Source organism: Schistocerca americana, chromosome 2 (genome assembly GCF_021461395.2).
Source record: "Schistocerca americana isolate TAMUIC-IGC-003095 chromosome 2, iqSchAmer2.1, whole genome shotgun sequence".
Classification (NCBI taxonomy): domain Eukaryota; kingdom Metazoa; phylum Arthropoda; class Insecta; order Orthoptera; family Acrididae; genus Schistocerca; species Schistocerca americana.
Genome location: NC_060120.1, coordinates 47,469,025 through 47,613,203, shown reverse-complemented (window position 1 = coordinate 47,613,203; position 144,179 = coordinate 47,469,025).

The following is a 144,179-nucleotide window of genomic DNA, read 5'->3' as shown; positions in this document are numbered from 1 at the left end:
GCGACACCCCCCCCCCCCTCCCCAAGGGTCGCAAGAATAACACGAAATATTTACTTCCGGAAGACTTGTCCGGCGTAGCGGTAATAAATTATACACGCTCACCTTCCTCGTGAATCAGTCTATATATTTGTGAGAGTCGTATCAAAATCCGTACAGCAATTACGAGATTAGTCTTCGTATACAGACAGGAAAACGCGGAGGGTCACTTTAAATTATATACTGGGTATCCCTCTTAAGAGTCATCAGGGTCATTTTCTCTGGTGTTTCGCCAGATATTTGCAGTTTTATTTTTGCAATAACTCGATAAAGCTGGTTCGAGCAAATACTGCTCATCCCATCTCTTATTCGTCGCCCAGTGTCAGAGAAAAGCTTCCGTTTGGTTCCTACAAACAAAAAATTAATATTTGGAAGATGGCATTTTTCTTGCCCGTTTCATAGAGCGAACCAAAATTATTGTAGTGCGATATTCGTTTTATCGACATGTATTACTATTATTTTGTATTATTATTAATATATATTGATTATGTATACCTGTGTGTTATGTATCATTATACATTAATTATGTGTTCTGTATTAACAGGGGCAGTAAACTGGGAAGAACAAATAGTACTCCAGCAACGAATCGCAGTCCGTCCTACCACTCGGTTTCTCCTATCTCCATGCAGCAGCGCTATTCAGCCGCTGCTGGAATACGACTTATTCTTCGCCTTTTACTTCCTCTATCAATACATATACCTAAACCTAAAGTCGCGCTAGACTAATTTGGGACCACTCTATCGAATGAGCACGTAAAATTGTACATGAGCAGGGAGAGGGAAGAGAATGGTAGCGTCCGGATTATGACGACGTCAGACAGGAGATAGAGCGGTCAGGACTTGTGAGTGGGCGTACAGAGCAGACGCTAAATGACAGATCAGAACGTTGTTCAAATTTGTATGAATTTCTAAGGGACCAAACTGCTGAGGTCATCTGTCCCTAGTCTTACACACTACTTAAACTAACTTATGCTAAGAACAAAACACACACCCGTGCCCGAAGGAGGACTCGAACCTCCAGCGGGAGGGCACACAACAGAAAAGTAAATCAAATAAAGAGGATGTACTACTGTGGACGGAATCGGAACGGACGACCTAGGGAGGAAGCTACCAAGTGTCGGCCAATCTAGGAGGACGAACAACTAAATTACTGGGGAATGGAATGGGAGGCGCTTCGTCTTAAGTTATGTTAGTGGCTGGTCATGGAACGCAGAGCCAGAGGCTCGGCTTCCAAAGAACGATGCCTTTTCTGCTCGACTTCCAGATCACAAGAGAGCGAAGTAACTGTCTTCTGCACTGCAGAATCCTCCAGGGTCCACACGCTTGGCCTGCATCCCATGCACGCTGCTGGGTAAAATCGATGATTTGAATTCGCTAGCACTTTCAGCAGAGGGCTCATGGCGTCTCTTGTCAACAGCTTCAATTGGACAGAACTGCCTCGGTTCTTATAGGCAGACAACTTGTGTCACGTCGACACGATCGAAGTTGCTGTGGGAGAAAACTTATATAGAATTGACTGGGCCTTTGAAATAATTTTTTTTATGTACCAAATCCGTAAATACTCCTTGACTGGCTGCCAGCCTGTACAAAATTTCGCTTTAAAAATAATTTTGTTTATAATGAGATACAAATGAATGCTTTCTTTTCACAGAGAGCATGGGATGACACACATGATGGGTAGTAGTTGTGTGGCTGGCTCTTTTAACACACTACAAAATCTACATTGCAGATATCTGGTGAAACACCAGATAACATACACCTCACGACTTTGATGAGAGACACTGTGTGTTTGTGCAGATTATACATATAGTATATATGTACATATTTATAGGTACTGGTTAAGCTTCACTGCTCTTTGGAGATGTGGTGGCTGTTTGCTGCTGGTCGTAACTGAAACTAGCGTCTTTGTAACCGATCAGCTTCTAGTTCTCATCATTTCAAAATCCCATTTGATTAAGGAAAAGATAATAGTACATACGCGTAATATACACTCATCACAAATCTTGTTGTTTTCTTCGTTGTCAGCAGTACGAAGTCTGGTTTCAGGCAGCTCTCCAAACAACAGAGTTGTATGCCCTAAGGGAAAATAATAGCTTTAGTCGTTCACAGTACGAGCACAGCAAGGCCATTTTGGCCAATGTCGCAACGTCAGACCAGTCAGTCAGTAAGAACATTGCCCCTCCACCTACTAGAACTAGTGAAAAATCTGATACTCAACTTCAGGAAACACACGTTTTCCTGGCCTCTCTACCGACAGAATATGCAGTAGTTGAGTATATGACACTCCCCAGGTATGTATTTTTCCATCCCTGCACTAATCGATTTCCTCCTTCCCCCACTCTCTGTCGCCTCCAGTACCTCTCTCCGTCCACCTCCTCCACCACCCACTCTCGGTCCATCTCCGCCTGCTCCTCTCCCTGTTTATCTCCTCCTCCCTTCTCTCTCTTTCTCTTCTTCTCCCCATCTCTGTCAATCTCCTCCAGTCGTTCTTTCTGTCCACTTCCTCCTCCACCCTCAACTCTCGGACCAGCTCTTCCTGCCCCTCTCTCTACTCATCTCCTCCTGTCCTTCTTCCAGTCCATCTACTTCTACCCCTTCTCTCTCTCCTTTTCCTTCACTTTCCTTTCTCTGTCCATTTGCTCCTCTCCTCTCTCTCTTTGTCCATAAACTCCTTTTGCTTTTTCTCTGTCCACTTCATATTTCCCCTCTATCTGTTCCCAAACTCCCCAACCCTCTCTTTGCCTATATCTTCCTCGCCGTATCCAAGCCCAACTCCTCCTCACCCCTCTCTCTGTCCATTTCTCCCTTCCCTTCTCTCTATCCACACTCCCCACTCCCCTTCACTCACCACGTTATCACGCTAACACCAAGAGGAGTTTGCTGGTTCTTACCACTATAGTATTTCTTTATAGATTGTACCTAATATGTGTATCACATTTGGCTGAATACTTTATAGCAGCTTAGTGTAAGCTTTTCACCCATGGATCTGCCAGCTTACACGTATGTGAATTATATTTCACACATATTTAACACGTTTCACACGTCACTTGCTATATATAATGTGTGTCTGTGTGTGTGTGTGTGTGTGTTTATTTATTTATTTATTTATTTCACCCATATCTCTAGTGGATTTCGCCTTACCATTTCATTTTCACGTAGTCCAATGTTTATGGCATCGTACCTCCTGAGTTAAATCCTGCACGCTAATATAATTTTACAGGTTCATCCAGTGGTACACGCGGCGACTGTCTCCGAAATGTATTGTGAATACAGTCAGTAGGAAAGACGTAATAGAACATCTCGTGTTGGGTGTTGCGGCAGTTTTTCAGGCATCTCAGAGTTTACGACAAGGTATCTACTGAACTATCTGTCGTCCAATGATGTATGTTTCTATGTACCTTCAGCGGCATATGTGAATACTGTATGAAAAATTTTTACGAATACAGTTGCTAGTAAAGGAGAAATAAATTAAGACTTTATACATGAGTACGCAGTTACTTGCGCATATTAGGAACTGACGTTGTGTCCCCTGAAGTATGTGTCGTACAGTGACATCGACTCTTTAAAAAAAAAAAATGTCACACGACGAAGAAATTACCCGAATGGGGTGAAAATCGATAGATGTCACGCTCTTGTACAGATAAAAAAAGATCACAAATTTGAGAAAGTGCTTCACTAACTCAGTAAGTCAATAACACGTTGGTCCACTTCTGGCCCTGATGCAAGCAGTTATTCGGCTTGGCATTGACTGATACAGTTGTTGGATATCCTCCTCAGGGACACTGTGTGAAATATTGACCAATTGACATGTTCGATGCTCAGAATCCAGAGCTCGCTGGAGGGCTCTGTCCATAATGCTCCAGACGTTCTCAGTTAGGGCAGGATCCGACGACCTTTCTCGGCATGAAGGGCAGAGAAACGGGACCTAGAATTTCTTTAAAGGAACCACTGTGCTCTAAGAGTGCTGCGGATGACAAACATAGGGGTCCTGGTACGAAAAGAAACGGCACTTTCGGTTGTCGGGCCCTGTGGTGGGCGACAGTCAAATTCGTACCCCATCGCTGTCTGGGGCATCTCCAGACACGTCTTCCGCCTATAATCTCATTGTGTCGACTAGAATTTTCTTCATTGATTAGTCCCGCTTCGAAATGAGGTCGGATAATCGACGAAGACATGTCTCGAGACGCCCCACACAGCGGTGGGTTACCAGCCTGACCGTAGCCAGCCATACGATTACTGGTTTCCATTCCATTCTGATAATTTCTTCGTAATGCTTCTTTTTTCATTTTGTCTTAGAGTGCATTTCTGCAGGCGCATTCAGCAGCAGGTTTTAATACTGTTTGCAAAAAGTTTTTCGAATAGATTTAGTAGCAACGAAGTAACAAATTCAAATATCTTGTATGATGCAGCAGTTTTTCGAGTATCTCCTGCACTATATTTCGTACGATGATATAATTTTTTTATTTCAAAAATGTCTGTCAAATTTGTCACGAATATAGTTAGTAGTAGAGGAGTAAAAGATTGAAATGTTATACTTCTTCCTTCCATCATTTTGTGGGGTCGCATGCGAGAAGAAGTTTCGTACAGGTTTCAAAGTATGTGTGAAGTTTGTTGGAGGTCTCTGAGTGCTCTCATTGTCATATAATGGATGACAATGGGTATTCGCTCGTCGTTAGCTACACTACATTTTCGTTGCACCACCACATCTATGACAGGTGGGCGGTCACAACCCCACATATCTGATTAGAAGCCGACCTCGGCGAAGATCAGTTTGGAATCCGCAGAAATGTTGGAACACGTGAGGCAATTCTGACCCTACGACTTATCTCAGAAAATAGATTAAGGAAAGGCAAACCTACATTTCTAGCATTTGTAGACTTAGAGAAAGCTTTTGACAATGTTGACTGCAATACTCTCTTTCAAATTCTGAAGGTGGCAGGGGTAAAATACAGGGAGCGAAAGGCTACTTACAATTTGTACAGAAACCAGATGGCAGTTATAAGAGTCGAGGGGCATGAAAGGGAAGCAGCGGTGGGGAAGGGAGTGAGACAGGATTGTAGCCGGTCCCCGATGTTATTCAATCTGTATATTGAGCAAGCAGTAAAGGAAACTAAAGAAAAATTCGGAGTGTGTATTAAAGTCCAGGGAGAAGAAATAAAAACTTTGAGGTTCGCCGATGACATTGTAATTCTGTCAGAGACAGCAAAGGACTTGGAAGAGCAGTTGAACGGAATGGACAGTGTCTTGAAAGGAGGATATAAGATGAACATCAACAAAAGCAAAACGAGGATAATGGAATGTAGGCTAATTAAGTCGGGTGATGCTGAAGGAATTAGATTAGGAAATGAGACGCTTAAAGTAGTAAAGGAGGTTTGCTATTTGGGAAGCAAAATAATTGATGATGGTCGAAGTAGAGAGGATATAAAAGGTAGACTGGCAATGGCAAGGAAAGCGTTTCTGAAGAAGAGAAATTTGTTAACATCGAGTATAAATTTAAGTGTCAGGAAGTCGTTTCTGAAAGTATTTGTATGGAGTGTAGCCATGTATGGAAGTGAAAGATGGACGATAAATAGTTTGGACAAGAAGAGAATAGAAGCTTTTGAAATGTGGTGCTACAGAAGAATGCGGAAGATTAGATGGGTAGATCACATAACTAATGATGAGGTACTGAATAGGATTGGGGAGAAGAGAAGTTTGTGGCACAACATGACTAGAAGAAGGGGTCGGTTGTAGGACATGTTCGGAGGCATCAAAGGATCACAAATTTAACATTGGAGGGCAGCGTGGAGGTTAAAAATCGTAGAGGCAGACCAAGAGATGAATAAACTAAGCAGATTCAGAAGGATGTAGGTGGCAGTAAGTACTGGGAGATGAAGAAGCTTGCACAGGATAGAGTAGCATGGAGAGCTGCATCAAAGCAGTCTCACTACTGAAGACAACAACAACAAGTAATATGCGTACCAAGTTTGGAGGAAGTCTCTGCAGTGGTTTAGGAGGACATAAGGAGCATGCACACACGTATATGTACATCAACTTTTAGAGTTGCGCACCTCAGTCGGTAAAAACGCAACCCTTGTAGGATCACTTTGTTTTCCGTCTGTTTGTCTGTCGGTCTAAAAAAATGGCTCTGAGCACTATGGGACTTAACATCTGAGGTCTTCAGTCCCCTAGAACTTAGAAGTACTCAAACCTAACTAACCTGAGGACATCACACACATCCATGCCCGAAGCAGGATTCGAACCTGCGACCATGGCGTTCGCACGGTTCCAGACTGTAGCGCCTAGAACCACTCGACCACACCGGCCGGTGTCTGTCGTTCTGTCCAACTGTTAAAACCCCTTTCTCTCAGGAACAGGATAGAGGTATCCAGCCAAAATTTAAGTCACATACTAATATTTACGGCCCCTTGGCGGTGAAAAAAGTTGAAGTTTCTACTTCAACGCAGTCAAGAGATGGGGCCATTGCTGTCACAGATTTGGATTCTCGCAAACTCACTCATCAGAACCTTCCAATTGACACCTTCCAGTTGACATAGAATCATGAAATTTCTATGAAGTAAGGTTTCACAGTACGAGTAAAGGAAAAAAAAATCAGAAAATTGTTAATTTGTAATCATATCACACACAAAAAATATTCCCAGGACTGGTATCTTGCCAGTATCAATGTCTGCAACAGGCAAAACTCGTCCAGATTCTCGAGTCCCGGGACCGGTTGAACCATCTGTTTTCTACGGAACCCTCAGAACTCGAACCTTGACGATTTTTAAAATATTTATATATGTATATTTCTCGTCACCCAACTCTGAACTTATTATTTTTCTTCAAACTTTAACGAATTGATCAAATGCTTTCAATACTTGATTGACCAGATATCTGCAAATGTACTTTTTACTGTAACGATTAAATAATTTTCCATTGCATGTTCTTCTTGGTGTATGTTTTTAATATACATTCCCTCTGGTTTCACACTACATTAGGAGTAACTGAAGTACCTGTGGCCTCGTGTGGCATCGCCACTCTACGTGAAGGAGTTGGCGAGCACCCGTTGTCGATATCTTGGGGAGCTGCTGATAGCAGGCTCCAAGTTGCCTGCCAAGTTGTGCCTATCCTGGCAGTTCCCTACGCTGAAGGTCTGGAATGTGCCTCCGACACAAGCGGACTGGAAACTTGGGAAAGAACTTAGATATTGATGGCCCTTCTGTTGCAGTGCTGGCGTGTTTGGCAGGCCAAGACAGTCTCTGAACTCAGAGCCTTTAGTCATCAGAGTTGCTCGAGTTGTGGCATTTCTGTTCCTGACACACACAGAGTTGTATAGCGAAGGAAACAAACTACTGCACGAGCCAATACAAAAATTTAAAAGAAAGGGAAGCCGCAAGGATACATCGTTGAACCATACACAGAGTATGAGTCACGTGGTGCGCAAAGCCCTGTTTATTTCATTAACGATTCTACATATCGAAAGGAGGTTTCTGCTAAATGATAATACGCAGAGAGGTGTTCGTAATTTTAGTATACGATCCATACGCTTGACTATTGTACTATGGAAGCCTGTAAAACCGTGTACGGTGCTTGGAAGTGCGAGAAATGGTGTATGGTCTGACTGTGAGTATATACAAATGAAGAGGCCAGAACAGAATATTTTACAAAATCCAGTCACTTTCTGATTTCATAATTTAGAAAAATATTCGAGACTATCTTGTGTTTATGGCGTGAGGGATTTCCCTTCAAAAGCGCGTAAATTTGCGTCACAAAAATTCAGATGTAAGTCATATTTAATTATGTTTCCATTATTCCCATGTGCTAAAAAAATGGCTCTGAGCACTATGCGACTTAACTTCTGAGGTCATCAGTCGCCTAGAACTTAGAACTAATTAAACCTAACTAACCTAAGAACATTACACACATCCATGCCCGAGGCAAGATTCGAACCTGCGACCGTAGCGGTCGCTCGATTCCAGACTGTAGCGCCTAGAACCGCATGGCCACTCCGGTCGGCCCTACCTATTCAACTTTGTAATATTGAATGACGTAGTTAAAGTTGAATAAATATGTTCTAAGAGCTATATGATTGGGTAATGGTGGAGATTGTAGCCAGATTTCAAAATTCGTGAACTTGTTAAACAAACTACGACGTCTGGTTAACATCGGTTGCTGTTTGCCGACATGTTTCGTGGTACTGCTCTGTTTGAAAGACTACAGTATAAGGACTTTTACATGGTCAACTTCTGATATGATTCCACTGTAATTTTATACATATGATTATGTGAAATGTGTTAAAACCAATGTCTACATGGCTCTTCAGGGTGATACGGCTGACGTGAATTACGATAGCTATATCGGTCCCGCTTCGACGCAAAAATAAAATTATAAATTAAAAATTTTAAAAAAAATTACATTTTTTGGTAGGAGTCTTAATAACCCAGGACGAAACCTAGATAACTCCCATATCCGAGTTTGACAGTTTTTATGCGCTTCTACCAGTGTTTTTCAGAATTCTTACTTCTATTCCCGTATATAGATAAATGATGGCACTTTGTCGGGATCGGAAATGTACTAGTACCTGGCCTCGACAATTTCTCAGCTTCGACAAAAATGACTCGTACTTTTCTTACCCAGAGCAGCAAATTGCATGGTCTGTTTCCAACAGGTACACGATGGCCCACAACTGAAGAACAGGAGAACACAGCAACTTTATCACATGGCAGTGTTCTTCAGGGGTTACTACAATCGTTCTGATGTGTAAAATTGAATATTTATGTTCCGTTTTCATCTGTTCAAACTAGTTTTCGTAGAGATTCATAAATAACAGAAATTTACTGCTGTAACGTAAAAATATAAAAACAATGATATGTAAAAAATGTACGGCAGTCACCCAATGTAATCGTATCCTTAATGACTCAGTAGCAGCGGCTGAAAACACTTCTCCGAAAATGACTCACAAGAATGTTCTTAATAGTGCAATATGTTATAAGTTAGGCCGACATAGATCAATAATTAATAAACTACCTCAGTTCTCAGGGTAGTTACGTAATCGTCGACAGTTAATTGTCCTTTCCTTCTTTACCAAATACCACAGATATTGAAACTTCCTGGCAGATTAAAACTGTGTGCCCGACCGAGACTCGAACTCGGGAGCTTTGCCTTTCGCGGGCAACTGCTCTACCAACTGAGCTACCGAAGCACGACTCACGCCCGGTATTCACAGCTTTACTTCTGCCAGTACCTCGTCTCCTACCTTCCAAACTTTACAGAAGCTCTCCTGCGAACCTGGAGAACTAGCTCTCCTGAAAGAAAGGATAGTGCGGAGACATGGCTTAGCCACAGCCTGGGGGATGTTTCCAGAATGAGATTTTCACTCTGCAGCGGAGTGTGCGCTGATATGAAACTTTCTGGCAGATTATAACCGAGACTCGAACTCGGGACCTTTGCCTTTCGCGGGCAAGTGCTCTACCAACTGAGCTACCGAAGCACGACTCATGCCCGGTACTCACAGCTTTACTTCTGCCAGTACCTCGTCTCCTACCTTCCAAACTTTACAGAAGCTCTCCTGCGAACTTGCAGAACTAGCACTCCTGAAAGAAAAAATCTCATTCTGGACCACAGATATTATTCCAGGTTCGTGAGAAGTCGTATGCTTATTGCACCAGAGAATGTTTCACAAGTCAGTTCGATGTAAACTACTACGTAACTTAATATCGTGGTTTCGTCTCGATTCCCCAATATAATATAACAAGAGTAGCATCTACAAATGAAATCCCATAATGGAACTGGAATCCTGTAACCAGACGTTTTCTGCTTGGGATGTTATCTCGTTATATAAAGAAAAGCTGTAAGTAAAAATTGTTAAATTATCATCAGCAGCCGCCGGGCTCGTAGGATCTGCAAGAAAGTTAATTATCCTAACCGACGGCACGTCTCGTACATGAGCTCAAAGAAAAATGTTAAAGATTTTCTAAGATAGCGCCTAACAATGAAAATTCTTTGTTAATTCCCATATCTACTTAGGACAATCCAGGTATCAGATTACAAATTGATTCACTGCATACACAAATTCTTTGGACAAAATAACCATTACGTTTTTCTGGTTTTAAGTACAACTTACATTATTAGCTGGTACAACGAGATGAGCTTTACACAAGAACGCCCTCTTAGGTCCGAATCCAAGCAGATAAGATAAGCGAATGACAAAGGAAAGATGGTTCATGCATAGAAGCGCAAGAGTCCATGGAATAACATGTCCATTGTAGTTCTATCTCTTCTTCATTGGCATAACTTGTCGGTTCTTTATAAAATTTATCGTAATATTTTGTTTAAATTTTTTGAACCCAAGATCACCCAGGAGAAACAGTACACTGCGAGGTACTGCATAGCTATGTTTTTTTCAATCTTGGGGGCGGTATCTGTCTGTGATCGAGTGTGGGTAGTAAATTGAATTTCCTGAGTGAAGGATTAGTAGCTATAATGTAGTTTTCGAAGGTTCGTTAAACGTGTGTCACGTGGTCACATGGGGACTGGGTGGTTATTGCATAGATATTATTGTGGTGTCACCGCCAGACACCACACTTGCTAGGTGGTAGCTTAAATCGGCCGCGGTCCATTTAGTACATGTCGGACCCGCGTGTCGCCACTGTGTAATCGCAGACCTAGCGCCACCACCAAGGCAGGTCTCGTGATACGAGAGAGCACTCGCCCCAGTTGTACGAGAACCTAGCTACCGACCAGATGTACGAAGCCTTTCTCTCTCATTAGCCGAGAGACAGTATAGCCATCAGCTAAGTTAATGGCTACGAACTAGCAAGGCGCCATTAGCCATACAGTGATTGTACTTAAAGTCACCTGTGTATCGTCAAGATCGATGTACCACCATGATTTAGTAAAGTTAAGTATTAAACCTGCTCCGTACTTTTCTTCCTAACATTAATTACGTATCCTGTTCCAGTACTTCACGCCCGTCTGCGTTAGTCTAGCTTGCCTTTTCAGCCATCTCAACTTCACGGTGTCGGCCCAGCTACCGACACAACAATTATTATATGCTGCATAATTAGTAGCTATAATGTAGTTTTCGAAGGTTCGTTATACGTGTGTCACGTGGTCACATGGGGACTGGGTGGTTATTGCATAGATATTATTATATGCTGCATAATTAGTAGCTATAATGTAGTTTTCGAAGGTTCGTTATACGTGTGTCACGTGGTCGCATGGGGACTGGGTGGTTATTGCATAGATATTATTATATGCTGCATAATTCTTGAACATATTATAACTTCGAATTTCATACATTTCCTTGAGACAGAAGAGCTACTGTCTACAAATCGGCTTCAATGTAGAAAAGCATCACTCGTTATACTGTGAACCACTGATGAAGGGTTAGAGACAAATTCCACATTATACACCTAGATTCCACGAAATTGTTGAAACAGTACCACACTGCAGACTGTTAGCAAAGGTCCGCGTGCGCGGAATCGACTCCCAAACGTGTGAGTGGCTCGAACACTTCTTGACATAAACCCAGTATGTTGTCGTGGATGACAAATGTCGATCAGAGAGGCGAGTGCCACGACTCACAGAAGTGCTATAGTTCCGCTCTTTATACATATTCTTTGAAACCAAAAAATTATCACCACTGCCCACCACGCCTGGACGAAATAGCGCCTGGTGACGTTGCGGGCACATGACGCGCAAAGAAAAGTATGTAAGCGGGGCAGACACGGCCGGGAGGTCGACCTAGCGAAGATATGTGATGCAGATGGGGAAATCCATTGGATTAAGCGTCACTGACAAAGGACAGTTTAATAGTACGTACAGCGTGTGAACGAGTATCTCGAAAACGGCGAAGCTGGTCGAATGTACACGTGCTACTGTCGGCTCTACGGAAATAGGTAGGACAGTGAAACTACATCTAGGTGCTAAATGGTCGGACGTCCGTGTCTCTTCACACAAAGTACGGTTCGGAGGCTTGTGTGCTCTATAAAGCAGGATAGATGCTGACGAACATGGAGTTCCACAGCAGATCAACCCTACTTGTACACTTGATGACACAGGACATCGTCAAACCTTAACTCACGCGGTGACTTTTCTGTAACGTATACTACGAGGTGAGGTCTCTGAGACTCCTATATTTAAACCATCAAGATTTAAGCTGTAAATAATCTTAAAATTTAATTGATGTTTTATAACATTTATGGTTACAACTATATAAGTATTGTTTAGATACTCCTTGTTGATTTTATTGCAGTAAATAAAACCAACAGTATTTTATTTTTGTGTCAAGCAAAAATCACTTACTTTTCTGAAGCTTTTTCAATAGTACACATAACTAACTGAATTTTACGTTCTGAGAAGTTATGGTATCTCTTTACAAAGCAAAGTTTCGCATAAAACCATTTTCCGGTGTTTAAACTTGCATATAAAAACTGAACCCGATAGCCAGCAAAAGAAAGGCTGCAAAATTAATATTCAGAACTGAGATCTATATCTTTCTTTACAACAACTGAATAACAACAATTATTTTGTTGGAGAAACAGAAAGGTTCTCATCACCATGTAACGCAGGAAATGCATATCCTCCTATTTCCATCTATTGTACTATAAAATTTTTCCTTATTTTGTTACTTGAAGATACGACATTCGGTGTCTTTATATATTGTAATTGTTTTACAATTTGTATATATTTATGCATTTCTGTCGATGTATAATTAGTTTCTTTTGTAAATATTATTTGTATTCTTACTCTGGGTCTTGCCTAGTGAAAACTATGCTGTCGACCAATTACATCGATAGGTCGTGTGGAGAACCATTGTTTACGATCTTGGGTAGTGTTAACTCTGCCGCGTGGAGCGCGGGCAGAGCAGATTCTGGCTGGAGAAGGGCGGTGGAGCAGGTGTGTTGCGTTACGCTCCCGCGAGTTGCCGCGCGTTTAGGGTTTGGCAGCATGTAATTGCGCTCGACTTGCTATGGTAGTTTCTGGCCCGGTGTCGCGGACGGGAAACATTAGTTGGCACACATCAAGAGCCCGTTTCACCTTGTGACCGTGTCGAGCAGAAGGCGCGCCAACATCCAGCTTCTGCAACAGCGACGGCCGACAATGAGTGACTGTCGCCACCTCCTCGATCGACGACTTCAAACCTTCAATCAACTAACAAGGAAGACTGAAAGCACGTAAAGTTTTAGAACTGTATGGCAGACCTCAACTGTTGAAACTGTTCCATTTGCATCACTACAGTACAGCAACTTAGCATTGCATCACCAAACAGGGTAGCTTCCTTTTCCGAAATGATCCCGGGTGTCGTTGATATCCAAACGCCAGCATTAAAGTAATATCATTCCATTTCACTGCTTTAATTTCAAAGTTCAGTTAAAGTATTCATAGCTGACTACAGTATTTAGATTACACAAGCACAAATAAAGATTGCGAGTTTTGTTACCATATTTTAGCTTATCAGTGACTGCAGCTCAGCTTGGCACGTATAAATTTTACTATTGTTAATTATTCAAAATCATTTAATTCAAGTTCAAAGTTAAATCTCTTATTTCTAAATTGCGTAGATTCAAGTAGCTTTTGAAATGATTGTTGAGGTAGCCCAAGACTAACCGTATTTTATTGAATTTCGTTGTGCTTCAGAAACAAAGTTTACTATTAATTTCAATCACTAAATTAACTTTCAATTTTCCGGTTTTATAAATTTTTTGCTAAATTAAGTCAGAGTGTAGAGAAATTTATTACTTCTCGCAAACATTCAGTTTTCGCACAACACGTGTCAACCTTCAGTTGCCACACTTTTAGTGCTAATTATATGTGCATTAACCTTTTTCAGTTATTATAGTAGTTGTCCATAGGACTGGCGACCGTAATTTCCCCAAATCTCAAATATCTAATTAACGCCAATTAATTGTTAATGTAACGACCGCACATTTACTTGCTTTATTAACTTTACTTTTTTTCAAAATTAATTTACACCAATTTCATTTGCATTTTTCCTTTCATTTAGATGTAACCCTTCCTCCCTGTTTGCCGACAGATTAACTTCGGTGACGATTGCTTATCCCAAATTTGCTATAGGTACACGCAGTTTAATTTTTCACAGTCATTAAGGTTGATAATAGAGGGAGAGGTTACAACCATTGTCCTGAAGCTCTTCCTCTGAAGGATCCTCTTGTTCGCTAGCTGAATTGCGATTAGTGGCTATTGAAAAATTGTTGTCTACTTCGTCTACTGTTTGTTCTATAACATTGACACCACTCTACACCCACTAACTAGAAATTTCATAGAATTTAGAGTGTGTAAATTGTCACATTCTTTCTAACACACTTTGTACTGAACTGACGAAAGCAGGTGCGTAGTTTACGACGCGCGGTATAGGAGACATCAAATTCAACAACAATCAAACAAGACGACAACGCAACTGATAATAAAAATTTGCAGGGTTGCTGATTAAATGAGGCTAGGTGCTATATAAGAACGTTCCGCCATATCTGACCTACGAGAGCGACTTGGAAAATTCTGGCGCAGTCTGCGAGACCACACCTCGTGAATTAAGGGTTAATTATGATTTCAGACGGGATGTGGCTATCGGGATTCGACTGTCGATAGTGTAAATGTGTCAGCCCTTCAGGTGAATCACATTCTTGCTGCATAAGGTCAATGGTCCTCTCCGCAAGCATCGAGGTGAACAGCGGCTCGAAACTGCAGCCCGCCACGGGCGCTGACTGTTGAGAACTGTATTGTGCTATGGGAAACATTGTCCTGCGCTTGCATAGGACCTGTGGCAGTAATCGAAGTCAGGCTGGTAGCAGCGAACGACTTGCATCCCCCCGTGTTTGATGTCTTCCACGGAGGCGATGTCGTCTTCTACTAATATAATAGCCGTTTCTCGGAGCCTGAGTGCTTTGAGAGGCATTGCAGTAAACACACGTCGATGTCTCGGCGACCAAATTCGGTTGATGTCACTCATAAGCAAAATCAGTGATGTTTTCCGTCCCAAAGGCGGACATACAAGATATTAAGAAGGTAGTCATAATGTCTTGGATCATCAGTATATGTGGAAATTTCACGACGTGCATTGAAACTCATTAAGTGCGTATATACATGCCAATATAAAATAGGTTTCCAGTACAGGAGGTCATGGCAATGGTTGAAATGAAGCACACGCATTGGAACTGCGTGTATTTATTGTGCACGATTACAAATTCAACAAAAATGAATCAGAATAAACTACCGTCCTTCAGAATAGTCTTCCAGTGCACCCACAGCGCGTTTCGAACGATAAGGAATGCCACTGACGTTGTTGTCAGTGAGAGCCACTAGTTACCAAAATGCAGTGAGAATATCGGCCCTGTTTACAAACCGCCGCCCACACAGTGGTCTCTTGAGCCGTATAATGAAATCGAAGTCGCGTAAACTGATGTCTGGTGGCTAGGGTGGCCGGGAGAGGATTTCACAGCCCCATCGCTGTATACAGTTATTGATGAAGCCTACAGTGTAGGCTGTACCGTTATCACAGAGCATGATACATTATACAATAGCGGCGAACTTTTTCTCCAAAGTGTACATTCCAGGTGGTACGGCAGAAAGTGGTGGTAGCATTGGGAATCGACAGTGTGGCCGTCCCTAATAGGGTGACAGTCCAGCATACCGGGACCGTCATATACCAGAATGAGCATGACCTTCTTAGGTGATGCCCTGGCACCAAAAGCCGCTCATAGTTCCCGGTCACAGTGAGCAGCATTTCAGCCCATTTTCACGTACGCTCGCTCTTCCAGTCCTCCTACATTGATCATGTAGCACGGCCAACCTCGGACTGAATGATTCAGGCACTGGTACCGAGGCATCCTCGCAAACAGTCTCAAACTTTCGGCTGATTTCGGTACTGTCTACCGCTGGCAGTGTATGTATTAACCACAATTACGGTGGTGCCACATGTACCCCCGATATACCATGACTTAAGGAATGACGCTCGTATACAGGGTATCCAAAAAAATTTGACGAATGCTTTGAGATGTGATAGCACTCATTGAAACACGAAATGTAATTGCAGCAAAAGTGGGTCCGGGAATGCACACTTTCTGAGGTACGTCCAATAAACATGGGACCAGAAAGGCGTACTTTCTGCTGTAAAAACGCGTTTAAAGGGGGTGTTCAACGGGGCTCCATTCATGACAATGCGCCCGTCTGCGCTCCAGCGAAAAGAATGGCTCTGAGCACTATGGGACTCAACTGCTGAGGTCATAAGTCCCCTAGAACTTGTTGTTGTTGTTGTTGTGGTCTTCAGTCCTGAGACTGGTTTGATGCAGCTCTCCATGCTACTCTATCCTGTGCAAGCTTTTTCATCTCCCAGTACCTACTGCAACCTACATCCTTCTGAATCTGCTTAGTGTATTCATCTCTTGGTCTCCCTCTACGATTTTTACCCTCCACGCTGCCCTCCAATACTAAATTGGTGATCCCTTGATGCCTCAGAACATGTCCTACCAACCGATCCCTTCTTCTGGTCAAGTTGTGCCACAAACTTCTCTTCTCCCCAATCCTATTCAATACTTCCTCATTAGTTATGTGATCTACCCATCTAATCTTCAGCATTCTTCTGTAGCACCACATTTCGAAAGCTTCTATTCTCTTCTTGTCCAAACTATTTATTGTCCATGTTTCACTTCCATACATGGCTACACTCCATACGAATACTTTCAGAAATGACTTCCTGACACTTAAATCAATACTGGATGTTAACAAATTTCTCTTCTTCAGAAACGCTTTCCTTGCCATTGCCAGCCTACATTTTATATCCTCTCTACTTCGACCATCATCAGTTATTTTGCTCCCCAAATAGCAAAACTCCTTTACTACTTTAAGTGCCTCATTTCCTAATCTAATTCCCTCAGCATCACCCGACTTAATTAGACTACATTCCATTATCCTTGTTTTGCTTTTGTTGATGTTCATCTTATATCCTCCTTTCAAGACACTGTCCATTCCATTCAACTGCTCTTCCAAGTCCTTTGCTGTCTCTGACAGAATTACAATGTCATCAGCGAACCTCAAAGTTTTTATTTCTTCTCCATGAATTTTAATACCTACTCCGAATTTTTCTTTTGTTTCCTTTACTGCTTGCTCAATATAGAGATTGAACAACATCGGGGAGAGGCTACAACCCTGCCTCACTCCCTTCCCAACCACTGCTTCCCTTTTATGTCCCTCGACTCTTATAACTGCCATCTGGTTTCTGTACAAATTGTAAATAACCTTTCGCTCCCTGTATTTTACCTCTGCCACCTTTAGAATTTGAAAGAGAGTATTCCAGTCAACATTGTCAAAAGCTTTCTCTAAGTCTACAAATGCTAGAAACGTAGGTTTGCCTTTCCTTAATCTTTCTTCTAAGATAAGTCGTAAGGTCAGTATTGTCTCACGTGTTCCAGTGTTTCTACGGAATCCAAACTGATCTTCCCCGAGGTTGGCTTCTACTAGTTTTTCCATTCGTCTGTAAAGAATTCGTGTTAGTATTTTGCAGCTATTGCTTATTAAAGTGATAATTCGGTAATTTTCACATCTGTCAACACCTGCTTTCTTTGGGATTGGAATTATTATATTCTTCTTGAAGTCTGAGGGTATTTCGCCTGTTTGATACATCTTGCTCACCAGATGGTAGAGTTTTGTCAGGACTGGCTCTCCCACGGCCGTCAGTAGTTCCAATGGAATATTGTCTACTCCAGGGGCCTTGTTTCGACTCAGGTCTTTCAGTGCTCTGTCAAACTCTTCACGCAGTATCTTATCTCCCATTTCATCTTCATCTACATCCTCTTCCATTTCCATAATATTGTCCTCAAGTACATCGCCCTTGTATAGACCCTCTATATACTCCTTCCACCTTTCTGCTTTCTCTTCTTTGCTTAGAACTGGGTTTGCATCTGAGCTCTTGATATTCATACAAGTCGTTCTCTTATCTCCAAAGGTCTCTTTAATTTCCCCAGAACTACTTAAACCTAACTAACCTAAGGACATCACACACATCCACGCCCGAAGCAGGATTCGAACCTGCGACCGTAGCGGTCACGCGGTTCCAGCGTAAAGAATGACGCACCCTTTGAAGTATACTCAGTTTTTGTTGTACCTGCAGGCAGGCACTGAAGACGCGATCTTTTAGTGCCCGCATATCGTTGATTGGAATGGCGTAGACCTATTACTTCAAAGGGTCCCCTTAAGGAAAAGTGTAGGGGATTAAGGTCTGGGGAACGAACAGGCCAAGGTGTGCGCCCCCCTCCCCTCTTTCAATCCAGCAGTTCTGTAATGTCTTGCGTCAGATGTTCGCGTTCGCGCACATTGTGACGAAGACGGAAGTGCGCTGGTGCGCCATCATTCAGGGACCACATTTGTATTGCTTGCTGCAGTGGCACAGCCTCTAATACCGGAGGCAATACGTTAATGACAAAGTCCAGGTAATGCTCCCCAGTTAACCTTTGTTATCTCCCTATTAATCTATCAACAAGTGCGCCTGCTCATAGGTACACAGACAATCGGTGTTGATGCCCTCCTACCTGAACTGCCTGGGATTTACATCTGCCCATACCTGCTGGTTATGGACATTTGCAACACTATATCTTGTGAACCCTGCCTTACCGGTAAATAACATTTTAGATGAGAATAGTGGATCTGCGGCACACTTCTGCAACATCCATTGACAGAACTGCCGTCTGCCATGATGATTCTTTGGCCTTAGGGCACTAACGCGCTGTAGATGATATGAGTACATCAATTTCTCTTGAAGTACTCCCAAGAAAGTAGTCAGACACGCCTTCTACTGCTGCTAATCGTCGCGCAGTTGTCCCCGGGGTTTCTTCCACTGCACGTAGCACACACTCCTTCATGTCATGCGTGCGGACCGTGCGTGGCCTTCCACTGTCAGTCTCTCCTGATGCAGTTTACCTGTGTCCCTCAGACACTGGAAAAGTCTGCCGAACAGCTTATCAGAGGACACTCTGCACTTTGGATATTTTTCAGCGCAGAGGGGACGGTCTTCCGGGCTACGTCCATCCGCGAAGCCATAGCAAAATATCATATCCGCCATTTCACTTGTCTAGTAGTAGGCTTCGATTGCTAACAAATGATCGAAGAGAGAAACTGTAAATGTACTACACCATTTGTACGTACAAACAGTGCAGTAACAGTAAACACGTTCGTAAATCCACGTTTGGAAGAAGATGAAACGCCATGTTAGGTTCCCAGAGTTGACAGTAAAGTGCAAAAATGCACGCAAATACGACATAAACTAATGTAGACTACAACACGAACCATATTACTGACTCCAGGCCAGCTAATATGAGACATTGTACTGTGAGTGAGACATCATAACCCCCTGCCGAAACATTTCACGGAGCGGCAGAGCAACGAGTATGCTAACATCCACAACCGAGCGAGATTTTCACTCTGCAGCGGAGTGTGCGCTGATATGAAACTTCCTGGCAGATTAAAACTGTGTGCCCGACCGAGACTGGAACTCGAGACCTTTGCCTTTCGCGGGCAAGTGCTCTAGTTTGGAAGGTAGGAGACGAGATACTGGCAGAAGTAAAGCTGTGAGTACCGGGCGTGAGTCGTGCATCGGTAGCTCAGATGGTAGAGCACTTGCCCGCGAAAGGCAAAGATCCAGAGTTCGAGTCTCGGTCGGGCACACAGGTTTAATCTGCCAGGAAGTTAGATAAACGGTGACTTAGGCAGAATTTCTGTCTGTTGCGGTGAATGGCATCTTGCTCTTGTAGGGTTCTGCCCACTCGTCTCGTCTAGGGTACATAAAGGATGCAGCGTTCTCAGAATGCTATACTGCTATTCTAGCAAATCACATTAATAGTTTTTAGTTCAATAAAGAAATAGACAGTACCTAACTTCGAATTTACAATGGTGTCGCAAGCGTTGGGCGACATGCAAAGAAGTAATGTTCTTCGTTATAGATAATGTCTATGTAAGCAACTGACTCGGATCACACGACACTGCTACCGTAGTGCTCTCATAGTCCTGTGCGAATATTGTCCTGCCGAGGCTGCCAGGAGCAGCGATTATATTCTCTTCGGCTAGAGGGCGCTGCAGTCGTGGTGCGGTCCCAGTCAGCGGACTATTGACTGACGTCGTCTCACCGCCTTCTTTGCTCTTGCGATCTTCGTCTTCGTGATGGCGGTTGTCGATACGCCGGAACAGCTCTAAATGTCGACAAATGTAAGTTAATTGAGATGAGTGTGAAAGGCAATCATGTGATTCTGTGTTAGTGGTCTACTGCTTCACAAAGTCACGTCTCGCAGTAACGTTGTAAGGCGTTGTGATATGGAAAGGGCAGGCCCCTGGCAGATCCTTTCTGTTTTCTCATCGCCATCATCTACTACGTCATTGTTGTGTTTGTTGCTGTTCTCCTGTGCGTCAAACAGCTGTGGTTTTAATTTTGTGATGGAATGGTACATGGTGTTACTGTCAGTGATTGTTACGTACTACGCCGTCCGTCGACACATTTATGTTCCAGTGTGTCGTTTTGTTTTGTGTGCGCTAATGTTTTACGGTTTTATATACATTTTACAGTCGTCACATTTTTGTCTTTTCTCTTCCATGATATTCCCTTTTTTATATCGATGTATGCCATATTGTCTCCTTTAGGTTATTTTAAATGTCCTCTACTGTATGAAGAGTTTGACAGAGCACTGAAAGACCTGAGTCGAAACAAGGCCCCCGTAGTAGACAAAATTCCATTAGGACTACTGACGGCCTTGGGAGAGCCAGTCCTGACAAACCTCTACCATTTGGTGAGCAAGATGTATCAAACAGGCGAAATACCCTCAGACTTCAAGAAGAATATAATAACTCCAATTCCAAAGAAAGCAGGTGTTGACAGATGTGAAAATTACCGAATTATCACTTCAATAAGCAATAGCTGCAAAGTACTAACACGAATTCTTTACAGACGAATGGAAAAACTGGTAGAAGTCAATCTCGGGGAAGATCAGTTTGGATTCCATAGAAATACTGGAACACGTGAGGCAATACTGACCTTACGACTTATCTTAGAAGAAAGATTAAGGAAAGGCAAACCTACGTTTCTAGCATTTGTAGACTTAGAGAAAGCTTTTGACAATGTTGACTGGAATACTGTCTTTCAAATTCTAAAGGTGGCAGGGGTAAAATACAGGGAGCGAAAGGCTGTTTACAATTTGTACAGAAACCAGATGGCAGTTATAAGAGTGGAGGGACATGAAAGGGAAGCAGTGGTTGGGAAGGGAGTAAGACAGGGTTGTAGCCTCTCCGAGATGTTATTCAATCTATATATCGAGCAAGCAGTAAAGGAAACAAAAGAAAAATTCGGAGTAGATATCAAAATCCATGGAGAAGAATAAAAACTTTGAGGTTCGCCGATGACATTCTAATTCTGTCAGAGACAGCAAAGGACTTGGAAGAGCAGTTGAATGGAGTGGACAGTGTCTTGAAAGGAGGATATAAGATGAACATCAACAAAAACAAAACGAGGATAATGGAATGTAGTCGGATTACGTCGGGTGATGCTGAGGGAATTAGATTAGCAAATGAGACACTTAAAGTAGTAAAGGTGTTTTGCTATTTGGGGAGGAAAATAACTGATGATGGTCGAAGTAGAGAAGATAGGAAATGTAGACTGGCAATGGCAAGGAAAGCGTTTCTGAAGAAGAGAAATTTGTTAACATCGAATATAGATTTAAGTGTTAGGAAGTCATTTCTGGAAGTATTTGTATGGAGTGTAGCCATGTATGGAAGTGAAACATGGACGATAAATAGTTTGGACAAGAAGAGAATAGAAGCTTTCGAAATGTGATGCTACAGAAGAATGCTGAAGATTAGATGGGTTGATGACATAACTAATGAGGAAGTTTGAATAGGATTGGGGAGAAGAGAAGTTTGTGGCACAACTTGACCAGAAGAAGGGATCGGTTGGTAGGACATGTTCTGAGGCATCAAGGGATCACCAATTTAGTACTGGAGGGCAGTGTGGATGGTAAAAATCGTAGAGGGAGACCAAGAGATGAATACAATAAGCAGATTCAGAAGGATGTAGGCTGCAGTAAGTACTGGGAGATGAAGAAGCTTGCACAGGATAGAGTAGCATCGAGACCTGCATCAAACCAGTCTCAGGACTGAAGACAACTACAACAACAACTGTATGACTAACGTCTTTCGGCTGAAGAGCAGCGCATATGTTGCTGCAAGCCCGCCGCAGATCAGTCATTGAAATAGAATAAAGGGAAAAAAAGGAAAGGGTACGTAACGTAAATGGTAGGGAAGGCGAATTGTCGACTTGGATTACTGGGAGAATTCTAGGAAGGTATAGCTCACCTGTAAAGGAGAATGCGTCTAGAACACTAGTGCGACCTATTCTTGAGTACTGCTCGACTATTTGGGATCCCCACTAGGTCGCTGTAAAGAAAGATAAAAGAGTACCTCAGACACGCTTCCTAAAATTAATTGTTAATCCCTGGAGGGAGGACGACGTCCTTTTCGCGAAGCACTTCTGAGAAAACGTAGAGTACTACATTTGCGGCTGACTTCAGAAGGAATACCTGAACCGGTCAAATTAGTATACAGTCCTAGTATAACCACCAACCAAGTAAGGCGCGCAATAAATCTGTAGATCGCCTCATATACTTACCGTACACACAGTAAAATAACTACACTGTAATATGATACAGTATAAAATAGTGAAATATTGTAAGAATAACCTTCTTTAATAACTGAAAGATTTAGGGATTGCACTGAATTAACACCGAAGATACATATTGCTTTTATTAAACTAGTACAGCCGTGAACAGTAACTTAAAATTCTAATGTGATGGTTGCGTACAAAATTTTACTTGTACTTGTGCCTCGTCAATTAGACGTTTACTTTTTTAATACACACTAAAAATGTATGTCAGAGGCTCGGAGCTCAAATGCCAGAATACGGACCCAAGGGTTGGCATTCGGTCCTATAGTCGTTGCACTTCTTTTTTATCTGGCAGCGATCTGTTACTGACGAAAATATCAAGCTACACTTTAATTGGGAGTCCACCTGTAACTCGTTGTTCTCCATCTATTTTTTATGATGAAGTTCTCTTCGGTTCTAATTGGTTGTCACATATTTGTGCAAATTATTACAAAGAATTTTCAGCTTCACAAGAATTCTTTCAATTCAAATGCCACCAACTCATACATGCAGTCAAAATGGTGTGTCATTAGGAAATGTTTTTTTAAAAAAAAACATACTTTTCCTGCCATTCGTTACTTTTCTAATTTTATTATATACTTCTCACTTGGTTGTATCTTCTTGGAGCACAGAACATATTCACAAGAAGAAAAACGAAATTTTGAGTCCGGAAGACAAGAAAATAGCTAACTATAATAAACATTGCAATACAAAGCGGCAAGGAAATCATTATCGAGTGGTGTTTCGATCAGGTAAACATTTCTAAACAGACTCTACATTTATAAGAGTGTGCAAGAGAGACAGCCAAGCATCTCTGGTTTACACCCACCTCCAGCTGTAACATTCGCGAATAGTGAGAGGAGAGAACTGCAGTAGTGAATATAACCACGAATACGTGTGATTTAGAATCATCGTCGTCTGACATTACTTGCGGCGCGTCTTTGTATCTTCTCCATGTGTTCTATTCGTTCCACCTGATAAAAAGTCCCACAATGGCCTGCTAAGTTCTGGAGTCGAAGAAACGAGGATTTTATGAAAACTGTGCATTCCATGCCGAAGGATGTATTCATTGTTATGGCTGCGTACTAGATGGATTTCTGGGGGATATTCATGAATAATGACATGGCACAGCTGAAACAGTAGCCGTCAGAAGTACCTTCACGGCCGGTCGCGGATTGTATTGGGCGAAAATTTCCGTTCATGCCTCTAGATAATTTGAAAGGGAATTGGTTCGTGTCTGGTGGGACATATTGGCGGCTGCACGCTTGGTGCAATGTTACCGCCAGGTAACTAACTCAGCGAACATGCAAAGGGGCTTACGGATCTCCGCGTGCCCGAGCGTTCGCATATTAGTGCGTTCCGCTGCTGATGGGGCAGCCGGCGGATTAAGCCGCGGCAGCAGCTGGTCATCCCGAGTTCCTGCTGGCGGTCCAGGCGAAAGCAATTCCAACGGCAGCTCTGCTCTTCATAAGCATCACACGTGCCGTGTATGTTGCAAAGAGACCAATTCAACACAATGTTATGACAGACTTTAGGTATTACCGTAATTTCAGATTTAACTACAAAATTAGGTCCAGCGCAGAGTCTGCCACGTCCTTCTCCCATGCCCCCCTCCCCCCTCCTACCCCCACCCTCAACGAACCAGCTACACACAGATATGGGTCGGTCAGTGTACGTCATACTTGTAGAAAAATATTTCGGTGAATGTATGTTGCTATGCACAACAAACTAAGAACAGTTTTTCCCCTGGCAGATTCTTCACCTAGTCTACAAAAAATGACTGCAGAACCTCAACATCTGGAAGTGTGGTTCTCCATTAGATGCATCATAGGACATAACAAAGACCTTATTTGAATGAACCGGAAATGCGGAAATGGGAGATACTGGGAAAAACTCTTCCCATCGTAGATTAAGAGCAACTGTGTAAAAAGCTGTCAACGATATTTAGTCCACACTGACAGGGTGTACAGTCCCATCACACATGAAAACTGAACTGTAAACCAAAGAGGTGCTAATGCCTCTAGGAGGAATTCTGTTCAGAACGAGGGCAAAAATTATCCAATATTGCCAGTATTTCTTCCTGTCTTATGCAGACCGGCACACACACACACACACACACACACACACACACACACACACACACACACAACTGACAATGTTGTGGAATTGGTTCACTATTTCTCTGATTTCCTTTAATGACATGAACCTGATAAATGACTCTCAATACAGGACTGCACCTTCACTCAAACAAATTAATTTCTATCAAAATTTGAAGATACACAACTATACGCTAACACCTCAAAAACAACAGGACGTTCGATGAGCATGGCATCATTGTAGGACTACCAAAGAACTGCGGACCAACCTCTCTACAGAAATTTACACCAATAATCGTAACTATCTTGCGAACCTAAAACACTTTATGACGACTGGGAATGTGCACTCATCCATTCGATGCACAAGGATGGACCCACGGCGAACGTGAACGACTAGAGAATAAACTCTCTGCAACAAGCCAACTATGTAATTCTCACAGCGCACTTACTCCAGAGAACACAAGGATATTGAGGACACAAAACAGGCGAATACCAGACAGGCTTTCTTTCCGATCTTTCATGCACAGAACCAAGCTTAAAAATGCAAACCCATTTAAATTACAAGGCCATCAGCAATGACCCAATCATTTGCATCTTCATAAAATTCAAGGACACGCACCATTCCTTGTCAACCATCTTAGAAGAAGAAGAATTACACACCCCAAAATACCATCACTGATGAAACAAACGCGGACTGGAATAACATCAAAAGCTAAATTCATTGTCGAATGCTCCTGTCATTTTTCAATCAAAACCGGAGTGGGCAAAGCCGATTGATTATCCCATTACTGTTCAACCTGGATCAAATGTCTATGAGCACTATGGGACACAACTTCTAAGGTCATCAGTTCCCTACAACTTAGAACTACTTCAACCTAACCAACCTAAGGACATCACACACATCCATGCCCGAGGCAGGAATCGAACTTGCGACCGCAGCGGTCGTGAGGCTCCAGACTGTAGCGCCTAGAGCCGCTCGGCCCCGCCAGCCGGCTAACTTGGTCCTGGACAAAGTAATGAGGGAATGGGAAAACGATCTGGAAATGTAAGGACACTAGTAACCAACACGACTTGGACGGTCCCGAGACAGCATAGATTTATCAACCCCAGCTTTTACCGACGAAGACGTCTTGGTCATCGTCTTACATAACGAAGTACCGACAACCAGGCACGTAAAAGAGAATAAAGAAATACGGCAATATGAACTGAGGGGCACTTTCATAGAACAAACTGATGCCTCGTACCTGTAGGAGTGGAGTTTGATAAGGCTCGTCTACCGAAGAAGAGAGTGCGCGGTAGGATACAGGACATACGCAGAAGGTGGGAAAAAATATGGAAACACCACAGACTCAAACATTAATACGTCCAACATAGTGCAGGAAACAGCTTCCAGTCTTTTCAACGTGGGAAAAGACTCTTTATGTTTACTTCTCAATCTAACCATAACATATCGTTTTCCTGCAAAATAATGGCAAGTTCAGGTAACGAAAGCTCGCCACGTTTCACTCTTGGGGTGCACATTCCACCAGAAGCTGTAGACAGTGAGCAACGAGACTTATCCGACAAAATTACTTTCTTCCATTGCTATATACTCCAGGTTTCAAAGCTTTGGCCCCACATTATTCTGTTATGTGCATTTGCATCACAGATGTGTGATTTTAGAATTCCAGCTTATCCTGCAATTCCCTGCTTATGGCATTTCCTCAGTGCTGTTTTGGTACTGACAGTGTTCGTGTGTGCGACATTATGTTCTGCAGTGACAGTTACAGACGTCGTCCTCTGACCTTTCGTCACGATTACTCAACGCACATTTTTGTTCGAGTTGTGATTTAGCCGGATGATGCATTTTCTTTTTCGCTGTATGTGGTGTAATTTTTCGATACATGAAACACCAAATCCTTCGGCTACGTTAGTTACTGAAGCACTCATAATTTTATGACTTTCGAATTCACTTATCTACGACACAATATACTGTTGCCACCACGACTGACATTTGCAACGTATTAAGGACATTCTATAGTTGCCATTCATGGTCGAATACGACGTGCAGGTTTGCCTAGCACAGGCATTTACTCCGATTAGCCAAAACATTATGACAGCCGACCTACTATAGATATATGCCCGTCCAGGCGATAGCAGCGTCACCTAGCGGGAAACGACTGTTACTGAGACATACGAACGCTGCATGTACTATGCAGCGAGTGGGCAGTCTTTTTGTAATGGTAAAGGCGCGTGATCTATCTGAGTTGCTCCGAGGGCAGAATGTGATGAGCCGGAGGCACGGCACGATCATTTCGGAAACTACACAGCTTGTCGGGTGTTTGAGGAGTGCCGTGGTATCCTCAACAAGTGGCGAAACCATGGTGAAACCACGTCCAGATATCGGGTTTGGCGGCCACCCCTCATTACAGATGTCGGACGTCGGAGGCTGGGCAGACTGGTAAAACAGGACAGGCTGCGAACTTCGGCGGAACTAACATGAGAGTTCAGTGCTGAGCAGAGTACAAGTCTGTCTGAACACAGTGCACCGAACGCTCTTAACCACTGGCCTCCGTAGCTGACGTACATGTGCACCACGATATCAGCAACTACGACTGAAATGGGCACGTGACCATCGGCACTGGACGTTGGCGCAGTGGCAAAGAGTTGCAAAGGTCTGATAAATCCCCATGCCTTTTTCACCATGCCGATGGGAAGGCGTAAATCTGTCGTCTTCCAGGGAAGCAGCTCCTTGACACCTGTATTGCGGGATGGGTACAAACTGGTGGCGGCTCCATTATGCTCTGGGGAACATTCACGTGGGCATCGATGGGTCCATCGGGGCCTGTACCAGGTACCATGACGGCCAAAAAGTATCGCGCGCTGGTTGCAGACCACGTACACCCCTTCATGCCGGTCATTTTTCCCCTACGGCTGGGGAATTTTTCGACAAGATACTGCACCACATCACAAGGTCAAGAGTGAGATGGGGTGGTTCGAGGAACACAGTAGCGGATTTCAATTGATATGCTGTTCGCCCAACTCGCCTGATCTGAACCCGATTCGATATATCTGGGATGTTATTGACGGTGGCGTCAGAGCTCATCGCCACCCTCCGCAGAATTTACGGGAAGTAGGTGACTCTTGTATGCAGATGTGGCTTCAGATACCTCCAGTGATCAACTAAGGCTTCATTGCTTCCATGCTACGACGCGTCGCCGCTGTTATCCGTGCTAAAGGTGTACACACCGGCTGTGTTCTGGCTGATCAGCATACATAACTCGCGGAGTTCTCATATTTAGTCCAACTCCTGCGTAATAAGAAGTGCATGTCTGTTCACAGTATGGTAAGGCACTACAACAGTTAACAAACCTTAAAGATGCTGTAGGCAACCAAACAGGAGTAATCCATACGAAAAGCGACTCTGAAACCTTAATGAAGGAAGGACTCAAAATCTAGAGAAGTAGTTATAATGGCACACTTGCATGCCGTGCGTGAGTTTCCTCGGAAACGCGAAATCTTAATTAAATAATTAATCTGTGACAAATAAATAAAGCCTATGGCACAGAACTGCAGCGCTGTGTCGCTGATAAAACAAAAACACAATTACGATACTCTTATGTTTCTTTAAGAAGGAGAGGTCTTGGACAAGTGGTGCGGGAAGCACGTATATTTCATTGACTGGCACACCGCCATATTTGATGTTATATAAGAACACTGCGAGTTGCAATCTTACTAGGCACTCGATTCTGTAAAGAATTTATATTTATGAAAGTAAGTAGAATTATTTAACTGTAGGCTTATTCGTTGAATATATCTGATTTAACTAACTGTGTAAACTTTTTATGTTAGTAGACAGTCACCTCTGTACGACGTATTGACATGGCTGGCAAATTATTCCAATATTGAGATTTAGATCTGAGTCCGCACCTACCGCAGCAGTCTTTGGAAACGATTTAAATACGAAGTCCGATTATTTGAGTCTTATTTCACGGTCAACTACGAATAACATTACATTTACGAAAAAGCCATTGTCAAGCGTCTGATACCGAATAATTAAACGTCCACGTTCCAGATAAGCAAATATTAATTACATCCAATCACTATAATACATAATATACAATAATTATTATTTTATTTTTTATTTATTTATTTTATATTGGCGACCGTGACAGGACGTTGTTCAATTTTGTCATTTGTTACATTGTTCTCTTTGTTTCATATGAAAAATCAACTTTCTGGACCTGGACTTGAATATATGAGAAATAACAAAAATCTGAAGATATATTTCAATTCTAAAATTTTGCGGGAAGACGCAATGAAGCTTCCAGCAAAATAAGGTAAGACGCAACATTTGTGCATTGGCAGGCTTGACCAGACGCATAATTCAGTGTATTAGCTTTTCAGTAGATTCTGTAGTATTTCTTTCGCGTGTAGCAGTTTCCAGTGATAAATTTCATTCTCAGTACTTTTCCTTAAACAATAACTTCTGCAACAATACCAATACACGAGTGTACAATATGGCCTACTTCTGTACGATACGTTGTAACATGGACAGCAGCCATTAACAATAATGCCATATTCAGTTTACATTTTTAAATTAACAAACAGCCATTGTTGCTACGAGCGATTCATGCTCAACTGCATTTTATTTGAAAACCAGTGTCAAACTTTAATTTCTTGAAGCATACCATACGTGTGGCATGGTCATAACTAGAAAACAATACGCAAAGATGGAACAGCAAAGACATACTATTCAGACGCAATCCGACTCGGACGAGAGACAATTGTTAGAAAATGACTTTACGACAGCAACCGGTAGTGACGATTCATCAAATATTGACGCAAGTGTTAACGGAAATTTTGACAATAGCCCGTCCACCACAAAAATTTCAAAGTCTCAGTCAGAGCCCATGTTAATACATGACGTCACGTCTAATGACGCGGCGGGGGCAGAGACCTTGCAAACAGTAAACATTGCCAACATGTTACAAATGCTAATGAAACAAAACGCTGAAAATATGGCAACCTTTAGGATGCAGAACGCGGAAAACATGGCAACCTTAAGGATGCAGAACGCGGAAAACATGGCAACCTTAAAGACACAAAATGAACAGTTAAAGACACAAAATGACGAAATTAAATCTGATCTCATAGCAATTAAGACAGGTAGTGACACTTTGTGTAAACGTGTGGAACTTATAGACGCCACACTGACCAAACAGATGACTGAACTCAGAACGAAATTTTCCAAGCTTAATACGATACAAGAAAAGACTACAAATGACGTAGCACTTTTACAGACACAATTAAAGAACCTTAATGTCACGTGTGAAGCTCTTACTGAACAAATTCAAACATATCCTTCAGTACACGACAACCTTGAAAAACGAATTACAGACGTGCAGAATAAATTTGACGATGTTGAACAACACCTGACTGACATCTTACAATCTGATGCCACAGCTCGTTTTCAAAATATTAATAAAGAATTTCATGATTGGGTAGGGAACAAAGACAAACATTTTGATAGATGCATACGTGAAACTTTACCAACAATTGTGCACGACTCCGTAGCGGAATACATCACTAATAACAAACAGCTGATTAGTGACGCAGTACAATCCGTCACTGCACCCATGAGACAATTCACCGATCAACCACAGTCTGAATGTAACGAAAATATCAGTCAAAATGTACAGTTCAGAAACCAATATACATTCGAGTATGACGCACACATACCGCACACGACAAACACACAAGAACAAAAGACACCACGACCACAACACATACCACGACGTGCAACCACAAACACAAGCTATTATCATGGTAAACCACAGCAACATTATCGTAATTACTCGCCAGCTGAACATTGCAGTAATTACAGTGGAACAAATCCATATTATAATGCAAAGGAAGAAGAAAGCTTAATAAAACACAGGCAATTTCAGGCTTTTATCCCAAAAAAACGAACCATTCATCCGGTGATTTTTCTTAAATCTTTTAGTAACGCATTTCCACGCACTTGGAGTGACCGGAAAAGATTTCATATATTGTCGGTTACATCCAAGGCGATGCAGCTGTCTGGGCATACAGTCAAGCTGACGTATGTACCACGTACAGTGAGTTTGAGCGTGCCTTTCTGAACACATTGTGGTCGTAATCCGTCCAGGAGCGACTCAGAAGACAAATTTTAGAACCTGAAACTTTTAAGAGTAAAAATGGTAACTTACGCAGATATTTTGAAAAACACTTGAACATGGGACATTTTTTGGACGAACCAGTCGCAACATGTGATATACTCCGTGCGTTGAAGGCCAAATTGCCTTTCAACATTAAAGAAAAACTCTTACATATTCCGGATGACCATCCAGATTATTTTTTAACAGCTTTAGATTCGGTTGACATGTTACTAGAAGACCAGCGCTTCGCGCGGCAAAACAGCAGCCACAATGTTTATACTAGTGGTATGCAAAACATGCAGGCTTGCTAGCTCAATTCTGGCGCGCCCACAGTTGGATACGCGGTACAGCAAAAACAGCAAACTCACATGCCGTCTCAAAACGGAAATCAAAATCAACACGCGTATTCCAATACAAACAACAGTTACAACAGTAATAACACTCCATGCGGCAATCCATACAAAGGGCACCGCGGTAATAACAACAACGGTAACAACGGATACAAATGTAACAACAAAAACACAAACAGAAATAGAAATAATAATAACTACGAGCCAAGACAGCATCAAGGCTGGACTCGTAGCGATCAATACTTTCATTCAAACACTGCTTTACCACAGCAGCCACCGGGACAAAATTGGAGCATACCTTACGACCGACAGGTAAGTTATAATGCGCAACAGCAACAACAACCGCAAAAGTTTGGAGATCACAACAGGCAATATCCGAATGTGAATATAATAGAAATGACACCTGATACACAACCTCAATCTGTGTCAGTACCTAATACAAATGCTAATCCAACAAACTAGAAACAGTCACTTCTATGCCCCGGGTCGTGGCTGAAGAATTCTTGGGGGGCGACTTCAATGTTAATCAGCTATTTGACACCACATTTGAACCACAAAATATTGATATGCCTAATAATTCTAAACAAAAACTACCTGTTTTATTTATAAGAAACAACCACAATGAGAATATATCAGATGAACTTTTGCAAGACAGTACACAATGTCGTTCAAACACAAATGAAATTGTTTCAGCATCTACTACTGGTGTAGTAGGTGGGATTCCAACTACTATTATCTTAGATACAGGTGCAGCTGTGAGCGTTTTGTCTTTTAATTTCTGTAGAAAGATGTGTGAATTGGAGCCTGTGCCTGAGTTTCCCGCTCAGAACTGTAAAATAACTACTGCTCTAGGTAATAAGTCATGTAGGGTTACGAAGCAAGTTTTTGTAAACATTAAAATAGGTAATGGAACCGTACAATGGCCATTCCTGGTTGTACAAAACCTTGTGACAAATTGCATATTAGGAATAGATATTATGAGCGAGAAGGACTGAATTATAGACTTCTCCAAAGGTAAATGTATTTTAAATGATAAAGGCAGTGTAATTATTGTTGATTTGGACAGGAGAACTCTAAAGCATGACAAACACTGTACAGGATACAAGGTTCAGTTAGTACTTGACAATGACATTCAAGACATGCAAACACACTCATGTGACACAGAGCTAATGGACTTCAAAACATTGCTTGATCATAAGATAAATGAAGCTACAGCTCTCAGTGTACATGAACGTATAAAACTACAGGAAGTGTTATCCAAATATTTACAAGTTTTTAACAAACGATTAGGTGTTATCAACACGTATGTGTACAAGATTGAAGTTAAGCCTCACAAGATCTTCTACCACAAGACATATAACGTACCGTTATCTCAACGACCTGCTGTGTGGCAAGAATTAAAACAAATGTTAGACTGGAAGGTCATTGAACCATCCACCTCACCTTACTGTAGTCCTCTACTTGTTGTCAAAACATCAAATGGTAGCATTAGGCTAGTGTTACACGCACGAGCAATTAATGAAATAATTTTACCGGTTCTCACAAAACCCGAAAATTTAGAAGAGCAATTACAGAAATTTCTAGATGCAAAATATTTTTCCACAATAGATCTCGCTAATTCATTTTGGCAAGTAGGTATCACTCCTGATTCTCGGAAATATACTGCATTTATGTTCGGGGGGCGAACCTATCAGTTTTGTGTTCTACCCTTCGGATTGAATGTCAGTTATGGGGTATTCATTACAGCCCTGGATACTGTGCTTGGCGATGATTTAGTTGAGACAGTCACACACTATGTAGATGATATACTGATAGCTACACAGTCTTGGAATGAACACGTTGACACACTTCAAAGAATTTTAGAAAAATTTTCACAAACTGGAGTCACAGCCAATCTTAGAAAATCAAAATTTGGTTGCAGTGAGATAAAATATTTAGGACATATCATTAATTCACAGGGCATACGTCCTGATCCCACTAAATTAGATGCTATCAGAAACTCTCCTAGCCCTCGAACTAAAAAGCAGTTAAAATCATTCCTTGGGCTATGTTCATTTTTCAGACGTTTTTTACCACAACCACTTTTGAACAGTAAACATCTGCTAAATCTACTCAGAAAGAATCAAGTTTGGATCTGGTCGGAACAGTGCCAGTATGACTTTAATACAATTAAACATACTTTAGTGAATGCAAACATATTGAGCCATCCAGATTTCAATTTAGATTTTTGTATGACTTGTGACGCTACACGTACTGGCTTGGGCTGTTGCTTATTTCAAGTTGTAAAGAATAAAGAAAAGGAACAGATAAGAATTATTGGGTTTGCAAGTCGTACTCTAACTGAATGTGAGCGTACATACTCCACTACTGAGTTAGAAACACTTTCCATCGTCTGGGCATTCAAGAAATTCAATTATTATTTATTTGGAAAACATACGGTAATTTACACCGATCACCAGGCCCTGACATTTTTGTTAACTTGTAAACTTGTACATCCTAGACTATCACGATGGGCAGTTACACTTCAGAACTACTCTTTTGAAATTAAGTACATAAAAGGTAAGGACAACACCATTGCCGACGCTTTGTCTAGACTTCCACAAGGTATGAATGAAACCAACAGTGACTTAGAAAATATAAATGACTACAGGATTCTCTTAATGCAGGACAAGCAGTATCACCAATATTATATTGATATGTGCAGAAACATGGCTAAATTACAAAAATCTGGTCCTCACTGGTATAAGATAATAACATTACTGGTAGAAAAACACAATCACCCTTTGACTAGGTATTACAAGTTACACAATGATGTGTTATTTTATCGCCGACATCCAAATGCTACTAACTGGTGTGTATGCATTCCCAAAGAGTCTGAACGTAATTTGATTTGGCACACACACTTAGTTTGGGGTCATTATGGGACGAAAAAGTGTTTGGCAAAGCTCAGCACATACTGTTATTTTAGCAATATGAGAAGAAAAATTTACAGGGAACTGAAAACATGTGTCATATGTCAAAAATCAAAACCTCAGAATTTATCCACAAAAACAGATTTACATTCTATTTTACCGAGTAAACCCCTGGAAATTCTGTGTACTGACATCAGTGGACCGCATCCAGCAAGCTCTGGAGGCGTCAAATATATCTTAGCTTTTTACGATATATTTTCTAAACATGTAAAACTTTATGCTTTAAAATCCGCCACTGCAAATGCTATAATACCAAGATTCTCAAGTGATTACCTGACGCAAGTGGGAAAACCTAAAGCAATTCTGTCAGATAATGCAGCATACTACTCTGGGTACAAATGGAGAAATTTCTTGAAGGACAATAACATTAAAAGTATATTTATTTCAAGGTTTAGTCCACAATGTAACGCGACTGAGAGACTTTTCCGAGAACTAAACCGATTCATGAGGACCTATATTTCATCAAAACATACTGATTGGGTGCACTACCTAAGTCTTTTCGAAGACGTACACAATAACTTAAATATTTACAATACAAATTACACACCTAACGAGATCATGTTCAATTGCAAACAGAATGATCAATGGATAGAACCTTTACCTAAGTTGTCAGACAAGGAAATCACACCTGAACAGAAAATAAAAGAAGTGTTGACTACACTGACACATCACGCGCAGATACGAAACAAACATCACATAAACTTAATAAAGAGAAAACAAAAATTCAAGGTAGGAATGCTTGTACTACTTCGTACTCATCATAAATCTGTAGCACTCAAACGACGCAATGCTAAGTGGCGTCTGCTATATGAAGGACCTTATATAATTGTTAACATACCGCATCCTGGTGCGTATCTGTTATAACATCCTAGAACTAACAAAATTATTGGGCTATACGCACACCGAGATCTTAGAGCATTTCATGCTAAATAATGTCAAAGTCATACCCATGAAAACATTGCTAAGCAACTCGCAAAACTCTGTTTGCTACAACGCAGATAATAAGTAGTATAGAAATTATCATTTCAGCGGTTCCAGTGCCGCAGTTGAAGACAGAAGAACTTTTCTTTCAATTGGTGCGAGGTCTGGAGAATGTGCTGGCCAGGGCAGCAGTCGAACATTTTCTGTATCCAGAAAGGCCCGAGCAGGACCTGCAACATGCGGTCGTGCATTATTCTGCTCAAATGTAGTGGTTTCACAGGGATCGAATGAAGGGTAGAGCTACGGGTCGTAACATCTGAAATGTAACGTCCACTGTTCAAAGTGCCGTCAATGCAAACAAGAGGTGAGCGAGACGTGTAACCAACGGCACCTCATACCATCACGCCGGGAGAAACTCCAGTATGGCGATGATGAATACACACTTCCAATGTGCGTTCACCGCCATGTCGCCAAACACGTATGCGACCATATGATGCTGTAAAGAGAACCTGGATTCATCCGAAAAAATGACATTTTGCCATTCGAGCACCCAGGGTCGTCGTCGAGTACACCATCGCAGGCGCTCCTGTCTGCAGCGTCAAGGTTAACCGCAGCCATGGTCTCCGAGCCGATAGTCCATGCTGCTGCAAACGTCGTCGAACTGTTCGTGCAGATGGTTGTTGTCTTGCAAACGTCCCCATCTGTTGACTCACGGATCGAGACGTGGCTGCACGATCCGTTACAGCCATGCGGATAAGATGAGTGTCATCTCGACTGCTAGTGATACGAGGCCTTTTGGGATCCAGCACGGCGTTCCGTATTACCCTCCGAAACCCACCGATTCCATATTCTGCTAACAGTCATTGGATCTTGACTAACGCGAGCAGCAATGTCGCGATACTATAAACCGCAATCGCGATAGGCTACAATCCGACCCTTATCAAAGTCGCAAACGAGATGGTACGCATTGCTCCTCCTTACACGAGGCGTCACAAACACGTTTCACCAGGCAACGCCGGTTAACTGCTGTTTGTGTATGAGAAATCGGTTGGAAACATTCCTCATGTCAGCACGTTGTAGGTGTCGCCACCGGCGCCAACCTTGTGTGAATACTCTGAAAAGCTAATGTTTGGGATATCACAGCATCTTCTTCCTGTCGGTTAAATTTCATGTGTGTAGCACGTCATCTTCGTGGTGTAGCAATTTTAATGGCCAGTAGTGTATCATTTTCGGTTATCTGATGGGTACCTAAATCGTTACAGAAATTTCATTGGACGGTTTGGAGAGGTTTTTCCAGAGGGAGAGGCTGCTCGGTACACCGTTGTCTGTGCTACCCTCGTTGCCGATTGGAAGGCAACTCTAGTAGGTAAGTGGTAGAAGGCAGAGTATCGGCTGGCTGTTGCCTTTGCCAGTCTGGTAATTGACTGGTAGGTAAATTTTCTTTGGTGACTGGAACGCAGTAACAAATCGGTAGTCTGCATCAAGAGGGTGAGGTTTCCCTGCAGCGAGGCGTTAAGGTCGCACAGTATTTCTTTCGTGGCCGCTGTTTATACTGTCAAACCAGGATCAAGTGGAGCTGCTGGCTGACGAACACACGCAGTCCGACACTCTGGAATCGCTGGCAGCCAGGCTGTAGGTAACTTGTAGCCATCCTCCCAGTTCATGTTGCCATTGCGTTTAATTATTTCAACAGCCTCTTTTATTTTCCATCACTGCATCCACATCTGCCCACAAGCACACGACGTTCTTGAAAACTGATTTCGACGGTCACATTCCTGGTGGTGTTTCACCGCAGCTGAACTGATTGGAATCCATGTTAAAGTTAGCTTCGTGCCACAAGCTCACAGCAGTGGAGAATTATCTGAAATGTGCTCGCAAAGTTTAGTTCTTCCAACTGAACACATGATGTCCCAAGTGACCACTGCTACGTCAGACATCCTCTTGTCACAGCCTGCGAGCCGGCCGGAGAGGCCGAGAGGTTCTAGGTGCTACAGTCTGGAACCACGCGACGGCTACGGCTGCAGGTTCGAATCCTGCCTCGAGCATGGATGTGTGTGATGTCATTAGGTTAGTTAGGTTTACGTAGTTCTAAATTCTAGGGGACTGATGAACTCAGAAGTTAAGTCCCATAGTGCTCAGAGCCATTTGAACCATTTGAACAGCCTGCGACTCGGAGATTACTTCGCCCGAGGTATAGTTGCCCATTTAACCTCCTGTCTGTACAAGAGGGTTTTTAAACCTTACAAGTGCCTCACTAAACGGGTTAACAAATTATTAGATATACTGTAATTGACCTTCCCTTGGGCTCTGAAATCCTTCATAAATTCAACGTCTACGATACTCAATTTGGCGGAGTGTCTACCCTGATTGTATCTGCCTCCCACCAAAGTGAAGGGCAATATTGATCGTTGCCCATCTCTATTTACCTTGGATAACATCAGGTGTCACCTGCTCCATGAGCGGGTCGTTAACTGATCAGAGATTCATTGACAGAATAAGCGACAATAAAGTCGCCAGCGTCGTCTCATGGGCCTCGGAGTAGCGGTGCTAAACCAAAGGATAGAGTTTTCCCACTTTGTCTGAGCTCGAGAATGGAATATTATTAGAGCAGACTTCAAATTACGTTTCACCTTCTTAGCGAAAGGAGGCTAAGGGTTAGATGGGATGGTCACTGTATGGGATCTACCGTTCTCAAAAATAAAAAATAAAAAAAAATAAAAGAAAGTCTCTTAAATACCCTAGAAACAAAAGCAATTGCATTGCCACTCACAAGAGACTTGGGTGGTCCAGACATGGAAAAGGTTTTACTAAGATGTCTAATCGTCAGCTATTATTCCTCCGCTAGGAATCATTCAAAAAAATTGCGAAAGTGCATCTATGACGATGAGTACATATTTATTTTTACCCTCCTGCGTATGAGGGAGCGGTCCTCCAAAATCAATAATCACCATGCCATAGGCCTCTCAGACCATGTGGAATGAAGGAAAATCCTTACAAGTGTTGGAATCTGGCTTGGCAAACTTTCAAGTTTCACACTGATTCACAAATTTCCTCACGCTTTTGTTCAAGGATAGTAAAATTAAATATTCCTCAATCTTGTGGATTCTCTTATTTGTTCCCATGTTCCCTCAAGCACAGAGTCATGAAAAGATTGGAGGACTGCTGACTATAACTCCCATGGATGCCAGGTATTCAGTCTGTTATCTCCACGAGTAAGATAAAAGAAGAAGCTCTTTTGCAGTTGGTGACCAGGTACTTCCTCCTCTGCGGCAAGTCCCTGTTTCAGCTCCTGATGTTTAGGATCTCGTTCCAGCCATTCAGTGAGATCTCCAAATAAGAAAGGGATTTCAGCTGAGTTAATAACGAGCATCAAAACCGATTCAGGTATTAGTGAACACAGGGTTGTCGTAGAGAGAGTAAATATTGTAATCCCCAAATCCTCGAAAAATAAGGGAAAAATATACCTGTTCCAAAAAGCAGCTAAAAATTCACTTGACGCCTTCCTGAGAGACAATCCCCACTAATTCCAAATTAATAATATACGTGAAATAGCATCGGCAGGAATTGAGAAATTTATACCAAATAAATTAACAAACGACGGAGCTGATCCTCCTTGGTACACAAAACGGGTTAGAACACTGTTGCAGAAACAACGAATAAACATGCCAAATTTAATCAGTCGCAAAATCCCCAAGTTTGCCGATCTTTTACAGAAGCTTGAAATTTAGGGCCGACGTCAATGCGAGATGCTTATAACAGCTTCCACAACGAAACTATTTCTCGAAACCTGGCAGAAAATCCAAAGAGATTCAGATCGCATGTGAAGTACGTTAGCAGCAAGAAACAATCCCTGCCTTCTCTGCGCGATAGCAATGGAGATACTATCGAAGATAGTGCTGCCAAAGCAAAGTTACTAAACACACCCTTCCGAAATGCCTTCACAAAAGAAGACGAAGTAAATATTCCAGAATGCGAATCGAGGTCAGCTGCCTACATGACTAACGTAGAAGTAAATATCCTCGGAGTAGTGAAGCAACTTAAATCACTTAATAAAAGCAAGTCTTCTGGGCCTGACTGTATACCAGTTACGTTCCTTTCGTAGTATGCTGATGCATTAACTCCGTACTGAACAATCATATACTACCGTTCGCTCGACGAAAGATCCGTACCCAATGACAGGAAAGTAGCACATGTCATACCAATATTCAAGAAAGGTAGTAGAAGTAATCCACTAAATTACAGACCCATATCGTAACGTCGATAAGCAGCAGGATTTTGGAACATATATTGTGTTCGAACATTATGAATTATCTCGAAGAAAACAGTCTATTGACACACAGACAACATGAATTTAGAAAACATCGTTCATGTGAAACACAACTAGCTCTTTATTCACATGAAGTGTTCACTGCTATTGAGAAGGGATTTCAGATCGATTCCGTATTTCTAGATTTCCGGAAGACTTTTCACACTGTACCACACAAGCGGCTCGTAGTGAAATAGCGTGCTCATGAAATATCGTCTCAGTCATGTGACCGGATTTGTGATTTCCTGTCAGAGAGGTCGCAGTTCGTAGTAGTTGACGGAAAGTCATCGAGTAAAACAGAAGTGATTTCTGGAGTTCCCCAAGATACTGTTATAGGCCCTTTTCTGTTCCTTATTTATATAAACGATTTGGGAGACAATCTGAGTAGCCGTCTTCGGTTGTTTGCAGATGACGCTGTCGTTTATCGACTAATAAAGTCATCAGAAGATCAAAATAAACCGCAAAACGATTTAGAAGAAATATCTGAATGGTGCGAAAAGTGGAAGTTCACCCTAAATAACGAAAAGTGTGAGGCCAACTACATGAGTACTAAAAGGAACTCGTTAAACTTCTAGAATACTGCTGCGCTGTGTGGAATAGATACGACTGACGGAGTAAATCGAAAACGTTCAAAGAAAGGCAGCACGTTTTGTATTATCACGAAATATGAGAGAGAGTGTCAGAGAAAATAGAGAATTTGGGCTGGATATCATTAACAGAAAGGCGTTTTTCGTTACGACGGAATCTTCTCACGAGATTCCCAACTTTCTCCTCCGAATGCGAAAATATTTTGTTGACACTGATCTACATAGGGAGGAACGATCACCACGATAAAATAAGGGAAATCAGAGCTCGTACGGAAAGGTACAGGTGTTTATTCTTTCCCCGCGCTGTACGAGATTGGAATAATAGAGAATTGTGAAGGTCACTTAAATGTGATTTGCAGAGTATCCATGTAGATGCAGATGTAGAATACCACGGATCACCAGGCCCAGGCCTCGGTGTCTTCAGAATTACCGGGATAGCCAACGTCCATTTCAAACGTGCGGCTTACAACTTCAGCCGCCGGATTATTGGATCCTCTTTCATGTTTGACGGAGAAAAGAAATTCTAAAATACTGACTACTCAACGGGCGATCCGATCTGTTTCACGCGATCAAGCAAGGACGCCCCTTAAAGTCTGATTATACATTTCAAGGGTAATCTCTCGATGTCCAAAATAGAACTTGATTCTTTTTTCTAGTGCAAAGAGAACCGCCAACACCTCCATCTCACAGACGGGGTCTTTAATCTCAGAAGGACACAAACACCTGTAGACATACGCGACAGGACGTATGTCGCCGTATTCTTCCTGCAGCAAACCCTCCTCGAGGCCCGAATTAGAGCCATCGTTCTCGACTATAAAATCGCAATCAAAATCCGAGATAGTCAGAACAGCGGCAATAAGTAACCATCGCAATATCAAGGTAGGGGTGGGGGTTTACTCTGTGACTATCTCTTGAAATGACTGTAATTTAGTCACCTTTTGCACATTTTACAATTCAAGAAAAGATATTTATTGTTTTTAATCAGTTTTTCTACCAGATTCCGGAAAAGCTTAAATTTTCTGGCAAAACATAACGACTAATTTAGGTATTAGTAGTTGAAGTCACTTTTACCATTGAAAGTCATATTAAATATCTCCTGATTCAGGTCCTTACTTACGCCTCAGTACTGCTTTAAAACGTATGTCGTGAGTGAAAGTCAACAACAACTAACGAAATTTTTCTTTAATTTAGTGGTCAAACTGCAGTTGGTAGTAGAAGTTACTGAAAGTATGTTGATAATGCTAAGAGTTTGCTAAACGATATTTTGACGTTCTAGACGCTACTTACATATCATGATTACTATTGTGAGCGACATGTGGGTGCTATTCTGTCATTCTGCTCAACGGATTAATCTGAGATGTACCCTTTACCCTGTGGCTCCTGCAAGGTGCAATTTCCTCCTCTACACTACTATAGAAGTCAGACAGACGCTCCTAACGTTCTAAAGAGAAATGCCTGAAAAACTTTCAGCAATAAATATCCTCTGGAGTCGTTCGCTGTAAGGAAATGACACAAAAATTCACAAAATTACTTACGTAACTAGTGGGACACTTGGGTACTGGAGTAGTGCTAGTTAGTGTAAGAAAAACATGAAACTAACGAAAATTATTATTTATTTTGCAAAAATTCTGAGAAATCACAATGACACTTTTAGTTATAAACTGAACACGTTATTTCCTGGTTCTTTTTGGAATGTGAAGTTACCTCTGAAGGATAGGATTCGCTAATTAAATTTCTATACAAGGTTTAAGATTGTTATTGACTTGACAGAATGGCTGAGAGCCGCGCCCACTCAACTTGAATAATTATCCATTAGAATGTTGCTAGGTACAGTTGAGGCTGTCGCGTGTGAAATGCAGTGAAGTGTACTGTTGTGGAGGAAACATGGGGCTCGCAAGAGCTGTAGCGCACAATACCGTAAGCTGCGATGACTGCTGTCTGCGCCGCTCACTGCTGACAAATAAGATAACTCTCGTTCAATCTGGATTGATCTTAGCCAATGAAACTCTCCCTATGCCTTGATGAAGTCAAGGACTCGATGCGCCCCTAGTCTAACTATTGGCGTGGTACACTGGTCAGATAACCAGTCCACTGCGATGCCACTCAAAAATTCGCTCGCAGGCGTTTTAACTATAACTCTGTCCATCACACCACACAATAAGTGTGGTGGCCAACACAGTGAACAAGGCTTAATCGCAAGGACTCAATATAGAGCTGCACTCCGATTCGCTGTCGACAGAGGTGCTCTCCCAGTGAAATACTGAGGAGAGACTTGTTCCTCGCTCTTTGAGTACACGTACAAGCGCGCATGCTCTCGTTACGTGTTCTCGCTCCAAGAGCGACAACGGAACGGCCCCTCTCCATGCCAGACATGAAGGGGTATATCTTCGGTCTCTTCCATTACTCCTTCAGCTCAAGGCATCAGAAATATCGTCTGCCAATCAGCAATGCTCTTCTAAAACGGGAGAATGACGTTTCGTTTAAGGCGACCAATCCGGAAATCTGTAGCATCGGCATTTGGCGTTTGCTGTCTCCCTGTGAAAATCTCTGAAACTGCGTGCTATATTTGTAAAGAATGCGTAGGTTGGGTGTTCTCACCCAATGTAGCGGAATTTGCATTTAAGCCGAACACTGGGTCGTTCCCCCTTTCACTCGGGCACACGCTGTCCGCTCCACGGGCGGCCGCCTCTGAAGGGACCGGCGTCCCGGCGTGTGGTGTTTGCCTCTCCCGAACTATAAGCTTTTGTGACCGTCATGTCTTGAATGTGTGTGTGTGTACGCCAGCCTCGCGTATTTCAACCATGGTGTGCACTTGCGATTTATTAGTTATTTGCATATCGTTTATGTGAATTCATACAACATTGACTTTATCTTATCGAGTTTGGGTGCGAATGAAGCGTCTTGTTGTGTGGAATACGATTGTGAGGGCGGAATATGTAAGCAATGAAGGTCAGGAGACCACGAAGTTTTACAATATAAAAGAATGTTATTAATACAAATCAACAATAGTTTACGAATCTTAAAACCTTTTTAGGGTGGTCATAAAGTACCCTGCAAACCCCGGTAATGCGCATCATGGAAAATTCTGTGGTATCGGTAGGATTAATGAATATTTCAGGACATCAGAACCTGCCTGGTGGCTTTCAATTGATTCAGACGCCTCCCCTTTCTTACATAACTGATTCTAAGGTGCTGCCAGCTGAACAAGTAGAGGCACGATGTTCTAAAAAAATTAATTAATTAATTAAAATAAAACCACCATCCCTACAAAACGGGCAATAATTTTCTTACACTCAAGCGGTAGAAATCTCTGGATGGCCTTAGTTCATTCCTGATCTATTATAACTGTATTAGCTGAAACTAAAATCCCTAGGAAGGAAATTGCCTCAGGGGCCACATTAAATTTAGGCAGCTTTACAGTGAGACTAACGCAACGCATGCAGACTAGTACTTGGCTCAGAATTCTCAGAAAACATACGACTGTATAAGTTATCATCATCCAGATAATTATAAGCAAATTTCAACTCGAAATATCTCAAAACACAATTCAAGAGCCTTGAAACTGCTTCCGCCCAGGTCGATAAACCAAAGGGAACCCGAGTCAGTTCATATTATTTCCAATCAGTGCAAAAGTCCTTAACATGCTTCCAACCCGGAGCCAAGGGAATCTAATGGTAAGCTCGGTTGAGATATAAAACGTTAATTCACCGTGCCCTGGCGAACCAAGTAAAGTATTTACAGCCCCGCCCTCCATCACGTGGACATTTAGAGCCACATTGGCCGTTCAAATTTGTTGCATATACTCCGCCCGCATCTCATTACGCCCCTGCACACGAAAGAAATGTTGGCTAATTAAGTCGTTCCTAACCCTAGTTGTCAGTCTCTCCTGTGCAATCCTTTCTCTTGATTCTCCTAATGTGCCACGATCATAATAAATGGCACCAACTATTCGTCTCAAACAACCACCGGGAATGGGATGTAACTTTTCAAATATTACTGGATGCTCTATCTTAAGTATATCGTCTTGGTTTTGGAAAGTGCCAGTAATTTTATTATTTTTTCAACCTTCACGACTGAGAGATTAGCAACACTTCAAAATATCGACAAAATTTGGTTGGGTAACGTAGTAAAATGGTGCTCTATACATTCACTAACGTTCCCTCTCATTACACAGTTACACTTATTGTTACCGCCAAATAAAATAGTGCTCCACTGTAACACGTTCAGCTTCATATGTAATTCCTTAACTTTATTCAGCAATTCGTTAATCGTGCCACCCTGTTCCTGGTTAGTATTACTTACCGTTATCCAGGCCTTGAAAACGGTTATACGAATGGCTAATTTGTATTGGTGCACGATTTACGTGCAAATGGGATGGATTATTACTACACTCGAAAAATTGAAAATTTTCAACTAAGTTCGAGAGAGAGGCAGCACAAACAGACAGAGCGGCTCTCACCTCACCAATATTGCCCGCAACGCCTCTAGCTGAAAAAGCAATGAGTTCATTTGACGCATTTCGGGAGATACCCATCATCAGATAGTCATGCTCATCTACGTATTCAGATGCATAAAGACTTGTTGTAAGTGATACGGCTGTTATGACAGCTGTAACAGTTACAATGTGTCTTTGTGCATCTGAATACCTAGGTATCATGACTATTTGACGATGGGTGTCCCCCAAAACGCGTGAAATAAAGTCACTGGTTTCTTTTAGTAGTGGCATGTCATTTAGCAACCAATTCAGCAGTTTTGCAGCACTCATATTAATTTTCAGTATGGTTGGTTTCTTCACGCGTGGTTTTAAGTCTCAATCACAACCCAAATTTTTTTGTCACAAATTATACTTACTCGAAATTGTTAATATGCCAAGCTAGTTCTCAAACAATGGCACTCTGATATCATTTAAATGATAATAAAGGAAGGTCCATGGGGAATGGAGTACAAGGCTTGCTCTCAAATAAACAACATTCATACAACAGAAACGAATTTTACTTAAAAGAAGCAGTGTTGCACGCAAATAACGAGTAACGGAAATTACCCAATGTCTTACTACACAATTATAAATAACTATAGGTGCCACATTAATTTCATCTTGCGGTGATCCGAGTATTGACAGGACTTGAACGTGGCAGCTATCAATACTGGACACTTTATTCTACAGGTACTGGCCAAATAGCGCAGTCATGGCATTTCTAAAACATATAAATAAGTAGGTTTAATAAACGCAATAAACAATTCAAAAATGCGGGCAGCTCCTCCAAGGTTTCCAAATTACACACTATAATGCCTGCAGGCAAAAGTGTATTTAAAATTATCTTTCAAGATATTAGTAAATAATTCAAACCCCATAAATAAGGACAAGAACAAGTTAGAACTTTTATCTGACAGCAACGGCTGTTAACTCTCGAGTAGTTGGCCAACACCAAGAAGCTCTTCCAAATTGGTACAAACGTAATACGGCTAGGTTGAGACTTGCAGTAGATAGTGCAGATAAGTGAAGACCAATTCAACAGAATTCAGCTGATACAGAGCGTCAACTAAGACGAGTTTCACGGAAACAGATTAAAAAACAATTTTCATACCAGACACACTCACTAAGCACGATCGGACCAGCTGCATCACACAAAACTGTTCTCCCATTAACCTCTTATACGACCTCATGAATGAACTATTTAAGTCCGCAAGCAACAACATTTAATTTCGATCTGCGATCACAAGACAAATTTACTAGCAGAAGGCATTTAAAATCGAACCATAAACAATCCACCCTTTTCAAGTCTGCTGGAATCAATAAGAAGCACCAAGTAGGATCCGACTGCAACTCAGTAGGAAACAAGGTCTGGCAAATAGCACTGACCTGATATAAGTTAGGCTTCTACGGACGGTGTCATTTTGAATAAAATGACTTTGGGGAAATGGGCTGCGTCATTGTAACTACTAAAACAACTAATCTGCCAACGCTTCGACCGAACTGCTGCGGACATCTTCAGGACTGTTCGCTGCTGTATTCTGGCGAATGTCTTCTTTTACAGGTATCATTTTCGGTTATATGATGGCTACCGGAGTCATATACCTGAGCTGAAATAGGACAATCTGAAGAGGTATTGCAGGGAGGGTGGCTGTAGGGTATTCCATTGCTTGTGTGTGGCTGGAAGGCCACTCCAGTAGGCGGTTGGTAGAAGGCAGCGTATCGGCTGGCTATTGTCTGTGCATGTCTGGAAAGTGGTTTGTACGCAATGTCTCGTTAGTGGCTGGAAGGCAATAGGAAATCAGCAGCCTGTATCAAGGGGGTAGAGTTTTCCTGCAGCGAGGCGTTTAGGCCGTACGGTAATTATCTCTCGTGCCCGCTGTTTACACTGGTAAACCAGGGTCAAGAGGTGCTGTTGACTGGCGAACACAAGCTGTCAGAAGGGCTGGAATCGCTGGAAACCAGGCCATGGGTAACTTGTAGCCATCCTCCCTGTTCATGTTGTCAGGCTGTTCAATTATTTGCCGGGCGAAGTGGCCGTGCGGTTAAAGGCGCTGCAGTCTGGAACCGCAAGACCGCTACGGTCGCAGGTTCGAATCCTGCCTCGGGCATGGATGTTTGTGATGTCCTTAGGTTAGTTAGGTTTAAGTAGTTCTAAGTTCTAGGGGACTAATGACCTCAGCAGTTGAGTCCCATAGTGCTCAGAGCCATTTGAACCATTTGTTCAGTTATTTCAATAGCCTCTCTTATTTTCCGCTGCGTCCATGGCCTCCGACAAGCACACGAGGTTCTTGAAAGTTCATATGATATCCTCCTCATTCCTCCTTGTGTTCTGCTACAGATGAAATGATTGGAATGCGTGTCAAAGTTACCTTCGTGGCACAGGCTCACAGTGCCAGGGAAATGCTACAGATGAAATGATTGGAATGCGTGTTAAAGTTACCTTCGTGGCACAGGCTCACAGTGCCAGGGAAAGTTACCTTCGTGGCACAGGCTCACAGTGCCAGGGAAAGTTACCTTCGTGGCACAGGCTCACAGTGCCAGGGAATGTTCTGAAATAGGCTCACCAGGTTTAGTTCCTTCAGTTGAACAGGGGCTGTCCAATGTGGCCACTGGGGCAGCTCTATTCAATATATTTATTCAGAACGCATTTCGATAACGGACCATCTTCACAGTGAAAAAATATCTACTGCGACAACTTCAAATGCCATACATGCTATTTAACCAGAAAAGTATATGCCATTTCTGACTTGAAAACATCAGGAAAGATAGTTAACGCCGTAATAACGGTTTAAACAAGGAGAAAACTTAAAAACGTTTAAGAGCAAGTAACAAGTTGTCACAATAGGTTTTTTTCCGCTGTGCAGATGACCGAAACAGGTTGTGAATAAATATATTGTAAGAGAACACTCTGTGTCATGCATTTCTCCAAGTACACTGGTGGCCAAAATTAAAGCAACCAACTGCTATTTCCCCGTCCTGTATCTAATTCACGATATAATCATACAAACTATCAACCAGATGTCCGTACGATGTTGTTCAGCACGGAAGATGGCATTACGGTCAACGGACAACCATGCCAACGATGCCTATGCAGCGACGTAGTGTTTGCCGGGTAGCCCAATGTCCTTCAGTCGCTATATACATAGTCACAGACGGTGCAACATGGCACAGGGAAGATACTTACCAGACTCTCTGCGGTGGAGGGCCAGAGAAAGAAAGGTAGCAGGACAGACGCAAAATGATGTAGACCGATGGCTTAGTGTGAATCGTTCTGTTGTTTCTCGGATGTGGCGACAGTGTAAACATACCGAAACTTTACCCTGAAGACCAGGGCAGAGCCGACCACGTGTTATTTCACAAGTGAGGACCGTTACTTGGCTGCACAGCAACTCACATGCGAGCTCTCAGCATCCACTGGACGTGTTGAACCGAGGCAAATGGTGGGCAGAAGGCTTCGGCAGAGTGGCCTTTATTGATGGAGACCTGCTGTATGTCTACCTCTGACACGTCTTCACAGAAGGGAACATCTAGACCGGAATCACCAACATGTCACCTGGACGGTCGAACAGAGGGCCAATCTTGTTTTCCCAGATGAGTCCCGATTAAGTCTGGAGAGTCTGTCCCGATGGATTCGCATCTGGAGGACACGTGGAACACGGTATCGGAGTCCAAACATTGTGGAAAGAGACCAATATCGAGGAGGATCTATAATGGCGTGGGCAGGGATTAAGTTTACCATTCGAACCCCAATTCAAGGAACTGTACGGGTGAATCAAGAGGGTGGGACCTCATTTGTTGTTGTTTCGAGGTGCTGTGGGCCCAGATTTCGTACTGATGGACGATAATGCTCGACCTCATAGAGCGCGAGTGGCTGATGTTTTCTTGAAACTTTACCATCACCTGTTTGTACGGGCTTGTGGCAAAGTAAACGCAACGTTGCAAAATCTCCGTTTTTTGCTTTAATTTTGGACACCAGCGTATATCGATGTTGTGGACAGCCACCTGTCAACAGCACCGATGTACCACAGTCTTACTTTGGTCACATCCCGCAATCCGGCGATTCCTCGGCCCATGTGTGGCTGCCCACTTCACGTCTTTCCTGCACGGTCCCGCAGACCTCGACGCCGACCTCTTGCCCTCGGCCACTGACAGCTCTGAAGGAGACCCCTCAGCTTGTCCACCCAGAGTGGAGACGGAGATGGAGTTGACAGCTGGAACCTCGCTCATGAACGCGAGACCAAGGCTCCACCTCATGAGCCCGGCACATCTGCAAAACACTCAAAACTTGACGCACACACGTTCTCTTGCAGCACGCGCAAAGCCGTTGCTTAGTAACAGTCAAAGAGTCTAACCACGCGCAAAATCGAAAGGTGCTGACACGTCTCCCTGATGTTACACTAAATACAAGAAAGATATAAAGGGAAGAAATCAGCTGAGACACACGCTACATATGAACCTAGTAAATTAACCTGCTGTCAGATATGAACAAACTCCATAGACTCGACGTTAATTTAATGAAATATTAGATTACAAATGGGAAGAGTAGGCCCAGACAACGTCGCTACATCCCACTTATGTCTTACCATCTATCTCTCGAACGGGGGCTGCAAATTTGAATGTCATTAATGTAAGGAATAATTTCATAATTGTTTTTTCAGCAATGCAAGCTTCGAATATATGTGATTCTTTAATTTTATTTTCACAGAAGCTGCTGATGAAATAGTTAGCGCTCTGACAGGAGCTAACAACAGAGAGGATAGATTTTTCTTTTTTTATGTAACATAAGATGTGACGTTAAAATACGCATTTTAGGATACATCATGAGCACACCACTCTTCCATCTTTTAGTTTGAACTAAAACTTAGGAATTATTGACTACGGATTTGATCGCACTTATGAATTTTGTTAGCGGATTTTACCAACTTCCACAATACCACTATTATTAAAGAAGTTCTCAAAGTCTTACTAATGTAATCACTGCCATTTATTAACACCAGAGACGTGGTCTTGTTTGCCTTCGTAACAACCACCTTACATTCTTTCAACCTTTGGTTCAAAAGTGGTTCAAATGGCTCTGAGCACTATGGGACTTAACTGCTGAGGTAATCAGTCCCCTAGAACTTAGAACTACTTAAACCCAAGTAACCTAACGACATCACACACATCCATACCCGAGGCAGGATTCGAACCTGCGACCGTAGCGGTCGCGCGGTTCCAGACTGTAGCGCCTAGAACCGTTCGGCCACTTCGGCCGGCCAACATTTTCGTTCAACTTAGTTTCAGTAGTGTGTATGCGCATCTATAGAATCGTCCTACTGACAAAGCATCAGAGGTAACAACTACAAGTTTAGACTTCTTCGACAATTTCAAAATTTCAGAGTTCCCTTTCACCTCTGCAATAACTTCTGTAGCCAAAGACGTTGTAATGAGGCTAAAATACTGAAGTAATGATCTTTCTCTAAGAATCTTATTTCACCATCTTATAGCGACAAACTAGAGAGGTTGACATTCTCAGATAGTTGTTGTTGAGTCAGGAGTCCATCAGATTGACGATGAATAAGTAACGGGATGTTGCAATCTTGTCGGGCTTAAAATATCACCTTCTAAGCAACATACTGATGAATAATCCACTGCACCTTTCTGTATAAAAAGGGGACAGATGATTAAGTAAGAACCACTTAATTTTGTTAGCAACCTCACTAGCGAAAGATTTGTTTTGTAACCCTTTGGTTCAAAAATGGCTCTGAGCACTATGGGACTTAACATCTGTGGTCATCAGTACCCTAGAACTTAGAACTACTTAAACCTAACTAACCTAAGGACATCACACACATCCATGCCCGAGGCAGGATTCGAACCTGCGACCGTAGCAGCCGCGCGGTTCCGGACTGCGCGCCTAGAACCGCTAGACCACCGCGGCCGGCCTGTAAGCCTTTCTCACCTTGCTTTATACCCATTATAACTGAATTTTTAGCATTTGTGGAATGAAAGAACACCATTTATTTAGAAATTTTGGAAGACCTAGAAATTTTGGTTCGTAGATGGAGCTTCCATGACCGATAACTTAATGAGCAGATCGGTGGAGCAAAAGACTGGTTTTTCCGTATTTTTGATAATTTCTTCATTTGCTATTCTAAGTAAAAGTTATGGCGCTCCTTGCAGCCATTTTTCATAACATCAAATGTTCGGTGTCGTTCGCCACAATATTGATTTATTTAATATACTGTAATTTTCACATACTTAATAGTTGCTGTCACATCTTGGACGACATTATTTCTTTGAGCTTTGTATTGTATCGTGTTGCATGTTAACCGGAGGCCTAGAAACGACGGAGAGGCTCCGCCCCCGCCGCAGCCACAGTGGTCCACAACCTCACATGACTACCGCAGTCCACTTCACTTCTCCGCCGCTCCACACCGAACAACTCTTTCAGGGTCATTGTGCGGTTCGGCCCCCGGTACCCCCCATTCCCCCCCCTCCTCCCCCCCCCCCCCCCCGGGAAAGTCTCACACCAGACGAGTGTAACCCCTATGTTTGCGTGGTAGAGTAATGTTGGTGTACACATAGATTGAGAACTTGTTTGCGCAGTAATCGCCGACATAGTGTCGCTGCGGCGGGATAAGGGGAACCAGCCCGCATTCACCGAGGCAGATGGAAAACTGCCTAAAAACAATCCAGAGACTGGTAGGGTCACCGGACATCGACGCAAGTCCGCCGGGCGGATTCGTGCCGGGGACCAGGCGCTCCTTCCCAATCCGGAAAGCCTTGCGTTAGACCGCACGGCTAAGCGGGCTGGCTCTTTGAGCTTTACTTTTGTCATTTGTTAGTTATTTTGATGTTCATCTGTTATTAACTCTCCTTATGACACTTGCGGCGCTGCCGCATTGCATTGTGATAGCTCAAGGTGCCCTCTGTCGACGATGGTGCGCGTTACTTTTCGCTCTGCCGCTGGTATATTTTGTTCATTTCTGTGCTAGTGAAAGGTTATTGCACCTGTTGTGCCATATGGATTTCTTGATGTAGAACACCTACACCTACCTCTTTGGCTTAAGTAACTGCATATGGTATGCGCATGTGTTACCTGTTTTGGCATCTTCGATTTTTATTAATTCTGTATGTTTTTGAACCTTTCTACTGCATATGCTTGCATTTGTGTTTTGTGAAGAATTTGTAATCCAGATTTTTAATTACTATCATGTCATTAGACGGCAACGGCCTTGCCGCAGTGGATATCCCGGTTCCCGTCAGATCACCGACGTTAAGCGCTGTCGGGCGTGGCTGGCAGTTGGACCATCCGGGCCGCCATGCGCTGTTGCCATTTTTCGGGGTTCACTCAGCGCCGTGATGCCAATTGAGGAGCTACTCGACCGAAGAGTAGCGGCTCCCGTCTAAGAAAACCATCATAGTGACCGGAATTGCGGTGTGCTGACAACACCCCCCTCCTATCTGCGTCCTCATCTCAAGATGACACGGCGGTCGGGAGGTCCCGGTGGGCCACTTGTGGCCTGAAGACGGAGTGCTTATGTCACTAGACGATAGGTCGGACGTTGTGAATAAGGAAATTTAAAAAAAATAAAAAACAGCTGCGACATTGTTTCAGCAACCAACCAACTTTTTGGAGTAACTTTTATTATATTTGTCATAATGGTTGTCTATCTCCACTAGGACTTACAGTTTTAAACATATTTTAACCAAGGTGACACGCGAAAAGTTTGCAAACAAAGCCCGAATGCCTCTGTTTCACGCCAGGCAAATCGCACGACATCCCCTGCACGGTTTTCCACGTCCCCCACGACACGCTCTATATACACTGAGGTGACAAAAAGTACTGGGATAGCGATATGCACATGTATAGATGGGTGTAGCATTCTGTGCACAATGTATAACAGGGTAGTTCACTGAGTGCACTCGGGTGATTAAAGTGAAAAATATTCCGAAGTGGTTTTCGCAGCATGACGGGAATCAATAGACTTAGAATGCGGAATGATAGTTGGAGCTAGAAGCATGGGACATTCCGTTTCAGAAATCTTTCGAAAATCCAATACTCCGAGACCTACTGTGTCAAGAGTGAGACCACAACACCAAATGTAAAGTATTGCCTCTTACCATGTACAAAGCAGTGGCCACAGCCTTCACTTAAAGACTGAAAGCAGCGGTGTCTGTGTACAGTTGTCAGTGCTTATAGACAAGCAGCATTGCATGAAATAACCGCAGAAATCAATGTGGGCTGTTGCGGCGGACGACGGACGCGTGTGTGTTTGTTAACAGCACGACATCGCCTGCAGCTCCTCTTCTGGGATCGTGCTCATATAGGCTGGATCCTAGACGACTGAAAAACGGTGGTCTGTTTGGAAGAGTCCCGATTTCAGTTGGAAAGAGCTGACTGTAGCATTCGATTGTGTCGGACGATCCCACGAAGCGATGCATCCAAGTTGTCTCAAGGCACTGTGCAAGATGGTAGCTGTTCCATAATGGTGTCAGTTGAGTTCACTTGGAATGGACTGGGTCCTCTGGCCCAACTGAATGATCATCGACTACAAAAAATTTTCAAATGTGTGTGAAATCTTATGGGACTTAGCTGCTGACGTCATCAGTCCCTAAGTTTACACACACACTCTCGCTCTCTATTCGTTTAGTCGGTTCCGACTCTTCGTGGCCCCATGAACCAAATCACGCCACTTTTTCCTGTCTTGCACTTTCTCCTGTAGACCTTCCAGGTTGGAACACATTGCTTCTGTGATGCCATCGATCCATCTCATCCTCTGACGTCCTCTTCTTCTAGTTCCTTCAATCTTCCCCAGCATTAATGTTTTTTCCAGCGAGGCATGCCTTCGCATTATGTGTCCAAAGTAGGTCAGCTTTTGTTTTAAGATTAGACCTTCCAGGGAGAAATCTGGTTTAATTTGCTACAATATTGATCTGTTGGTTCTCTTTGCAGTCCATGGAACTCTAAGAAGTTTCCTCTAACACCACAATTCGAAGGAGTCAATTCTTCGCCGTTCAGCCTTTCTAATGGTCCAGGTATCACATCCATACATCACAACTGGAAAGACGATAGCCCTCACAATACGGATCTCTGTTGCTAGTGTTATATCTCTGGACCTTATAACCTTGTCAAGCTTACACACTACTTAACCTAAATTATCCTAAGGGCAAACACACACACCCATGCCCGAGGGAGGACTCGATCCTCCGCCGGAACCAGCCGCACAGTCCATGACTGCAGAGCCCTAGACATCTCGGCTAATCGCGCCCGGCAGACACATCGACTACAAATGATTGTTCGACCACCTGGAGACCATTTTCAGTCATTCGTGTACTTCATGTTCCTAAACAACTATGGGTTTATTATGGATGATAATGCGCCACGTTACCCTGCTACCACTGTTCGCGATTATCAGAAGCTTGTTCTGGACGTTTCGAGAGAATGATTTGGCCACCCAGATCCCATCGAGGAAATGCATCACTAAGCTATCAGCCGTATAAATACACCATTATTCTTTTCCCGTTTTGGTTAAGTAATAGAGACCAAGAGACAATAAAGGTGTGTTTGTACATTTGACTGCTGAGATATGCATTTTTTCATTTATTTGGCAGCAGTAAATAAGTTCAAAATGGGACTTAACAGCTGCGGTCCTCAGTCCCCTAGAACTTAGAACTACTTCAACCTAACTAACCTAAGTACATCACACACATCCATGCCCAAGGCAGGATTCGAACCTGCGACAGTAGCGGTCGAGCGGTTCCATACTGATGCGCCTAGAACCGTTCGGTCACACCGGTCGGCAGTAAATACATTACCTTACAAAATTTCTTACCCTATGGAACATCTGTGGCACATAATCAAGAGGTCAGTTCCGGCAAAAAATCCTACACCTGCAAGACTTCCGCAATTGTGAACGGCTATAGTGGCAGTTCGGTTCAATATTTCAGTAGGACACTTCCAACGATGTGTTGAATCCATACCACGTCTAATTGCTGCACTACGTCTGCCAAAAGGAGCTCCGACACGAAATTAGGAGGCATCCCATGACTTTTCTCACCTCAGTGTACTCACCATACATCGATGTACTCACTCGATTGCTAATGCTGCCAACGGTCGTCTGTGATTGTTTGTACCACGTTGACGGCGAACGTAGGCGGTGTTCACGTAAATGTGACTGGATCACGTACAAATCAATTAGAGGCGTTCTTGAATGTGAATCTGTTTGCGACAAAAGTCGCTCATTATTTATAAGAATGAACATGAGATCCAGAGATCGATATAGGCCTACCAGCTGAACCAGATATGTAAGGAAAATAGTTTAAAAGTTCCTAGTAATAAACCGAAAATAATGGCATTCCGAATAAAATACGCAGTCAGATCAAAAGCTGTTTTACATAAATCAATTTTAGAACAAGTCTCTCGAAGCTATAACTAGACTGTGATACAAGTCTGATTCCGGTAGCCAAGATGAAATACATGAATTCCAAGCTATTTGTGGTTCCATTAGCAGAACGTTGGGGCATAAAGCAGAAAAACAGAACAACAAGAAATGCCATAATGCGATGTCCGGCCCTGTTATATTCTATGGAGATAAAAACTTATTTGCCTCAAAAAAGAAAGAAATATAAGTACAGAAAATTAAAACAGCAAAAATGAGGTTCCTAATGAGGACGAAGAGGTGCACAAGAAAAGACGTAGTTAGAAATGAAGATACTAGAACGGAATTAAATATTTTCAACTTGAATGACCCGGGGAAATTGGAGACAACACAATACCTCTTAAGCAATGCAGATCACAGAATTCCCGAGGAGATACTGAGCTACAAAGCGAAAGGCAAAACAGGTGTTGGAAGATGGAAAAGATGTGAATTTTGTTGTTTCTGAGTTCGGAAGGGGTAGTAATCTAATCACTGAGAGGAAGGTGATGATTATGTTAATATAAGATTATTCCTCACCTATTATTTATTCTGTATCGTTACGTGCCCTTAACACAAAATTTAATTACGGACGCGTCCAAGATACTGTTTACTCTTCGAGCGGCTGGCTGCTTAGAAGCCCCATTTAATGATTCATCGGTTTCATGGGAGTCAGAAATTCCTCCTTCTACGACTTGAGAGTACAACGAAGTAGTGAGCAGGCAGCACGGTATGGCCAGCTATAATATCTCTCTTCTGGTTCATTAAACATGCGAGATGCTCGTCTAGACAACAACGTGTGCGTCTTCTTCTAGTTCTCAGATTACAACTATATCTACATATACATTCATACTTCGCAATTCACCATACGGTGCGTGGCGGAGAATACCTCGTACCGCAACTAGCATCTTCTCTCCCTGTTCCACTCCCAAACAGAACGAGGGAAAAATGACTGCCTATATGCCTCTGTACGAGCCCTAATCTCTCTTATCGTATCTTTGTGGTCTTTCCGCGAAATATAAGTTGGCGGCAGTAAAACTGTACTGCAGTGAGCCTCAAATGCTGGTTCTCTAAATTTCCTCGGTAGCGATTCACGGAAAGAACACCTCCTTTCCTCCAGAGACTCCTACCCGAGTCCCTGAAGCATTTCCGTAACCCTCGCGTGATGATCAAACCTACCAGTAACAAACCTAGCAGCCCGCCTCTGAATTGCTTCTATCATCTCTCAATCCGACCTGACAGGGATCCCAAACGCTCGAGCAGTACTCAAGAATAGGTCGTATTAGTGTTTTGTAAGTGGTCTCCTTTACAGATGAACCACATCTTCCCAAAATTCTACCAATGATCCGAAGACGACTATCCACCTTCCCCACAGCTGACATTACATGCTTGTCTCACTTCATATCGCTCAGCAATGTTACGCCCAAATATTTAATCGACGTGACTGTGGCAAGCGCTACACTACTAATGGAATATTCAAACATTACGGGATTCTTTTTCCTATTCATCTGCATTAATTTACATTTATCTATATTTAGAGTTAGCTGCCATTCTTTACACCAATCATAAATCCTGTCCAAGTCATCTTGTATCCTCCTACAGTCACTCAAAAAAAATGGTTCAAATGGCTCTGAGCACTATGGGACTTAACATCTATGGTCATCAGTCCCCTAGAACTTAGAACTACTTAAACCTAACTAACCTAAGGACAGCACACAACACCCAGCCATCACGAGGCAGAGAAAATCCCTGACCCCGCCGGGAATCGAACCCGGGAACCCGGGCGTGGGAAGCGAGAACGCTACCGCACGACCACGAGATGCGGGCCTACAGTCACTCAACGACGACCCCAGTACACCACAGCATCATCAGCAAACAGCCGCACATTGCTATCCACCCTATCAAAAAGATCATTTATGTAGATAGAAACAACAGCGGACCTACCACACTACCCTGGGGCACTCCAGATGATACCTTCACCTCCGATGAACACTCACCATCGAGGACAACGTACTATGTTCTATTACTTAATAAGTCTTCGAGCCACTCACATGTTTGGGAACCAATCCCATACGCTCGTGCCTTAGGAGTCTGCAGTGGGGCACCGAGTCAAAGGCTTTCCGGAAGTCAAGGAATATGGCGTCCGCCTGATACCCTTCATCCATGGTTCGCAAGATATCATGTGAAAAAAGGGCGAGTTGCGTTTCGCAGGAGCGGTACTTTCTAAAGCCGTGCTGATGCATGGACAGCAACTTCTCTGTCTCAAGGAAATTCATTATATTCGAACTGAGACTATGTTCGAGAATCCCGCAACAAACCGATGTTAAAGATATTGGTCTGTAGTTTAGAGGATCCGTCCTTCTACCCTTCTTATATCCAGGCGTCACCTGCGCTTTTTTCCAGTCGCTCGGGACTTTAGGTTGGGCAAGAGATTCGCGACAAATGCAAGCTAACGTGGCGACGAACAGCAGCAGATGCGGTACGTGATGATTCAGGTAATTAGTCCTATCAATAGCGGCTCACAAGGGAGTCTGTGACTGTGAACGCCATACTGTTCGCCGTTTGACGTAATGAATTGCCTGTCCACGACATAGGCGGCGAGCTTCCAGCGGCATCCATCACTGTCCCTGCACTTCCGAAGCGCCGCCTACCGCAGGCGGAGTTGGTCGGGCAAGAATGCCAAACCTGCCCCCGAAGCTGACAGCGTTCTCTGTCAGGGCCCTTTCCACTCTGCAGTGAATAAATCTGGTCGGAAATGCGAAATGATTTTCTTCCGCTGACTCATAAAGTCGACATCGAGGAATTTGTCTCACGTTCTGGCCACTACCAAAATACGACGTAGTACTTAAGTAATCTATTAAAACATAGCTGCATGAAGTATGTAAATGAAGTGCTGCTTTAGTATTGTTTCACAAACAATTCTAAAAATTGCAAATCCGTAAATTATGTGAACCTTACTGATTTTTATTTGCAAGTGAGACAGCTAAAAACATCTTGCAAACCAGTAAGTTTCGTAAATGAAGGTTTTTCAGTTTTTTTGTCAAGATTGCTATGGCAAACAAACTGAGGAACATCTATTTCATTGTGTTTGCTAACTTGAGTATACAAAGAAATCTCAAGCGGAAAGGAAAACGAGAATCATTTATCCAACCATTTCACGGCAAGCAAACTATATTCTCATAGCAACTTTCTTGAAATGTACGTGCTTCTTCATCAGTTATGGATCTTAAAAGGGCAGGAAGTGTTCCATGATTTAAGTCATATACAGTCTGGAACCGCGCGACCACCTTCTGATTGACTCACCCTCCGTCCCCAGAAACTAACGGTATTTCCCTCGACACAGATTCTCCATAGACTTATGCACAAGCGTTTGAGAATATTCCCCTCAGTTTCTTTCTCTGCAGTAACAAATGGTTCAAATGGCTCTGAGCACTATGGGACTTAACATCTATGGTCATCAGTCCCCTAGAACTTAGAACTACTTAAACCTAACTAACCTAAGGACAGCACACAACACCCAGCCATCACGAGGCAGAGAAAATCCCTGACCCCGCCGGGAATCGAACCCGGGAACCCGGGCGTGGGAAGCGAGAACGCTGCCGCACGACCACGAGCTGCGGACGACGGGTGGCGTGTTACATACTTAAGGAAACATATGTAACCAAACATGTCTTGGTGCTACGACCACGAGATGCGGGCTCTGCAGTAACAAATTCATGGCCGGCAGTCCAGAACTACGCTGCTGCTACGGTCGCAGGTTCGAATCCTGCCTCGGGCATGGACGTGTGTGATGTCTTTAGGTTAGTTGGGTTTAACTAGTTGTAAGTTCTAGGGGACTGATGACCTCAGAAGTTAAGTCCCATAGTGCTCAGAGCCATTTGAACCATTTAAGTCATACGTTCAGCTCTGAGATGGTGTTTTTACAGAGTCTAAGTATCGTATCGTAGCCGTTTTTCAAATATGAATTACATTGTAAAATGTATCCCGTAAAAATGTAAAATAAAAGTATAGAGTGAAATTACGTGATTAATTATTCGGAAGGTGGGACGTATCACATTAACGGCGCAGGAGTATAATAATTACATGAAATTATAGATTCTTTGCATTAATGACAAAATTTGAATTCTTACTCTATCGAATAAAATTTCCATACCCGAAATTTCTTGTAAAGAGCGGAAAAGCTCGGTGACACAGGACAGTGAAAATATTAAATTTCAGGGTAATTAAAGATTTGCATGACAATAGGAAAGATATTCGGACTTCGTAAAAAGAAATTTAGACATCAGGCTTGACCTGTGAAAATGTAAATGTACATTCGACAGCGACCGATGGCACGCGGTTGTCACGTTATCAAACCGACCACTTCTAACGGCTGATTTGCTGGAAACATACAAACGGTCCGCAGTTAGTAGGACGGGTTCATAAAGATGAAAGAAACAAATACATTTCTAATTGTTAAGTATAGCACAGAAAATTAAACGCAGGACATCTTTCTCTGCACGCCCATTCGAGAGAACAAACAATGAGAAAAATACAAGAGCCAATGCAAGAATAAGGCGTACATTAGTTTTTTGAAAAACAGATGAGTCACGCATTTTACATGTATTTTAACCCATACGTAACTGATGTGCTCTCTGGACGATATTTAAGTTCTTTGTTTCAAATATCAGGTATTTAGTCTTTCGCCACTACTATTCAGTCTGTACATCGAAGAAGCAATGATGGAAATAAACGAAAGTTTCAGGAGAGGAATTAAAACACAAGGTGAAATAATATCATTGATACAATTTGCTGATGACATTCCTGAGTGAAAGTGAAGAAGAATTACATGATCTGCTGAATGGAATGAAACAGTCTAGTAAGTATACATACAATGAGTACTGACAATAAATAGAAGAAAGACAGAAGTCATGAGAACAGAGAGAAACTTAACATCAGGTTTGGTGGTCAAGAAGTAAATGATGTTATGGAACTGTACAACCTAGACAGCAAAATAACCAATGGCGGACGGAGCAAGAAGGGCATCAAAAGCAGACTTGCCAGTGGCCAAAAGGGCATTAACGGCCAAGAAAAGTCTTCTAGTATCAAAGATAGGCTTTAATTTGAGGAATAAAATTCTGAGAATTTACATTTGAAGCACAGAATTGTATGGTAGTGAAACATGCACTGAAGGAAAACCGGAACAGAACAGAACTGAAGCATTTGAGCTTGGTGCTACAGACGATTGTTGAAAACTAGGTGTGGTGATGAGGTAAGGAACGAGGTGATTCCGTGCAGAATCGGAAAGGAAAGGAATGTGTGGGAAACACTAGCAAGCAGAAGGGACAGGATAACGGGACATGTGTTAAGACATCAGGGAATGGCTTCCATGGTACTAGAGGGAGCTGTAGAGGGCTATAGTGTAGAGGAAGACAGAGATTCTAATACATCCAGCAAATAACTGAGGACGTAGTTTGCAAATGCTACTCTAAGATCAAGAGACTGGCATAGGAGAGGAATTCGTGCCGGGCCGCATCAAACCAGTTAAAAGACTGATGACAAAAAAATAAAAAAAACAGCATGTCCCATTTTTGCTCATAAGTGGATATATCTGTTACCTTTCTACTTCAGATTATAAAACTCTCTTCCATCACTGGATAAAAATTACTTTTGTTCCAACGCAGTCCGTGATTTAATGCAAGGAACTGCTTTATTGTGCCAACCCCTTTACCTCAGAGTAGTACGTGCACCCTACATCTGCGTCGTTATATGTTCTTAACATTCTATCTCTGTCTACCGCTACAGCTTTTACCCTCTACGGCTCCCTCTAATAGCATGGAAGCTATTTCCCGAGGTATTAACATACGTCCTGTCATCCTGCTCCTTCTTGTTGCGCCTGTCAGTTTGGCCGAGCGGTTCTAGGCGCTTCAGTCAGGAACCGCGCGACCACTACAGTCGCAGGTTCGAATCCTGCCTCGGGCATGGACGTGTGTGATGTCCTTAGGTTAGTTAGGTTCAAGTAGTTCTAAGTTCTAGAGGACGGATGACCTCAGATGTTGAGTCCCATAGTGCTCAGAGCCATTTTGAACCAACCTTCTTGTTGCCAGTGTTCTTCGTGTGTCCACCACTTCGCTTTTTCTGTGGAGAACCTCATCATTCCTCGGCGTACCAAACCAGCCATATTTCAACATCCCTCTACTGCGCTGCATCTGAAAAGCTTCGATTTTCTTCTTTAGCCGATTTCCCGCTGTCCATGCTACAGCATCGTACAATGACGTGCTCCAGACATACATTTTTAGAAATTTATTCCTCACATTAAGGCCTATGTTTGATACTAGCAGACCTACCTGACCTGAAATTTCCTGTTTCCCTTTGCTATACTGATCTTTGTGCCCTTACTTCGTATGTCCTGTGTTCTTCCGCTCCCAAGATGGAAGAATTCCTTAACTTTGTTTATTTCATGGTCAGTAACTTTGATTTTATGTTTACCGCTAATCTCATTTCTGCGACTCCTCATTACTTTCGTCCTTCTTCGGTTTGCCCTCAACACGTATTCTTTCCACGTTAGGATATTCGTGTTATTCTAAACGTCAAGTAGTACTTCTCTTTTACTGAGGACTGCAACGTCATATGTGAATCTTATCATTGATATCCTTTGACCGTGAATTTTAATTCCACTCTTGTAGCTTTCTTTTATTTCAGTGATTGAATCTGAGGACAATGGTTTTGCACATAAGCGGCGAAGATGCCACTAAGAAGCGGACCAGATTGGCCGCTGATAATTGTTCTACAGTTGTGTAGAGATTATTTCTGTTCATGTTGTTTTGTCTGTGTGTTCCCTTTTTTCTTTTCTTAGCTACAATCTGTTGAGTAATTTCTTATTGTCCCTCTTTTCCTGTTGCAGACGAGAGCATATCATCATCCTTGTTGAGCGACAGTGCGCTCGAGGATCTCGTGAAACAGCTTGACATTCCAGAGGATGGCGACTGGATATATCCTGATTCTTTTCTCTCCCTTCCTCCATCTCGATGTATGTTCTAACGCTATGCATCTCATTTCTGTCCGTTGTAGAGTTTTGCAGTGAGTTCGCGGCCATGGTGACGGAACTGGTTTCACAGCCGTCCTGTAAGTATTGAATGAACACTGCCGCAATCGCCCATAGTAATTAGCAACGACGATGATGTGCAGGAGATCCCTGTATTACAGGCAACACCTTTCTCCCCAGCGAGCTCATGGGGAATGACGCCAGTTGTTGAAGCGCCTGCGTGAGATGTAGTAGTTTATTCTACTGTAGTTCTCCTACAATAGCAATAATGTGGTACACACAACTGCATGCTTGCTTTACTCAAGTGATATGTTTCATGTTGTTTGTAGGTGCACTCGATGACGATGGCAAAGAATCCTGGGTGAACATTTTGACGCAGCCAATAAGGCCATTCTCCACCATTAAATCACGGAAGATGACGACGGTCACTAAGGAGTGAATACATGGGTAGCAGTTTTTTCTGTTCTTCTACTATGCAATACTAACACCCAACCCATTTTCGTGTGTGGATTAGTAACGTTATGTGTTCTGGCTTGTTTCTAGGTGCACTTGAATACATCACCTATGGGGTGTGTCGATCCACAAACAGTGCTGGGGGCATGGTGATGCTGATTAGGCCAGTATTGTTCCGAGGACTGATTCAGGCAAGCGGATTTTGAACTTGAGTAGAAACACTATAGACGTCTCCACATATCAGTTTATTTTTTAATTATACATGATACGTAACATATTCCCCCCTAATTCTGTGCGAGGTGATGTGGAGGAGGGAATGGGTGGCAGATCTGTGCCTGCAGTTATCTCATCCGACAGGATGCTCAACTTGCAGTATCCTGGCGCACTAACTGTGATGCTGATGTTTGGTTTTGGGGCGCTCAGCTGCACGGTCATCAGCTCCTGTACAAATTCCCAATCTTTACACTGTCCAAACTAGCTACTTTCACGAATGATGATGGAATGTTGAGGACAGCACAGATACCCAGCCCGTGGGCAGACAAAATCCCCAACCTGGCCGAGAATCGAGACTGGGACCCCGTGATCCAGAGGTAGCTACGCTAGCCACTAGACCACGAGCTATGATGATGACCTGCAGCTCGACCCATCACCAATGATGAAGTACCAACAGCCTGGTCTATCGACCATAATGATGTACCCACAGCCTGAGCCGCCACACATGATGATATACACACAGCCCAATATGCCATATGCGATTATATTCCCTCAGCTGGTGCATCATCAATGATGATGTACCTGCAGTCGGACATGCTAGGGCCCAATCTATGACGATGCCCTCACGACTAGATGTGTAGCATTCCAGTCCGCCATGTGTGACCATCTACTTGTAGCAGGACGTGTATCAACAATCCAGTGCATCATCAGCAATCATGTGCCTGCGACTGGATGTGCAACAGTAGCTTAATCCACTGTCTGCAGTGCAGCCCAGGCCGTTGACTCTCCAGCGTGGTCCATCACTGTCCCACAGTATCACAACTCTGGCCCATTTGCCATGGTCTGGGCCACTCTCTCTTCACAATGGCCCTTCTCGTGAACGTCACCATCACAAACATCGGAGATCACTGAGACACTGCGTTGTATTTAGCAGCAGCACTGCCTGCACTGTTACGGATCCCAAAGTAACTCCTGCGGTCACACTGGACTACTCAGTGACTGCTGGCGCATTCCCTTAATGCTTGACAAGCTGTTCTGAAAAAGGCATCTCCATAGATACTTCAAAGACCCACGATGTCTTGTAATTAAGTGCAAAGCAGCTCTGTACTATGAATAGCCACACGCACTGAAAGAGAGCAGTGTTGCTCGTTCTGAGCAGAAAAGCATCGTCCAGATCAGGGGGATAAATGGCGTAAATACATGGGCAAGTACGCAGCAGTTTGGTTCATAACATTTACCAAGCGCATCATACGGGACCATTTTTCAGAAATGCATGGAAGAAGGACCGGTAAGGCGATAGTCATGTAGTCCACCTCAGTACACACTCCCATGTTTTTTTCCACTTATTTGGGCTTCCAGTTTAAACACTCTTCCAGAAGAGGATGCTTTTAAAAGAGCATTAATTAATGCTCAGAATCATATGGATAATTATTGCTTTATATGGTCCATTCTGGCTAGCGACAGAAATTACGTTGTACATTAATATGATAGTAGAACATAGAAAACATGTGATGTCTATGGGTATTACAGTTTCCAAAGCATCTGATTCCCCATTAAACTCCCAGACCTACAAAAATTCGAGAGGCATCTACGTCTACGTCACACTCCACAAGCCACCTAATGCTGCGTGGCGGAGGGTACTTACTGTACTACTATCTGATCCCTCCAACCCTGTTCCACTCGTGAATAGTGCGTGGGTAGAGCGATTGTCGGTAAGCCTCTGTATTGGCTCTAATTTCTCGAATTTTCTCTTCGGGGTTAATAAGCGAGATGTATGTGAAGGTAAGTAATATCTTGTCTGAATCCTCCTGCAAAGTGCTGTCAAGAAATTTCTGTAGTAAATCTCCCCGTTATGCTAATTTTCGTAAGATTCCTCCGATGAATCTGATCCTGGTATCTCCTTTTCCCGCTAACTGTTTTATGTGATCATTCCACTTGCGGTCGCTCTGGATAGTTGTGCCTAGATATTTTAAGGCAGACGTTGTCTCCAGCTGTTTGTAATGAATAGTGTAGCTGTACAGTAGTGGATTTCTTTTCCTATGTATGCGCAATATGCTACATTTATTCAGGTCAACTGCCAGAACCTGCACCATTCATCAACTCTCTGCAGGTCGTTCTGCAAATTCTTACTATCTTCTGGCCTTGCTACTTTGGTATAGACAATTGCATCATCAGCGAATGGACTTAAAAAGCATCCGACGCTTTCTACTACATCATATATATATTGTAAACAGCAACGGTCCTATCACACCAAAGTGTGGTATCCGGATATTACCTTTTTATCTGTCGATTTTGTTCCGTTAAGAGTTCTGTCTGCAAGAAAGTCTTGAATCCAGTCGCAACTCTGCTCCGATACTCCGTAAGCTCGTACTTTGTTCATTAAACGGCAATGCAGGTCGTTGCCAAATGCCTTACTGGAATCAAGGAACAAAGCATCAAGCTGAGCACCATTGTCCAGTGCGCTGTGGATTTCTTGGAGGAACAGAGCGAGTTGAGTTTCGCGGGATCTCTGTTTGCGAAATCCATATTGATTTTTATAGAGGAGATGTTCATTTTTCGAAAATGTCATAATTCTTGAGCATAAAACATGTTCCATAATCCTACAACGGACTGACGTCAACGATATCGGTCTATAATTGTGTGGATCTGTCTTACGGCCTTTCTTATAAACGGGAATGACCTGCGCTTTTTTCCAATCGTTAGGAACCTTTCGTTGCTCAAGCGATCTACGATAAATTTCCGTTAGAAGGGAGCAAGCTCTTTCGCATAAACTTTATGGACTCTTGTAGGGGTCTTACCTGGTCTAGATGCCTTTCCACTATTAAGCGATTGTAGCTGCTTTTCAATTATGTGATCGGTCATCTCAGCATCTGCCATTTCGACGTTCACACGACGATTGAAAGGAAGGACGTTGATACGATCTTCCGCACTGAAACAACTTCAGAAGACCGTATTCAGTATTTCGCTTGTCAGCTAGTTTTTACTTCCCTTGAATTTGAGATGAAGTGCTCTTTGTCTACCTAGCGCTTTTCTAACATGGCTTTTAAACCATGGTGGATCTTACCCATCCTGTAAAACATTATTCGGAACATACTTGTCTAAGGCACATTGAACGATGCCTTTAAATCTTTTCTGTTTCTTCTCCACACCACCGTCCTCATCACTGAATATTTGATGCTGACTTCTGAGATATTCTGAAATTTGTATCCTGTCACTCTTGCTGAGCAAGTGTATCTTATTACCATTCTTTACATTCCTTGTAGGACTCGTCGTCATAGACACTTTACAGAGTTATTATCACTGGTACAGGCAGGCTCCTGAATGTTCAATTCATGTAAACACCCAGGAGACTGATAAGCCCGAAAGATGAAGATAATGAGCACAAAATGCAGAAGTCAAGTGTTCGGTAGATGGTCACTTCTACGTTTCCAAACCAGTTGGTCAGCGCTATTTTCGCAGGATGAGGAACAACACTGGGTGTGGATCAAAAGCATGTCCCATCAACTTTCACCGCAACTGCCAAAATCCGAACTGGCAAGGTATTCTCGCCGTAGATGCCTCAACTCGTTTACCAAGAGCAATAGTCTCAAAAGGAACACATTGTCTGCTCAAGCCAGAAACCGCTGTATGTTGAAATACTTACTGAGGATAAAGACTTCTAAGGTTTAAGAACCATCCTCCATCAGGAGCGGTATCCTTTCGTCGTTTACGCACACTTCAAATGCCTCGTGGCTCCTATGAAAGTATATCTTCTACCTCCCACACTAACGTCATGTACTATATGCGGCAGAATATCATGTGGTGTTTCGTATGACTCTAATCGTAAGAGATTCGTATCTTACGTCTGGGATAATCCTGAGAGACGTTTGCTTTTTGAGCTCGAAAAACTTCTACAGGAAATGTACGTAACCAAATCAGAGAAGAATGATAGTCTGTACAAACAGGCAGTTGACTGCCATAATTGTCATCTTCAACTTTTGTAGTCCTGTCTTCCTCAGTTGCGTGTAATATTACGGTATATTGATAATTTTTACTTATGGACCGTCTCACAGCAACTGAATAAAACACAATTTTAGTGCCATACGCGTTTCGCCTTTATTTTCTGCAAGGCATCATCAGTGGCAGGTGGCGTGGACAATTTCTTACCTATTACGCTCCTGTTGCATTTTTGGTGTTGTTCTTCTTCTTATGAACGCCAATTTGCGGTTTTTTCCACATTCCACAGCGCTATGCACTGAACGCTTGTTTTAATTTGAATTACTGCTTGTATTCTAACGTGAGACTAACGGGTGATTTTGCCACGGTGCAGCAAGGGCAATAAGCAGCGAATGATAAAGTAGGTGTGCAGACCATCTGATGATCTATGATACTTCCCTTCTTGGGTGGATGTAAACAACCTCTACCGGTATACCATGTCACAGAGTCCACCATTTGCAGGCTTCTGATTACTTCATGAGGAGAAAGTCATAAACGTGAAGGAGAAAATCGAAGATGCAACTTTTGTTGCTAGTGAGGTTGCTACCTGGAGGTAGAACAGGGTGAGCACAGCGTCATGCTGCTGAACCTGGAGCACGAAGTCCCATGAAATAGTTCCATGCAGAAGCTGTTCACAACGCTGAGAAACAAAAAAAATTATATTCTGCATTACAGAAAATTCGAAAACAATATCTAGGATTGGGGATGGACCTTGTTAGTATCACCTTCCTTCAAGAAGCGTTGCTGGTTGAAGGAATACACTGACGTTAACACGAAACAGAGAGCTCTCGAGGCGTGTTATTTTGAGAAAGATCTTTACAAGTTATTGAACAGAATAATCATGGAAAATATTAGAGAATACAGTCAAATTCAGTCTAGTTTACCGGTGGTATCGACGTTATGGAGCAAGAGATTGTATCGCCAGATCAAACTTCAAATGGATCGCTATCTTCAATGAAGTATTCGTCACAGTGTAGATTGCCAAAACTTCAGACAGACCATGAAGTGTGTCTACATCGGTATGACTGTTCTGGACTACGAACTCCGCATGTACTGCTTTCACTACGACTTTGCAAAGCCAGTTTTCTCCGACTCTAAGTTCACACAAACAGCCTGAGCTGCGATCCGTAAGAAATAATTAGGTACAATCCTGAAACAATCGGCAAGCCCTGATATTCAGCCGATAATCCTTTTGGAATATAACCTCGAAACAAGAATTTTATTGGCTTGATGAGAGACTAGACAGATGGGTACAGACTGTGAAGTTGGTAGGACACAGATCAAAGACGGACGCACATTGTATAGATGCAGGTGCCATCCAGAGATGTGCTAGGATTGTGCATCAGTCATGAGTCTTCTGACTGGTTTGATGCGCCCATTGACTAATTCTTCTCCTGCGCTAACCTCTTCCTTTCATTCTGAGTATCACTTGCTCCCTGCACCTTCAGTTATATGTTGGATGTATTCAGTTCACTATCTTCCCTTACTGTTTTCTCCGTTTACAGTTCCCTCTAGTACCTTAGAGGTCATTCTCCGATCTCGTAACACATGTGCCATCATCCTGTCCCTCCTTTTTGTCAGTGCTTTCCATATGTTCCTTCTTCATCAATTCAGTGGAGAATATGCTCATTCCTTAGCTTAGCAGTCCAACAATTATCAATAGTCTTCTGTAGCACGACATCTCAAAAGCTTTGATTCTTTTTCCTTCTTGCTTTCCCACTGCTCTTAAATCACTACTATACAATGATGTGCTCCATACTTAAGGTTTCGGAACTTTCTTCCTAACATTAAGACCTACGTTTGATACCTGTAGACTACTCTTGGCCAGTAATGCCCTCTTTGCGTGTGCTACCTGGAGGTAAAACAGGGTGAGCACAGCTTTGCTTCGTCCGTCATAGGTAATTTTACCTCCAAGACAGCTTTACTCCTTAACTTGCTCCACATCGTAATCATCCCTTTTGATGTTAAATTTCTTGAGAAGCTCATTTCTGCTACATCTCATTACTTTAGTTTTTTTCCTTTTTGCTCTCCATCCGTATTCCACACTTATTGCACTGTTCATCCCATGCAATAGGTCCTGTAATTCTTCGCCTTCACTGAGGATAACAATGTCATCAGCAAGTCTTATAATTGATATCCTTTCACCCAGAATGTTAATTCTAGTCTTGACCCTTTCTTTTACTTCTGCCTTTGCTTCTTCGATATATAGCCTGAATAATAGGGACGAAAGGCGGCCTCCCTTTAGGATACCAGTCTTCGTTCTTGGCCATCCGATCTTATATTTCATCTCTTGATTCTTATACATATTGCATATTACCCGTCTTTATCTCTAATTACTCCTACTCTTCTCAGAATTTCGAACAATAGATTGTCGAACTCTTTTTCTAGATCGATGACTGTCTTTTTTGATTTTTCTCCGTCCTTTCTTACATTATCAAGCACAATGTGAGAACTGGATCCCTGCTTCCTTTACTTTTCCTAAATCAAAACTGGTGGTCACCTAACAGTTTCTTAATATTATTTTCCTTTCTGCTGCATATTATTCTTGTCACGAGCTTGGATGCATGAACTGTCAAGATGACTGTGCGATAGTTTTAGCACTGATCGGCCCTTGCTTCGGAATTTTGTGGATGATATTTTTCCGAAAGTCTGATGCTTCGATGTCAGTCACACAGATTCGACAAACAAATTTCGTTTGGTTGACACTTGCCCTAACGATTTCAGAAATTCCAAAGCAATGTTAGCTATCGCTTCAGCCATATTTGACCTCAAGTCTTCCAGAGCTCTTTTAAATTATAACTCTAGTACTGGATAGCCTTTGTCATATCGACTCCATTTGCCCCTCCTGTCGCGTCGTCAGACAAGTCTTCACCTTCATACAGGCCCTCACTGTACATCTTCCACCTGTCCGCTCTCTCCTCTACGTTTAACACTGGAATTTACATTGCAGTCTTAATGTTGCCACCCTTACTTTTAATTCCACCGGAGGTTGTTTAGACTTATATATACACTGAGTCAGTCCTTTCGACTGTCATTTCTTTTTCGATTTCTTCACATCTTTCCTGCAGCCGTTTCGCTTTGGCTGCCCAGCATTTTCTATTTATTTCAGCTCGAAGTGGTTTATATTGTTGTATTTCTGTCGTTCCTTGAACATTTTCCTATTCTCTTCTTTCGTCGGTCGCCTGAAGTATTCCATCAGTTACTCAAGGTTTCTTCAGAGCTACTTTCCTTGTACCAATGTTTGTATTTCCCCGCCTTTTTTAGAGATGTCCACTCCTCTTCAACTGAACTGCCTAATCTGGGGTTGCTTATAGCATTATCCACGTCCTTGGCGAACTTCAAACGCATCTCATATTTCCTCATTTCTTCAGTATCCCTTCCAAATTTCCTGTGTTTATATGTAAGTAATTGATGTGTATTAGCGATTGTGTGCGGAACAGTTGAATGAACCACTTTTGATAGATTGTGTGTGTGTGTGTGTGTGTGTGTGTGTGTGTGTGTGTGAGTTTGAATGCCTCATTGCACAATATGTGTGCCTCTGATAAATATATATTGTGTGCCACGTACACAACTGCACATTACTTGTGCGTGAAAATATTGTATGTGCAACATACCAGTGAATGTGTGTGTGAGTGTGTGTGTGTGTGGTTTCTCGTTCATCTGATGCTGCTAGTCACGGATTCAGATGCATATACTGTAGTCGTATAACGAGGAAAAACGGAATGACCAGAAACGTAAATAATATATATATTTAAACGTATGTAAATACTCTGCATATTGTAAAAAATGAGAAAGTAATGACTATTTGGGAAGTATAAATGTAGGTTCTTCTCTTTTACTAGTTTCAATGCAAACAGTGTCTGTTTATATATTTATCTGGTAGTATGAGTTTTCAAGGAAAATGTGTATGTGAATGTATAAGCTATTTTCTAAATTACAAGAACTATAATTAATTGTAAAATAAAGTAGGAAAGAAATATTTTATCGGTAAGCTATAAATTAAAAACATATTATTGTTAATAAACAAAAAATTATTAGCAAAAGTAAAAAAATATGACTGTCAGTAAACCATACTTTTTTTATATCAGTGCTATACTTTACCAAAGATCTTCACCCAGTCATTAGAAAGCACAACAGACTATTGTCATTCAATTGAACTTTAGAGGGAGAAAATCATTGTTGATAATCTACAACTCACGCTGTTGTTTATGATAAACCTGAACCTCATCCCAGTAATGCCCAGACCACGAATTAAGAGGCCTAGACATTTGATGATAAGGGGTAGGAGGAAGAGCTCGATTCTTATTGGTTATTGTGTTTCCCACCATTTTAATGTGCTTCCATTGGTCCAGGGGTTTCCCACCACATTTACATTACGTTATCAGTACCGACTTACAGCATGACGTGAAATATAACTCGCACTGTTGTCTAGGGTGTGTGTGTATGTGTGTGTGTGGAGGGGGGGAAGGGGGGAAAGGGGGGGGGGGGTCCGTAGATGACCTTGAGCAGTTCAAGGAGTTCACCAGGGAGAAGGGAGTGGGTGGTGACCTTGATTACAAGTCGCCAAAACGTGCAACCTGACTCTGCATGTGATATCTGATACCCCCTAATCTTATCAGTTACCTTGAGAGAAGCTTGTTATCTCGCCTGATACCCACAGTGCTATCCTATTCACATGTACGAAGGTGCATTGACGTCGGACTATATCTTCTGAGTACTTCACTTTCATTTTCAGGCAGTGTACATTGCGGAAGTGGGAGCAAAGTTTGCATTAATTGTGCAGTGTGCAAATGATTCAGCGTGAATCATGGTATTGAAGGTTAAAAACCAAAACATTGTCTACATGAAGCGAATTTAGTAGCTTTGCAACAATCCGGAGACTTTCTGTTTCGTGGCTTGTTGCTAGATCATCAGGTGCAAATAAACATTAAAACACGTTGCACAACATGGCGAAGAATGTGGCAGATCCAAACTTAAAACCGTAATATCCGTGGGGCGGATAGTCAATGAATCCACACTACGGACATTAGGGTTAACTAAGAAGATTGGCTTTCTACAGTCCTCGCCATGTTGTGTTCCATGTTTTCATGTCTATACGCAACTGATGATGTGGCTGCAGGGCACGACACCGCCAGTGCCTCAGTAAAATTGGTTTCAGTACAGCTGTTTCTAGAGTTCTAGCTACAAAATGTACTACCACAGTTGCGGATGCTCAAACCACAGAGTCGTTTCTGTGACATTTATTTATTTTCTGGCCTCGCACTTTTCTTCCTTTAATATCGTAATCAAGAAATGAGTTTCGGTAGAGCATTCATCTCGTTGTTATATTTCTTTAATATTGTGCAGCATTTGATTCAGCTGTCGGCAGTACCCAGTTTCTAGGCTCTTCGTGTAGTAAATACTAGTCCTCCGCCTGGTCTAAGTGCATCGTGAACGGCTGTTACTCTTGATTGAAACCAGTGTATCCTACGGCACTGCAGTGAACTGCGTATTTTCTCTCTTTCTGTAAATTAATCATTCTAGTGAATTGTTTTCCTAGGCATATCAGAAGATATGGTAGTCAAAAGGCGCTTGAAACAATGTAGAGTGATACTTATTTCATAGCCCTTTTTTTTCAGGAACAGCTATTAGTTAGGGGAGACTGGTAACTACACACATCGAAAAAAGGTCTGCTTCACCCCGGTTCCCAGAGCTCGTGAAGATAGACGTTGACTGTTGATATTGTATTACAGACGCAGTCCCTTTGACTGTTCAGAGATGTCACTAAACCCGCCCAAAGACATAAGCAACCATGCATGAGCAGCGCCTTTTAGACGGAGGGGGTCCGACAGCCGATCAGTTCCAGTCATTCCAGCAGGAAGTGGGTTCACGTTTCGTGTTATCCGTAGTTCAACCATGCCTAAACGGTCAATACCGCGGTTTGATCGCGTCCGCATTGTTACTTTGTGTCAGGAAGGGCTTTCAACAAGGGAAGTGTCCAGGCGTCTAGGAGTGAACCGAGGCGATGTTGTTTGGGCATGGAGGAGATACAGAGAGACAGGAACTGTCGATGACATGCGTCGCTCTGGCCGCCCAAGGGCTACTACTGCAGTGGATGACCGCTACCTACGGATTATGGCTCGGAGGAAGCCTGACAGCAACGCCACCATGTTGCATAATGCTTTTCGTGCAGCTACATGACGTCATGTTACGACTCAAACTGTGCGCAGTAGGCAGGATTATGCGCAACTTCGCTCCCGACGTCCATGACGAGGTCCATCTTTGCAACCACGACACCGTGCAGCGCGGTACAGTCGGGCCCAACAACATGCCGAATGGACTGCTCAGGATTGGCATCAAGTTCTCTTCACCGATGAGTGTCGCGTATGCCTTCAAGCAGACAATCGTTGGAGACGTGTTTTGGGGGCAACCCGGTCAGTCTGAACGCCTTAGACGCACTGTCCAGCGAGTGCAGCAAGGTGCTTTGGGGTGGGCATTATGAGGGGCCGACGTACGCCGCTGGTGGTCATGGAAGGCGCTGTAGCGGCTGTACGATACGTGAATGCCATCCTCCGAGTGATAGTGCAACCATATCGGCAGCATATTATCGAGGCATTTGTCTTCATGGACGAAATCTCGCGTCCCCATCGTGCACATCTTGTGAATGACTTCCTTCACGATAACGACATCGCTCGACTGGCCAGCATGTTGTCCAGACATGAACCCTATCGGACATGCCTGGGATAGATTTAAAAGGGCCGTTTATGGACGACGTGACCCACCAACCACTCTGAGGGATCTACGCCGATTCGCCGTCGAGGAATGGAACAATCTGGACTAACAGTGACTTGACTAACTTGTGGATATTATGCCACGACGATTACAGGCAAGCTTCAATGCAAGAGGACGTGATACGGGGTATTAGAGATACCGGTGTGTACAGCAATCTGGACACCACCTCTGAAGGTCTCGCTGTGTGGTGGTACAACAAAAAATGGTTGAAATGGCTTTGAGCACTATGGGACTTAATTTATGAGGTCATCAGTCCCCTAGAACTTAGAACTACTTAAACCTAACTAGCCTAAGGACATCACACACATCCATGCTCGAGGCAGGATTCGAACCTGCACCGTAGCGGTCGCGTGGTTCCAGACTGTAGCGCCTAGAATCGCTCGGCCACTCTGGCCGGCCAGGTGGTGCAACAAGCAATGTGTGGCTTTCATGAGCAATAAAAAGGGCGGAAAGGGTGTTTATGTTTATGTCTATTCCAATTTTCTGTAGAGGTTCCGGAACTCTCGCAACCGTGGTGATGCAAAACTCTCTTGTTGTGTGTGTATTTTGGTGCTATTTTGTTGACAGTATGTAGCTCCTGGTTGCATAAGTCTAGTCTATACCTTTGGCTCTCGCTATAGGGGGAAAATAATATCAGTGGTCCTCTACATAATACCAACTGTCCTCACTACTCTCCCTTCTAATTCAATTATTTTTACCCTTAATTATGGCGGAGGTTCTCAACAACTACTGCAGATATAATTGAGTAGGCTTCCGCGACCAGTCAGTGAACATAAACGTTTTCTGGGTATGGTACCGCGTCATGTATAAAACTACGGCTGCTGGAGAAGAACAACGGCTGCAGCGGCCTTCTTCTGGGTCTACTGGTGCGCTCTAGCTGTGCAGTGTCCCTTAAATTTTTTTTGTTACTGTTCACTGCGCATGCCATTACGTCATAATTTTAAAAAGACAGTTCGTTTCATTGGTCACTTAAGGAAGAAGGAGAGGGAACTTTATTTTAATAGGTTATTGCGGGGTAGGGAGAGCTTAACCTATGTTGTCTATTGGCTCTCGTGTTATGTGCCGTGGTTGGTGGTCACCGTCGAACCGTCACCGCTTCCTGTTTACGAATGCTGGACGTCGACCATGTGGCGGCAGTTACTGGACGGTAGTGCTCACGCGTCGTGTTGACAATGCGGTCGGTTGGGCTCTGATTGCTGGCAACCAAGATGGGGCAAGCCTGGGTCCATCCTCTCTATTCATGTTCTTAGGGTGTTTAAGTATTTTGATGCGTCTCTGATTTTGCGTTTTGTCGTAACCGGCTACTTGGCCAACACAATGGCTTCGCTGAATGTCATTTCTTTTCCGCAATCTTGCTGATGTTCTGCCACTGCAGATTTGTTGTGTTGCCCAAGACGAATATAGCGCTCGTGTTCCCGAGTGCGCGTTGCTTTTGGCCTACCAGTTTCGCCGATGTATGCCTCTCCACATTCGCATTCTGCCTTATACACGCCTGCAGGGTATAATGTATCCACCTTGTCCTTAGTGGAGTCTAGCATGTCCTGGATCCTGCGACCACTATAGAAGACAGGCTGCACCACAACCCGGCGATGCCTATTCGATGGGTCCGAGCACTATGAGAGTTAACATCTGAGATCATCAGTCCCCTAGACTTAGAACTACTTAAACCTAACTTAACGTAAGGACATCACACACATCCATGCCCGAGGCAGAATTCGAACCTGCGACCGTAGCAGCTAAGTGGTTCCAGACTGAAGTGCCTAGAACCTCTCGGTCACAGTGGCCGGCATTGCCTATTCGATCAGTAACATTTTTTACATAGGGTAAGATTAACGTAAGGACATCACACACATCCATGCCCGAGGCAGGATTCGAACCTGCGACCGTAGCAGCTAAGTGGTTCCAGACTGAAGTGCCTAGAACCTCTCGGTCACAGTGGCCGGCATTGCCTATTCGATCAGTAACTTTTTTACAATGGGTAAGACTGCAGTTTGTCTATTTCTTGCCTATCTTGCTTACTTGTATTCGTCGACAAGGCTTTGTGGATCGACGTATTTCTGTAGCCATTGGCTAGAACCTTTGTGGGTAGCCTTTTAAACTCAGGTGTTCTGTTTTGAGCATCACTTAGGCACTGCGCACGGATTTCCAAATAACGGATGACCGAGTTCCTCTGCGCTGAGTGGTGGAAGGATTCAGTGCTTAGATACCTGTCTGTATGCCCATGCTTGTGATATAGTCTGTGCCCCATTGTGCCCTCCGTTGTGTTGTATACTTCGGCGTCTTGTGACGGTACAAACCCCATTACTAGATGAATATTTCTGGTATGGAAGGATTGCTTTGTGGAGAGCGAGCGCGCTACATGGTGCATGATTCGCGGAAGCGCGTGGCGCACCCGCGCGAGATTTGCGACGGTCGGTGGGACGTCTCCATCGCCACGTGGCCTGCAGCTTGGGGCATTGTTTGGTTTTTCGCGCATTACGCGAAAACTATGTAACTTACGGTGAAGAGCGATGTGGCAGTTGATTGTGGTCAGCAATATGCACCTTCTGAAAGATCAATCTTTATTTCAAGTCATGAGACGCAAAAGTTGTAGTAACCTGAAAATCGGTTAATATCACGAATACTGAAAGATTAACAAAAATAGTAAATAACAACTTTCAGGGATGAGGAAGCACTCATTAAAAACATTTCGTCATAGGGGATCGAATGCCATAGTCATATGTTAAGATTCATAAATGATGAAGCCCGTAAAGTGCAATAAACAAAGTTTGAGGGAAAATTGTTAATAAAATTCAATAGAAAATTCATGTCGTAAAGAACGGCACTATATAATATTTTGGGTGGCATCACATGCATTTTAAACTAGTTAAGTTATACTATACACTTAACTTGCAATAGTTTTCATTGTTTGCAAATTGTTATTAACATTTATCGCCAATAATTAATTAATTATTATAGATATGAAGACTTTGAGCGGCGCAATGTGTAGATCGCTATAGATTACGTCTAAAAACGGTGCTATATGCAATTCTGTGTTGAAACTTTACAGCACAGATGTCAACAAACAAATTTGCTCTAAGTGGCGAAATTTATCAAAAACTAAAACTTCATTTACGGGCGATAGAATAATCCTAGAAATTAATCTAACATAGTAAATAAGATGTACTTTTTAGCGCAGTTCCGATGGTGTACTTACTTCCGTCGAGGGGTGTATGTATCAAAATTTCAATCCTTAACTGGTGAGATTGATACTTGCATAACCAGGGGGTTGACGTCCGAGCCTATATAAGCGAGCGCCCATCTTGGCCAGGGGTCAGTCGTTGGTCAGTCGTTTTTGAGGGTGGGTGGCAAGCAAGCCCCACTTGAGGGTTGCCCATGTGGTCGTCTGAGAATTCCTTTTCTTGCCGATTTATTTCGAAAAACAGTATTGTTTAATAGTGCAAGTGTGCAAGCATATATTTGGTGAACTGGAAGTGCTACGATTTTTTATGTGAGTTCGATTTACGAGGTATACATCGTCGTAAGTGAACATTCGGCGAACTGTGATCTCGCGCCAAAACTGTTAGAACAAGGAGGACAGTGGGACTTGTGGTTCTGTTCGAATTATTTGAATAAATTTCGTTTATAGCAGCCTACATTACTGCTATTGGGAGCTCGGAGTCAAATTATTATTAAAGTAAAACTATAAACCGTATCGCCAGTGCTAATTTCATTGTGTGAAAGAAAAGGACAACGCCAATAAATAGTGATTGAACTGTGTCGTGAAAAACTGATTTTAGTATAGTAATCGCCTAACTCTTGTTCCCTAGCATAAACTGTACTTATGTCTGAGTGAATAATTAATTCAAAAACTATAACAAATGCGCGGTAGTGGAAGTGTACTGAAGCACCAAGTGTGGAAATCATCCCCTGAGACTTACGTGAGAGCCAAAATTTGCAGTAACATTTTTGACCAACATTTTTATATTCACATTTCGTGTGGAAACTCTGCCACTTCTTCCCCTTCTTCATTATTTTTCGGCCCCGTCGCAGTCAGGAAATGGAATTGCACCATTCTTCTCTACATCGAGCGTGAACTTTATATTCCCGTGCATGTTGTTAAAATATTCGTGAAACTTGTGGAGCTCCGTTTCACCATGAGGCCATATAGCAAACGTGTCGTCCACGTATCTGAACCATCAACGTGGGCGTAAAGGAGCTCAACCAAGGGCCGTTGCTTCAAAGGCTTGCATGAATATGTCGGCTGCCAGCGGAGATAGGGGAGACCCCATTGCTACGCCGTCTGTCTGCTCGTAGTATTTTACATGCCATTTGAAGTACGTTGAAGTCAGGCACAACTCAACCAGGTCGCATATGTCTGGCGGGACATGCTCCTGTAGGATGCAGATAGTTTCATCTACTGGCACGTCCGTAAATAGTGACTTCACGTCAAAGCTGACCGTGATGTCCGTAGATAAAATTCTTTCTCACTTTAGGAGTTCTATAAAGTGCGTCGAGTTCATCACATAAGAGTTCGTCTTGCCAACTAGACGTCTTAATTTGCAGGCTAGATACTTTGCCAAATTGTAAGTAGGTGAATTTATCCCATTCACTATTGGCCTTAAAGGATAACTTTCCTTACGTATCTTTGGAACACCGTAGAGCTGGCCGGAGTGGCCGTGCGGTTCTAGGCGCTACAGTCTGGAACCGCGAGAACGCTACGGTCTCAGGTTCGAATCCTGCCTCGGGCATGGATGTGTGCAATGTCCTTAGGTTAGTTAGGTTTAAGTAGTTTTAAGTTCTAGGAGACTGATGACCTCAGAAGTTGAGTCCCACATGCTCAGAGCCATTTGAACCATTTTGAGCCCACACCGTAGATTCCAGGAGAGACTGGTACTCTGGGAATAAGACTCTTGGCTGTGTCGCCGTCACTTCTCGAGTCCTTAACTGAGGCTTGCGTCTTTCGACTTATCTTCGCCGTAGAGTTCGGCCTTAGTCCTGCAACCTTGGCCGAAACGCTGTTTTTTCTCCAGCGGCAGTAGTTTTATACACAATGACGCGGTACCATACCCAGAAAACTTTTATGTCGAGTTTCTGCAAATTTACTCTGTGATGTTGTTCGTAAAGACTTGGAAATTCCTCTTGCAGTTCTACCGTCGGTTACCCCGTGCAGCGCGTGGTAACACGTAGCGCGACGTTCCTCCATAATGAGCGTGTAACAACCGAGCAGCTTTATGACCCCGCAATCGAGTCTGAAGACGCAGAATTCCTGTCTGCGTTCAGCACCGTTATGACGGAAGTTCTGCAGCGAAGTCGCGGCTGCATTCTAGATTCACGAATCCCTGCTTCTGCTCAGCATTTCGCAAACTGAGTTCCCAGAGTTCCGATTTAACTGCATTCTAACTAGATTTAACAGCATTCTTAGAAATCCAAGTGAAAATACTTCTCTCATTTCAAGCGAGATCGCAATTCTGTTTCGCATACAACTAAGATACATTGTACTTCCATGAACTATTAGGAATGAGCTTTGCTCCATTCTGATCATAAGTAAAAAAATGGGCGTGGGACTGTAATAAAACATAAAGTAGAATGTCATTGAGCGTTCCAAGACTGACAGATGTCTGACATAAGTGAAATATCTAAAACAAAGCAAGAAAATTAAAAATTTCAAGACATCAAATTCCAAATAGGCCCAAGCTTTATGATATTCCACACGTATCTGAAGTCCTCGGTTGTAAACAAATGAAAGGGCAAGTCGATGAGAAACAGAGTTTTTACAAGCAAAGCGTGGTATGTGAAGCGCTTTGTTCGTATTGGTTGATGGTTTCGCGATGCGGCGAGAAACGGCAGCTCTGTCTCTAATTTCAGATTCTCAATACTGCCAGCTTCGTCAGGATTTGAGCAAGTGAACAGTGTGAATGGACAAAGGAATGACTACAACTGGTAATGTATGTCGTGTTCGTGCCGGTGTGCTTTTGAGGGACAATTTTTGTAAACCTGAGGATGGTGTCGTAGCTACGAGTCAACTAAAGATTTGCTATATGTTTCTGAACACAAACGTTGTTGCTAATCAGACAAGTGTAAATTATTATTATTATTATTATTCGTTACAGTCAACTTTGGACTACGCTAAGCATCAGTCATTTCTTGTGCTTTTTCTTGCGTTCTTCCCAGTACTTCTTCATTTTTTCTGAGTGGGCTTCTTTACGTTCTTGCGACCAGGTTGTTCCCGTCTTCTTTGATTGCGTTCGGTCTTTGAATCCCTGTATTTTGTTGATGGCATTCCTATATTCCATTCTGTTGTAAACTGTCTCTGGTATAATGTTCATTTCTGCAATGTCTTCTTTTACTTCTTTCAGCCAGTTAATTTGTGTCTTTCTGCTTTCCATGTATTCCAGGATTTTCTTTGCCGTTCTTTCTGGTGCCATTCTTTTGACATGCCCATAGAAACTCAGTCTTCTCTTTTTAAAGGATGTTGTCAGTTTTTCAATTTTCTCGTATAACTCTTTATTGGATCGCAATTTATAATCTTGTCCATCCTTTTTAGGTCCTAAGATCTTTCTCAGTATTTTTCTCTCTTTTATTTCCAATTTCTCCAACAGACGTTTTCTGTTCAGTGGGATGCATTCAATCGCATACAAACTTTCTGGTTTTATTACCGCATTGTAGTGCCTGAGCTTGGCATTGATGGAGATCGACTTTTTATTGTATACATTTCGGCATAGCTGGTATGCCGTTTCCATCTTTATTGCTCTTTCCTGTAGTGAAACATTTGGTAACCCTGTCGGTGTAATCCATTCCCCTAGATACTTAAATTTATGAACTCTCTTAATTATTCCATATTTAGTTTGCAATGTCTGTGTTGGGTCTGTTTTGTCCTGTATCATCAGTTCTGTCTTTTCATACGATATTTGTAGACCTGTCTTCTCAGCAATCTCATGCAGCATTTCTATCTGAATCTTTGCTGTTTCGATGTCATCTGCCAATATTGCCATGTCATCAGCAAATGCCAGACATTCAATTTTTGTTTTATTTCTTCCTAACGTTATCCCATTTTTCACTCCAGCTTCTGCCATCTTCTTTCTCCATTCCCTGACCACTTTTTCAAGGACAATGTTAAACAACAGTGGGGAGAGCCCATCCCCTTGTCTAACACCTGTTCCAATTACAAACGGTTGTGACAATCTACCCAAAAACTTCACTTGCGATTTTGTTCCCGTAAGGGTTTCCTGGATTAGACTTCTGCTTTTATCATCAATCCCAAATTCTTCTAATGTGTTAATCAGGGTTGGTCTATCAATAGAATCATATGCTTTTTTGAAGTCTATGAATGTAATTACTAGCTTTTTCGATGTGCGTGCGCGAAGTTGTATTATGGAGAGTAGACTGAATATCTGTTCACTGCATGATCTTCCTTTTCTAAACCCAGCCTGATATTCACCCAGTTCTTTCTCTACTTGATTTTCAATCCTGTTTTGTAGTGCCTTGGATAGGATCTTATAGGCCACTGATAACAATGAGATACCTCTGTAGTTATTTGCATTTGTCTTGGCACCCTTCTTATGTAACGGATGAATCAATGCTGTCTTCCATTCCTCCTGAATCTTCTCTGTATTCCAAATCTCTTCAAACAGCGCCTCGAAATTATTTATTAAGTTTTCTCCTGCGTATTTCAGTAGTTCCGCGACTAACGAATCTTTACCAGATGCTTTATTGTTTTTCAATCCTTTCAAGATCTCTTTAATTTCTTCTTTATTAGGTGGTTCAGAGTCTGGTAGCTTATTCTTAGGCTTCTCAAATGTCAAGGTTTCATCAGGTCTTTTGCAGCTTAGCAGCGTTTCAAAGTAGTTCGCTAGGTGTTGGCAATTTTGTTCCACGCTGGTGATCAGATTTCCTTTTTCATCTTTGAAGCAGAGTGTCGGTGGTTTATATCTTGTTATTGTAGTTCTGAATGTTTGAAAGAAATTGCGTGTATTGTTCTTAGAAAATTCATCTTGTATTTTCTGTATTTGTTGTGTGTCATATTTCCTTCGTTCACTTTTAATGATTTTCGTCGTTTCACGTCTTTGCGTTTTGAACTGCTCCCAGTCAGTTGGCCTTTTGGTTGAGTTGTATTTCTCCCAAGTTCTGGCTCTTTTCTGTAGTGCTTTCTCACAGACCTCATTCCACCAGGGATGCTTTTTCTTTTTGGTTAGTAAAATTGTTTGTTCTGCTACGTCTCGTATTGAGGTTGCAATTTCTTCCCATTTGTGACTTTTGATTTTATCTGTCTTTTCCTTGTAGTCGTCTAAGACTTGCTGATTGAGCATTAAGTCCTGTACTCTATATTTGGCTATTTTTGTTTCGTCACTCTTGTGACTTCTTTCTGGTGTTAATTTCATCTTAATTTTGGTCAGATAATGGTCAGAATCAAAGTTGGCCCCTTTCACCACCTGTACATCTTGAATGTCCCTTGAATTATCATAACTTATTGTCACGTGATCAATCTGGAACTCGCCAAGTAATTTGTTCGGTGATTTCCATGTTGTTTGTTTTTTGGGATTCTTCTGGAATTTAGTTGTCATAATGTTCAATTTGAATTTCTCACAAAACTCTACTAATCTCTGGCCATTCATGTTAGTTTTAGTGTGTGCTGTAAACCTCCCTGTGCTTTTTGATAATTCGTTTCTTCCAATTTGTGCATTAAAGTCTCCTAACAGAATTGTAGTGTGTTGCTCAGGGATCTTCCCTATTGTTTCTTCCAGTTCCTCCCAAAATGTCTGCACTTTCTCTGGATTTTGTTGGTTGTCTTTATTTATTGGTGCATGGGCATTTATAAGTGTGTACTTTTTATTTTTATTTCTGAATGTTATCAATGATATTCTTGGTGATTTAGATTTAAATTCTAGTACCTTAGTAGAGAATGAGTTATGTATCACAAATGCTGTGCCATATACCCGAAGACCTTTTGTATTCTTTACTATCTGTGCTGGTTTCCCTTTATAAATCCTGTACAAGTGTAAATATTTATTTAAGCAAGTAAACAATGTCACGATTGCCCCTTACCATGGTTTACAAGAATATACATGGCCTTGTGATGGCAGAAACGCTTAGACCATCCCTTCCATTGTTTACGTGCTGTACTAAGGAGACAATAAAATTAATTTTATGTGTATTAAATCATAGACTTATGTGTGAGGGTGTTATGTTTTACTATTGTAAAAATTGCTAATACTAGTCTTAGTATCATTAACCGAAACAATTCGGACATATCAAAACTGTGTTTTTCTAGTTGCGCTGTAGTATTTCATTAACTCGTGGAACAAGTATACAGTGTTAAGTCAGTGCTAACAAATGTTAAGCACACTCAAAACAATGACTTATGTGAACAAAAGAATGACGTTGCATGCAACTTGTAATAGCTTGCTTACAAGATATTACTGAATGTTTATAACGTAATATCTGAAAACAACTAAGTTGCCCCTTACCATTCTTTACAGTGAAGGTCTTTATTTAAGAAGGACAGACATATCTCGTAGTTTTAATTATCATCTCAAAAAATGAAGTTAGATAAATGGAAACTTGAGCGTTGTCAGTTATATGTCTCTAATCGCTACACAATTTGAAATTCCCGTATGGGAGCCAATCAAAATCACACAGCCCATTGAATAAGTTAGGTAATTCGTCTTCTCAACCAGCTGAAATCTTGCCGGTACAGCATGCCATTTGTTTCGCCATTTGTATTGCCCTAATACATTTGCTAAACTCCCACTGTTGCCGAAAACCAATTATCGCACGATATTACGCTTCATGAGCGCGCTGCGACATTTCGTTGTTCCTCCTATAGGAACCTGGTACAGCGCTGCAGCACGACATTTCAGCGTGAATCAGGACTGCAGGCATCCACTGTGAAGAAGCGAGTGAGGGCTCTCTTCCAGCCGCCACCAGTTTTCAGACAGACAGTCCACCGCCTTGTCAGCCGCCAGAGCCAAGGAGGTAGCGGTGACGTCACAGCCTCAAGTGCACTCATTCTAGAGTCGCTAAAGAAAACGTGTGCAGCAAACAAAATATGATCAGGGCAAAGAGCGTACCAAGATAGCAAGTTTGGCGAAAAGTTTCTTCAGGCTTAACACATCCAGTTTGTGGTATAGCAAGTTTGGCGAAAAGTTTCTTCAGGCTTAACACATCCAGTTTGTGGTATTGCTTTTAGGCTTCCATACCTCAAGTGTTAGAAACGGGATCCATAGAGGACCAGTTAGTTCTCCATTTATCTGTCTTTTCGACTGTTAAGAACCCTTTTCCTCCGGAAAGGAAAAACGTACCAGTTTGAATCTTATCTCACACACTAAAGTCTTCGGTCACTTGACGATATAAAAGATTTAAACTTCTATCTCAATGCTACGAAAAAATACCTCCATATAGCCACACATTTTGATACTCAACAAAATCTGTAGGGTATTCCGGTATTCCCCTTAATCTAGTCAAGAAAATTTGCAGGAACAAAGGTTCCGCAGTACATGTACAGGAAGAAATCCGTAAATTTTTAATTTATATCGCAAAAAACAATTTTTTGTATTTGTTATCCAACTGTCTGTCTATCCGCCGGTTAAGATAACTTGTCCCCAGGAACGGGGGGAGATATATCAAGTTGAAATTTATGTCACATTTTGAGGTCTGTAGTCCCTTGGCGTTGTAAAACCTTAAATCTTGTAAGTCTATGCAATCAAATGATACATCTATTTATGGCACGTATACTGACACTCGCATACTCAATCATCAAAACGTATGGGGTACTTCCCGTTAACCTAGAATCATGACATTTGGCAAGATGTACAAGATGTACAGTACAAGTATAGGAAAAATTCCGAAACCTGTTAATTTACATTTACATGCCATTATAAAAGAATTTTTTCTGATGTAATCCTACTACCTCTCCGTCTGTTAAGACCCCTTTCTCTTAGAGCAGTACTGAAAAGCAGATCTTCAGCACTGCTCTGTCTACACTTGTTATTAGTAGGTTTCCTTCTAAATGTGTTGCGTTGTATTTTTATATTCATGACATGCTCTAAACATTATTCAAGTGATGGCATATGTAATGTTGTGGCTTAAACCATTTTAACCCGTATCCGTGAAGATGGTGCATGACCGAACTGGACGATATTTGGGTTTAAAATAAAAGTGGCTGATGGTCAAACATGTATTTTATACATTACTTGACGGCTGTTGATAGTCAATTTCCAAAAATGGAAGTAATTCCCTGATGTCTTAACTGAAGCCCTTCGATCCTGTCCCTTCCTCTCGTCAGTGTTTTCCATATATACCTTTCCTCGCTGATTCTGCGGAGAATGCCATCGGTCTTACCTGATGATCCATATAATTCTCAACGTTCTTCTGTAGCATCACATCTTCAATTCTTCCATTCTTTTCTATTGCTGTCTTCCAGGTGCCCATGGTTCACTACCATACAATGTTGTGTCCCAAAGGTACGCTCTTAGATATTTCTTACTCAAATTAAATCCTATGTTTGATACTAGGAGATCTCTCTTGATCAGGAATCTTCATTTTTCCAGTGCTAGTCTGCTTTTTTATGTCATAATTGATTCGTCTTTCGTATCTTATTCTGCTGCACAGGTACGAGATTTCCTTAACTTCATCATCTACTTTGTGATCCCCAATTTTGCTGTTAAATTTTTCACTGTTCTCATTTCTGCAACATCGCATTACTTTCATGTTCCTTCGATTTACTCTCAATCTATATTCAGCACTCATTAGACTGTTCATTCCAGTCAACAGATCCTCAGATCCTGTAATTATTCCTCACGTACACTGGGGATACCAATGTCATCAGCGAATCTTATCACTGACATCCTTTCACCTTGAACAATAATCGCACTATTGAACTTTCCTATTATTTCTGTCACTGCTTCTTCTATTACTTCCGTCATTGCTTCTTTGATGTATACAGTAGGAGAAAAAGACTACATCCCTCTCTTACAGCCTTCTTAATCCGAGCACCGCGTTCTTGGTCTTCCACTCTTATTGTTTCCTATTGTATATTATCCATCTTTCCCTGTAGCTTACCCCAATAGTTCTCAAAATCTCGAACGTCTTGCACCATTTTACACTGTAGAATGCTTTTTCCAGGTTGATAAATCCTATGAATGCCTATTGATTTCCCTTTAGTCATGCTTCCATTATGCATTGCAATGGCATTACTGCCTCTCTGGAGCCTTCATCTTTCCTAAAGCCAAACTGATCCTCAAATTTGGTTTCCATTCTTCTGTATATCATTCTTGTCAGCAACTGGGATGCATGAGGTGTTCAGCTGATTATGCGATAGTTGAAGCACTTCTCTCACCGGTGTCATATATTTTACACATCAGCGTGAATAGTCGTCTTGTTGGCAAGTCCCCCAGTGGTTTTAGGAATTCCGATGGAATGTTATCTATCATTTGTGCCTGATTTGGACTTAATTTATCCAAAGTTCTTTTTTTAAAAAGAATTCTGATTCTAATGCTGGATCCCCTGTCTCTTCTTTATAAACTCCCGTTTCTTCTTCTCTCATGTCATCTGACAAGTTCTCCCCCTCATAAAGGCGCTCGGTGTTCTCGCCACCTATACGATCTTTCCTTTGCATTTCGCGGTGCAATTCTCAGCGCATCCTTGTGCTACAGCCGGCTAATTCTCTCAAACCAGAAGCATAGAGTGAAAACACTCATATGAAATGCGCTGCAAAGAACCTAAAATGCTCAAATGGAAACCAGTTTTCCCCATTTTGTCTGTGAGTTCAGAACGTCGTTCATCTTACAAAGAAGAAATACTATACGATTTCGTCAATCAAATAAATGCGACAAACTGTATATGTAACAAATGTATAGGAACAACAATCACGGGCATCCCAACGTGCCCAGAGTGTAAATAATTTTACAAACATCATATCCGCAGTATTGAAGTGCAGTGTTCACCAAACCTGTCCATGCCACACCGAGGAACGTAATTCTGAGACAGTCACGGATGAATTAGGCATTATACAGAGGCGTCACTGCATAAGAATGGAAATGAGAATTTCAGTTTCAAGTCTTCAGAAAACCACGGTAACCAAAAGCATCATTCATCATCAGTATATTAACAGTCATATCCACGTCAGTGGCTTTGCAAAGGACGACAAAAATGACGAAGTTGCCCTGACATGGGCAGAATCTAGTCGCTTGTCATTCACGGCAACAAACGACTTCCGTCTTTCAATAGCACAGGACTTAACTGTGGATACAACCCGACGCCCTTTTCGTAAGTGAGAAGGTATCGCAGCAGTGCTTCAGAACGCTTTGTCATCGTAACCCGGACACCCAGCACCGACCAAAACTTAGGAGGAGACACAGTTTGAGAAGGCCGGCAGGGACAGATTCGGCGGTTTGCTAATAAAGAACTTCAAGAATTTGATCGCTTCATGGACACCGTTAGATCTTGCACCAGAGCGTCCATTGATGAAGGATTTATCTCTAATTACATAAGTTATATTTGATTGTGCTCCAGCTGCCTTAGATAAATTCGACAAGACCATCAAAAATAGCGAAATAGACTGATATCACAGATAAGGGACGAACGTAACATTTAAGCTATTTAGGATGATGGAAATCGGTTAGGTAATCAGTAAGTGCAAAAGGCGTAAGGCGTACGGATGCCGGCCTCGACTATATATGCGTGGGACAGAAAAAAAATTTCGCAGCTACAGCAAAGTGAGTATCGATGCTTGGAGCAGGTACTGGCAGTTAAGTCTCAACAAAAGCGAATCCAACGAACTAGGCGGATAGACCCAGTATTTTATGATTACACAGTTCAAAAATGAAATTAGTAGCCACATAATTATACATGTAGACTGTGACAAGCTGTAGGTACACGTATCAATACTATACATTTTTCTGTCTGTAGAAGCTGTCACAAAACACGATGTATGGAGATCACTATTAAGTTCCTTACTACGTTTTAGCTTGTGTTCTAGGCGATAAGTTCCAGATTATTTAATCTACACTGCAGTTTTTGGAACTACGAAGATGGATGATTTGTCACAGAAACCTCTAGATCATAACGAAACTGTTTATTAACCGGAATTGGGGGGGAGGGGGTGCATAAAAACTAACATACCTCTTTTGATTACACGTTTATCAGGCAATGAAGACACAGAGAAATTCTACTAGTCAAGCAAATATACGACAAAAAGGGTAAAACTATACTAGAACGCTGCGTACGGCCCAGTAAATATGTTAATAAATACGAAATAAAGGCGAGACCGTAGACGTACCGTCTAGGAGTAGAGCAGAGGATATCAGATTTTCTGCGAATTCCTAATTACTGTGGCTTCTCACGCCACGGCGACGCGGCTATTCACGTAAAGTCCGCGCTCGAGTAAAAAGAGAAGTTTCAGTTACGGAGGGACTATGTATTGAGAGCACTCCGTCCCGTAACGAAACCCAACGTGGAAGTCCTGTCCACGGCGTGCGTGATTAACGAGGGCGGACCATTTGCAGGCGACTTTTCTTTTGCCCTGCAGGGGTTTTTTTGTAATCGAGCCCCGCCCACCGAAATTTACTAGCGACAAGAGCCCGGTCTGAGTTCTCCGCACTGACCAGGTCCCATGCTGGCAGTGACCTTGCTTGGGTCCAACACTAGAATTTCCCAAACAATGGGGACGCAATGAATTTTGCGTCAGTGGCAATGGACATTTGGGAGCCCCAAACACATTGTGTTCGTTATAAGAGCAGCCGTCGTCATGTAAGGAAACACATTGATCTGTATCCTTAATTACAAATTTTATTGATATTGATCATTTTCAGTGTAACACGTCATGTTGTATTGCCTGAAGCCATCAGCACACGGACCGAACTGTCGAACGTCAACGTTGAGCGTGCTGTGTACAACGTGCTACTGAACGCTCAGAAACGATGCGACTTGCGCATACGGTACGGGGACCCAACGTGGTATACGCGATCGCAACGAGATCCAGCGGCAGTTGCGGGGTGTTTCTAGATCGTAAATCACCCTGTTTACTGAAGTGGCGCGCGTAATATTCCCACGTTAGCTCTATTAAAGCGCACATTTCGTCCATAGTCCATATGCTAGTCACGTTATTCTACATGTAATATACGCAAATAAAAACTTCAATATCCATTTACATGTTTTAAGATAAGAAGGAAAGTACCATGTCATGTGAATAAGGACACAGGCTTACAAAAGTTCCATTACAAACAGTGCGATGAAAATTTGCAATAGTTCTCCAGACAAGATAAACATTATTTCCTCATTCCCTCATTTTAGTAAAACCACAATGTCATTCTTACTTCATCACTGTTCTTACCGAGTAGCAAAATCTTTACAACATCTGAATTACGAAGCTTAAAAGAAAAAGGAGCAACGAAATAGCTTTATACAAGCAGCGCGAGCTGTCCCGTAGGTTAAGCCAACCGAATAACCTCACTAAAAAAAAATAATAATAATTAAAAAAAGTGAACTTATATTTACGTAATATCAAATATTATAGTAGGTAATTATATTAAACTAATAATAAAACATAAGAACCTGTTATATACGCAAATGTCAGAGAAAAAGTTGAGATGTGGCGGGATGCGAACCATCTTAAACACACTTCTTTTTGACAAGCGGTAATTCTACCCACTATGCTAATCCGTCTGCGGATAGCTTGTTTTCAATCCTAAAATGCTCCGACTTGCTACAGGCTTTAATTTTTAGCTATGTTAGATATTGAAATTCAACCATAACAAATTGTATCAAGAACAATGCGTTTTTGGTGGATCCTGAGTGTGTCATTGCCTCAAAAGGTATACTTTCATTATACGCAAGTTACAATAAATCTTTGGCCAAGAATATGACGTTTCTCATCATTTTATTGCAACAAATCACATAGTTAACAACGGGTTTTCGAGTGATTCTCAATTTGCTGGTACTCAGAAACGGTATATATACGAATAGGCTAAAACTGAATGCCTACATGGTGCCTCAGAACTCTGTGCTCAAGTGAGATAGCGTGTATGAGACGTAGATGGCTTTGTGCCATCTCATTGGTCAACGCTCAGACACACGTTCAGAATATCTGACATGTTAGGTATTGCTCTGCACGTTCGGAAAGACTACCGAACGTGCTATTCCACGCTATGACACGGCACGCTCAACGTTCAACGTTCGGATGGACGGTCCGTGAGCCGACGGCTTTATACTGCGAGCAACACATTATACCGTAACATAATAAACTATATACCCTTACAATTTATGCTGATGAAGATCATTAAAAATATAATGAAAGCTCTTGAAGTAAGCCCCAGACATATCCACAACATATTCAAGAAATGTCTAGTCACTGAAATACGAAATTACTAATTTCTTAACCAAATGAATGGAATTAATCGTTTGTTTCCTGTTTTCTTCGTATCTGATTGCTCCTTTACACTAAGATTAAAAAAATATCGAGGTGTTTCCCCTTTTCGACTGCACTACTACACAAAGAAATGTGTAAGTTTTTGTTACCAAATACCTCGAAGATTTCTTGTCCGATTTACTTCGAATTTGTACATTAGACTCAAATAATGATTCGTACGTACACAACCTATAGTTTTGTAATGTATGTGGCAAATAAATATACATGTACGATATAAAGGGGAAAGGTTTCTAGCAGATATCTGGGTATCATCTTGACTGATTTACTCCAGACTTTTACACAATACTGTAATAAACATTCGCACAAACACAACAGTTTCATAGCACGGCATAGCACAAAATTTTTTTCTCTTGCAGTCGGTTTTAACAGGAAACCTGTACAACACTGTTTAAAAGAATATGTAGCATGTGTCCGTCCGATTGTTTATCAGAGTTCAGGGTAAGAAACTGACAAATTGAAATAAGTAGGACAAGAAGTTTTTGAGACTTTTGGTACAATTTTAAACCATATCTTATCTTCATATAGAAGTGTGTGTGTGTGTGTGTGTGTGTGTGTGTGTGTGTGTGTACTTCTGTATGAAGACCAGCCATAGTATAATGTTACCAAACATCTCTAAAAGTAATTGTTCACTTTACTTCAGTTTGTCAGTGTGTTGCACAAAACCCTTGATAAACATTCAGACGGACACAGCTACATATTTTCTGAAGCAACAATACAGAATTCCGAAAAACAGAAAAAATTATACCCTTAAGTCACTGTGTCTTCTGTAGTGGACCATCAATAACTGATTTCGATACTACAATTTTGGTTTCTACTGCATGAAAAAACTATAAAAATAAATTCTGCTTGGACACATAATTACATAAATTTCGTCCCCAAAATGAAAAATAATGACTGTGATGGTTAATGGTATATGTTCTTGGCAACAAAAATCAGTTTCAGCTTCGTTTTGATTAATGAGATTTCAATGCAAGGTTCGTAAATAACTTTCCTGTTGATTCTGCATTCTTGTCTAAGATATAGACTGAAGTTATGTACCGCATAGGCGACCTCGTGAAAAGCTTCTCACTTAATGTAAATAAAGAAAAAGTAATTGCTCAGCAATTCAAAAGAATTGCTTATCAATTCATAATCAGGATAACAGCGTGTCTCATTAACCACAGCCAAACTTCTAAAATTAATCTGCTTAGCAAGGTTAAAGGATCGATGAGTCTATACTGAATCTGTATGTCTACTCTGCAGTTCACACATTAAGTCAAAAAGGTTCATTGGAGCACATTCAGACTATTTCTCTAACGTTCTATTCTTGAACAGCTCGTGGGAAAAAACACCCAAATCTTTCCCTGCAGGCTCCAGTGTCTGTTACCTCATACGATGATTATTTATCCATACGTAGATTGGCGGTAGCGGGGGGCAGTCAAGTGAACTGGAGAGAAGACAAGGAATTCTGGTCAGATAAGTATAGGGTATTATCAACAGCACCAGAAAATGATACAACGGGAGTAGGATTCGTTATGAATAGGAAGCTAGAGCAGAGCGTGAGATACTGTGAACAGTTCAATGACAGGGTTATTCTCTTCAGGACCCACAGCAAAACCAACACCGACACGATAGTTCAAGTATACATGATGACGTCGCAAGCTGAAGCTGAAGAGGTAAAGAAATTATATGAGGATATAGAAACGGTAACACAGTACGTTAAGGGAGACGAAAAAGCAATAGTCATGGCGGACTGGAACGGTGTCGTATGGGAAGGAGTAAAAGAAAGGCGTAAGAGGAAATATTAGCTTGGTACTAGGAATGATGGAGCAGAAAGACATATTGAGTTCTGCAGTAAATTTCAACTAGTAATAGCGAATACTCTAATCAAGAATCAGAAGGGGAGGAGGTATACTGGGAAAAGGCCTGGAGATACAGGAAGATTTCAGTTAAATTAAATGAAGGTCAGACCGACATTCTGAAACGGGATACAGCCGGCTTGAGTGACCGAGCGGTTCTAGGCGCTACAGTCTGGAACCGCGCGACCGTTACGGTCGCAGGTTAGAATCCCGCCTCGGGCATGGATGTGTGTGATGTCTTTAGGTTAGTTAGGTTTAGCGGACTGATGGCCTCAGAAGTTAAGTCCCAGTGCTCATAGCCATTTTTGAAACGAGATACTGGATTGAAAGACATATCCAGGAGCGGTCATATACTCAGAGCACAATTTAGCAATGAAAAATAGACTGAAGTGTAAGACACTATTCAAAAGGAATTAATGTGCAAACAAGATGGATACGGAAGTAGTAAGGAATGGACAGATAGACTTGAAGTTCTCTGACGCTAATATACTACGATAAAGTACAGCTCAGTAGCCATTTCACAGTTGAAAATGACTGGACAGCTCTGAAAATGGTAATCACAAAAATTGGAAAGGAAACCGCAGGTACAAGGAAGGCAATCTGCAAGAAACCACGGCTAACATAAGAAATACTTTAGCTGATCGATGGTAGAAGGAAGCACAAAAATGTTCAGAGAAATTCAGGAATACAGAAATAAAAGTCACTAAGGAATGAAATAAATAGAAAGTGCAGGGAAGCTAAGGCGAAATAGCTGCATAAAAAATGTGAAGAAATCGAAAAAAAATGAATGACTCAGCATATGGGATTTTGAAAACAACCTTGGGTAAAATTTAAAGCAAGGGTGGTAACATTAAGATTATAATCGGAATTCCACTGTTAAATGCCTGGTAGAGAGCAGGTGGGTGGAAAGAGTACATTGAAGGCCTCTATGAGATGACGTGGTAGAAGAAGAAACAGAGTCGATTTAGAAGAGAAAGGACATATTGTATTGGAATCAGAATTGAAAAGAGCTCTTGAAGAATGAAGATCAAATAAAGCAGAACGGATGAATAACATTCCATCAGAATTTCTAAAATTTCAAGGTGGTGTGTAGAATGCGTGAGATTGGAGATATACTATTACACTTTCAGAAAAACATCATACACACAACTCCGAAGATGGCAAGAGCCGACAAGTTTGAGAATTATCGCACAATCAGCCTAACAGCTCATTCCTCTAAGATGCTAACAAGAATAACATACAGAAGAGTGGAAAAGACAATTGTGGATGTACTAGACGGTGATCCGCTTGCCTTTAGGAACGGTAAAGGCACCAGAGAGGCTATTCTGATGTTGCGGTTAATAATGGAAGCAAGAATAAAGAAAAGTGAACAGACGCTCATAGGATTTGTCGACCTGGAAAGAGGGTTCGACGATATCAAATGATACCAGATGTATCGAAATTCTAAGTGAAATATGGGTAAGCTAGAGGAAGAGACGGGTCATGTACAAGGTGTACAGGAACAAAGAGAGAATAATAAGAGTGGACAATCAGGAACGAAGTGTTCGAAACAAAAAGGGTGTAACACAATGATGTAGTCTTTCGCCTGTACTGTTCAATGTGTACTTCGAAGAAGCAATGATGGAATTAAACGAAAGGTTCAAGAGTGGAAACAAAATTCAAGGTGAAGAGGTAGCAAAGATGTTTTCTTTTTAGCCATTAGTCTTCTTACTGGTTTGATGTGGCCCGCCACGAATTCCGCTCCTGAGCCAACCTCTCCATCTCAGAGCAACACTTGCAACGTCCGTTCTCAGTCTCTGTCTTCTACAGTTTTTGCTCTCTACGCGCCCCTCTAGTATAATGGAAGTCATTCCCTCATGCCTTAACAGGTGTCCTAACATTATAGCCCTCCTTCTTGTCAGTGTTTTCCATATATTCCTTACCTCTAATACTCTGCGCAAAAACTCATTCCTTATCTTACCAGTCCACCTAATTTTCAACATTCGTATGTAGCATCATATCTCAAATTCTTCGATTCTCTTCTGTTCCGGTTTTCCGACAATCCGTGTTTCATTATCATACAGAACTGTGCTCCAGACGTACATTCTCAGAAATTTCTTCTTCAAATTAAGTCCTGTGTTTTATACTAGTAGACTTCTCTTGGCTAGGAATGCCCTTTTAGCCAGTGCTACTCTGGTTTTGATGTCCTTCTTACACCGTCCATCATAAATTCTTATAAGTTTATCGCTGTTCTCGTTTCAGCTACTTCTCAATACTTTCGTCTTTCTTTTATTTACTCTCAATTCATATTCTGTACTCGGTAGACTGTTCATTCCATTCATTAGATCCTGTACTTCTTATTCACTTTCAGTCACGGTGGCAATGTTATCAGCGAATCGTATCATTGATATCCTTTCACTTTCATTTTCAGTCCCTCTCCTGAACCTTTCTTTTATTTCCATAACTGCTTCTTCGATATGCAGATTGAACAGCAGGGATGAAAGCTACATCCTTGTCTTACACCCTTCTTAATCCGAGCACTTCGCACTTGGTCGTCCTCTCTTATTATTCCCCCTTGGCTCTTGTACATACTATATATTACCCGTCTCTCCCTATAGCTTACACCTACTTTTCTCAGAATTTCAAACTTCTTCCACCATTTTGCACTGTCGAACGCTTTTTCCAGGTCTACAAATCCTGTGAACGTGTCTTGATTTTTCTGTAATCTTGCTTACGTTATCAACGGAGGCCTTACTGCCCAGCAAATGTTGTAGAGAAGGACAGAAAAGCGTAATGCAGGCAGACACTTTGGTAGACCTGTTGCAACTTCTAACTATTCTGGCAGTAAATCGTAGCCGTCAGTTCGCCCACCCTACAATATTTTCGAATTGTAATTGTGATACCTAGGCATTTAGTAGAGGTATGGACAGCTTTACATTTGTGTAGTTTATCGTGTAACTGAAATTTAGCGGATTCCTTTTAGCACTTAGGTGGGGGTTCTCACACTTCGCATTTATTTTTAGGTAACTGCATCTTCTTATCTAAATCATTTTGGGATTGACTCCAATCCTCTGGTAACTTTACTGCACAGTAAATGACAGTATCAACCGCAAACAATATAAGACGACTTCTCAGAAAGTCTCCTGAATCTTTTATGTTGATTAGGAACAGCAGAGGAATTATAACACTTCACTGGACGACATCGGGTACTTTACTACTGGTTTACTCGATGACTTTCTGTCAGTTACTACGATCTGGCAGGAATCATAAATGCATTAGCACAACAAAGACGACACACAAAAGAAATGACTTGGTGAGGAAAGGTTTCAAAAGCCTTCAGCAAATCCATAAATATACAGAATCAATTTCAGATCCCCTGTCGATACTTGTCATTTAGTTCGTGAGAATAAAGATCTAATTGTGTTTCACAAGACTGATATATTGATCGTTTTCTTCTAGTTAATTCACGTTGTTATTACTTAGTACAAGTTCATGAATCGTTCTGCAAAATCAGCGTCGCTGCTCTGGGTCTATAATTCACCGGATTACTTTCATTTCCTTTCTCGAGTATTGATGTGACCTGTGCTACTTTCCAGCTGATGTATATGACTGCAAAGTATGGACTACTGCATGACCACGCTCTAAAAGAAACAAAATTAATATCCAATCTAGAAAGAAACCCTTTGCTTTCATTAAGACATTTAAGCTGTTCCGATACACCAATAATATTTTCTACTAAGCTTTTCATATTTGCAGCTGTTAGCATTGGTGCAAATGATTTTTCATTTTATTTTGCATGTCTAGTTCCGTAGGACCAAATTGAGGAGCAAATCTCCAAGGCCATCGAACGTGTCAATACATGAAATTACAACATAAAAGTAATAACGGGTAAAATAAAATGTTTATGTACCCACAAAAAGGAAGACCGTAAGTTAATGTAAAAGCGATCAACTATATAATACAGGAATCAGCTTAATTTTTCAAGAAAGTCCTAGACAGGATAGAAGAAGTGACCCCATTATATTCATTATAAAGCAGCATATCAAGTAGCAGTTTATTAAAAGCAGGCATCTTTCTACCGATGTTGAGGAATATTTACTCTAAAATGTCAATGTAATCTCTGTATGAAGGAGTAGCATTTCCATTTGTACAGCCGCACGCAAGTGCAGTTTCAGCGTTCTCAGCGTATGTAAAGAATTGAGCACAATTAGCCAGTAGCTCTCAGTCATAATCTCAGCCAAAAAAAAATTCCGTTTTTTTGTAAATTATAGCAGTACCAACGCGATTTCGTAACACACATTTCCGGCGGAGGGGGCTGAGAGTACTTTAACCGCAACCTAAAATAAATTAAAAAAACAAAACCTGTTTTACATAAGCAATATACTTTTTAATAAGGTAGAGACGTCCAGAAACGGAAAATTTCACTTATCAATACCCACACACCTTCAGCAGAGTATACAACCTAAGTACAACAAATTTTAAAAATTATAAATTTCGTTAACTGTTGTTGAATTTTGCTCACAATAAACAATCTAAAGAGATATTGATATGCAAGTAGGGCGCTTGTGAAAAGCAATATCTTCAAATAAAAATTTTTGGGTTAAGCTTAACTGAAGAATTTGAAATATTTATGGAAGAAGACTTTGTTAAGAATAATAAATATTTCCTCAAAATTTTAAATTGTAAAATAACTGGCTATATTACAATGTTTCTTAAATGTTGACATAAGAATATTCCCCTCTCCACCCCTCCCCTCTCCTCACCCCGTTGGGTTGCGAGGGTTAAACTCAAACACAGTTCACAACTTAAACTTCGAGACAAAACTAACAATATATTAAATACATCCATGGAAACTGTACTATCAGCATGCGAACTGAGAACTTATCCCTGAAAACAAGAATACCTCTTTTACCAAAAAAGCTGCATACACGTGTATTATGTGGAAGATTTCATAGGAACGAGTCCATACCATTCAACAATTAAAATATTTGCTGTTCCTGCAGAAATTCAATTTATACCTTAACTCGTTCCAAATCGATAAAGCATATTTTTTCGTGAGTCTATCGCTAATTAAATGAAACATTTCAGAATATATCATTTTATTTGAAGATGGTATCTGTCCACAGTGCCTGAAAAATTAATATCATACTTAAAACCTTTCCAACCAACTTAGGAATAGCAGAGTGTACATCTAATACGTCACTTGATCATTTCTGATTCTTATTCGCGCACATTCGAATTCCCTTTTGATGTGTGTTGGCAGGGTAGCTTTGGCGGCAAACGATGCGTTTCTGTTCCCTTGGCCCACAGCAGAGGCGTGTTTGCTTCTTGCCGCGGCAGCACTTGATGCCGGTTCAGAGAAGTGTCCCCGAAAATATCCGTCTTGTCTTACTCATAGCCGAACTGTCTCCCCACCTGGGTTCTTTCGTTCTTCACGTCACGGCTTTTTTCGCCCAATAGGAGCGTTCCTCTTATTTTGTGAAAACTCTGTCTAACATTCGCAAGGTCCTTACCATTAAACTGCACCGAAACTTTTCTCCTTCCTTGAGCGTTTCCACCAATCGGACGTATTTTGCCTGTTCCAGACGCCTAAATGCGTACAGTGACTCTCTCTGGTGAGTACCACTCGCTGCACATTTGATCGAAAATGCGTCACTGGTCTTGTTTCGTATCCATTTCGAATTCCAAAATGCAGTTTTGTAAAAGCTTTCTTTCCTATCCTCCCTCAGATGGGCCGTTATGCTCGCTCTCCCTGTCTGAGTCACCTTGTCGTTCGTTGACTTTCCGTTTGGGACACCCCTTTAAGTGGCTTCTGTTGTACCGCCTGTAGCCTTGTCACTGCATCGTACCTCTGAATTCCAAACTGAAACACCTCTCACTGCTTGTCTCACCTTGTGCTCAAACGTGAATTATAGGAACAGTGTGTTAATTACTGTCGATTGAATGTCATCCCTTTTTGCATTACACACTGCTAGCAAATTTGCTCATTGCCGCCGAATTAAGTTAGGTGCCATATTCACCTTCCCATTGCGATGTATAAAGCTCTCATGTAAGGTGCATGGCTCTGAGTACTATGTGACTTAACATCTGAGGTCACCAGTCCCCTAGAACTTAGAACTACTTAAACCTAACTAACCTAAGGACATCACACACATCCATGCCCGACGCAGGATTCAAACCTGCGACCGTAGCGGTCACGCTGTTCCAGACTCTAGTGCCTAGAACCGCTCGGCCACACCGGCCAGCTGTAAGGCGCAAATCTGACCTTCACTAATTCTGGCACCTCACATAGTCTGTGTTACTTTTCTTGTTTTTGGGTACACTGTGCTTCCGATTTTCAGGCCCTGCTCTTAGTGGCAAAATTTTAAGTTAATTTTTAATGAACTGAGCCTGTTCCAGCTTTGGTGAGAATTATGTTTCTTTTAATAAGTTTTTAAATTGTAATGATAATGTTGTTAAGTAATAAACATTTTCAGTGTTCAAGTTTTGAGGAATACCAACATTAATTTTGATCATTATATGTCTCTGTTAAAAATGAATATCATCCCAGATACCCGAAAGAACCTTTCCAATATTTCAAGAAAAAATGGATCTCCAAAATTTGATATAAGTCAACTGAAAGATGTCAAGAACGAATCTACAGAAACTCTACACAGCAAACCAAATAAAACAGACTGGAACAGAATTAAAGAAGCCATGGTACAATCAACAACTGAAACTAGACTGACCAATAAAAAATATAAACACCCATGGTGGAATGTAGATTGTAATGAAGCAATTGAAAAGCGAAGACATGGAATAGCAAGAAAACCTCCGAAAATCACGAAAACTTCTTGAAGGTTGGGAAAGATAGATCAAAGGTATTGAGAACAACTAAGAGACTCTTCAACAAAAACCAAAGCAATAAGCAGAAGCGAATTTTAGAAAACATCACACTCGGGAGTTTTATAAAGCCTCTAAATCACAATTATCGAAGTTTAAACCTCCTACGTTACATATAAGAGGACTCGATGGAAAACTAAATTTGAATGACAAATCATGTGCTGCAGCTTTTGGAAATTACTTTTCATCCCTACTGAATGCTGATAATCCAAATCAAAAGCTTGGATTCTATCCTACCGTTCCTCATGCAGATAGTCCCCCTGCCACATTAGACGAAATCATGAAAACTATACAAGGCTTGAAAAATAATAAATCTGGAGGTGAGGTGAGGATCGTGGCTGAAATGTGGATATACGCAGATCATGATACAATAAAACATCTCGATGATATCATAGCGAAGATTTGGGAAACTGAAAGTGTACCTCCAGATTGTACCGCAACAATTATTCACCCACTTCATAAAAAAGGCGATAAGATTGATCTGAATAATTACTGAGGAATCTCTTTGCTACCAACGAAGTACAAGATCTTTCCCAGACTGCTGTTAAACAGAGCTGAATCAGTCTTAGATCAACAACTAGGCGAATATCAAGCTGGTTTCAGGACATCAAGATCCTGTACAGAGCAGATCCATAACCTGAAATCTGTTATATCATACGCCAAATCAAGATCAAAACGTTTTTTGTGATCTTTATCGACGTTCAAAAAGCGTATGACTCATTTAATCGAGAAACAATAAAGAACACCCTCGCCGAATTTGGTCTAGATAGGAAAACAATCAATCTGATAAGCGCCACTTTAAATAACACAGTGTCAAAGGTCAACTATCAGAACCATATGACATCTGTACGTGGGTGAGACAAGGTGACCTGCTCTCTCCATTGCTTTTCAACAGTCTCCTGGAAAAGATAGAGAGTGGAAAACAACCGTACCACCAGGTTATGGGATTCAAATTGGACACAAAAGAAATGGCCTCAGTGGAAACTGTTTGACTTTTGCTGATGATCTGGCACTCATTTGAAATAATATTGACGAAGCTAAGGTTGAAGTGTCCTGCCTACAATCAATTGCTGCTAAGACTGGCCTAAAAATAGCATTTAACAATATTGAATTCCTCACAAACACCAAACACGCTCCTCCTCATACTGAAATACAACAAGAGAAGATCAAGCAGTCGACGAAATTTAAATATCGTGGAGAAATAATTACACCTGATGGTTCAGAAAATGCAGCTGTAGAAAGTAGGAAAGCCTGTCCTTAAACCTAAAACTTTGTCATTATAACACCGTAATTAGGCCGTCAGCTTTGTATGCATCAGAATGTTTAAACATGACGAAGAAAGGACCACTATGAAAAATTGAAATAAAAGACCGGAAAATTTTGAGGAAAATACCTGGCCCTATCAAAGAAAACGGAGAATTCGGCCGAAGGCACAACTGTGAGCTCTACGAACATACAGAAGACATTGTTACCAACATGAGGAAGCGGCGAATCATGTTTTTTGGTCATCTGGAAAGAATGAACCCGCAAAGACTTACTCATCGCACACATTCATCAATTTCAAAAGAATATCGTATTCAAAATGGACAAGCGAAGTTAAATAGGATTCACAGGAAGCTGAAATTTCATTTGATGACATTCGGGATCGATAAGTTTTCAGAGAAAAAGTCAGAATTACTAAAAACCTTATTTCGCCTACTACGCCAGTTCCACGTCCTGCCTGAAAATCGTCAAAAGAGAGAAAAGACGCACAGTGAGCCAACATGAAAATGTACTCGTAAAAGAGGAAAACACAATCAGGGAAGAAATAAAAATCTTCATGGTCCATAGCAGGCCGAAACGACAGAAAAAAAGTGGCTTTCTGTAACTGTAAACACTATTATTTAATAATTTACTGTATCGATTAAAACATGTTATGTGGTGGATACGGACATATTCTAATGAAGAAGTCAGTCCTATTTTCGTCATTCCACTGCTACCACGTAACAAGCATTCAACATTTTCTTACGGCTGACACCCAACGACACTTACGTTGAACAACCGATTTAAGATTAGTATTTATAGATTTATTAGAACATTTTTAGATAACGAGGCTATCATTCTAGCATTAAAGGTAGCCATCTAAGAAACTGCGGCATCGGCCGTTACCCGGTCGCCCGCGCTTTTAACTACGCGCGCTTCCAGTTACGCCGCCGCCGCTTGTCCTACAGCCGCCATCGCTTATTGGTATATATTTCTACAGTCAGAGCTATTTTTAGTAACTGACACAGCAACTACTGCAACAAAACTGTGTATTCTTTACACTATTTGACATTATCATGAACGGCTTCTGATCCTCGCTCCTGTACTACGAGGTGCATTCAAGTTCTAAGGCCTCCGATTTTTTTTTCTCCGCACTGGAAAGAGATAGAAACATGCGCATTGTTTTAAAATGAGGCCGCGTTCATTGTCAATACGTCCCAGAGATGGCAGCACCGTATGGCAGATGGAATTTTACCGCCAGCGGCGAGAACGAGAACTGTTTTAAATACTTAAAATGGCGACGTTTTCCTTACTTGAACAGCGTGCAGTCATTCGTTTTCTGAATTTGCGTAGTGTGAAACCAATTGAAATTCATCGACAGGTGAAGGGGACATGTGGTGATGGAGTTATGGATGTGTCGAAAGTGCGTTCGTGGGTGCGACAGTTTAATGAAGGCAGAACATTGTGTGACAACAAACCGAAACAACCTCGGGCTCGCATAAGCCGGTCTGACGACATGATCGAGAAAGTGGAGAGAATTGTTTTGGGGGATCGCCGAATGATTGTTGAACAGATCGCCCGCAGAGTTGGCATTTCTGTGGGTTCTGTGCACACAATCCTGCATGACAACATGAAAATGCGAAAAGTGTCATCCAGGTGGGTGCCACGAATGCTGACGGACGACCACATGGCTGCCCGTGTGGCATGTTGCCAAGCAATGCTGTCGCGCAACAACAGCATGAATGGGACTTTCTTTTCGTCGGTTGTGACAATGGATGACACGTGGATGCTATTTTTCAATCCAGAAACAATGCGCCAGTCAGCTCAATGGAAGCACAAAGATTCACCGCCACCAAAAAAATTTCGGGTAACCGCCAGTGCTGAAAAAATGATGGTGTCCATGTTCTGGGACAGCGCAGGCGTAATCCTTACCCATTGCGTTCCAAAGGGCACTACGGTAAAAGGTGCATCCTACGAAAATGTTCTGAAGAACAAATTCCTTCCTGCACTGCAACAAAAACGTCTGGGAAGGGCTGCGCGTGTGCTGTTTCACCAAGACAACGCACCCGCACATCGAGCTAACATTACGCAACACTTTCTTTGTGATAACAACTTTGAAGTGATTCCTCATGCTCCCTACTAACCTGACCTGGCTCCTAGTGACTTTTGGCTTTTTCCAACAATGAAAGACACTCTCCGTGGCCGCACATTCACCAGCCGTGCTGCTATTGCCTCAGCGATTTTCCAGTGGTCAAAGCAGACTCCTAAAGAAGCCTTCGCCGCTGCCATGGAATCATGGCGTAAGCGTTGTGAAAAATGTGTACGTCTGCAGGGCGATTACGTCGAGAAATAACGCCAGTTTCATCGATTTCGGGTGAGTAGTTAATTAGAAAAAAAATCGAGGCCTTAGAACTTGAATGCACCTCGCACAAAGTAGTCACACAGCTTGTATGGAAATCATAAAAGAAATGAGGGGTGTATCCTCTCATACAGTTTTTTCCGACTTTTAGCCAGCTCATTAGTAAGCTAATATGGAAGTAAGGTAGACAAATTGTGATGTTATTAATTTTTTTTTTAGCACTTCGTCTTCAGGCCACGAGTAGCCTACCGGGACCATCCTACCGCCGTGTCATCTTCAGTAGAGGATGCGGTTAGGAGAGGTGTGGGGTCAGCACACCGGTCGTTATGTTGGAATTCTTGACCGAAGCCGCTACTATTCGGTTGAGTAGCTCCTCAATTGGCATCACAAGGCTGAGTGCACCAAGAAAAATGGCAACAGCGCATGGCAGCCTGGATGGTCACCCAACCACGTGCCGACCACGCACGACAGCGCTTAAATTCCGTGATGTCACGGAAACCGGTGTACCCACCGCGGCCACGCCGTTGCTCTGCTGCATCAACTAGAGCTGAGCAGCTGGCCACCCAGGAGTGTGCCCTGGGGGCCCGCGCTACAGAGACTTGTATGTGTTATAATTTCATACCTGCAATACAACGTAATAAATGGTGCAACTTCTACACTACTGGCCATTAAAATTGCTACACCAAGAAGAAATGAAGATGATAAACGGGTTCACTGGGCAAATATATTATACTAGAACTGACATGTGATTACATTTTCACGAAATTTGGGTGCATAGATCCTGAGGAATCAGTATCCAGAACAACCACCTCTGGCCATAATAACGGCCGTGATACGCCTGGTCATTGAGTCAAACAGAGCTTGGATGGCGTGTGCAGGTACAGCTGCCCATGCAGCTTCAACACGATACCACACTTCATCAAGAGTAGTGACTGGCCTATTGTGACGAGCCAGATGCGCGGCCACCATTGACCAGACGTTTTCAATTGGTGAGAGATCTGGAGAATGTGCTGGCCAGGGCAGCAGTCCAACACTTTATGTATCCAGAAAGGCCCGTACAGGACCTGCAACATGCGGTCGTGCATTATCCTGCTGAAATTTAGGGTTTCGCAAGGATCGAATGGAGGGTAGAGCCACGGGTCGTAACACATCTGATATGTAACGTCCACTGTTCAAAGTGCCGTCAATGTGAACAAAAGGTGACCTAGACGTGTAAGCAATGGCACCCCATACCATCACGCTGGCTGACATGCCAGTATGGTGATGACGAATACACACTTCAAATATGCGTTCACCACGATGTCGCTAAACACCATCATGCGACCATCACGATGCTGTAAACAGAACCTGGGCTCATCCGAAAAAATGACGTTTTACCATTCGTGCACCCAGGTTCGTGGTTGAGCACACCATCGCAGGCGCTCCTGTCTGTGATGCAGCGTCAAGGGTAACCACAGCCATGGTATCCGACCTGATAGTCCACGCTGCTGCAAACTTCGTGCAAAAGGCTTTTGTCTTGCAAACGTCACCATCTGTTGACTCAGTGATCGAGACGTGTCTGCACGATACGTTACAGCCATGCGGATAAGATGCCTGTCATCTCCACTCCTTGTGATACGAGGCCGTTGGGATACAGCACGGCGTTCCGTATTACCCCCCTGAACGCACTGATTCTATATTCTGCTAACAGTCATTGAATCTCAACCAACGCGAGCAGCAATGTCGCGATACGACAAACCGCAATCGCGACAGGCTACAATCCGACCTTCATCAAAGTCGGAAACGTGATGGTACGCATTTCTCCTCCTTACACGAGGCATCACAACAACGTTTCACCAGGCAACCCCGGTCAACTGCTGTTTGTGTATGAGAAATCGGTTGGAAACTTTCCTCATGTCAGCACGTTGTAGGTGTCGCCACCGGCGCCAACCTTGTGTGAATGCTCTGAAAAGCTAACCATTTGCATATCACAGCATCTTCTTCCTGTCGGTTAAATTTCGCGTCTGCAGCACATCATCTTAGTGGTGTAGCAGTTTTAATGGCCAGTTGTGTATCATAATCATCTTCATAGTTCATTAATTATCGCCAACAGTGTAATCTTTATGTACTTTTTCATAGCTAATAATCAATTTTTTTAAAAATAGTTCAAGACAAAAATTTCTCATACATTCGAGGGTTGGATTCCCTCACTTCTTCATCGAAGACTCTCACTGTCTGGGCTAGTCTCAGGGTGTATCCTCGACGTGGAAGAGCATCACCATTTCCTTGCCGTGTCATCTGCTCGCCGTCACTACTGCTCGCCATCCGGTCCTCCTCGCCGTGGCCGCTGCCGCCTGGTCGCCGCCGCTCGGTCGCCGCCTGCCGGTGCTCGCCCCTGTCAGCCGCCGCCGCCGTCTGCCGCCGCCGTCTCCCTGTCCACCCCACCCTTGCGCCACTTTCCCTGCACCGCCTCCGACGGGCTCCAAGCCAGCACGGGTTTCGGCTCGACATTCCACAGTCTCTGTAACACGCACGCCCCTACCCTCTGCGTCATCCGCTGCTCAGGGTGGTACTGCCCCCCGCCATCTCCACCAGCAACCCATCCCCCAGCCCCCTCTCCATCCAGTCGTGACCACGAAACCTTCAAAGCGCCCGAATGTTGACTCTTCCCCTGCAATCTCCTCCAACAAAAACCCCAAACCCCGTGAACCACCCACCACCATAGATGCGATCCCGACCCCCGCCCCCGCCACGCCTGCCACCCACACCTTTGTCCTCTCCAATCCCTCACCCTCGCCATCCGGAAATACTACCCCAATGCCCCCATCTCCCTTCTGATTCCTCGCAAGGACTCGGTCCTCATTAAATCCCCCAATGCTTCCTTCCACACCGATCTCCTCTCCCGCAACCCCCATATCCAATTTGGCCGACGTGCAACCCTCATCCCCTACCACACCCCATCCACTCCCCGTCAGCCTCAACCTCCCCGACGTCCGCCGACCTTCACTGCTGTGATCACGAAGCTTTGCCCCGTGGTCGCAGAGGCTGAGGTGTTGGCAGAACTCAACTCCCGGCCCGACATAGAAATCCGCATATTCAATGATGCCGGCCCGACTTTTCTCATGCAGATATTCACCGAATCCTCCTCCTCCATCGACCGCCTCCTCACCAGGGAGCCCTCATCTACAATTGCCGTCATAAGGTGGACCCCTCCCGTTCCCAAGTCCAATCCTACCACTGCCAATGCTGTCTCACATACAACAACCAAGTTACCACTGCCTGCAAGAACCCCCCTACTTGTCCCCACTGCAAAGCTTCACACTTCCTCAAGAATTGCCCCAACCTCACCTCTCCCCTCTCCTCCAACACTTGCAACGAGCCACATTCTACCTACTCCTCGAAGTGTAAAGCGAAACTTCCTCCAGTCACCCCTGAGCTCATCGTCCCTGTCCATCCTGTTGATGACCCCATCCACCCCAACAACTCGCTCCGCCCTCCACCTACTGCCAAGGAATCATCCGTTTCATCACCATTGTGCTCCAAAACATCCACCCCTTCCAGCACTCCCACACCCTTTCCCAAATCGCCCTCGCTGCCCATTCTATCTTCCATCTTACCACCTATGCCACATACTGCTACAACCAGGCCCACTTCACCTTCACCCCCTCACTACCCTCGTCTAACTCTCTCCTCCCATGGTACAACAACCCTACCGTATCCTGTACCACAACATTAACTTCCTGCCCACCCACAAACTCCTCTTCCTCCACACCCTCTGTCAGCACCGCGTGGATGCCTTCGTCCTAAATAAACCTTTAACCCTGTATCTGCATCTCCACGGCTCCTTACACCCTTCACCGCACCGATAACCTGTACCCTCTGGCGCGTGGCGGAGTTGCTATAGGCCACCTCAAGCACCTCCCTGTCCGGCCCCAACCTCTCCTTAACAATCCTGCCGAGCATCCTACCCTCACCCTCTTCTTCCCCACCCTTACCATCACCTGTGCCACCATTTATGTCCACCATTGCAACCCCATCCTGTACGATATCCTGGCCCACATTGACCGCACCTTCTCCACCTATGTGATTTCCGCCAACCTCAATATCCACAGCCGTGATCCTGCCGACCTCCAGCAGTGGCATCAGCTTCTCACCACCTTCCAGGGAGACCTGGTTCCCCTGCCTAAGCACACCTGACCCAAATCCAACACCACTCCTGATGAGGTCCTTGCCTCTCCCAACCTCCTTGGGCGCATCACCGCAGATGTCCTTAACCTCATTGGCAGTGACCATGCTCCTGTTCTCCTCACTTTCTCTAATGGTCGCCATCCCCGCAACACTCCTCACCCCAATATCCCTCCTAAACTTGTCCATGGTTACTCCCGTGCCAACTGGGATGCCTACCGGGACTCCATTCACACCCAGGTTGACAGCCACAACCTTACGCTCCAATCTCCTGATGACATCTCTCGCACTGCTGCCCTTCTGCACCAGGCCTTGCCTGACGCCGTCGCCACCCATATCCCCAGCAAAGCCATCCACCCTCACCGCCCCACCCTGCCTCCACAGGTCGTCCTCCTTCGAAGAGTCCCGCCGCCTCTACCGCTCTTTTCTCCGCACTCGTGACTGGGATACACTTACCCGCCACCTGATTACTGCGAAGAAACGCCGTGCCTGGCGCCAGACATGTACACAACTCAACACCATGCTCCCCATAAACTCTTCCAAGCATTGGTCTGCTTCCATTGCCTTACTCGGAACCGCCCCAACCCCCAGTACCCTCTCCTCCTTAATGACCTTCCTTTTCCTGATAACCTCTCACCTCTCAGATGTTTTTTCCATCCCAGATGATCCCCACTTTGATTATTCCCTCTGCCCTGACGTCATGGACCGTACGAATACCTCTGTTCCTCCTCTTGCTCCTAGCTTCCAGTACTTGGGCCACACACCACCATCTGAACTTAACACTCCCATCACTATACAGGAAATCAGCCTCACACTCTGCACTAAACGCAGCACTGCTCCCGGCCATGACTGCATTACCTACCACCACCTCAAACACTGCCCTCCCTCCTTCCTTTCAATCCTTGACACCCTCTACAATGTCCTCCTTGCCACTGGCTTCTATCCCGACCTGTGGAAAACCTCCCGTATCCTGATGTTCCCCAAACCCAACAAGCCTCCATCTGATGCCTCTTCCTATCGTCCTATCTGTCTCACATCGGTGTTCAGCAAGCTCTTGGAATCCATCCTTTCCCAGCGCATCCATCACCACCTCCGCCAAACCACCTCCTCCCAAACACCCAATGTGGCTTTCGACCTTCCTTCTCTGCTGATGACCAACTCCTCCACCTCACTCATCTCCTCTCCCTCCAGCTTAACTGCCGTCGCTCTGCCATTTTTGTCTCCCTTGACCTCGAAAAGGCCTACGACCGTGTCTGGCATCCCAGTCTCCTGTATAAACTCCAAACTTATGCCCTTCCTATCAACTATATCCGTCTGATGGCCTCCTTCCTCTCCCACCACCCCTCCTATGTTACCATCCATAATGCCAATTCCCACACCTTCTACCCCTCTGCAGGTGTGCCTCAGGGCTCTGTCCTCTCCCCTCTCCTCTACCTCCTGTACATGGCAGATATTCCCCAACCCCCCCCCCCCCTCCAGTACACCTCTTGCAATATGCTGATGACACCACATTCCTCGCCCTCGCTCCTACCCTCCAATGGTCCCAACGCCTTCTCCATAATCACCTTGACCTTTTTGCTGCATGGTGTAATCAGTGGCTCCTGAAAATCAATCCTTCCAAGACCCAGGCAATCATCGTAGGTCATACCACTCGCTCCTTCTGGCTCCTGGATTTCTCCCTTACTGTCTGCGCCCATCCTGTCCGCCTCACCCCCACCCTCACCTACCTTGGCCTCACCATTGACCGCCACCTCACCTGGATCCCTCATCTCCGCTCCATCCAATCCAAAGCCCACAACCGCCTCCGACTCCTCAAACTCCTCTCGGGCCGGACATGGGGGTTGCACCCCTCTACCATCCTCCACACCTACAAATCCTTAATCTGTCCCATCCCCTGTTATGCCAGTCCTGCCTGGATATCTGCCCCCCCCCCAAAAATTCTATAAGTCCCTTCAGATCCTTGAGCGTCATGCACTCCGCCTCGCCTTCCGTATACGCCTTCCGTCCCCCACATGGATCCTCTATGAACTCATTCCTTTCCCCCATCTGCTCCTATTCCTCGAACATATCCGCATCCTCTACACCTCCCGCCACCTTGATCCCCCTCACCCCCTGGTTGCTCCACTCCTCTCCCATTCCTGCCCCCTGCCACCTCTTCACTGTTGTGTCCCCCCTACCCTCCATCTCTACACCCTTCATCTCCTTTCCCAAGGTAGCTTCCATCAACTCCCCCTCCTGGATGAAGCCCTCTCTCCCTCCATTTATCCCTCCTATGAACTCTGATCCTCACTCCCCTCCTTTCCTCTGTCTCTTTCCCGGGCTCCCTCTCCACCCCCTTCCATCCCTTTTTTCCCACCTCCCCTCTCTCTGCCCCCTTCTCTCCCCCGTGTCCTTTTGCATTTCCCTCCTCTGCCTCCTCTCTATCCCTCTCGCGTCTGCCCTGCCCCTCTCTCCCTTTATTAGTCCTCTCCCTCCTTGGTTTCCCCCCCTTTTCGTTTTTCTTCCTTCCTTCCTCCTTGTTCTCACCCCTCCTGCAGGTCCCCCCCCCCCCCATATGCCTTTGGCTTGGGAGTGTCACCTTTGTGCCGCCCTTTTCGTGCAGTGTTTTACAGTGAGTGTTCTACAGTGTGTTTTACAGTGCGTGTTCCGTGTTGTGTTTTTTGGGAAGTGTTGCAAATAGCCATCATACTGTCACTGGGTGTGCTTTTTATCTCTTGCGAACAGAAACCAGACTGTTGCCGTGTTTTTTTAATTGTGTGTGTACTATGTTACTTGTCTGATTCCTGTGTCTTTTATTAACATTGCCAACCCCTCTTGCTTTCTGTTTTAACTTTTCCGCATTTTTCCGCCATTTTACACTTTACGTCACCGTTTTATCGCCTGTTTTTCTTGTTTCTTTTCTTCTTCCGTTTTTAAAATAAAAGTCTGTAGGCTGTAGAGCTCCCAGCCTGCCCCCTTCGGTGGGAATTGACATTCAATAAAGGGAAAAAAATTATTTCTCATAGGTACTTATGTTAGAGCTAGAATATTATTTTTGCTGTTGAGAAGAAAGGTAGGTTAGAGCACAAGCTCAGTCTGTTTGTTTAAGGATGAGGATATAATCAGCTGTATCTTTTTGAAGAAACCATCTCGGCACTTGCCGGGAGCGATTTAGAGAAATCATGACAAACCTAAATCTAGACAGCCGGACGCGCATTGAACCACCATCCTCCCGAAATCGAGTCCAGTGTGTTAAGCACTGGGTTGTCCTCAGCTCGTGGTCTTGCGGTAGCGTTCTCGCTTCCCGTGCACGGAGTCCCGGGTTCGATTCCCGGCGGGATCAGGGATTTTCTCTGCCTCGTGATGACCGGGTGTTGTGTGTTCTTCACGACCATTTCATCATCATTGACGCGCAAGTCACCGAAGTGGCGTCAGCTAGAAAGGACTTGCAATACGGCGGCCGAACTTCCCCGCATGGGGCCTCCCGGCCAACAATGCCGTACGATCATTTCATTTCAGCACTGTGCTTTGCTGTTCAGTAATACTTGTTACGGGAATACGTACTTCAGATATCCATAGACACGTGTCTCGTTTATTGTTAGCCTCTGGTATCCCACTCCGGCGAGTGTGAACGTTCGCTGGAAGGTACGAAACTCGATAGGAGCCGCTAGATGGCGCTGCTTCATCGCCAGGAAGATATGCCCGCCGTGATGGATTATCAGCGAACGCGGCGGCCACTTTAAAGCCAGCAGCACAGCAGTTCCGCAGTCGACCCCGGCGGAGCTGTCATCTTCCAACGGATAGACGATTTACGACACGTTGTTCGACATCTTGAATATGCAGGCAGTATCGAACCACCTCCATGCCATAGGTGCTATGTTCCCCAACAACTGATGGACCGTTTTCACAATAATCTGTCCTGCCCTAAGTTAACAGACATCTTCAGCTACGTTAGACCTTAGTACATTCGACGTTCCCCCTATATTTTCGATCCCAGAGGTATACAGGAACCAGATGGTTCACCAGTCCATAAGTGTCTAATAAAGAGAAAATTTCCAATTACCAACAATGCTAGTATCAGAGACCGCTTACGGCGAAAGACTGCAGTACTGCCCCTCCCCCATACACACACACACACACACACACACACATACACAAGTCCCCCAGTCAGTAGTCATTTCGTTGGTTTGTTGTACTGATCTCGCTACACATCGTTATCTGGGCTATTTTGTCCACTGAACTTACATCTTCTTGGTTATCGGCATACCACGCTCTTTGCGCTCTGTACGTAGGCATTTTGGACATCATTTGTATGGCTGCCGCGATAAAAAGTCGAATACTGCGGAAACTGTCAAATCACTACTCACATGGGCAGTAGAGTGGAACACCCTGTCATGTTTGAAGTTCCTCATGGCCCTCACGGGTTGGACCGGCTTGGTAGTGACAGTTACACTAGCGGTTGCGCCACACCCCTCTCCTGACGAGCGTTTCGTTCGTCACCTCAAAAAAATGTTCAAATGTGTGTGAAATCTTATGGGACTTAACTGCTAAGGTCATTGGTCCCTAAACTTACACACTACTTAATCTAAATAATCCTAAGGACAAACAGACATACCCATGCCCGAGGGAGGACTCGAACCTACGCCGGGACCAGACGCACATTCCATGACTGCAGCGCCTGAGACCGCTCGGCTATCCCGCGCGGCGTTCGTCACCTCACATGCTGCCAGCGAAGGATCTATGCTGCCAGTTAACTGCTATTTACCGTCAATCTAACGTAAAAATTAAACGCTTAATAGCCTAGAAGTTCTCACATTATGCGTCTACTAATTTTCAAAAAGTTTTTAGACAGCCATTAGAGACACTTAGCCTTCTTTATAAGAGAGCATACATTTTGCTAAACCAAATGTTCACTACTTGACAAAAAAGTGAAACGTGTCGAAGACATGTGAAAGTAACTTCGTACATGTGGGATGTGACAGGCAGAAGGCGACAAGAATGCATTAGTGATTTTCGTGGCCTGCTGGAGTTGCCGTGCGGTTCTAGGCGCTACAGTCTGGAGCCGAGCGACCGCTGCGGTCGCAGGTTCGAATCCTGCCTCGGGCATGGATGTGTGTGATGTCCTTAGGTTAGTTAGGTTTAATTAGTTCTAAGTTCTAGGCGACTGATGAACTCAGAAGTTAAGTCGCATAGTGCTCAGAGCAATTTGAATCATTTTTTGTTTTTCGTCTTTAGCGTTGTTACTAGGCCTGGTAGGGTACACAAGGTGCCTGAACAGCGTCAGATACTGATAGATCACTGCTAAGGACAAGGGGATACTGAGTACTAGTTTGAGACAGCGCTATCAGGACATCGTAGATTTCGAAAGTGCCCTCACAGTGGGTCTCCATTTGGTTGGCAGGACGAATCGTCCAGTATCCACATTTATGTGGTTTTCACCTGCGGAATTGGCACACCGTCGGACTACATAAGCGCACAACGGCTGGCGCACTCGTAGTGAAGGATCTAGTCGACCACTTCTGACCACCACAAGGGCGGATGACCACACTGGGAACCAAGCACGCTGTAACCCATTCACATCTGCTCCTACCATCCTTGAACAAGTAAAGAATTCCCTGCAGTATTCTGTATCACTCTGCCACCGCCCCCGCCCACCCCCGCTACCGTTTTGGTCGGAAACAAGGAGCAGCAGGATTTGGGAATTACTGTTCTATGCTTAGTATGCCGTGAAACCACTACATACACGGCGGTGTTCGGAATGCTGCCACTAATGGGAAGCACGTATTGCAGTCGAATCGCGTCGCACTGAGTTCAGCTGTGAATAGCGATTCTGCACTACGCAGAATGACAGTCATTGGCGAGTATGGCTGCAACCTGGGGAGAGGTCACTTTCCTTTAATGTTTGGGAGAGCAAAAGCGGCGTTACTACTTCTGTGGTGGTGTGGGCAAGCCATCGGGCGTGACTTCTGGTCATGGCTGGTGGCGACTTAGGCAACTGTGATGGCACAACATTGACATCCTGCGTTCTCATGTGTTACCTCCTATGCGCAATACCGTGGTGCCAGATATGAGTTGGACAATACTCGTCCACAGATGCTATGTGCCTCTACGAACTGTCACTTCGCGTTGAGGTACAACTGTGGTCATCAAAATGTGCAAATGCGTGACTGATAGAACATGACGCCATTTCGGATGTACACTCCGTTCCAGCTCCAGTATTCAAGATATGAAGGGTCATTTACATTATTTGTGGGTCTGCGTGCCTCAGGAAAATTTACAGCGTCTAAATCACGCCATTCCCAATCGACTCACTGCATACATTCTCATAAGTGGGCACAAATTGCCACGTGTGGCGAAATAAATAAAAAACATTTGAATTTATTGCGTTTTTTTTTAAATGAGGAAAAATTATGGATATGGAACTGTAACTTTAGAATTTTTGAAAGGCTTTTTTACGGATTGTATTGACCGACTTGAATGCGGACTAATACAGTGCTGCGTGAAATATGCCTGTAATATAATTTACCAATCCGATTAATTACATTCTGAATTCTACGTCATTGTTGATTTAATCAGAGTTCTCACCTTAGACGTAGAATTAGTCCTTCTGCCACAATATTAATTCATTAGTCGCCATCAATGTTCATCTCTTTGTTGACCGTGTGTATCTTCCTAAGTCGGCATCAGTTCACTTCACGAATATGGTGGAAACCAAGGAATACAATGCAACGTTGCTTTAAATAATTTTCGTAACACTTCGATACTTCTCACTATTTTTTATTCACAAGACAATAAAACTTGCTCTGCTCGTCGCACAAACCATAATTACTAACAATATGGCTGCCTTTCCGCACACACCAAAAATTACGTCCATTCTCCACGAGGCAACAATCGAAAGTGTCCCTTAGCTCCTTGGAGTATGAAACAAAAGAGAATCCAATGTGAACATTACAAAGATTATAATCTACATGCCTCTCAATTTAATCTTTGACGCAGCTTTTAAGGTAGTGTATGTCTCTGCGTCGGAATGTGTCATTACAACTGCCCCCCTACTGTATACTGTCACTAGAAAATTTTATTTGGTTGACAGGATACAGTAGTCGCCCTTGCAATTGATAGGTTTGGGGGTCTTTTATTTACAAACTTCATTTTTATGGTCTCATTTTCATGGCACTGTGAATTCTTTGGTGTTACTAAGTGTGTGTCAGTTTCTTGGTATACTTATGCTAATATTTACAAACCTTAATCCTAATATACAAAGTTTTGGTTAATACTGAGAAAACGACATCATGTGGTAAAGTTTGTACAATAAACTATACAATGAATACAACGTTATTTACAATTGTTTCCTTCCTCATCCTTTAGTCCTTGTATTGCCTTCTGTATTTATTCTGGGGCGACGAGCTTTGTTCGCTAGCCCCAGTGTTGAATATGGGCGGGTGATACTCGCGCCTGATTGTTTGGTCGTCCGTTAGCGGGCGACGTTGGTTGAATGCACGCGCCAGTGCACTGAATATACACAAACGTGCGGGTACCGCCGAGACTTCCGAATCTCAGCATGCGTGTGCATTTTGTAGTTCCTTCCAGTACTTAGACTGGATACGACGAGGTACATTGGAATATGTGCCCCGAAGAACACACCACACTATGTGCGAGGCGGAGGACGATCCCGTCGATGCAGCTCCAGGTAAGAAGCGTAATATGTCAAACTTGTTTGGCATTGTCTTTTCTTATTGTGACGCCATGGGTCGTTTGACGATAAAAGCTTCAATTTTCCATGTCACTTGTTTAGGCTCGCTGACACTTGCAACGTAGCACTACTTTGCACAATTTTAATTTCTACACACACCACTTTAACCGGGAGTATTGCGATCGAAACTTTCTTTTTCACTACACTTTTTTTTCGCATTATCTCCTTTTACCTATTGTACCGAGATTCATTTCCCTCAATACTTCTGGTCAATGTACGTAAGTATTCACAAATTTGTAAGTCACGGGACTTGGCATGAAATACAAAATACATCACATACAATGGAATAACATATAACACATACAATACATTGGTTACATTAATTACAGGAAAAAACTATCGACGAAAATTGAAAAATTTTTGACCACTCGTAGTGGCTTCTTCGCCTTGGATTTTACTGACATACACACATGTTTCCATTAATCAGTTTGAAGGAACAAGTCCTTTGTTTTCCTTCTTGAACTCGAGTATAAGTTAAGGTTTACCTCCGTTACGTATTCTTCATACGCAACGACATGCATCACCATGCAGAGAATACACCTGTTGCCGCTCCACTGAAGCTTGGGATTTCCTACCTTCTACTTAGGGTAGTGGCAACGACTACGTGTATGCTACGGTTTTTACGTATAAAATCTGAAAATGCACGAAATAATCATTTATATGCAGCATAACCCTAATATGTACAGTGTTTTTGGTGTAAGCACATTCTGGTGTGCTTGTAAATCATTAACCCTAATAAAACTTCCTACATTAACATGGACATATAAACATAAAACTTTGAAGTTCAGGGTGTAACTACAATTACTATGTACAGTGTTTCATAATAGCGCCACGCCCTTGTGTGTGTGTATCATCTTCAATTAAAATGCGCTTATAGGCGTCTTGTGTTATGATGGGAGAAAAAATACAGACTTTTTAATACATCGGTTGTCATGAAAATCTATGTACACGAATAATCCGACTTTCATAGCTTCAGTGCAGCATGAAATTCTGTATGATTTTTTTTTTCATAGTTTATTTTATAGACGATTCCTTTGCTTACAGGTCGTCCATCACACTACTTACCTGTTTCTCGTATAGCGGCGATATCATTTTCATTCTTTGTTACCGTAAATCGTCATATGTATGAAAGATATAATTTGGACATGATTTATCATTTCATATTTCAAGTGTGTAAAGTAATTCATACCTTCCTTCTTCATACACGGGTGAAGAATCGCTAATGTTTCACTGGGTATCCGGTTTTTCGTATTTTCACGTAAACTCGTAGAGTCTTACGGTTTTAATTAAGTTATTTCTTGACGTTAGGTATATATGTTTATACGAGGTTGTCTTAGAGTTTAATTTTCCTTATACACTTCTATGTTGTTTAGGTTCCGTACATGTACAGAGCTTCTTTCGCCTTTCACACATTCACACATACGTTTATACACACAAAAAATATCTACCACTATAACATACACTTTGCTCGTGGGGCCCTTTTTCGGTACCCTGCACCATTCCCTCAATATTCCAAAATAATTCAGGGTGTGCTGAGCATCGTCCCCTCATACTAATAATACTTACAACTAAATATTTCTTCTTACACACATAACTGCCTTACGGTCCATTAATGCGCAATCATTCCATATTTTCCTCCTTTACACTTTAGCTTTCTTGCATGTAACCTCGTGTATAGCTTATATATTTTACAACGTTGTTTGCTGAGTGTTTTTGGTGTTTCCTAACGTTAATGTGTTTCTCTCTCTATAAATCCTAGGTATTTGTTTTGAGAGCGATTCAGTTCATTACTCACGCTGCATAGATCTGTTTATTATTTTCCTATTTTAAAGCTTGTGTCATTCTTTTCTTTAGTCACAAAAATTCACACGTTTACCTTGTTGTTCATTCTGAAAATCGCTAGCTACTGTGTAATGTAAATGTATGCGTTATCTCTTTGCTTTCCTCTTTGCTGCTTTTTCCCTATATGTAATTGTGTGTTGTTCTCGTGTACATAGCCTTTCTTCCGGTTATATATCTGCATTATTTTTTTTTCTATTTTCTTTCTCTTCCGTACAAGCTAAGATTTTTACTCAATATAATATAATATTACAATACCGTCCATGACCAGTATGTACTTGAATGTTCACTTTTATTACGTAGTACCAGCTTATAATTAAATTTTCTAAACTACTATTTACAAGACTTGTGTACCATTTTCTTTCTTGTTTTTGAATGGCTTTCATTACTGTTTCTCATAGTAAGAGTGGTCTCAAAATTTTTAAACGTTCCGCGCATGCGCGTTTATGTACCACGACTGGATTGTAGGCGCGGGGAAAACTCTGCATTGTTGGTGCACATTATTCGTGATAGCCACCATCGTGTAATAGAGTCACGTGCCGCCGGGACTCGACCGCGCATGCGCCTTCGCGCTTTGTATACACTCAGCTGATCGGACAGGGAAGGGGGAAGATTTCTCCCCGGCTCGCTGCCTACAGGGCGGCCAGTGACCTCGTCTTGACATGCAGCTATAGCGTGCTCATGAGCTGAGCGTTGGATTGCAACTTCGACGCGTAGTTTGTTGCTCGTCTCAAGCGAACAAACTCTGACCTGCGCGCTAATTTGTCTTTGTTCCTCTCTCTTAAATAACTGAGTTAGACTACAAAAGTACCGTATGGTTCACTTTATAGTGTTAAGACTCACAATAACACGTTTCATTAGGTGCGGTTAACTATGCGTTGTTTAGCTGGCACCTGGCATATGTCCCCAGTTGATTACTAGTTTCGATGTTTAACTGAAATTTCAGTTATGTTTTCTATAATTGACCATTACGCTCTATTGTTGACTTTACAAGATTGACCTTCACACTACGACTGCCCACTCGGAAATAGCAAAGTCCATTGCCTATGTCGATGTTTACTTTATGCTGCCGGAAAACTTCCATACCTAAAATACAATTGACGATTAACTTGTCAACGATTAAGAATGTACAGTTTATCGTGACATCGCTAATGGTAACAGGTATTTTCGTCTGCCACTTAATACTTTTTGACTTGTTACCTACAGCTGTCAAGATTTTACAATTTCCCGTTGGCAACACTGGTACTTTTAATGCTTTCGAAACTTCTTTAAATAAAATGTTAGAAATAATATTCGTAGATGTGCCTGTATCTAAAATTACGTTGGTAATTATAGTTCCTATCTTTGCTGTTATTACAGCCTGCACGAGGTCACTTACCTTGTCCGGTGCTTTCATCTCTTCTTCACATAGATCATCTTCTACGGTCGCATCCTGATCATATCCTAAAAATAATTGTCTAAGATGTAATGTGTGCTTGTTTGTGCCCCTGTTGTCAGATCGGTCGGCCGGTGGGGGCTCATTACGACCGATTGTTGTTTACCTGGGGAGACAACGGCGTTGCTTCAGTACTGTCCGTTACCTCTACAAAGTGTACTGAGTGGTTATTCTGTCGCCAATTAGTTTCCGGACCGCTGCCTGCAACATTTTCTTGCGACCGGCCGTCGCTATTCCTCCTTAGTCTGTCATTCCTATTACTGTAACTATTGTAATTTTCATTTGTGTGCCGCCTTTCATCACGCGGGCCTGACCAATCATTCACGTGATTTCTATCATTTCCATACCGGCGTGGACCGTAATCTGTACTATACCTTCGGTCTTCACGTCTCTGTGGCGCCGAATTCCTCCGATTTCCGTAATTCCAGGTTCCATTATTTGGCCTTGTCGCATACGGATGCCAACTGTGTGGGTTTTGTCCACTGCCATTAAAATGATATCCGTTACCGTTGTTTTGATTGGTTCCGGAATATTCTTTCCGATTACTTGTGCTCGGCTCTTCTCCGTATATTAGATCAATTGAGTCAAGCAGGGAAAGAAAGTATTCAAGGTCGTTCTCCGGTATGGTTACCAATTTTTCGCGTAAGTTCGCGGGTAGTCTGTTTTTCAGAATTTTGAGAACATCTACGTGCGGTATTGGATTGTTCCAATAGCGCGTCTTATTCAAGTACTTTTCGAAATACTTTCTCAACCCACCGTTTTTGAGGTTGAACGGCTGTGGGTTGAATACCTCACGTCGCAGTCTTTCTTGGACCCCAGCAGACCAATATATCTCCAAGAAAGCCCGTTCAAATTGTTCGTAGGTGACGCACTGTTCAGCCATGTCTGTGGCCCACAGAAGTGCGTCGCCTTGTGTGAAGCCTACTACATATCTAATCTTCTATGCCTCAGTCCAGTTTCTTGGTAAGACATTTTTAAATGCTCTTACAAATACGACTGGATGAGTTTTTCTGGATTCTGTGGAGAAAACTGGAAACTGTCTATGTTTCAACAGGCTCTCATCGACTAGAATCGTCGAGATGCAAGGCGACACGCCTACTGCCTGTTGCAGCACCGCGTTTGGCGAATAGCCATTGTTTGCCTGTGCCGGTGCGTGCACATACGCCGGACTGGGCGCGTGATGTTCTGCGTTATTGACATCGTAATCTGGCACGGGAGAATAAGTGTCGCGCTGCCTGTTGCTTGACGTAGGCAAGTCATTTGAAACATTCAGTCTACCAGCAATTTCCTTGCGTATTCTGTCCTCGGCTACTTTGATTTCATTACCTAATTTTTCAAAAAGTTTTGTTTCCCGGTCAGTTATTGATTCATTTACATTACCGTTTTCTAAAGTTTCATTTATTTTGATAATGTCCGCGTTGATACGTCGAGTCTCCTGTTTCAGAAAACCGACTTCTTCGTTAACTTTATTAACTTGGTCAGGTATTTCTTCACATGCGGACTGTATTCTTGTTAAATTTAATTGAATAGCCTGTACGTTTTCATGTATTTCTTTTTGTACGGTTTGTGTTTGATTGTGTGTTTTTACTATTTCTGACAGTTCCTGTTCCTGTTTGTTTGTAAGATCTGACAATTTCTTTTCTAAGTCTTTTGCCAGTACATTGTATACACTATTGACGGTTTTGATGACTTTGTCTTCGATCTTTTGATCGATTTCATTGGTGAGTTTATTTAAGCGGTAATCGAAATGTCTGTGCATGTTTTCATATTGCGTGTTTACACTTGAAAACTGCTGTTGGAACCCAATTTCCATGTTTGACAATTTTGTGTTTGTCATGTTGTGGCTGATTTCTAGATTCGCCAGTTTTGTGTTCGTTGTGTTGTGGCTGATTTCTAGATTCGCCAGTTTTGTGTTCGTTGTGTTGTGAGTGATCTTTAAATCAGATAATTGCTCGCTCACGTTTGACATCAGACTATATAATGCCTCAAGCGTAACTGACGAAGCTTGTGTGTTTGTATTTATGCCATTATTTGTTGCCATTGTTTCTCTGCCACGGTCTGATTGAATCGAAACCGGGCTAGGTTCACTGATTTCACGCGAAATATTTTCATCTGATCTGGTAATCGATGCTTCATCGACTGTGCACAAGGTTTCATTTGCAAGTGGTTCGTTATTGTTAGTGCCTGTGGAGTGCAATTGAATTGTAGTTACTTCTACATTATGTTGTGCTGAAAAACTAATTGCGTCATCATTTCTTTCGCCTTTGTCAGAATCGGTGACGTGTCCATGAACATTTGTCAAATTAAAATTCTCCGATTCCATTGTGGAGATATTATTTTTATCTGTACTTTACTGAATCTAAATCTTTAAATTCTCTCGCAGTTGAATTATTAAAAATATCTTGCGATTGTTATTTGTTGTGCGTCGGAAATTTGCAAGATGGCGCACTACGTCTTCTAATTCTGCGATAGTTGAACATAAAAAAGTAATTATCAAAGTGTAATTGTGTGTTGCCACCAAAACTACCAGGATTTTAATATGGAAAGGAGAAGGTTCTGCTTTAAGTGGAGCTAAGCCAAGCTGGAGCCGCTGCATGCGTTTGCGCTTTCCTACCTTAATTCCGGCTGAGCTGCGTCACTCACGATTACGTTAGTTTTGTAAATCCTTGTCCTTGTTCCTTCTGGTTATTGTGCCATCCATTTATACAGTTAATATTGTTTCACCTTATTCGTCATTTTCCATGTGCGTCATGTAACAGAGAAACAGTAATTAGTACAATTACATTTGTAGTACAACAATCAAGTACTTACTCTTTGTTCCACCAGCACTGTCCCTGTCGGCGGTCGCCAGTGTGGCGAAATAAATAAAAAACATTTGAATTTATTGCGTTTTTTTTTAAATGAGGAAGAATTATAGATATGGAACTGTAACTTTAGAATTTTTGAAAGGCTTTTTTACGGATTGTATTGACCGGCTTGAATGCGGACAAATACAGTGCTGCGTGAAATATACCTGTAATATAATTTACCATTCCGATTAATTACATTCTGAAATCTACGTCATTGTTGATTTAATCAGAGTTCTCACCTTAGACGTAGAATTAGTCATTCTGCCACAATATTAATTCATTAGTCGCCATCGATGTTCATCTCTTTGTTGATCATGTGTATCTTCCTAAGTCGGCATCAGTTCACTTCACGAATATGGTGGAAACCAAGGAATACAATGCAACGTTGCTTTAAATAATTTTTGTAACACTTCGATACTTCTCACTATTTTTTATTCACAAGACAATAAAACTTGCTCTGCTCGTCGCACAATCCATAATTACTAACAATATGGCTGCCTTTCCGCACACACCAAAAATTACGTCCATCCTCCAAGAGGCAACAATCAAAAGCGTCCCTTAGCTCCTTGGAGTATGAAACAAAAGAGAATCCAATGTGAACATTACAAAGATTATAATCTACATGCCTCTCAATTTAATCTTTGGCGCAGCTTTTAAGGTAGTGTACGTCTCTGCGTCGGAATGTGTCATTACACACGTCCTTCATATTGTAAAATAAGCGACATAACATTTCGTACCCTCTGAACCAATGCAGTTTCATTTCGTTTCCTCCTGCATTTCTGGGTCTGTCATCTTATTGTCGGGCGGTGTACTAAACCAGCTACGCAGGAGATCCTGACAGGCTTTTCACTACTAACCCTAATGCATTAACAAACCTGTTCAAAGGGAAGAAATTACTGCATTTATTTGTGGATGCTGTTCTCTAAGTGTATAACGATAACTGTATATTTGGACGTTGCTCAATAATCTGACGACGTCTAAATCTTGAGTACTAAGCAGACAGTCATAAAAACACCACACGTATCGGGCATCTGAAATTGGGTATATAGTGACGACTCGAAAATCAATGGAAGCATACCGAGGGCGTTCCAACAAGTCGCTAGGTGGACAGCAACTAGCAAAAGATAAATGACGGAGACGTAACGGTAGAGTGACAAGTGCAGCGAGCGAACCAAGATCGAAACGGTATTGAATAGGATGCGTCGACGTAGAAAGTAGACTTTCTGTTTTGAAGTTTCTATGACTATACCGTGAACGACTTTGTCAAATGTTTTGTCATATCGACGCGCATTTTCTTACGTGTCTAGAAGGAATGATGTTCCACTTGCAGTGCGAACAGCTGTAAAATTATCCCAACATCCAGTCATCAGAGACGTCAGTAATAACTTCCAATGTACTAGGAGGAGCAGTAGAGAGTAAAGTCTGTACAGGAAGACAGAGATAGGAAAATACCCAACAAATAACTGAGGACGTTGAGTGTAAATGCTGCTCTGATATGAAGATAGTGCCACATTAGAGGAAGCAGAGGGCAACCGTATTAAATAACAGAGAAAACTGATAACTCAATAGAAGAGCACTGATTCTGATCGTTTTTGTTCTTCATTTTTTCATCGGTCAATTGAATTTTGTCTTCCGTCATGCGTGGACTTTTCTTAGATAACTTCCCATTACCTTTTTAGAGGTATCTATTGCTCTTCAGCTGAGGTCCCTGCCGTGGTACCCACCATCCCACTATCTATCACCTGAAAGAGCTCCTAACGGATCTCACAGTCCCTCATTAGTTCGGTACCCAAATTCCTTACTCTGATTTTTTCCGGACGATTCTCTTAAACTTGAGTATACTCTTAATCAGTAGTAAATTGTAATCCACGTCTATATCTTATAACACCGTGGCTTACTTTACTAGATGCAGACAAACAAGAGACCTGGAAAACACTCACTACGAGGGTTGACCAGAAAGTAATGCAGCTCATTTTTTTTTCTCAGCCGAAAACAATGCTACGAATGCGAAACGTTACGCTTGCATTATTTGAAGTCTTCTCCGACAGATAGCGTAGCTGCAGAACAGTTTCAAAATGACTTCCGTAAGTGATGCACGTTACAAGCAATGTGTGTGTCGTCATTGAATTTCGCGCTGCAGGGAGAGAAACTGTAGGAAATAATCACAAACGCTTGTGCAAAGTCTATGGGGCATCTGCTGTCGACAGTACAGTTAGTCGCTGGGCACGGAGGGTGAGGGTCCTCACAAGGCAATTAGGTGGAGCTCCACGATTTGCAGCGATCGGGGAGACCATCCACGGCTGTCACACCTGACGCACTCGACCTAGCCCCATCGGACTTCCACTTGTTTGGGCCATTAAAGGCTGCCATTCGTGGAAGACATTTTGAGGACGACGAGGAAGTGATTCACACAGCGAAGCATTGGCTCCGCCATCAGAACAAGGATTGGTACCGACATGGCATACACACCTTTGTTTCGGGCTGGAGGACGGCCATAGGGTTGGATGTAGATTACGTGGAAAAGTAGGGCGTGTAGATAAAATAATATTATTTCATGTGTGTAATACACATTATGTTCAATACAGAATTGTTGAAGAAAAATTGCGATGCATTACTTTCTGGGCAATCCTCGTATATGCAAAATATGTGTTACCTTTCCTGCAGTTTTACTTGACCCTGAAAATGGTTCTAAAGGGTTAAATCACTGGGGCTATCAATTTCGTTTCTTAACACAGACTCTTATAGAAAGGAGAGAACGAACCAATAGCGGTGTTCGAACTGAGGTGCCTCAGGCAAATAGTCGATGTACCAGTACATAACAAATTAAACAAGAACAGTCGCCAGTCAAAACGGGAAAAATAATAGCATTCGAACCAAGATTCTTGAGGCAATAGTAATAGTAACGGTATGCGGAAGGACAAAAAGTATGGTCGCCAGTCCAAATAGGAAAAATAAATTCAAAATAACAATTTATAACTTTCAGACCACAGAAATGGAAAGTAAACCACTGATGTTCCTTACAATCCGGCAGCTAAATAAAGATAGATGAGAACACACTAAGCATCAACGAATTAATATCACCATAAAGTTGGCTTTCCTTATTCTGTATATACAGTATAAAAGGCAATGTCCTGACTGAATGAGTGATCACTAACAGCCGGCTCCTGTGACCGAGCGGTTCTAGGCGCTTCAGTCTGGAATCCTGCTTCCGGCATGGATGTTTGTGATGTCCTTAGGTCAGTCAGGTTTAAGTAGATCTAAGTTCTAGGGGACTGACGACTTCAGAAGTTAAGTCGCATAGTGCTCAGAGCCATTTCCACAATTTGACTTACTGACTGACTGGCTCATTGTCGCCCGGTCCAAACCGCTAAGGATAGAAACTGAAAATTTGGAGAAGGTGTGGAACAGATATTTGAAAGTTGTGCAGCATTAGTTGAATTTAGTGAAACTAAACTTCCAATTGCTGTTGTTTATAGGTCCCCTAACTCCGACTTCAGAGCATTTTTCCTTAAGCTAGAGAGGGTTCTTGATTCACTTTGTAGGAAGTACCAGAAAGTAGTTCTATGTGGTGACTTCAATATTAATATTGTACATGATTGTGCAAGAAACAGGATGTTGGTAGATCTCCTAAATTCATATGATCTGATGCAAACTGTATTTTTTCCAACTAGGGTGCAGGGGAACAGTAGCACATTCATACACAATATTTTTATTCATTCTTCATTACTAGATGGTTATTCTGTTAGTAAAAGGGTGAATGGCCTTTCAGACCATAATGCACAAATTTTAACAGTAAAAGGTTTTTGTATTCTAACCAATGTCGTATTTAATTACAAACTACGTAGGAAAGTTAATCCAACAGCAATAGAGAGTTTTTCAAAACTTATCAAGGAACAAGAGTGGCAAGATGTTTATAGTGCGGATAATTTAGATGATAAGTAGAATGCTTTCCATAACACATTCCTCATGCTCTTTGAAAGTTGCTTTCCATTAGAACATTCTAAACGGGGTAATAGCAGTAATGGTGAGCCCGGTTGGCTGACTAGTGGGATAAGGATATCATGTATAACAAAGCGTGAATTATATCAAAATGTTAGAAGTAGTCACAATCAAGCTACAGTAGCCCATTACAAACAGTATTGTAAGGTGCTTAAAAATGTTATTAGCAAGGCGAAAAGTATGTGGTATGCAAATAGAATAGCTAATTCACAGGATAAAATTAAAGCCATATGGTCAGTTGTGAAGGAAGTGTATGGTCAGCAGCACAAGGTTGACGATATAAAGTCAGTTTGCAGTAATAATATTTCTGTTGCTGATAAATCAGATATATGTACAGTATTTAACAACCATTTTCTTAGCATTGCTGGTGAATTCAATAAAAATTTAGTATCCACAGGAAATCATATAAATTTCTTAGCAAATGCCTTTCCGAGATTGACGTCTGAAATACTCCTCTGTGATACAGACAAGAGGGAGATTGAGACAATAATCAAATCACTGAACACTAAGTACTCTCATGGTTATGATGGAGTGGCTAGTAGAATATTAAAGTACTGTGCTGCACATGTTACCCCTGTATTTAGCAATATTTGTAATTTTTACTTTAGGAATGGTCAGTTTCCTGAGCGATTAAAGTACTCAGTAGTAAGGCCGCTTTATAAAAAGGGAGAAAGGGATAATGTAGATAATTTTAGACCTATTTCTATGCCATCAGTGTTTGCAAAAGTGTGGTGTCACCGCCAGACACCACACTTGCTAGATGGTAGCCTTTAAATCGGCCGCGGTCCGGTAGTATACGTCGGACCCGCGTGTCACCACTATCAGTGATTGCAGACCGAGCGCCGCCACACGGCAGGTCTAGAGAGACGTCCTAGCACTCGCCCCAGTTGTACAGCCGACTTTGCTAGCAATGGTTCACTGACAAATTACGTTCTCATTTGCCGAGACGATAGTTAGCATAGCCTTCAGCTACGTCATTTGCTACGACCTAGCAAGCCGCCATTATCAGTTACTATTGATATTGTGATGCATGTACCGTCAGACCGATGTTCACCAATTATGGATTAAAGTTCAGTATTCCAGCAGCTACGTACCTTTTTTGCTAGTATAATTACTTTACCTGTTCTAGACCTCACGCCAGCCTGCGTGAGCTAGAACGCGTGCCTTTCGGCTACCCGTCATTGTGGATTGGCTGTCTTGCCAATCCACAACAAAAGTTATCGAAAAGGCTGTGTATGTAAGGTTAATTGATCATTTTATATCACACGATTTGCTCTCAAATGTACAGTTCGGCTTTAGAAGTAGTTTGACAACTGAAAATGCTATATTCTCTTTTCTCTGTGAGGTACTGGATGGACTAAACAAAAAGTTTCGAACGCTTGGCGTATTTTTTGATTTAACAAAGGCATTTGACTGTGTTGATCACACAATATTGCTCCAAAGTTGGACCATTACAGAATAAGGGGAGTAGCTCACAATTGGTTCACCTCTTACTTTAGCAACAGACAGCAAAAGGTCATTATTCACAATGTTGATAATGGCTGTGATGTGGGATTTGCCCCAGGGCAAATGTAGCAGGAAACTCAATTTATGTAGTAATTCCGTGAACGAAATTATTTTTCAGCGGCCTACATGACTAGTTTGTTTGACCAAATACAACCACAAGACCCCCTGCAGGACCACTTCCAAAGCTTCTAACAGCCTAAGTACAAATACTTTACCAAACCGTCTCACAATCTAATTAAAATCACATTCTTTTGTTACAAGAACAAATTATGCTTAATCTCGACAGTTTTTTACATATACAAAATATATCACAAGCTAGCTATTGCATTGACTTACACGCAGACTAATATTTTCAGATCTCACTATAATAAAAGCCGAGACAATATTTACAAATGCTAAAAATGGTATACAAATCCACAATATGTTACAAGATGTACTCTAACAATATAAAGGATATTTTACGCTGAATAGAGAGTACAGTTGAACAATTGATTGCGTTTACAGACCAATTCGAGCATGTTAAAAGAAAATTTACATCTTCCGCGTTTCTGCAGTTGTTCTTTTCAGAAATTCTGGAAGAAATCCTTAATGAATTACTTTCTGTGTTGAGATTTAACTACTTATAACATTAGTTACATAAGAGATGCAGGATAACCAGACAGTACAGCAGAAACATGTCGTCTCAGTTTGAGTTCTAGAGGGAGTGATGAGGGACCACTTGAAAGCGAGATCCAGTGCAGTATTCCAGCCCAGTGGCCGCTCTTTTCAGAGGGCAGCTGCAGGTATTTTCCTTGCCCCTCATGTGTTATGCATGAGTCCGCAGATTCAACTGCCCTGCTCTTCAACGCCCTTTGTGTCTGCTCTGGCTCTGCTGCTTCTCCTTACAAAAGTTTTACACGCCACAAAAATTAACTTCTACATACGAGTTCGTGGAAGGATTGCGCTTGAATGGCACTATGTTACCCGTGTAAGCGAATTCCTAGAATACTCGGCAGCAGGTCCACAATTATTCTAGTCGAAAGGAGTTTTGTTTGAAACAATGTTTGTGTTACCCGTCACAGGATACGAAGAAATGCTCTTTTATTTATGTCTTTTCGTACAAATATAAACAATGTTTTGTAAAATGTTAGGGCACTGGATGTCTAATAGAAGTACAATGGTACAGGCCGAAGTACTGGGGCTGGTTAAACACTAAACCTTTTTTTAAATTTTCTGCATGGCTTTCATAGAGATATACCATTACAAAATAAAAATATCTCGATAGATTCTTTGAGTGTAGTAATATGCAGAAAAAAATTCTTATTTGTGAAAAATACTTTGTTTTTAAGTTTTACAGCATGAGTAGGACTAAGAAATATAGTCATATATTATATTAACTAAACTTGTATACCCGTTAACTGACTCGTCCCACATCATTTCGATAAAAGAATAGTTCAAATGATCTACGGAACATATAACTAATTACCTTGCACACTTTCCACAGCCTCTTCGAGAGACATCTTTTTCAACCTTATGCCGAACTAGTCCTCTGTGTACAAATGGTGTAAAAGAAAAGTCAGTCACTGAATTTAGTTCTTCCCAATAGGAAATGTTGATCGAGAAAATTATTACGCTTATGACAGCGGCGAACATCATGTAATTACGAGTTTTGTTCGCGCAATGCAATTTTAACAGTATTAATTCGGATGTCAGTGTCTGATTTTAAATTGCATACTCTCTTGTAAAAGATGGACTTCAAGTGATTATCTCGTTTATCGTTCAATGTTGTGAGACATTCTCACATTGGAGGAAACGTACGACTCACAATTTTAGCTGTAATTGATTCCAGCGACTACAGATATCAAAGCATCATCGGCGTAACGTATCAGGCTATAAAATGACTTTTTTAAATAATATGAATATTTATGTATGTGTTTGGAGAGAGAGAGAGATAGATTGATTTTTGATTGATATTTTTACTCTAAATCGTATCTGGTACTTGAATTTTGGTTGCTGCCTCCTTGAATGATCAGCTTCTGCACCAGTTGTTGACGTATGGCAATTTGGAGGAAGTTATTGATCTTTAAGGTTTAAAATACGACTCTGTTAGTTACTTGGCCGTATTGCGGATAGCTTTGAGCCCAAGGTTTCGTAGCTTTTCGTACCTAAGGGACCACTGTTGTAAGTAAGTAAGATCAAACAGCAATCTGCTTTTCGTGAGAAAAGGAGATTGCTTGACACACAGACTTCCTTCAAACTACACGTCCTCCTACATCAAAATTGGTCAGTGGAGTTCAGCACCATACTATTGTACAAGAATATAATCCAATTACTGTAATTAAAAAGTTATGAGCGGTTGTTACTTATTGAATGAAAACTATAGAGAATGCATTTCTTTTCCGGTATTTAGTGAACTTTGTACACTTACAATTCTGTCAATTGGTAGACGGCGACAACTATGAAGTTCACCTTCTTTTCTAAAAATAAGACATTTCTATTCTTCACTTCCTGAAAATTTGTATACATAAATGTTTGGCAACTCTTACACATACTTCACTCGGTTTAATCACTAAACTATCAATTTTCATTACATGTAACAATACGTTCTGAGCGACGCCCTAGCAACACGTCCTCTTTCCACAAGATACAGATTAACAGTCTCTTTTTTTAATAAAATAAAGTATCTTTTTTTTTGAGTGCATACTCAAAGATTCTCTAATACTATCGGTGCGGGGATTTCACGCTAAAGAGATTCTTGCTGTCCAGCTTGTAACGCCGGAAATGCATATCCTCCTGTTTCCATCTATTGTACTATAATTTTTTTCCCTGTTTTGTTACCTCAAGATATGACATTTCTGTATCTTTATATATTGTAAATGTTTTACTGTTTGTATATATATATATATATATATATATATATATATATATATATATATATATATATATATATATATATATATGTATTTATGTTGGTTTGTTTTGTGACTATTATTTGTATTTATACGCTGGGTCTGGCATAGGGAAAACTATGCTATCGAACGAATACATCGATAGGTCGTGTGAAGAACCAAAGTGTTTAGGATCTTTGGTAGTGTTAACTCTGCCACGTGGAGCGCGGGCAGAGCAGAAGAGTCTGGCTGGAGTAGCGAGTGGAGCAGGTGTGTTGTGAGACGCTCTCGCGAGTTGCCGCGCTTTCGGGGTTTAGCAGCATGTAATTGCGCTCGACTTGCGATGATAGTTTCTGACACGGTGTCGCGGACGGGAAGCACTAGTTGGCGCACATCAAGAGCCCGTTTCGTCTGGTGACCGTGTCGAGAAGAAGGTGCGCCAACATCCAGCTTCTGCAACAGCGACGGCCGACAATGAGTGACTGTCGCCACCTCCTCGATCGACGGCTTCAAACCTTCAATCAACCAACAAGGAAGACTGGAAACACGTAAAGGTTTAGAACTGTATGACAGACCTCAGCTTTTCAAACTTTTAAAATTCTTGCACCACAAAATTACAGCAACTTAGCATGAACGTTTGTTGCTCATTGTCCCAATTGCTTTACCAAGCAGGGTCCCTTCCTTTTCCGGAATGAACCCGAGTGTCGTTGAAATTCAAACGCCAGTATCATTCGATTTCACTGCTTTAATTTCAAAATTCAGTTAAGGTATTCATAGCCGGATACAATATTTAGATTACACAAGCACAAATTAAGAGTGCGAGTTTTGTTACGGTATTTTAGCTTACCTGTGACTGCAGCTCAGCTTGGTACGTACTAAATTTTACTATTGGTAATTGTTCAGAATCATTTAATTCAAGTTCAAAGTTAAATCTCTTAGTTCTAAATTGCGTAGATTCAAGTAGTTTTTGAAATGATTGTTGAGGTAGTCCAAGACTAACCGTATTTTACTGAATTTCGATGTGCTTCCGAAAGAAAGCTCACTATTAACTTCAGTCACTAAATTAACTTTCGATTTTCCAGTTTTATTAATTCTTTTGCTAAATTAAGTCAGAGTGTAGCGAAATTTACTACTTCTGACATACTTTTAGTTTTCACACTGCACGTGTCAACCTTCAGTTGCCACGCTTATAGTGCTAATTATAAGTGTAATAACCTTTCTTTTTTCAATTACTATAGTAATTGTCCTTAAGACTGGCGACCGTAATTTCCCTCAAATCTCAAATATCTAATTACCGCTAGTTAATTGTTAACGTAACGGCCGCACATTTACTTTCTTTATTAACTTTACCTCTTTTCAAAATTAATTTCCACCAGTTTCATTGGCATTTTTCCTTTCATTTAGATGTTACCCTTTCCCCCCCTCTTTACCGACAGATTAACTTCGGTGACGATTGCTTTTCCCAAATTTCCATTAGGTACACGCGGTTTAATTTTTCACTGTCATTAAGGTCGATAAGTGAGGGGGAGGTTACAAGCTGCGCTTCACTTCACTTCAAGTACTTTTTGAATGACATTTACATTTAGAGTATGTCATACATTACTGGGCTTCTCAGAATAAAATCGGGCACAAATTACTTAAAGAAAAAAAGCAGTGAGGCACATATAAGATTACAAGTCTATGAATCCTGCGTCGAATAACTGCTCAAAATCTGTCAAGGTAGATGATTCTGGTCTCATACATGATGCCTGCAGTTCTGAAGGAAAATGTATACTCCCTTATCAAAAAGTTTGGTCGTGATTTTAATTTTTTACCTTGCAGCTCGCATTTCTTCTGCGACATTTTTTCCTGTGAGGCGACTCTTAAAATTTTTGCATTATTTATGCTCCAGCACCATTAGTTTCCCCAGCTTCCATGCAGATCTTCAACGATGTGTACGAATGTTCAACAGAAGTGTCTTGAACGTACTGTTTAGGACATATCTAAATTTTTCTCTTCTAAATTCGAAGAAATATACCACAGTCAGCTCGCTTTGTCTGCCTCAAGCGTATCTTTAAATATGTAAGGACACTTATAGCTCGTGCTAATATCTCAAACTAGGCGGAGAAAAGCCACATCGTCAGCATACTGTCCTCCCTACTTTCCTCTGCCTTTAGGCATTATGTGATGTTGTTCAGGAAATCCAATGCACTGTGTTTTACAAAGGACGCAAATATCCAGAAGAAATATGGTTAGTACATAAGCCGATATTAATCAATGATTTGCGTAGTCAATCGGACTATCTGACGCAATAGGTACAGTCACACAGCTCAAATGTAGAAGCTACAAAGGTCAAGCCAGTACACAGTAATGTAGGGCGAAGATCCCATGTTACTCCAATTTCATTCTGCTATGATCTATCGAGATGGGGTGTACGTGTCTTGGAAAATGCCTTGCATAATTTTAATAGAGACCGCTAACTGGGTGTACCCTCAACCGTTGAGCGATACAAGCACATATTATGTGCTCCCATAAATTTGCTTACTGTATAAAATTATCCTATGGGCATAAGTCTGTGTCTTCCACTGACTAAGATATTGGTATGATGTTAGGAAGAAATCCCCTTACAGATGGTAAAATTGTTGTTTATTAAAACCCGACCGGTTTCGCGGCTTCAAGCTGCATAATCAGTTGAACTACAAGGTAAAAATCAAACTACAATATCATCACATTTAGTGGATATTAAAATTAATAAATGAATATCTAAATTTACTCAAAACGTTAAAAGGTCATAGGTATACCCACGCTCCTAGTAAAAATTTGCTATTATTGTCAATACTGTCGCGAGCGAAAGGTAAATAAGACGTGCTCCATTCTTTAAAAATCTGCCTACATCAAAAAAGAAAAGATACTTTATGTTGAGCAGAAGGTGTATTTAAAAAAAAATAGACCGGATTGGCGATAAAGAATTGTTACTACTACCTTGATTAATCGAGGCACGTGCAAATTACTGTGTTGAAGACATCAGGTTGCAGTGGCTTTCCAGTGTACAACAGGGAAACTCAGTGCAGGGCAAGGCAAAAGCGGGCCGCGCGAACGACAAAGAGAGTTTAGCTGGCTGGCGAAACAGAAGTTATCCACGTGGACAGTGTGACGTCATATACGGCTAGGAGCACTGAGTCGCTACTTTACAAGTTATGATAATACAGAATTTTATCACATACTAGCATCTGATCACACAAACAATCAAAATTAACCAGAATGCTATAGTGCTTTAATTGTAATTGGTTATTCAACATGAATTGTGCGTTTTCTTTTCTTTTTCCAAACATGTCACTTCCTCTAAAATATTAAAAACACGGATTTTTTGTGAAGCTCTTTTTAAATTTTCTGAAGAGTTTGTGATGCTGTGGCCCTCCTCGCGTAAGTGCACTGTTAAAGCAGATCGCGGTTCTTTTAAGTTAAGGTGTTCTTCAAAGCTTATTCGGAATGACCTACCGGTTTGTCCTGCACATTTCTTAGGACAATCATTGCATGTAATCAGGTATACACCCGCGTCATTATAGTTATATATCGCAGCTTTTTCCTTGTGCCTTTCTGCCTAGATCTGAAAATGTAAAATACGCTGGAATAATGTCTGCCAGTTTTTTTCGATATTCCACCCACATATGAAATTCTACAAAAAATAGAGCGTTATTTTGGCTGCTTGGCTAGGCTAAGCGTTGTAAATGTGCAATCCGCCATGGGAAGGAAGATTTTTCTTTTTCAATAAACTTCTATTAATAGCGTTAGAACATTTTGTATCGCAGCCGTTTTGATACGCTGTCTACTGAATAACCTCATATTCAGCCACATAAGCTTCTCTGGTAATGGGCACTTCACACGTACGGTTTAACGTGGCTCGCATTGCTGAGGTTTTATATTTCATTGGATGATATGACTGCCTGAGTATAACAAGAACTGTCGTGGTTGGCTTTCGGTACATATTTAAGCCTATATTTCCATTCCATACGGTCACTTCGAGGTCCAAATATGGTATAGTGTCATTCTCAGCGCACTACCCAGTGAACTATACCTTTTGGTTCAAACTAGAAGGGCCACAGTGTCTCAAGCTCTTAAAAATACTTCACTAAAAAGATAAAAGCCATATTTAGAATATATCAGAGGAAGCGCCAATTTTTTGAAATAAAAAAGAAAACGCCCAGTTCGACGTTAAATAACCAATTGAAATTCGAGCACCATAGTATTGTGGCTAATTTTAATTGTTTGTGTGATTAGATGCTAGCGTGTAATAAAATTCAGCATTATTCTAGCTTGTAAAGGTAACGACCCAGCGCTCCTAGCCTAAGTATACGAAGTCACACTGTCCACATGGATAGCTTCCGTTTCGTCAGCCAGCTAAAGTCTCTTTGTTGTTCGTGCGGCCCGCTTTTGCCTTGCCCTACACTGAGCTGTTTTGCTGTCACGCTGGTAAAACACTGCAACCGCACACTTTCCACACAATAATTTGCATGTGCAGCGACTAATCATATTGGTAGTGACAATTCTTTATCATCAATCAACTCTTTTTTATTTTAACTTTTGCGTCCGCTCGCTATAAAATATTGTCTTTTTTCTTTTTAGATGCAGGCAAATTTTTAAAGAATGTAGCACGTCTTCTTTTTCACTCGCCGTAGTATTGACGATATTCTCTGAATAGCAAATTTTCACAAGGAGCGGCGGGTATACATACGATCTTTTAACGTTGTGAGTATATTTTAGACATTGCTTTATTAATTTTAGACATTGCTTTATTAATTTTAATATCCACAAAATGTGGTAACACTGTACTTTGCTGTTTACCGTGTAGTTCACCTGACGATGCGGCTTGATGCCGCGAAACCGGTCGTGTTTTAATAGACATCAGTTTAACTAGCTGTAAGCGGATATCTTTCTAACACCTTACCCTTCAACAGCTGCATTTGACCAGAATACAAAATAGTTTGTGAAGATACTGGTGATTATACTAAACTGAATCACCCACAAGCTGACCTGTTAGCTGTGAAACATAAATAATACATGTGCAGACTGCAGAACGGGAAAAAAATGAATGGAACTAGCGGCTGGTGTATGAATAACTCAGAAACAATAGCACTGGAGATTCTACTTTCTCCAATGATTAGCTAGATCCGGCGCACACTATTCATGAAAATAACCACTTTTCGCTTTCCAGTGTTGCTAAAAGAAATAAGTTGTGATCATGCTTTCTGAGATTTCTTTCAAGTCACATGCAACTTTAAGACACCTTGCAAGGCCCCATCATCGGAGAATTCTCCGGGAGTCTAGCACACTTAATCTTACGTAACGCAGCTACGAAATATAGAAGCTAGTGTCATACTCAAGTGACAAACACCAATGAATAACCTCTGAATGTTACATGTACCTCTTCTAGTTGTGTGCAAATATGATCAGTCTCTGTACCTTTTCTCGCTCAATGATAGGGATATTCGTATTAGTTATTTTAATCTTTCTGAACGCCTACAATTTTCTTTGTATGGTTCCTTCATGTGCAATGTTAACTGTACCAGATGCGTTAATCCGCTCTTTTCTCTAGGTCAACAGAATTTCTTAAGTTGTGTGTAACATGCACAGGTTTAACGTAAGTCACGGAAAAAATACAAATAAATTTTAAACAGTTTTTTCCGACAGTTTTATACACATGCAGGGTAGGGAACAATGAAAAGTATTTACGACTTGAGTATAGCAATCACATATTATTTCCAGTTACTGCAGCGTATTTTTAGCGTCTGTGTAGTTCGAAGGAACTGTCTTTCAGAAGGACATCTACATCGACTATGTCGATCGCTCGCGAAAAACGCTAAATCTGGATTCGAGTAGCCATCTGGCATATATTTTCATGTGTTCATAGTAAATAGTACAGCTGATGTATTTTCGTATTCGCAAACAGCGGATACATTTCTTGCTCATATTATCTGTTAGACAGAAAGAGTGAGGATACACCAGTGCGCAAATGTCTAAAGGTAACCATTACTAGCGTATGAAAAAACTTCACTATTCAGTGTATAAGATTATACCGGAGAAATATGTCTATGTTGTACTAAGACAGCAAGTCCATGGTGGTTATAATTAAATTTTCGCTGCTTAATAGAGTCCCCATGAAAAGCGACTGATCGTAGGACAACGAAACTTTGAGGACACATTTGTAAGGACTTACGGAAGAGAAATAACGAATAAACCATTGAAAGAAACAGATTTTAATTTCCACATGAGAGGGTAACATTTGTTAATGCGTACCACATTTACATTCCAGGTTATCAGCGTTGCTCAGTGCGAGGACTATCTACAATCAGGACAGCATGGAACCACACTAAAGACGCCATATCACCAGTGTTCGCAGCACTTTTCGAACGGTGGACCACGGAATGTTCAGCTGTCCTGACACCGCTCGTGCACTGCCAGAAAATCGAACATTTCGTTCAGCATTCTCAGCCCTGGCAGCAGTAACTTCTTCAGCCATTGGTGGCGCAATTGGTGGTCGGCCTTTCCCAGCAGCAACTTCCAAAGCGGCAGTTAATTCGAAATTCTGAATCGTGTTCTTCAGCCACGGTATGGAAAGAGGGTCGCTCCCTTTCTGCTTTAATGCTCGGACGCTCGCGAAGACTAGAAACACTATTGCTCTTGTCCTGATAAAACAGCTGTAATAGCGAAGCCCTGCTTACCTTGTCCAGATCAAAGATGACTGTCTGCAGTTCTAACGTACTATGAAGCTTGTGGTTCCATCCCCATTTCACCAGTACCGGCGCCTGACGGTGAGTCGTGACACTAACACTACTTACAACGCAAATCCTGGCGCACACGCTTTGAGGATAATCCTATAAAGTGGGTACACACGTATTAAATAGTTTTTCGTTTACACTGGCTCAAGTAGTAAAAGTTTAGTTTTTAAGTGCTTCATTTTGTGTACAATACATGTGTAGGGTGGTTATAACTCTGAGACAGAAATTCAATTTTTTGGCTTTAAAAAAAGGAAAGAAAACTGAGTGATTGGATCAAAGAAGAACTTTAACGTGTGTCATATGACGTAGTCTTCGATCAAATGCTACGAACAATGACAAACAAAATGAGGAAATCAAATTGTAAGGCGACCACTCCCAGTAACGTGAAATTCCGATTCGAATCCCTGTCTGACAAAAATTGTCATTCTCCTCATTCTGTCCTACAGCTGATGGTTGTCCACAGTCGCACTTGGGAATACATTTAAAGTAGTCGACATATTAGTTTTGAAATCCGAAGTACAGCGCCCAAGAGTAGCCTTTTGAAAAACCATAAAATACATCAAGACAGTCAGGCTGCTCGTTCGTTAGTTGTTATCGTAAGTGTGGTAAAGGTCAGCTTTATTTCTACTAATCCGACGTTTTGTAAGCATCTTATTACCTTGAAGTGTTTCTAAATTTGATTTGATGTTACATGTAATGCAAAGACGAGAGAATGAGGATTCTGTGACCACTGCAGGCAGTCCCATAGCTTACACCACAGTCGTACTCACAACACACGAACTTCTTATTGAAACATCCCCTTAGAAAAATTAATAAATGACAGTGCTGGAAAACCTCTTACGTTAGTTGATTTTCAAACAGCTGAGCAAAACTGAACGTACTCAGACGTTTTTCCCTTTACTTATTCTGATCATCACTAAACTGACATACAATATTTCTTTTTAGCGCCAGTCAATCTGACTTTCAATAATGTCTACAATAGAATGGCCCTGACTAACAATAACCTATACCTTTCATGAATCACTTACCTCACAAAAATCTTCGTTACTCGAACTACTGCAATACAGCGAACGCCAATAGTGCCAGCTAAATAAAAGGTTCTAACTACAGAAGGTACTAACTACTAATAGGCATAGTTAACAAATGAAATATTTTGGTAGAGAGCAAACAATATATTTACCTTAACAGCGTTCAAAAGTCATATATCAGTTCATGACATCCAGTCTCACAAATTTCGTTTATCTGACGGACACATGTCCAGATCGTCCGCTCTCAAAACTCTGCCTTCTCTCTACCCACATCCACCATTGCTAGCATCTCACCTCCTACTGCGCAGCGCTAGGCGCTGTTCACATCCAACTGCCCAACACTATAATAGCGAATATTCCGACAATTCCAACCAGCCACAGATTGTTAACAGCACAGTCGGTGATTTTCATACAGAGCGTTACGTGGCGTTACCAACATAAAAACTTAAACAGCCCACTTACATTATTAATTTACATACTTCTTATTGATGCAGGTTTAAAACTCTGAAACATGTAGTGAATATCAGAAAATTTCACTGGTAACACTAAAAGTGTTGAAATCAATAACAGTTCCGGTAAAGCCTGTGATAAGATATTCCTGACTGTGGGTACTGTTTTCCCCACCTAAACATTGGTGTCAAACATAATTTTCCTTGGTGACTTACATTAATACTTATTTCTGTAATGTGGCCAGACGGATGAGAGTATTCAACATCCCATCAATGATGAGGTTATTAGAGGCGGAATTTCGCCACAGACTGCATAATCTTGTACATTGAGAGTGCTTTTACAGTTACATTAGCATAAAATATTGATACTAATAACAGTCCCTCTGTATTGCGTGTACAAACCTAATCGAGTCTCTTCATGGTACAATACATTTTTAGGAATTCCGTTTTCTGAACTTACGGGAACGGTTATTTGTTAGCCACGAGTTTCCCTCCCTTTAGTTTGCCGCCACTTGTTCATGCTGCTCTTGCTTTGTACCTCTATTAGAGTGCTACCTCTGAGAAGAGACGGAGACTTCACTGCAGGTCGCAGAAACAGTTGCGTGATATTCCATAGCTACTTGCTAAACTCGGTGCTAACGTCGTTGTTGGTTTCGCAGGGGAAAATTTATGTTCAGCTGCCGCAGTCGCAGCTTATGCAATTCCATTTTTCGCTCCGGTGGCTACCGTGACGACCAGCTCAGCTGTTTCCACGGCGCTTCAGTATCCACGTCTAACTGAGGAGCCATGCTCCACTAAGCGCGAAATGCGATTAGCTGACAGAAACTGCCGGCTGCTGCGCGGGTCGCAGCTGGCTCTGATACTGAAAGACAGGTGCTGGGTCACGTGGGCTGCTGTTGCGCAGTTGCCGCACTGGTCTGAACTCAAGTCAACACAGGCGGGCGAAATTAGCTCCGGTACACCACGTTCCTGGAACAGAGTATCAGGGAGGAAATTACTTTCAACTATAATACTCTACAAAGGATTAAATTCTCTGTCATGGTCGCCAGTATTAAACCTTTATTCTTGATTACCTGTTTCGGTAATCGGTGTTACCATCTTCAGAACTGGAAAGCATTTATACAGTGTGACGGTGTACAAAACATTTGTAATATACAATATGAGGTGTAATATAAAAAATCCATAAATACAACATACCTCTGCAGGTAGGACATTGCATGTTTCTTAAAATAACAGTAAAAGTACTCTTTCTCGTGAACTGGCAGATACGTAACAGTCTAGAGGACTGACGCATCGGCACGTAAAAATTGAAACAACTATATACACAGCTACTCGCCACGTACATCTGTTTTACGTCATTCACAACAGGTCATATTACTTCAGCCAGGGCGCCGCTAGGCTAGCATGCGGCGACTAATAACGGATAGACGTTGATAATAGCACCTATGGGTGTTGCTAGCGTAACAAGTATACTGTTTAGTAAATAATAGAGTTCAGCTAACAGTCGTCCTTTTTAAGTTTTTTATTGGCAGATCTAGATTTCAGCTACAAACTAGCCATTCTCAATGCACTATCATTTTTTATCAACGCATGGAATGACTGTTGGTCGGGCTTCATCCACAGTTCATTGAATATTCAATTGTTCATTGAGTATTCAATGAACTGTGAATGAAGCCCGTCCAACAAGCATTACATTCATTTATCAAGAACGATAGTGCATTGACAATGGCTAGTTTCTAGCTGAATTCTAAATCTGCCAATAAGAAATTTAAAAAGGGCGACTGATAGCTGAAATATATTGTTTACAAGTCAATATAACAGTCGCTGCGTGCATGAGCCTTCTGAATGGAAGGTAACATGATGAAGTATACTGTTTCTTAAAATAATTCAAGAGTTTACATTACAGTGCGATAGGTAAATCGTGGACGAAAATAAATCTAAAGATAACAATTAATTAAGTCAGACCCTAAAAAATTATCCTCCTAACGTTAATTACGCAATGTACCTATGCAAAAGCTGATTTTATATTTGGCACAGTTACGGCAAACTGATATACAATACATTACATAACACAGGCTTTAACGTTTTACAAAAGCTACAGACGCAGCTACAGAACCGGTAAATTATTTAATTTTATTAATACTTTACAAACCTTAAAAAATCTTGGATAAAAATTACATTCTGGGCTTCTGCAGTGTCGTTAAGGTAGCAGTGTAAACTGTGGCTACATCCAAAGTGACGACTACATACCCAGATAAGACATTAAAAATTTTATTACAAAATGCGGAAATACTATTACATCAGGGCTTCCACAGGGTCATTTGGTTAATATGTAAAATGCGCCTCTACCATGTCGTTTAGGTAGACGTGTAAGCCGTAGTTACGTTCAAAGGAATAACAATGTACTCACGTGGTAATGTAGTAGAAATGAGAATGAAAAAAAAAAAAAAATTAAGTATTTAATATTTTTAAAGGTGCTGAAATATAGTTATCAGCAAGACTTACACGTGTCTTTTGTGTAACCATCCACGCTGCAGATGAACCTGAATGAAAAGCGTGTCAACCGAAAGGACATAACTACATTAAAAATGGTAGCACGCTTCGTACAACATTGTAGCAGTAGACTGACGATGTGATCACCTACTTCAGAATACTGTCTATCCATACAATGTAAATATTCTATAGTGTTAATGCTTATAGCGTGGAAGAGCTCTAAGGGTACGTTTTAAAAATATTTCCAAATTGTTATTGTTTGTAGAAGATAAATTATTCTTCTAATACTCATTACGTAATGTGTCTATATAGAGGCTGAGTTAATACATCGTGAAATTACCTGAAATGATATATAATTGATTATTTAATACACATTTGATGTGAAATGAAGTCCCATGCTTCTTTACAGAGCGTAGGGGAACGATGCGGGAGACCCGCACCGCCTTACTGGGCAAGGTCCTAATGGAGGTGGTTTGCCGTTGCCTTCCTCCGACCGTAATGGGGATGAATGATGATGATGAAGACGACACAACAACACCCAGTCATCTCGAGGCAGGAAAAATCCCTAACCCCGTCGGGAATCGAACCCGGGACCCCGTGCGCGGGAAGCGAGAACGCTACCACGAGACCACGAGGGGCGGACAATACACGTTTACTAATTTATAAAATCCAAAGATACTATTATACAGCCATCAAAAACTCATAAAAATTTTTAAATGTTTCCATTACACTCCGAAAAATGTTTCAAACTACAAACTTTATTTCAGTCTATGCTCAAATAAATTCTTTGTTACACCGTTTGGAACTGCCTAGTCCGCTAGCTGCAGAGAAATGTTGATTCCTAACGTTCTTTAACACAGCCATTGGCGAAGAAATATGTATCGGCCATTGGTAATGATCAGTCACTCGAATCCGGTATCCACACAAATTACGAAAAAGGATGTACTTATGTATCGACGCTTTCTCGATCCTCTTTGAAACGCTTTTAACACTCGTAAATCTTTTCGATTATCAACAATAAACTAAATATTCACAATTACTGAAAATGCAAACATACATCAGGAGCATTTGTACCAATAAGATAATTTTTTAAATTATAAAAATAAGCATTTGTCCTTATTGAACGGGAAGTTTGACTACAGTAAAACATATTGTTTCGAACTCTTACTGTAGAATGTATTTCTGTATTGTTTTTAAACAGCAAAGCAATTATTTCCTACTTTATGCTTCTAATTTTAATTTTACTACATTTTCATTCCACTTTTCAAGTGTTTTTCCACCATTATATCCTATTAGTAATTTACTTCATGAAAGACAATGACACTGCACATAAGCTTAATATTTGAGCTGTTATTTTATAGTTAGTGACATTTTGGATTTATGTTACCTTGGTGCTTTAAAGGCAATTCACTGATCGACATTGCTAATTGTTTCATGCTTTACCAAATTATACTTAAAATTAGGTACTCTTCTGTCGCTTTTATCGCGGCACTGTTGATCTCTATGTAATATACTCCACATTGTGTACGCTTCTGTCACCTATCATCATGAAGGTCACATCACAACGTTCATCAGCGGTTTTAATGAACATCAACTGCTATTCTTGTTTGCATGCTGGCACACTGTGGCGGCCAGTTGCTGTGGAACCTTCGACAGCGTCCTCCACCAGGCCTGGATGGTGCATGAAGTGGCATTGATGGCTGGGAGTCGCCTCCTGGGGAAGTTCGTCCCCTGTGTTGGAAGTCAATTCAGCTGACGCCACCGTGGGCGACTTGCGTGTCGATGATGATGAAATGATGATGAGGACAACACAGCGCCTAGTCGCCGAACGGAAAAATCTCCGACCCGACCGGAAATCAAACGCGCTGACCGCTGAGCTAAAGGAGCCGAACCCTGGATCGTGCCTATCGATACTATCATGCTGTCTTCATGGAAACCAACAGCGTCACGTGGCTCTATCTTTGCTGTGATTAAGCTCTACGAGCTTCCTTTACGAGCCCGTAGAGGGCAATCTGTGTACTTACAGCCAATTCGATTTAACTATTCACCAGCATATTCTCCTGTAACTAACAAGAAGCTCATAAACTCCTTTACACAGCAGATATTCACTTGGTGTTATGTAACTATTTTATTAGTCTTTGTACAAATGTTTTGTGTGTACATTATTAGTAATATTGCTTTTCACGTACTGTATGGCTGATTGGACGTTACTGACATAATACGAAAGCGTTGGCGGAGCAACATGAAACGAATCCACAGCCCTCCCCCCACCCCCCACTAGCACTAATCACCTGCTGAGTTCATGCTTCCATGGTATCTGCTCCGTTCACAGCCATCAACTGCCCCCTTGCGTATAATTAGTTTTGCTCATACTTTACGTATCGTACATTCACTATTATTATTAGACATCCCTCTAAATCTATACTATATTTACCCTTACAAATGAGGGCATATGGCGTGAAGACTGTCGATTTTTGACCAAAATTGGTTGCCACTTTTAATAAAGGTTCTACTGCGACCAAAATTGTTTTAATTTTTATGTTAAAAGACTGAATAAAACTTTATATTTAAAGTAGGTGCTATGATCTCCTGCTAAGGTTTTTCGTTGTAACTATATTGTGCAAACAATCAAATGATCACGTTTTGGAACCCGATAATTGTCTCCAGTTAGGACTTAAACGTCTGAAATTTGGCTCAAAGCTTTGCACGATCTTCCTATGTGGGGACGCAATGGCGTGGCGCACTACGACACAACCATCGGGCTCGTCGGCGCTTCAAACAGCAAGGAGACGAAACACGCGAGAAAACTGGCCGAGATCAGATGTTCATTGCTGGCGGAAGATTGGTTAACGGTGCCACTGTAGCACCAACTTTCACCACAATCCTGCCCAGCGGTACCGTCGACGTGTCACATGACGGAAATGTCGTCACACTCCACCTTGCCCACGTTTCACGCCTACTTCTGACACCTCTGTGGTGATCAGAACCGCGACGCCCACCGTTGAAATCATGCTGTTTTTTTATGCCTGACAGAGACACGGATATTCATCTGCGCTTGTCGTATAGGGCGCCAATGAAACTACGCCTTCCTTTCGGTAATTTTTTCCCACTCATTCCATTCAACATTCAATGTGGTTGTTTGCCCGCAGTGCTGAGTCGTCTGGAGGGCGACGGGGGAGGGGGGGGGGGGGGGGTGCAGGGGGGTTAGCAGTGTCAGGATGCAAGATTGTCAACGTTATCCAATTGCTCATAGCCCAGCGAGAGGTGTGAGATTCAATGTCCGAAGTGAAGGGGTAGTTTCACTGACGCACTTTATGCCATCCCCCTAGGCATGTCGATTCGATTTTGAGTGGTGGTGTACCTTGAACGTTTTCCAAGGCAAATCATAAAAAAACTGCTCGATTACAAAGATGGGCGTTGCGGTTCCCACATCCATCGCAGTGGCGTCAAAAGAAGGTTAGGGTGGGGTTTAATGACGATCGGATCAAATAGCTCTGAGCACTGAGGCCATCAGTCGCCTATAACTCAGAACTAACTAAACCTAACTAACCTAAGGACATCACACACATCCATGCCCGAGGCAGGATTCGAACCTACGACCGTAGCGATCGCTCGGTTCCAGACTGTAGCGCCTAGAACCGCAGTGCCACTCCGGCCGGCAACGTTCCGATCAGTGACTTCGTAAGAGGTCCATGATTAAGGAATTTGTTGTTAGCGCATTCGAGCAGATGTAATTTCGATGGATTGCTCACGCGCTGCCTGCGATAAGTAAGTTATAAGAGAATCTCAGACCAGAGACCAGTGTTGTCAGCAGTAGCAGTAAGTAGTTGCTAGCGAGCAGTCTGGTGTATCGTGTTGGCTGGGCCGGTCGTGTGCAGCGATGGCGGAGTCTCAGCGTTGTAGTATAAGGTAAAAGCAGCCTCTCGCATATGTAGTACTGTTAAATCAAGTCCCAAGTAAATGTTATAAAAAAATCTCTTAATAATAATCTTTCTCATAAAAAGTAACTTTTTCATAATCATTCATCGCAGTTTAAAGAATTTACTAATTTCTCCAATCCTTGGTCATCCTGGTTATTGTAAAGAAAAATCAGTTCTTTCTTTTTTATACATCACAAATCTATCAGCCAGCATTGCACTGAGCTGTGCCAGAAAAATCTCTTATAGGAGCAGATATATACGCGTTATCGGGCGACCTAATTGAGGTCAGAATGTTCTATGTATTCAGAATGATCTTTCAGGGCCATGACGCAGCACTGCTGACGTCCAAAATTTACCAGTTTAAATTCACAGTCATTATTGAAACGTTATAAGTGAGCGACAATTTTTTATTATTGAGAGATTAGTCACATTTTGTTATTGATAGGTTACGCAATTTTCCTGTTGGTAGGTTATACTGAATGTGAACGGCATAATTATATTTTTTACTGTTGAGAGATTTAGGAATTTTTCTGTTTTGAGGTTACACTAAATGTGAATACTATTTATATTATTTTACTTATTTTGTGGGGAGATTATTTTGTCGACAACCGGCCAGGATCGTATTTTTGTGAATTTCTGAGAGGTAGTAAGTTATATATCTGCTCTTATTTACTTAATATTAAATGTAGTTTGCATCCGGCGCAACGTATTTACTAATTTGTCACTCTTTCTTCACAGATCATCGGCAATTTATTGCTCTTTGTTGTAATTGTATTTGTTCCATTTTTGCTTTGTCTTTGTTTCATTTTGTGCTTAACTTTAATTTATGATAATGCTGCGAAAAATTGCTAACAGTACATCGCGATGTGCAATGAGTGAGAAAGCCGACTCGAATAATTGGACCGATAATACTAGCGACACTCAGTGTCATAATGACAATCCTCTAATTACATATAATCAGTGCGTGCCGATCACTAGTAATGATTTTAATGCTAATGATGAACAAACAAATTCAATTGTGTCCTCTGTTA